Source organism: Elgaria multicarinata, chromosome 4 (assembly GCF_023053635.1).
Source record: "Elgaria multicarinata webbii isolate HBS135686 ecotype San Diego chromosome 4, rElgMul1.1.pri, whole genome shotgun sequence".
Lineage (NCBI taxonomy): Eukaryota > Metazoa > Chordata > Lepidosauria > Squamata > Anguidae > Elgaria > Elgaria multicarinata.
The window spans coordinates 82,880,922-83,025,100 of record NC_086174.1 but is presented as its reverse complement, the minus strand read 5'-3'; the positions used below and the strand labels follow the sequence as shown (position 1 = coordinate 83,025,100).

Genomic DNA, 144,179 nt, shown 5'->3' with positions numbered 1-144,179 from the left:
AAAGGCAGGTGTAGAAACGGCCTGTCTCAAATCTCTCAATCCATCAGTACAATGTGTCCTAGTAATTGTGCTGACAATAATGTCATTTAATTCATTTCAGGTCTTCTCAACTCAGCCTAAGAGGTTCATCAGATGAGCATTTTATTGTGCTCTCACTACTGCCCACTTACAGATGTGCACATGTCCTTTAGACGATGTCCACCTCCCGCACACCTCCTGCTCCTTCCACTCATTTTTCCATTGCAAAATAGACCCCTTTTAATCCGACTTTTTTTTTTGTAAATGGAATGTGCCACCACTTCCTGCTCTGTGTAGGAAAAGCTGTGCGATAACAACTGCCCCTGAATGGGCCATGTGGTCTTTGTTTACTTCCTCTTTCCCTTCCAGGCAGAAAGAGGAAGTAATGAGGGACAAAAGTGGGGGCAGAGAAAATATGGTAAAGAAATGTGATTTCCCCCACACTCTTAAGTGCCAGATTGATTTTGTGTGATACTGAGGAAGTTTATTGAATTCCACCTCTTATCCTTATTTTATCTTTAACCTGTGAAGAACCGTAACAGTATCAGGTCACAGATGCCATCCTTTTTTAATCTCAGCCTTGCATCCTTAAAATCAAAATAAGAACACCTAGTGCATTGAGTTGTTGTTGGAGCAAAACACAATTCTTTTAAAAATGCTGTATTAATGAAAAGTGGCTATTGTAGAAGTTACAATGCATGGCACACCAATTCTTGTCAAACCAGGTACTTCTATTACTACGTATATGAGTGCTGATTCAGATGAGTATTTTTCTGAGCTAAAAACGTAAGTTAATATTTTCAGTTGATTTACAATTTGTCATAGAAAGGATTCAGTATGTATCTAGACAATGATTTAATGTGTGGTGAACATTTTCTTTAAAGAATGTTGTACTTTGGCTAATGATCAGGATGTATGTTTGTGTACAGACATAAGACATGTTCACTATGAAAAAAGTCACCTTGTGTGACTTCAGTCTGGGGAAAAAAACCAAGCTAAAACAAAACAAAACAAAAAGGAAGAGTTTTGTGAATTGGCCCTAAGTGGTTGCACCGCAAAATTTGTCTAGGTGAATGAGTCCTTGGGGAGCGTTGCAAGTATGATTTTTATCAGACAAAATTACAAGAGGCTTAAAAAGGATCCTGAAGTGATATATATTTAAGGTGTTTTTATAAGTGTTGCTAAGATTGCCTTTATCTTGCTAAAATGTCCCTTTATTAATAAAATACATTTTTTTAAAAAAACACACACAACACCCTTGGGTTCTCAGTTTATACTTTTCTAACCACCTGATACTGACAGACCACGCTGATTAAACTTTCTTTTGTGATCATAGTAACTCTGATTTTATTACCCCTGAAAGAAAAGTTGCTGTTGTTGTGATTATTATTAAATAATAGGAACCTAAAAATAGAGATTTTATGACAGGTCTTGTTTCTCTTTATTATTCCTTCAACGTTGCCATTACATCCCGGAGATACCGATGCACCTTGAAGATGCCGCTGTACGCGTGGATCGCAGCCGGGGGGCGGGGGGGTGATACCCGCCGCGATTTTCTGCTGCGGCTTTTCCCAGGGGCTGAAGCATAGCAGCGAAGGGAAGAACAGCAACCCCGGCGGCGGCGGCGGCGGCGGCAGCAGCGGCAGCAGCAGTTTCCCCTTTCCCCAGCCCTGACTCTACGGGCGCATGCTCACTTGTGCCCGCAGCCCTGGACCATATTTGTCAGGACTACTCGAGAGACGGAGAAAAAAATAAAGAGAGAGAGAAAGAGAGGATTTGGGGGGGTAAGGAAGCGGCTGGTTCCGATCTGATCGCGACCCCCTTCACTGCAATGCACAAGGCTGAGGATGGCTTTCAAGGGTCTCCCTTCGCTGAGGATGAAAGTTAGAGATAAAGGGAGGAGGCAAGCGCACCTCCTCTGCCTCCCTGATAAAAAGGGAGGGGGGGAAGAGACGGGGGTGGAGGGGGGGGGGAAGAGAGAGAAGAGTTCCACTCCAACATCTAGCGAAGGAGATGGAACTTAATCTGGGGAAAGTGGCCAGAGGACTGTGAAGTGGCCGAGGAGTGGGTGGGTCAGAGGGGGGACCTTTCCTAAAATCCGAAGTGCGTGAGAGTGAAAGAGGAACAAAAGAGAGAGAGAGAAAGGGGGGAAGGCTTGCAAGCATTTCCCACCCTCACCTCTTTCTACCTTCTTCCCAAACACATGACGGGGATTGGGGCGGCGGGAGGAAGAGGAGGCAGAAGTGGCAGCGGCATGAGGAGGGCATTTCGCCGTCGCCCACATATTGACGGGCGGCGGAGGGAAGGAGTGGGGGGCGGCGTCGGCGGCGGTTTTGCTGCGTCCTGCCCCACTGCTGGGGAGGCGGCCGGCGGCTTTCTTGACACTTCTGAGGGGAGCGTTTGGGGGAGGGGGACGCAGGGGGTGCCGCAGCGAAGATTGGGGGCGCCGGGCGAGAGGGGCGGCTCGTGCGGAGGGGCCGCTGCCGCCGCCGCCGCCTCCGCCGTTTTGTTTATGGGCTTTTTTCCTCAGGAGAGGGAGGAATAAGGGCTGGCAGCGCGCGGGGGGAGGGAAGGGAAAAAGGACTTTTCCCACCCAGATTTGGCTGCAGCGGGATATACCGGTTGAATGTGTAGCGTGTGTTGTGCCTCCCCTTCTGAGGAGCGGGGGGGGGGGGGGAAGGCCTGTTCAGCTCTGCGCGCAGCAGCCGCAGCAACAGCAGCGAGCTCCTCAGGGTTATTTATTTATGATGATTATGATGATTGTGATAATCTGCCCCCTCCTTCTTGTCTCCCTTTTGCAGCTTCTGGACTTTGTGGCGTGCGGGCGCGCGTGGCGGGGTGTGTGTGTGCGCGCGTGTGCGCGCGTGTATGTGTCGGTATATAGAAATATCATACTGAGCTCCCCAATTCCGCCATTTTGGGCAAACTTTGCACACGCACGCACACACCACACGCGCAGAGAGGCGCTCCTAGCAGTTTCTAGTGGGAGGGAGCTCGGGAGCGGGGGGGGGGAGCTCCTGATTCCTGTGCATATCTTTCACTAAGTATAAACATGTGTGGGGTGGGGATTGGGGTTATCTTCGGGGAGGGGGTAGAAGAGTGCAACTCGAACCTTGGCAGCAACCCCCCCCTCCCGCCGTGAGACGCGGAGATTTTTTATTATTATTATTATTATTATTATTATTATTATTATTATTATTATTATTATTATTATTTTGCGTGTGGGGAAGGGTGTTTCCAGATCCAAGGAAGATGGCTCGTGTGAATTCTGCCTGCCAAGCCCACATAGTCGTCCCTTTTAATCGGGAACTTTACTGCCCTTTCGCCTACAGCTTCTGCGCTTCCTGTAGCGTAGCCCATGCAAGCGAGAGCAGTATATGGACACACTTGTTCTAAGCTCTTCATGGTGAGGTAGAAAGGCGCTCGTCTGAAGCTTGGTGTGTGTGTGAACTAAGGCCTGCTGTGTGGTATGAAGAGGTAGAAAATAACAAATGTGGTGGGTTTTTTGGGGGGGGGGATTCCTTGAAGCTTCCTCCGCTTTATTCACACGCGCATACAGCAGCAGCAGGAGGAAGTGTGACAGGGGGAAAGTTTGAAAGGAGCGGGCAAAGGGGGATCCCCTCAGAAACGTCTCTTAAGGGTGGGTGAAAGTGGGGCCAGGCTGAGGAGGCCAGAAAGAGAGAGACGCCTCCCCTCAAGAAGGAGGGTGATTTTTCTCCAAGAGGGAGGATTCTGGAGCTCGGAAACGAGAGGCACCGAGCAGAATTAATCAAGGGGAGTAAAGAATCCAGAACCGTTTCTCTCCTTGGAAGAGAAAACGGCCCCGAGCTTTCCTGAAGGTGGGCAATGCAGGAAGAGAAGGGTAAATAAAGAAAAAGAAAAGAAGTCTTGAGCTTGCTTTTGGCAACCTCCCCTTCCCGGTTTCCGTCGCAGGCTCCGTAAGAAAAACGGGACCCGTTTAACAAACAAGAGCCTTGCTCTCATTATGCAACTTCCTCAGTCAAGGCGCCCGGTCGCTCTTTCTCTCCAAACGTGTATTCCTATTGCCCGCCGTAGCACAGCAGCTCCACCTTCTCCTGGGGCATTTCCCTTAAGAGATAGGGGAGGCGGCGAGAAGGTAATCTCAGCGCCCCCCACCCCGGAAAAGCTGATTCACGGTACTTTTCGCTTCTGTCCGGAGGGAAGAGGCTCTCTAAGGTGGTGGTGGGGAGTCCTCACCGCAGCCTGGAGCGCAGTTTGGATTTGGTAGGTGTGCTACGGTAGAAACGGAACTCGAGGCAGTTGCACGGAAAGGACCCCGCGCCCCTTTCCGTAGCTTTTCTTAATTTTAGCGAGAGGGGAGGTGGGGAGAAGAAGAGATGTATCCTGAATGATCATAGTATTTCTCCAGAAAAGTTTCAAGTGCAGCAGAAATCTATTCCAAAACTGGCCAAGGAGGGACCCCTACTGGTGGAACGGAGGTATCCACCCTAGGGAGGAAAGTTCAAATTCTGGCCTCCAAGTTTTGCAGTGATTGCATTTTGGGGTCTATGAATGGGAAAGGGTATATACTAACAGAAAGCTCTTCAAGGTATTTATTTCTTCCCTTCCACCATTTCTGATTTTACAGTGTTTCCTGCTATATAATGAATGTAGGAAAGTAGAGTGTGTCTTATGAAAGTTGCGAAATTAAACTTTTCTGTGGACTAGTTAATGATCAACATGGTAAGCACATCTAAAAGTTGTAGATAGTTGTGGATGTGAGTTTATTCATCTCTTTCCTGTTTCTCTTTCCACTTTGGTTCTTTACTAGCATTAGACTGGTCAGTTTCACTTTGGTTTCTAAACATTTCTATTGATACAGGACAGCCTTAGTATTTGGTAGAAATGAGTGTTCTCAGAAGAGTTTTCTTATAACAAAAGGCACTATTTTGTGGCAAGGATTTGTGTTGTTGTAAAGTTTCTTCTGACAAAAAATGTGTTGCTTGCTAGGAGCTTGTGATATTAAGATTATAAGCGGGTCTGCTAAATTCAAAAGACTTTAAGGTTTATTTAGGAGATTAGAATATACAGGTAGGCATGGTCTTTTTAATTATTTAGATATGGCAAGTTAGCTAGACTTCCTCATGATTTATGTAATGAAAATCACTGACTTGAATTTGCTCCTGGAGTAACCTGAGAAAAGGTTCATAGGTTTAAACAAGATTCCATTTTCACCACATGTTGACTTTATGTGAGAACAAATATGTTTGTAGCAAAGAGCTATGCATCCAGGTGTCTGTCTTTGCCAATAAGCATGGAGGGGGTAGAGGAGGAGGGACCATGAACACTTTTCCATGTTCTGCACTTGTCCTGCATTCTGGCAAGCTTTAAAAAATAACCTCATCCACCAAATGGGACTTTGCTTTTTCTGCAAGAGTAGCCTTACAATAGATTCTGATTTTCCCAGATAATTGAAGGATAGCTGGAACTCATCTGCTTTCTAATAATAGAATAGTAGAGTTGGAAGGGGCCTATAAGGCCATCGAGTCCAACCCCCTGCTCAATGCAGGAATCCACCTTAAAGCATACCTGACAGATGGCTGTCCAGCTGCCTCTGTGTGGGAGAGCCCACAACCTCCCTAGGCTCAACACTCACCAAAAGCCTCTTCCATGAAGTGTGAAAGGTACACCTGGATTTCAAATGTGACTTTCCCCTTTAAAATGGATGGGCTTCCCAACAAGGAAATAATAGATTATGTATATTTCTAAGGGGGAAAACTCATGCTTGAAATAAGTTTTAAGTGAATGTGTAGCCAAGTTGGTTTTTTGAATGGCTTTAGGCAATGAAGTTAGACAGTTAGAGCATTGGTGGAGGAAGACTTGGGATGAATCTATTCAAACAAGGATTAGAGTCCACTTAAGGCCTATATCATGGCAATGATGGCAATGAAGAAGTTCTTTTTCTCTGCTACCAGTGTGTCAGCATAGTGTTGTCCTATGGAGTTGTTCTGAGTAGGAAAGGGGTTATATATTGTATACCTGAGAGCAGTGAGGGTTCTTGGCAATCCGCTGTGATGAGTTTGCAAAAAACATTTTGCCTCTAGAATAGCTCACATCCACTCCAAACTTGATTCTGTTTTGAGAGCAGATCCTGGGGTGGTGATTGAGGCTGCTGAGTGTTCAGTTCTTGATGGATAAGTTTGTTAGTACCATGTCTATCCCAGCTGATAAAAGCTTCGAGATGAGGACTGGTGAATTGGGTGGTAGATCTTGTAAATGCTTTTTTAAGGAGGACTTTGTCCCAGTTTTTTTTTATTAAAAAAATAAATACTAGATTATATTTCTTTCTTAAGTAAGTTCCTAGAATGAATGGAGTAAGCTAATTATTTGTATTAAGCTGAAATCAGATATTTCCCAGTCTCGGTTCAAGCCTGGTTTTGGGACAGAAGTTGCCTTGGCCGCTTCTGTGGATTACCTATGCCAAGAACCAGATAGGAGAAGTGCATCCCTGATAGTTTGCCTGGAACGTCACAGCGGAGTTTAGTACCAATGGCCATGGTATCCTTCTGGAAGGTTTGGCCAGTACTTGGGGTTACTGTTTTGCAGTGGTTCTGGGGTTTCATCAATTTCCCATCAGATTTCTTTAACAGGAATGTTTTCAGATAGTCCAGATTTCAGTTTTCTATACCCTGTCATATTTGGGGTAACCATTTCTGATCACCAGGGCAACAAATTTTCTCCCCCCCCCTTTTCTTTTTTGTCAGAATTCATCACACCTGGCACACCTAAACAATTCTGATGGGACAGAGTTCTCTGACAAACACCTGTATCTATTAGAATTCATTATGCTCTTTGTGCCTATGGCTAATGCTGAGCATACCTATGTACCAATCTCTGCTATAACAGCTATCCCTCTAACTATAGCATATAACAAGTATCAAACTGAAAAAAGCCTCTTCTGCCTCTCTCCCCTGTTGCAGATATTTCAGCTGCAGCACAGTGTTGAAATGAGGTAAAAGTCACCTTCCCCTCTCCTGAGGTGAATTTAATAACAGTCCAATCAAATGCATGACATCACTTACTTATTGTTGCTGTTTTAGGTTAAAGATTTCTGATAGCACTATGGGTAGTATAAGGGCACTGACTACAATGGGACAGACTGAGCATGCTCTTTTCTGGCCAGGTCTGCGGCTCTTTTGCACTCCTGCAGATTTCTCTTAAGAAATACAATTCCAGGTTTCCCCTGTTTGTATTTCAGACTTATTCGGTGCTAAATAACATAGAACAGAATCCATTCCTCCTTTTATAGAACTTAAGATTTATCTTGTCCACCTTTTGAATAGAATAGGAAGTGGGCTATTTGCAGGCCTCCAGATGTTTTGGTCTACCATCTCCCATCATCCCTCATCATTGGCTATGCTGGCTAGGGCTGGTAGGTGTTGTAGGCCAAAACATCTGGAGGGCCACAAGTTGCCCACCCTTAGAATAGAGTAATATCATCTGATAGGAAGTGTGGGGGGGGGGAAAGGAACCAGCTTTATTTTGCAGTACTAGCATTCTCAGTAGCATATGTTTTTAAAAGTCTGATGGGTTAAGGTAGGGTGACAGGGCTCCTGTATCTTACAGCTGCATAGAAAATGGAATTTCAGCAGGTGTCATTTGTATATATGGAGAACCTGGTGAAATTCCCTCTTTATTACACCAGTTAAAGGTGCAGGAGCTATACTGCAGCTATACTGTGACCAGATTTAAAAGAGGGCAGGGCACCTGCAGCTTTAACTGGTGTGATGAAGAGGAAATTTCACCAGGTTCCTCATATATACAAATGACACCTGCTGAAATTTCCTTTTCAATACAACTGTTAAAGATACAGGAGCCCTGTCCCCTTTTTCATATGGTCACCCTAGTTAAGGCAGGGTATGGAACCTCAGGCCCAGAGCCAAATCTGGCTCCCTACGGTCAAAATCTGACCTTCCAGAATTACCAGGAGGTCATGCTTTCTTCCCCTGGCTCCACCTGTTCATCCAATCACCTATTGTTTGGGTTTTTTGTGCAGTTTTTTCTCCATTCTAAAAGGCTGAAATGCCTCTTGTAGGGCTTAGTTATTGGAAGGAAGAGCTTTACGCTAAGGTATGCTGTTGCTTTGGGAACTCATATCCAAAATTGAATTCGGTCCTTAGGCTGAAGGAGGTTCTGCACCCCAGGAGTAAGGAGAAACATTGTTATACTGGTCCTATCTGGCTGTGTGTTCCTAGCAGTTGGTGCTTAGGAAATATTGCTCCATCCTGTGACCATTCTGTGCGGTTCCTCAGGGCTTGATTCTGGCATTTAAGCTTTTTAACACCTACGTGAAGCTTCTGGAGGATATTGTCTGAAGTTCTGGGCTTAGATCTCATCCCTATGCTAATGATACCCAGCTCTCTCTCTTTCAAGGAGCTGTTTATGTCTTGAACACAGTGATGAATTGGAAATAAGCTAACAAGCTGAGGCTCAATTAAAATGAGATGAAGATATTGTTGGTTAGGAGACAAGCTAATACGAGATTGGAGGTGTAGCCTGTTGGTTTGAGGGTGATGGCTTGAGGGTGCTTCTGGATCTGGCATTGCTCCTGGAGGGTCAGGGGATTGGCGTAGACAGGAGTGCCTTTGCCAAGATTTGGATGGTGCACTAGTTCCACCCTTTCCTGTTGAAAGTGGATCTAGCTACAGTGATCCATGCAGTGTTTATCACCTGGAATGTTTAAGTTTAATGTAGGTTAATGCACATAATGCACATTCAGAAACAGCACCTAGTGTAAAATGTGGCAGCTAGATTACTTTCTTTATTCACGTTGCTGACCATGTTACACCCGTCTTTCAACAACGTTCAATTTTGTTTATTGGTTTATTCTATAAAGCCCTAAAAGGTTTGGGGCCAGGATAGCTCAAAGACTGCTTCCTGTATGAACCTCTTGTAGTTTAGAATCTAGTTGAGATGCCCTGTTGTATGTCACACCAGGTTGACAGGAACATGTGACATGGCCTTTTCTGTGGAAGTACTTAGATTGTGGAATTCCCCCCCCCCCCCGGCAGTTAGACTGAACCCATCTTCGTTGAGTTTTAGGTGGGCTGCTAAAATGTTTTTGTTCTGTTCAGCTTCTGAAAGATTTTAATGTTCTTAAATATGTTTTTTATGCTCTCTGATACATTTTTAAGTGTTTTTTTTCACTTGTTCCTAATTCATTCTTTGATATTTTATTGTTTTATCTTAAAATACTATGTTGGCTTGAGGGCCATTTGGAGCAGAAAGGTGACTCCATAAATAATTTTACAATACTTAAATTTAAATTCAATCTTATTTCAGCTTATCTGCAATTCTGGATATTGGGAAAAAACATTTTGTAGTAAACTCGCACACCGATGGGTGATGATGGTAATCACGTTTATTAAGAACATACAAAGAGTTTATATACCATTTCTTCCCTCCCCTCTTCTTTCGCTCTTCCTATGTGAGGCAACCCAATTATCACCTTGCTCTTGTGTGAGGCGGAAGGTAAACAAGGTAAACAGGACGTTTGTTAGGGGTAAACAGGACATTTGTTCCTGTGTGATAAGGAAGGAACAAAGGAACGTGATAGTAGAGGTATGTGTTAATCAAGGAGGCAGGGGGTCAGACCTTTGATTCCACAGGGACAGTGTGCTGTCGCAAGGGAACCCAGGCCTGGCAGCCCTACAATTCCTCTTTTTCTATTTTATTATTACCGTATTTCTTCGATTCTAAGACGCACTTTTCCCCCTAAATTAACAGCTCTAAAAATGGACTGAGTCTTAGAATCGATGGCGTCTTAGAATCGAAGCAATACGGCAAGAGGAAAAGAGGAAGCTCCTGCAGCAGCCTCGAGCCATGCGAGCGAGGAGCTGGTTGGGTAAGCGCCTGTTTTTTTGTTAGGCAAATTTATTCGTAAGTCCCATCGATTTCCATGGGACTTACTCGTGTGTCGTCGTCCCCTGGTGCAGAGACAAGTAAAGAGCGGGACTGGAGAGTTAAGTTTACTCTTTGTTTCAACGCCCCCCCTTCTTCCCGTGCAAACGGCAGATTCTTCTCTCACAGAGGGAAAAAAGAAAAGGACACAACCATTAGAAGAAAGCGCGGAGGGGGGGAGGAGGTTGGCTGGGCAGTGAGGGAAGTATTTCTTTGATTCTAAGATGCCCTTTCCCCCCCAAATTAACATCTCTAAAAATGGGGTGCGCCTTAGAATCGATGGCGTCTTAGAATCGAAGAAATACGGTATTGTTTTGCTTATCGCGCAGGAAGAGCTACGTCTTAATACTCTTCAGGGACATGATGAGCAAGCTGTTTATACAACATCTGTACTTGATCTGGGTGAGAGGGTTTCAAAGTGGTATTTCTTTGCCAGCAGTGGCTACACATTTGCACAAGATTAGGAATACATTGAATAAGGCAACACGTTAATATTAATACAGCAATTAATACAATACTCCATCTTAAGAGAGAACTTAGCCAACCGAGAGGGAGGCACGAGCACAATCCCTCCCACCAGTGTCGAGGCACATCTTGTTTGATGTGGGCTACAACTGTTTGTAAACGTCCAAGTTGAGTTTGCACTTTGGGGGAATTGTCTGGCAGGTTAAAGCAACACATGCTTTCTTTATACAGGAGTAAAATAATTTCACTCAAAGTTCTATTTTTATTCCGCTGAGATATCAGTTCTTGATGGGACTGAAATTTCTAGAGCTTCTTCAAAAGCAAGTCTTTTTGCTGGGTTTAACGGTAACTAAGTTATCTGGAACGCTGCTTACAGTCTATTGTGGGTCTTCTTACTGGCTTAAGCAAATAGTTTATATGGAATTATTGGCAGCTGCTTGTTTTTGGGCTCTTGTAGTCTTTGGATGCTGGAAGACTACTGCAACTGATGTCATCTGGACTCTGGTCTTCTGTACTGCAGTTCATCTGGGTTGGTTTCATCTTTCATTATTACTTTTCTGAGAGGACTTCTTGCATCTCTTTAGGGTTATGATGGTGTTGTCAAAAACCTGCATATTGGAAATAAACTACAAAGAGGTGTTGACTCTCTCCATCGCTGGATGAAGAGCAATAACAAAACAATAACTATGTACATGAATCTGTGCATCTTTTTTCCTTTTCGTAAGATTTAGGGGCTAAGTTTTCACTCTGCACATGCTCTTGGCTAGGCCCCCAGGGGCTAGTTAAAGCTGAGTGAAACTTTCAATCAGGGGGCTTTGGGGATGGTAGCATTGGCACGGGCATTACCCTCAGCAATATGCTTAGGGAGGCTTAAATGGCTCCAAATTTAAGAACACCTAATTTCCTTGAATGAGTTCAAATCCCCAGGGCCCGATGAACTGCATCCAAGAGTAATGAAGGAGCTAGCGGAAGAACTCTCAGAACCTTTGTCTATTATCTTTGCAAAATCATGGAAGACGGGTGAGGTGCCGGACGACTGGAGGAGGGCTAACGTTGTCCCTATCTTCAAAAAGGGCAAAAAGGAGGAACCTGGGAACTACAGACCAGTCAGCCTGACATCCATCCCTGGGAAAATTCTGGAGCAGATTATAAAGAAGTCAATCTGTAAACACCTTGAAATCAATGCAGTGATTACTAGAAGCCAACATGGATTTGTCAGGAACAAATCCTGTCAGACTAATTTGATCTCATTTTTTGATAGGATAACCTCCCTTGTGGACTGTGGGAATGCTGTGGATGTCATATATCTTGACTTCAGCAAAGCTTTTGACAAAGTACCACATGACATTCTGATTAACAAACTAGCTAAAAGTGGGCTAGATGGAACAACTATTAGGTGGATCCACAGTTGGCTACAGAATCGGACTCAAAGAGTACTTATCAATGGAACCTTCTCAAACTGGGGAGAGGCAACGAGTGGGGTGCCGCAGGGCTCAGTCCTGGGCCCAGTGCTCTTCAACATTTTTATTAATGATTTGGACGAGGAGGTGCAGGGAACGCTGATCAAATTTGCAGATGACACCAAATTGGGTGGGATAGCTAATACCCTGGAAGACAGAAACAAACTTCAAAGTGATCTTGATAGGCTGGAGTGCTGGGCTGAAAACAACAGAATGAAATTTAATAGGGATAAATGCCAAGTTCTACATTTAGGGAATAGAAACCAAATGCACAGTTACAAGATGGGGGACACTTGGCTCAGCAATACTACAAATGAGAAAGATCTTGGAATTGTTGTAGATCACAAGCTGAATATGAGCCAACAGTGCGATATGGCTGCAAGAAAGGCAAATGCTATTTTGGGCTGCATTAATAGAAGTATAGCTTCCAAATCACGTGAGGTACTGGTTCCTCTCTATTCGGCCCTGGTTAGGCCTCATCTAGAGTATTGCGTCCAGTTCTGGGCTCCACAATTCAAGAAGGACGCAGACAAGCTGGAGCGTGTTCAGAAGAGGGCAGCGAGGATGATCAGAGGTCTAGAAACAAAGCCCTATGAAGAGAGACTGAAAGAACTGGGCATGTTTAGCCTGGAGAAGAGAAGATTGAGGGGAGACATGATAGCACTCTTCAAATACTTAAAAGGTTGTCACACAGAGGAGGGCCAGGATCTCTTCTTGATTCTCCCAGAGTGCAGGACACGGAATAACGGGCTCAAGTTAAAGGAAGCCAGATTCCGGCTGGACATCAGGAAAAACTTCCTGACTGTTAGAGCAGTGCGACAGTGGAATCAGCTACCTAGGGAGGTTGTGGGCTCTCCCACACTAGAGGCATTCAAGAGGCAGCTGGACAACCATCTGTCAGGGATGCTTTAGGGTGGATTCCTGCATTGAGCAGGGGGTTGGACTCGATGGCCTTGTAGGCCCCTTCCAACTCTGCTATTCTATGATTCTATGAAATATGGGCTACAAAGAAAGGGACTTGTGAGACCTGTTGTAATGTTAAAAAGAGAGCCATTAGATTTGCATCAGTTTTGGGGGTAACATAAGCTTCCGGTAAATTAGCAATAACAAGACAGACATACTGGGAGTCTAAAATAAGATTCAATTCTGAAAGCAGATACATTTGCAACGCTAAAATAGCTGCAGCCAATTCTGCTCGTTGGGGAGTTCTTTGAGGGAGAGTGTACTGAGCTTCTCAATGCTGGGTGACAGGATTAAAATGAGCTACTGCGCCTCACTGAGTGTCGCGCAGTGGGAAGTGATGAGTCAATACACAGGAAAAACAAGGGTCAGGGGGGAGATGAAAAGAAAAGATCCCCACAAACCCATCTATTGATGGTGTGCAACTATTGTGCAAATTTTCTGAAGGAATTTTTTTGGAAGCGTTTGAGCGCTGAACTCCTTACTTCCTTGACAGACATAGCAAAGGGAACCATCTATTTCACACAGTCCTCTGTGTCACATAATTCATAACCTGAAACTTTTTGCATCAGCTCACAAGAGGAGAAGTGATATAAAGCAAAAAGCAGCCAGTATGCCGTATGTGTATTCCAGGCAACCCACATTCAGCACACAGAGATCTAAAAGCTCAGCAATTTGCACAAATATCTGTTGGGGTGAGGTTTAAGAGTTAGCATTTGAAAGAGCGGTGATCAGAGATCTGTGCCTAAAGGCTGTTGTAATTCCTTTAAGGAAATTTTTGGAGGAAGGGTTAGTTGTTTTTGAACTAATTAATGTAGAGCAATGAGTTCATCATTAGAGAGTGGCCATTGCTCTATTCTTACCGGCGTTGTTGTAAGCCAGGTAAGAGGGATTGTAAAGACAAACTTTTCTTGATCAGTTATTGCCAGAGGAATTGTACAAAAGCAGTCTTTCAAATCAATCACCACAACTTGGAAATCTTGGGGGATTAAATTCGGGTTGGGTGTGCCAAAGTTATAACAAGCTCTTTTTGGTTTAGCTCTTTTTACAAGAGCTACAGCTAAGATCACTGCATGATGAGAGGCTGTGCTAATATTCTTGCAGGTGTTAATTATATCTGCCAGCTCAGAGTTCATGTCTAGCCCTGTAATGGCATAGATACATCTGGAAAAGGGAGCTGGGCTGGGGCAACCCTGTGTTAACATGTGAAGGCATGCTGCGGAGGGCAGACAAAGCACACGCAACGAGAGAGGAGGGGAGGCAGCCTGTGAGTTTAAACACGAAAAGGCTGGCCTTTGCGGCTTCAGGGCGCGTGCGAGACTTAAGGCGCGCTCGTCTGAACGTGGCCAGCTCGTCACGCGTGCTTCCCTGGCCCATTTTCTCAAGCAGCCGCCTTCCCCGTGCGATGGCGCGGGGCTTTGGTCTGCATTTCTGGCTGCCGCGCACGCTCTTGACCCAGCCTCGCCTGGGGAAGCGGTGCGGCAGAGGCGCCCCCAAAGCACTTCTGAGCCTAGGCCAGCGGTCTGGACAACTTGCTGCGCTCCCACCCCACCTCACCCGCTCTCCAGCACTGACTTGGTGCCTTTGTTGCCCATGGCTGGTGGCAGCTCCGCGGCGGCACGGCGCTGCCCGGCCGCCTTGCTGAGAGATTTGGGCTCTGTGGGCAGCGGGCAGCGGTGCGGAGGAGGAGGCGGAGGCAGAGCTGGTGGGATGGAGAGGGGGCTTCTGCGCCTGCCGCCTGGGAAGGAAGGAACAGAGGAAAGAGGTGCATGGCGAGAGTTTATAGTTAACAATACAGGCATTTTGTGGATTTACTTGGCCAGTATCGTGGACAGGACATGAGGAAAACATTTCTGACAATTTTACTATGTCTCCTTGTCCGCAAGTTAATCCTTGGCTGCAAGTTAGTTGGGTTTCTAAAACTTGCCGAGGTGAAACATATTGAGGCAGCTGCAGATCAGAAATTGGTGCTGACGTAAAAGCGGGAGCTAGGGAAGATTTTGGCTTACATATCTCTATTGCATTATAGTGCGGTGGAGGATTAATGCTCAAACCGCTAGCAGCTAAAACATACTGAGGCGGGCTTTCCTCAGGAGTGGGTGCTGATGCAAAAGCAGGAGCCACAGGGGGTGCTGGCTTACAAATTTCAACTGCCTTGTACTGGGGTGGTGGATTAACGCTTAACCCTCCAGTATGCAAAGTGGCTGAATTTAGTTGATGGAATTTTTCAAGAGCTACTAGATACTGAAACCAGGAAAGCAGAATTTCAACAGAGGTGCAGGGTTCTTGATGAAAAACAGTCCCAATTTTTTCCCAATCTGACAACCAGAGCGACCCACACTCTGGGTACCATGGACATGCCTCCCCTATCTCTCCAACCAGCTTCTGAAACGAGGACTCTGTTCTTTGCCCTCCCGTCTTATGGACAATGCGGGTTAATTCCGCCGCGTGTTTCTGCTGGAGGTGAGACAGATTACAGCCCATACTTACCGCTTGAAGGGGTCTCGAAGAGACGAGGGGTCTTTGAAAGACGAGGGGTCTTGAAGAGATGAGGGTGCACCACGGGACCTATTCCAGGCGAACATACAAAGAGTTTATATACCATTTCTTCCCTCCCCTCTTCTTCCGCTCTTCCTATGTGAGGCAACCCAATTATTACCTTGATCTTGTGTGAGGCCGAAGGTAAACAGGACGTTTGTTAGAGGTAAACAGGACGTTTGTTCCTGCGTGATAGGGAAGAAACAAAGGAACGTGATAGTAGAGGTATGTGTTAATCAAGGAGGCAGGGGGTCAGACCTTTGATTCCACAGGGACAGTGTGGTATCGCAAGGGAATCCAGGTCTGGCAGCCCTACAACATTCTATATTCTATAAATATAGTATTCTATAAATATAGTATTCTATACTATAGTATTCTATATAGTATTCTATAAATACTTCTAACAGTTTAGAGGTTTTAGTCCTTCCATTTATCAGCCTTTTAGTTCCCATGCAATTGGGCCAGAAAACATTTCTCACAGGTATAAGGAAAAAAATCCCTATGTGGAAGATATAGTTGGAGGGGGGGTTCTACTCCCTTTGTGTTTTATTGGATGCATTCTAGTTCATCTTGGCTGTTGACAGTGCTGATAGGCACTGAATGGTACTGTATCTTCAGTTGCTTTTTACAGTATACTTTTAAATGAATCAAACCATGACATTAAGATAGCCTATTCACCTATTGTGACATATATGTTAGGAGGTTTAGATCTATATTTAATTTATGTTTATAGCAGAACTGTAATTTAAAGTCATCTTCATTTAATCACTTTGTTTCTGAACTGTGTATTTGAAGTTCTGAGCATTTTTAGCAAAAAAAAAACTGTTTAAAAAATGAACTGTTTGAATGCAGTGTGGTGTTTATTAAGAGCTTGGTACTTAAGCTGCTATTGACTTTGATTGGGCAGGCTTCTCCTGATGCCTGTAGACAAAACAATTTTCTGATTGACAGTAAGAATTCATTTCGATTAACACATCACTTGCTTTACATTATAAGGACAGATAGTTTCAATAGAGGCATTGTGAAATATAGTGATTAATGAGGACATGGAAAGGATAAGCAATACACTATCTCATTTAATTCTTCAAGAACAAGATAATCAGCTGAAGCCTTGATAGTGCAATAATTCAGGAAATAAGATGCTTCAAAGCAAAATAATGTTCATGTTAAAATTATATTTTATTTATTTATTACATACCGCCCCATAGCCAAAGCTCTCTGGGCAGTTGACAAAAGTTAAATACAAAATTTAAAAACCATCAGAAACATAAAAACAGTATTAATTAAAAAACAACAGTTCTTGGGTCCGTTAAAAATAAACTTAGTGTTATTAAATGCTGTTAAATGCCTGGGAGAAGGGAAAAGTCTTGACCTGGCGCCTGAAAGATAACAGTGTGGGTGCCAGGCGAGCCTCATCGGGGAGATCATTCCACAGTCGGGGGGGGGGGACCACAGAAAAGGCCTTCTCCCTTGTTGCCATCCTCCAAGCTTCCCTCAGAGTAGGCACTCGGAGGAGGACCTTAGATGTTGAGTGCAGTGTACAGGTAGGTTCATATCGGGAGAGGCGTTCCGTCAGGTATTTTGGTCCAAAGCAATGTAGAGATTTATAGGTTAAAACCAGCACCTTGAATTGGGCTTGGAAACGTATAGGCAGCCAATGAAAGCGGGCCAGAATCGGTGTTATATGCTCAAACCTCCCTGTTCCAGCTATCAATCTGGCCACCACATTTTGCACAAGCTGCAGCTTCTGAACCGTCTTCAAAGGCTGCTCCATGTAGAGGGCATTGCAGTAATCTAATTTGGAGGTTACCAGAGTATGGACAACTAAAGCTAGGTTATCCCTGTCCAGATAGGGGTGTAGCTGGGCCACCAACCGGAGTTGGTAGAAAGCACTCCGTGCCACCGAGGCCACCTGAGCCTCAAGTGACAGATGGTTCTAGGAGAACCCCAAGCTACGAACCTGCTCCTTCAGGGGGAGTGCATCCCCATCCAGAACCAGCTGAACATCCCCCATCCGGTCAGAAGAACCACCCAACAGCAGCATCTCAGTCTTGTATGGATTGAGTTTCAGTTTATTAGCCCTCATCCAGTCCATTGTCGCAGCCAGGCACCGGTTCAGCACATCCACATCCACACCTGATGAAGATGAAAAGGAGAAGTAGAGCTGCGTGTCATCAGCGTACTGATGACAACGCACTCCAAAACTCCAAATGACAACACCCAACGGTTTCATGTACATGTTAAACAGCATGGGGGACAAGACTGATCCTTGCAGAACCCCATACTGGAGAATCCACGGGGCCGAGCAATGTTCCCCAAGCACCACCTTCTGGAGCCGGCCCACCAAGTAGGAGCGGAACCACTGCAATGCAGTGCCTCCCATTCCCAACTAAGCCAGACGTTCCAGAAGGATACCATGGTCGATGGTATTGAAAGCTGCTGAGCGATCAAGGAGAATCAACAAAATCACACTCCCCCTGTCTTTCTCCTGACATAGGTCATCATACAGGGCGACCAAGGCTGTTTCTGTGCCAAAACCAGGCCTGAAACCCGACTGAAATGGATCCAGATAATCAGTCTCATCCAAGAGTGTCTGGAGCTGGCCTGCTCTTTTGGGATTTATTTCCAAGTAAATGGAAAGATCAGGGTTGAACTGAATGTCAACCCAGTGTGGCAGAAGAGGGCAACTAACCAGAGGTGATTCCATAATTTATCAACTGGGAAGAATAGTTAAATCTCTCATTGGGGATCTTTTTCTCCCCCTCCCCCTATATATGTGATTTTAATCTTGATATAACTTGGTAGAAACTATTTATAAGGCTGTAGTAATATGCTACCTGACTGAGGAAAAATAACTCCTTGAGGGCTTCTCTCCATTGCTTGAGGGGCTGTCTAGTTTACTGTGTTTCTGTGCTGAGTTGAAGTTGATTGCATGTTAGCTGGCCTGCGCTGAAAATTTATTGGAACTGGATCAGTGTTATTGCGGTAGAGACTTGTGGTTTACTTTTTTTTTTCAGAGTGGACCAATTTCCCATGACAACATAAGTGCTACAAAAATGTGTTTAGAAATCCAGTGTTAACCACTGATTCAGTTATTGTAGCCCTCTTGTGTACTATGAGTGAATCTGTCCTGCTTTTACTTTTTCTTTTGCTCTAGATCTCTTTTGTCTTCATGAAGAGATTTGTTTCTTTTGTTTGTTTGTTTTGATTTGTTTAAAAGGGACAATGTAGGAGGTTGGCCAATAATCTTGCTTGTATATCCCAGGGGGGCATATTGCTTATCTAACATAAGCCTAAGGCATGTGGACATGATAAAGAAAGGGAGAAAAAGACATTTATGGTAGGGTAAAGAGCCTCGTGTGGCGCAGAGCAGTAAAGCAGCAGTTTCTGCAGCTGAAACTCTCCCTACGGCCTGAGTTCGATCCCAGCGGAAGCTGGTTTCAGGCAGCCAGCTCGGGTCGACTCAGCCTTCCATCCTCCTGAGGTCGGTAAAATGAGTACCCAGTTAGCTGGGGGAAAGGCAATAACGGCCGGGGAAGGCAATGGCAAACCACCCCGCTATAAGGCCTGCCAAGAAAACATCAGCGAAAGCTGGCGTCCCTCCAAGAGTCAGTAATGACTCAGTGCTTGCACAAGAGGTTCCTTTCCTTTCCTAAATGTGCTGTAGGCATTGAGGGCCAGAACTGCATCAGAATAAAGTAGGTCCTAGCAGCTATCATTTTCACTGCCCAAATCAGCTCCTTGTTCCAAGAGTCCAGTAAGGCTTTATTTATTTTTTCTTAGGCTTCAATAGAATAGTTGACCAAGTCAGCGAAAGAATCCCCTGGGCTCTTTATAAACTATTCAGATTCATAATCTTTCAGAATTTGAACAATTTAATAGTTCTGTTAGCCCAGCAGATACTAGTAGATACTGTCATTATATGATTCATTCAGATAATGCTTGATGATTAATTTAACCAGATAATTATTTGTACATGACAAAAGTACCAGTGATGGTGCCTTCACCTACAGATAACTTCTGCTTCTCAAAACAAGAGACCAACTCATAAGTGTGACCAGCAACATATACTAAGGCAGATACACACAGACCCATGGGTTTCCTGGCTGTCATGAACTTCAGAGCTGCACAGCCTCAGTGAGGAAATTCAAACTCTTTGAAAACTCTTTAAGCCTAAGAGAACTCATGTCTGAGACTAGCTCCATCAGCATGCATGTTATTTAACATCCTGGTGTTGCTATCTCTGTCCTAAATCAGAATGTATAAGGATTAACAGATTTAAGTTGAATTCAGACAATCAAATTGAATCCCAGAGTATTATTATAATGTGTTTTGGGTGTCTGAATTACTTATTCCATTCCACATTGGTGATAATTGTAGGAAGCTATTATAGGATTAATTAAAATAAGAGATTTTGAGAAAGTCTTCGAGTTTGTCATGCTATAACAATAAAAATATTAACTGATTAATAAGCGTTAAGATATCCAGGACTCTCCATCCATCAACATAAGAAGAGCCAAGGGTCCATCTCGTCCAGCATTCTTGTTCACGCTGTGGCCGATCAGCTTTCAACCATGGCCCCACAAGCAGGGCACGAGTGCAACAGCACCCTCCTGCCCATGTCCCCTAGCAACTGGTAAATATATATAGGTATACTTCTTCTGATATTGGAGGTAGTATATAACCATCAGGACTAGAAGCTATTGGTAGCCTGCTCCTCCAAATAGTTTTCTCCTCTAGGAAGGGTTATGCCTCACCGCTGAACTATTAAACTGAAATACATTTTTTGAGGTGATATCAAGTAATATGGAAAATCTGTAATTGTTTGAAATGTGTTGGCTGTTTCACATATGCAAGTCAATACTTGATGCCGTCATTGTACAATGAACATGTATTTGTGAACTGACCTTTATGCATGCCCAGCTTTTTCTGGATTGCTCCTAGTGGTTTCAATAAGTTTGGAACAGGTTTTGGATTTTAAATTGCATGTTCTGAAATGTTCTGAAGTTGGAAACACTCTTCCTTTTACTAAACGGCATATATATATATATATATATATATATATATATATATATGATCATACATCAACAGAGAATACTCCTGGGAAAGCAGAACAAAATGCTTCAGCTGGGTAACAGATTTCATTATTTTATATGTAGGCTGCAATCTCACATGTTCCATTGACACACACATCTTGACTATACAACTGCAGCCACAGTATGCAGTTATATCTCTATAGTTTCTGCACTCTTTTTCTATTTGTACAATATTTGCTATTTATAGATACTTTCATCAGCCAGTTTTTATTACTACTTTTTTAGAGGAATGTTCAGATCTAAAACTCTGAGTTCTTTCATCTTCTCTGTATTCAAGCTGACAAAAAGGAAAGAATACTTTTTTTGTCAAGTACAATGGGCACTAAGAGAAGATACATGTGAAGGCTAGTGAAGGCAATTATTTCTGTGACAATGTGTTTTGTTTTTTTAAAGATCAGCTTTCATGTGTTTCAGCTATACCATGTATCCCTCATTTCCCACTCTAGCACTTAGATGAAATAGCCAAATGTTGGCAATGTATGTAAGGAAAGATGGAGACATGTCAGTTGCTATCAGATAACAATATTGCATATATTTTCATATTGTATATACTGTGAAAATGAAAGTTAGCAAATAGTTAATTTATTGCTTCTCACAAAGTTTGAGATGGTTTACAAAAAGTAAAAAGAAAACTATACAAGCATCAAAATGAAACTAATAAACTGTGGTAAAATATCACAGTGAAATGAATATAAACAACATAGGTGGTTAGGTTTTTCTTTTCGCCTACATTAATTATTCTATTAAATGACATCGCTTAATATCCAACTTAAAAAGCCAATTTGGAGAACTCAAAAGCTTGCTCAATATTTTGTGACATTCTGGTAGATCCTAATAAGGATACTGCTCTATGATGATTTGGGGATTAGTTGAGTTTCCAACAGAGTAGGAACAACCCTACCATCAGGTGCTGTAAAAAGGGAATTGTAATCATTGCTGTTGGGCAGCAGGCTTTCTAAAGAAGCATACTTCTGCGTAATTTTAAAACCTATTCACATTTTTATCCTCTCAGTAGAAGCCATTAACCTACCTCACAGGCTTGTGAGGATAAAATGGAGAGGAAGAGAACCATGTAAGCCGCTTTGGATTCCTTGCAAGAGGAACAAAGGCGAGATATAAATGTAATAATAAATAAAACACTGTTAAGTTTATAGACTAGATTAATGCATTCTAATGGGTGCATACATACATTTTGATTACTTGGAAGCCTTTGACCTGGTTCATATGTTCACTGAAGCCCACCATAGGCTGCACAGCCCATGAGAGCCAGGTAACCAATCCAAACCCCTGCCACTGCAGTTTCTCGATACGTGCGAAGCTGGAGAGGGTGGGTTGTTGGAGTGGTTGACAAGCCAGCCAGAACCCATGGGCTGTTTTAGGGTTGCAGGCAGCTTATCAACAACCCCAACAAACCATCCTTGCTGGGTTTACATGTAATGAAAAGCTATGGTTTGACCCTGCTATGTCCTGAATATTTAAAACGGTGGCTACTGCTGCAATGAAGAACACCACAGGGAAATTCACCCATGGTGGTTTTTCTTTATGTGTGAACCAAGCCTCAGTGCAGAATGCTCCTGGCAGTTTGCTTCACCAAGCTACTCCAATTGGCCACATTCTACACTAATATTCTTAGGTTCCCGGTTATTTGTAAGTTCATAAGGAGCATTTACTTCTGTTGTATAGACCACATTATGATTTGGGTGATGTGCCTAGAATTGGCTATCTTTGCATTATAATAACCTTGCATACAAACAGAGTCCATTGTTTATGATGATGTCAACAGAGGTAGATAGATTAAATTACTATAACAATTTTCGTCCTTCACTATGCAAGCAGGCCTCATAGTTGTTAAAGGGTGTTGCATAGTGTATTTATAGAGTCTATAAATGAAATTAGTTATTTTGTTTTGAAAGTCTGGAATATTCTGTTTATGCTAGAAATTGTCATTTATAATCCATATGGCAGAAATATACATTAGGGTTTTTTTAATATATATGTCATATACAATTGAATAATAGAGAACATAACTATATGGGTTGGATGTGTATCTGATTGCATTTAGTGCGTACCTGTAGTTGTAGTGTACATTCAATGTCTTGTCTATCTTGAAAATCTAGGCCCAGAATTTGAGAATTTTTAGGTGTATAAAGCAAGGATAAGGGTAGATATAGAAAATAGCTGCTATGTATTTTTCAGATCCACTTATTATATTAATCCAGAAAATAAGTGCTTTTCTATGCCATTTCTATGCCAGAATAGAAAGACAGATAAACAGGGTTTCCCCTATTTGTCTTAAGACTACTCAGCTTCTTATGCAAATTTTTCTTGTCGGGCTCAGAGATGCTGTTAGGAGGTATATAACAAATGGAGGTGACGTTATTTGCACCATGAGTAGGTGCAAATGACACTCACATATTCCACACAGCACTTCACATTACAGGGGCCATCCTAGCTGAGAAGAAATTCAGTAGTAATGGGGCAGGAATGCATCATCTAGGTAAGCTTTCTCCAACCTGGAATTATGGGAGTTGTAGTCCAACACATCCGGAGGGCATCAGGTTGGGGAAGGCTGATCTAGATCCTGCTCCATCAACAAGTAACTATTGCCTGATTGTGTTATAAACTGATAGTCTGAAAATGCTGCAAGGGCAACATAATTTCTACTATATTGGAAAAAAGTTGAAGACCAGTTACAAGTTGTTTATATCTGTATTCCAGGTTTTAACTGATTTGAGGGACTATTGCAGAAAGTAAGGACATTTATAAATTTATTTATTTATTTATTACATTTCTATACCACCCAATAGCCGGAGCTCTCTGGGCGGTTCACAATGGTTTTGAAACAGCTCAAGTTAATCATGACTAATACGCATTGAAAGTAATGGTTAAGTTAACTGCGTCTAAGGGTAGATGTACTCCAAACAGGACATAACACTATGAAACTGGTTTGAAAACGGTACATGGAATGTGTCATGGACCTCAACAGTTGTCAGTGCACTGCAATACCATTATAAAACAGTAGTGTAGATCCTGCCTAACTTAACTACAACTTAGTCCTATGAAATTTATTGCTCATTTTTTAAAGTAAAATAGATCTTGTTACTTTTCATATTTACTTGGAAGCAAGTCCTACTGTGTTTATTGGGCCTTACTCTCTGGTAAGCATGCCTAAGATTTTTGTCTTAGGCCTTAGCTAGACGTAAGGTTTATCCCGGGATCATCCCTGTTCATGTAAATGACACACACACGGGATCCCGGGAGAAGGCAGGGATGACCCCGGGACGACCCTGGGATAAACCTTGAGTCTAGCAAAGGCCTTAGTTTCACTAGAGTGAAGCAAATGTAATTCTATGCTCTAGTATTCTTTCCCTAAAGAGCAGGTTCATATGGTTTTATCTTTAATGCAGGGGGGAAATAGTTCCTTATAGCTCACTCGTTAGTGCGGATATGTGTGATCAACCACAAAGTTTGAGCTGGACACTCACAGATCTTGGCTGTCATCAATTTTGTAATTTGAAGGCACAGTTTTCAGCCTCTGAAATCCTGTGAAGTTGTTGTTGCGAAGATCTGTGAGTTTCTGGTTTCCACATGCTTGTTCAAGTCAGTGAATACTCGGGGCCAAAACAGACATTACTTTAAATCCTGCTCCAACAGCTATGTGTTTTACACTTTCCCCCTCTAGAATGGGTGCAGGGAACCTGATTCAGCATGAGGAGTAGGGGCAGCTTTTAAGATCCAGATCAGAGTCCCTACCTACTCTAGAATAAAAATGAACAAAAGATATAGATACAGATTTAAACATTGTCTGTTTGGGCCCTCAGATATGACCAGCAGAGTTTAAGTGAAAGGACATTATGTTTATCAACTCTCGGTTGTATTTGTATAATTACAAATGCCTTCTGAAACATTGTATCCTGGGGAGAAAACACAAATGTTTTTACATTAGTAAAACTGGACATTAATTTTAGGTGTTGTACCAGATGTGTTTTGATTAAGGTTAGAGACAGGTTCAGGTAACTTCTGGATGATATATTTTCAAATATGGGGTATCAGCCATGTTCTAGGTGCAGCCTGAAACCCTAGTCAGCACCCAGAGCCCAATCCTATACACACTTACCTGGAAGTAAGTCCCACTGAATTTAATAGAGCTTATTTCTATTTATTTATCTATTTATTTCATTTTTATACCGCCCAATAGCTGAAGCTCTCTGGGCGGTTCACAAAAATTATGAGTATGAAATTCTAAGTATGAAATTACACTGTTGCTTTTTTCTCCTACTTTTTTCTATCAAGAATCTTACTAAATGACACTTCCACATGAAGACAGTTTTTTCTCTCTCCTCTCTTTGCCCCCACTTTGCTTAACATCCAGCCTTATGAAGAATTCTGGAGAATTCTCAAAAGCTTGCTCATTATTTTGTGACATTTTGGCTGGTCTTAGAATATATTTCTTGACTGGATTTAGGAGTTATTTACAACAGGTTATTATGAATATTGAAGAGCAGGTGAAATGACTAGTGAAAATTATGTGAGGTGTAGTGTGTTGGAGCAATATCAAAATGTGGAATTGGATTAGGGTTAACATTTTCACATTTTCTTTTTCAGTACATGCACCATGAATGAACCAGCTTCTAGTGGAAATGGACAAGACTTTGATGTATTTAGCGTAATGGACTGGAAGGATGGAATTGGTACCTTGCCTGGAAGTGATCTGAAGGTAATATTTTGTAATCTTATATATGTTTTGAAAAGAGTAATGTAACCATAGAGACAGAGACATGCATATAGAGATATAAAATTTAATATTGTTTAAAGGGCAGCATTTGTTTGTTTGTTAAAGGGATTTTGGTGCTGCTTTTTAGCAAAAGACCGCTAAGGTGGCTTATAGAAAAAATAATAAAACCGTTTACAAATGAATTAAATAAAACATTTGGAGAAGATATTTCAAATACTATTTTCCCAAGTCATGCAGGGCTCTGTAGGTCAGTGCAGCACCTTGAAACAAATTGGAAGACAGTGAAGATCTTTCAATATTGGCAAATCACGTTCCAACTGGCCAGTACTAGTTAACAATCTGGCCACTATATTCTCAACTAATTGCAGTTTCTAAATAGTTTATGGGCAACTCCATATACAAGAGTTGGAAGTAATTCAGTCTTGATGTTACAAGGGCATGGCTAAATGTGGCAGGACTATTTCTTCAGGAAAGGCCACAGCTGGCCTACCAAACTAAGCTGGTAAAAAAATGTTTAGTGCCATAGAGATGCTGTGGGTATCCAAAGTAAGGGATTTATCCAACAGCACCCCAAGCTGTGGAATTGATCCTTTAGTGGGAGTGCACCCTGTCTAGAAGTTGAACACTACCTCCTCCCAGGTCTGTTGAATCACCTACCAACAGTTCCTCTGTCTTGACTGGACTGAGTTTGAGTGTATTGGCTCTTATTCAGCCTCTGACCCCCCACTCATTTTGTGTATATGCTGTATAGCATGAGGGTTATGTTTGCCATAGGACAAAATAAAAGCCCCTAGCATCCCTTTCTGTTCCTGTCACCATGTAGGAACAGAATCTGCAACAGAAAATAACTGTTAGGGCTAAGCCATGAACCACTTCTCCTTTTTCATTGTATAAAATGTCCAACCAACCTTTCAAACCCAGCAGGGATCTTTACAGGCAATCTGATTAGCTATTTATTTATTTATTTATTACATTTTTATACCGCCCAATAGCCGAAGCTCTCTGGGCGGTTCACAAAAATTAAAACCATAATAAAACAACCAACAGGTTAAAAGCACAAATACAAAATACAGTATAAAAAGCACAACCAGGATAAAACCACGCAACAAAATTGATATAAGATTAAAATACAGAGTTAAAACAGTAAAATTTAAATTTAAGTTAAAATTGAGTGTTAAAATACTGAGAGAATAAAAAGGTCTTCAGCTGGCGACGAAAGGAGTACAGTGTAGGCGCCAGGCGGACCTCTCTGGGGAGCTCATTCCACAACCGGGGTGCCACAGCGGAGAAAGCTGCTGCAATCAATAGCTATTGAATTAGTGCTCACTGCAATCATGTAGATCCAGAAAAAATATTTTTTTAAAAAAAGAGAGAAAGAAAAAAGAAAAAATCTAGTAGCTGTGCTTTCTGGCTAGAGGCAGGAAATTATTATTATTATTATTATTATTATTTATTACATTTGTATCCTGCTGAGGCTCTTTGGGCGGTTATAGAAAAATAGTTTATTCATGTTTATTTTTTGTATGCACAACGATACAACTAGGGGTTATTTGCTAAGCATTTCCAACTAAGAGCTCTATGTGGGTGCATGGAGATTTGAATCTGGTGGTCTCATCAGTCCTAATCCTATGCTCTAACCACTGTAACACATTGCCCTGCCCACTGTTATGGGTAAGTCAGCGATTCAGTGGAAAACTTTTGCCTGAAAGTTTAACTGAGATAAATGAAATGTGGCCTTTAACCATGATAAAACATTCCAGCGTCATGCTACTGTATTTCTGGAATGCTTAGATCTCTTCTCAGTCCTCTTTCTTCCCTTTTTAGACTTCAGTCCTGTGCATGTTTACCTGAGGATAAGTTCCACTGAACACAGCAAGACTTGCTTCTGAATAGACATGCAACTGCTCTCCAGGCAGATTTTTTTTTTTTTTTGGAAGACCTAGGCCATAGGTAGATGGGGCAGTATCCCGGGGATCGCCCCCAGATCGTTCCTGTGCATTCACATGATGAACAGGGCATCCCGGGAGCAGTGAGGGATGAACCCTCCATTTCCCTGGGATTTTGCCCTACCCTTCTAGTCCGGTTTTTCCTCGGTCCTGGGCTGATCCTGAGACTGCGGAATGTGTGGCCGGGCATCACAGTTTGTCCCGGCTCCCACAAGTAACCATGAGGAGCCAGGAGCTGGGCATGGGGCACAGAGCTCCTCAGGAGCTCTGTGCCCATCGGGGGTGGAGTGGGCAGAGGGCGAGGTGTTTTTTTTAAAAAAAATACTCACGATTTTCACATGAGCGCTCGTGCGCTCCTTCTCGTTTAAAAAATTCAAAATGGCGGCTGCGATGTCACATGCCGAGTGTGGACCGGGATGACTACCCCCCTCGTCTAGCTGAGGCCTAAGTCAGGGAGTAACTTCTTGGGTTGGTTGTGAGGGTGTGTGTGTGTGTCTCTGTGTGTGTAGAAATCCTAACGTAAGCTCTTGATTCTGTCCCTCCCCTCCCAACTATCCTGTTGATAGAATCTCTTCTTCCACCCCACCGTTTTGCTTTTCTAATGCATTTTTAAAATCAGCTTTCTGTGATGGCTGACTTGAGGTTTCCACTAGAACAGGTATCAATATAGCTGCAAACGTCCTTCAGAAGATTTTTTTTTACTAATTTACTATTTTTCTAAGGAATATTTTTATTTAGAACAAAAGCTTAAAACACACACACACAGAGAGAGAGAGAGAGAGACTACCTCTCTAATCCATGGATAGCCTCTTATACATAAAAAAGGCAGTCAAAAGAAGCATAATATTAAAACAATAAATTAAAAATAAAGCAGAAACAAAAAACATAACTGGGCATTGCATAGCACAGAGATCTAAAATAAAGAATCCACAGAGTTAAGGCCAGCTTAAAACCCACCACGACAACAAATAACAATGGTAAAAAGGCCTGTGAGAACGAAAATGTTTTTTGCTTGGCGCAGAGAAGACATTAAAGTAGGTGCCAGGTGGATTTCTCTGGGGGACTACTGCTGAGAAAGCCCTTTCTCATGGCCACCTGCTGTATCTCAGCATGTGAGAGTACACAGAATAAGGCCTCAGTTGAAGATCGCAGAGTTCAGGTAGGAATATATGGGAAGAGGCAATCCTTCAGATTCTGTCGTCCCAAGCTGTGAAGAGCTTTATATGTTAAAAGCAACACTTCTAATTGGTTCCAGAAATGAACAATTTTGTAAGTATTCCACTTATATCAACAGGTTTGCTTGTACCATACAAACCAAACCAAGAATTTGGTGGCCAGAGTAACATTCCAAAACATAATAAATCATAAGTGCACTTGAATATTAATTGATAAATGATGTAAATGCTTATTGTTGGGGTATTAACAGGGTTCTAGGGCTTTCTTGACTACAAAAGGAGTCATGTTTCCCAAAAGTGCACAACATTAAAAAAAAAGTGTTGGGAAGAACCTATCTGCCTGCCATATGTACTTTGTCATAATTAGCATTGTCCATAATTAACTAGTTCTGGGAAAAACAAGTCAACCTATAGTATGGTCTGTTTTCTGAAATGTCCATTTCTGGCTCTCAGACTTTGGGTCCATCTGCAAGATGTGCACACAAACTGATAATTCTTGCTAACACCACTTCTGACTTCCTTGGGTGCTCAATTTAAAGAGAGAATGGCTGGTCTTGGGGAACAAAGCAAATGCTCCTGTCACCACCCCCTGGAACCTGTTCTGGAATTTTTTAATTTCCAGAACAGAATGAGGGACTAAAAGAATCTTCAAGATAGCCTTCAAGATTTGAATCTTAAATCAACACTTTGATCTAGAGCAGGTTGCTTCTGATAACTCAAGTAATTAAACTAAGCCACATTTTAGGGTACACAAAATGTCTTTAGAGTCACATCACCAGCCATTCTAGCCTTGTGGGATGGCCAATTTCTTCCTGACCCCAAGAGAAGACTAATGCAGAGGAGAGCTTTTCTGTGAGGGATATTTATTATTACCAGTAGATACTTACATTGAAATGGCAACCCTTTGACACCTTTTCTTCTAACATTTCACACAAGACCAGAGACTACATTTCTCATTTTTGATGTTGAGTGTTGTGTTATTTATAGTAAGCAATTTTATACTTTGCCTTGAGCCATTTTTCTTGTTTGAAGATTGTCTGCAAGAAAAATTGCACTTCTTGTAGACTTGTTCATTATCCAGATTTGTTTTTAACATTCACTGTTGTGTTGGCTTTAAAATACAAATTATTAATAAAATCTATAAAAGGAAAAGTGGCGAAAAGACAGGATGTCAGCGTGATAGACAACTGTAGTCTGGTGCAGGGTTTCTGTGTTTGGAACTTTTCCATTTGGCAGGCTCAGCAGCGTGTTCAAATCAGAAACACTTCAGTGCTTTACAATTGCTGTGTGCTGTGTAGAGGACTAGAAGAGTTGATATCTACAAAGCTGAAGAGCAGATATAAATGTGAAGTACCCTGCTTTTTTGAATCACTCTGATGAGTGCACACAATCACCATCACCTCTGGATTCAAGTGCTTCCATCAAATTGGACAAGCTGCAATAATTTAAAATTGCTTCCTGGTGGAGTGGCAGTATATGGAATATTTTAGGCTTTGCTTTTTCTCAAGTGCCATATTTTCAAAGTGGAAATACAAGTATGCGTAGCATATTATCATTGCATCCAAACAAGTGAATGTGTTAATTTTAAAAATCATCCTGAAATAGATGCAGCCAGGAATTATGTCCAGAAAGCACATGGAAAAGCCAACAGTCTGGTATGGGTAGTCAGAGACAAATCCGTCATCAAGCCCATTTTGTTACTAACTACAAGTGGTTTAAATTTGTTTTAAACTTGTTTTCTTGGAAGCTTTATTAATATCAGTCTCTTGTATGTTTGGGGTGTCTAAATGCTTGGAAAGCCCTGGGGTGGGTGCGTGGTGGTGTGCTGTCGATTTTATGACGTCACTGCAATTGCGTACCCACCCCGGAATTTATCGCCGAAGCTGCGGAGAAGCAAAGTTAGAGACTTACCCCAACTTTTTTCTCTGGAGCAAGGCAAGGGCACACAGGATGGCATCAAGACAGCCCCAAAACCTCGCTCTGCAGTCACAGTGGAGGCATGGCTGGGCAGTGCCTGGTAGAAGGTGACCTGTGATTGGTTACTTTCAACCAGGAAGACAACGGGGGTAGCTCCAGTCCCCAGATGGCCACCCAGAAACCCTGCACTCCCTCCTTGGCGTAGGGATTATCTGACGCTACCCTGGGGGCAGGGCTTCCGAGGGACACGACACCAACCTGATGCAGTGAAGACACCTCCGGAAATTGATGGATCCTCTGGCATTGCCTAATGATTAATCCTCTGAAGTTCATTTGAGCAAACAAATCCACTGATTCATTTTTGGGATTAGCATGAGAAGGGTGGATGATGGAAAAGCATTGGGGAAAGAAATGCCTCCTTAGAGCCTGAGCAGAATAAGGTTTATGAAACATGATCCTGTCCAGGGTAGCGCCTGTGACACAGCCCCTTTCGGGCCTTAGGATCTGCTAATGGCGTTGGTTCTGGGGAAATTTTCTGGAGAGCTGTTTGAAGAGCTTGAGAGCAGAGAGACAGGAATCCTTTTCAGACATTCTAGATCTGTAAAAAGTAAATGCTCTGCTGTGGTCTTGAGTAAAATCTGTCCTCTGAAGCTGGTATTTGTTTTTGAAGGAAATACCTCCCGAAGTCATTCTACAAATGCATATGTACACATACATTATTATTATTATTATTAGCATTAGCATTAGCATTGTCATCATTAGAGCACTCATTCTACAAATACATGCACGTTGTTGTTGTTGTTACTGTTGTTATTATTGTCATCTGAGTGCATGGCACTTTACAAAGTATAAGAGGGCAGCAGGTCCCTGCTTATCTAAAACTCAACACAGGAAACAACAGAGGAAGGGAAAGGAATATATGTACTTGCCTTTGAAAAGTTGTGAATAGCAATGATTGAAATTTTGTTGCTGTCTGGTCTTTTGTTGTTTCTTTTTTCTTGGAAGAAGGGAATGCATGGAAGGAGTTAGGGACTGGTCTGAAAGTTCGTTTTCAGTGGCATTTTATTATATATTTCTATAATGACCACTAGATGGTACTGGCGTGCTACAATTTCCTTGTACATTTTTGTTCTCACTTATTTTTCCACTGTTTTCTTTTTCTTTTTTTCTATAATGCTTCATAGGCCGTAGCTAGACGTAAAGTTTATCCCAGGATTGTCCTGGGGTCAAACCTGTTCATCTAAGTGCCACACAGGGCATCCAGCGCTCAGGCAGGGATGAACCCGGGTTGATCCTGGGATAAACCTTAGGTCTAGCTATGGCCTCAGTCTTATCAGTATAAAATAGGGATTGGAAATTAAGGGACTGAGTGCTCTGCTGAGCCCTGCAGAAGTTCTCCTCCTACACCCCCGCCCGTGCCGGTGTAGCTGGCATGTCATGTGAACTGAGACATTAGCAGACAGGAGCGAGCAGCTGATAAATGGGAATTGGTTAAAAAGCCTTTGCAATCTTATGCAGGAGAGTTTGACCATTCAAAATATAGCTCAGTTAGAAATTAATTGTCAAAGAGGCAGAATAAATTTTCATTTATTTATTTATTTCCCACTGTTGCTCATGAGAGTTAGCGTTCATTTGGCTGTCTGATTTGTAAAGTACTTTGTAATTTAATTTTAAAAATCCTAAATATCTGGCTTAAGTACTTGCCTGTTTGCTTATGGCAAGGAAGAATTTCCTGTAGTTGCTTAGGCAGGGAAGCTTGTTGTAAACCAGAAGAGTCTTTCGTTCTTTCGTTCTTGCAGTGAACGGGCACATAGAAAGAAGCATGATTTGTGTGGCAGGCACAAATCAATCAACTTTCCATTATTTTCTTCCCTATAACATGATCTTATATGACACAATTTCACGTTCCTTAGAAAAATCCTCTTCAAAAATATCACAATTGGTGATTTGTTCACTAGTGAGGGCCCCATTAGCACAAGACTGGTAGCAGCCTTGTAGTTAGGGCATATAAGCCCAAGCTCCATCTTTGTTGGAATAATGGGCTTTGACTCAAGCAACCTAAGTTTCTGTAAAAGGGTTACAGAAATAAAGCTTACAATTGTTTATAGCAAGTAAACCAAACCAGTCTGCATCAGTGGTAGATTGTGCGAGTATTACTCTTGGAAAATAGGTGGCAACACAGAGTGCAAGTATATATATGAAGCATCTTAATAGTAACTTCTAATTTTGTAGGCTATAATCCTCCGCATATTGACATACAACTAGGGTTTTCTTGCAGTAAATGTAGTAAGGACTGAGGTAATTAGGAAGTTACATATAGTTACTAAATGGCTACCTGGAGTTAAAGGAATAAAAACGTGGCTTTTCTAATGTTTACCTATTTTCAAAATCAGTTTCGTGTGAATGAATTTGGTGCCCTGGAAGTGATCACCGATGAAACAGAGATGGAAAGTGTTAAGAAGGCCACAGCTACCACAACTTGGATTGTGCCAACTGCACAAGAAGGTCAGAACAGTATATTGCCTTTGTTTGTACATCACCACAGTCATAGAAAAGTCATGTTTTCCAGCTGCATGGGCAAGAATAAAATACTGAAATTTACACAGGGCGTTTGCACAGGTTCTGGAGGGCCAAACTACATGTTATGATGTGTTTTTTAAAAACCAAAATAGTGAAGTGGGGGTTCCAATGAAGACCAAACTATGGCAAGTGGGAAAGGGGGATGCTGAGGTCCTGATGAAAATCCCTTCCTTCATCCAAAGATGCTATTTGTATTAGGTGGCAAGATCCCAGTGGTACCATTTGAAGGTTTCCTCCCAATACAAATATCAGCCAGAGAGGGGGAGAGTCATCAGGACTGCAGAAAAAACACCCAGTCACGTTAAATGCAATAACAGCTTTAATGTAAGGTATAGTTTGGCGCCAAGTCAGGGTTCATGTCAAAACTAAGAGACTGCTATTAAGGAATACTGTTTACATGAACTGTAGGTGACTCTAGTTGGGAAGTGTAGCTTGCCATTCATACGATCAGAGCTCTAAATTTTATCTCTTGGAATAGTCGGTTAGGTCACTATTTGTAGAAAGGTTGAACATAGTTGTTTGAGAACAAGTTTTATGTGGTTGTTTGATTACTAATACGTTTAGGCTGCTATTCAGCCATGACTCTTGGAGCAGATTACAGATAAAACCATAAAACACACATACACAAAAAAACCCTCATAAATAAATCATGGCAGGCAGTTAAAATCCAGCATACAATGAAGAGAAAAACTAAGAGCTGTAAAGCTATCAGACTAAGGCTGCCAACTTATACACATTTACATGGGAGTAGTCCCTTGGAACTCAGTTGGACTTACTTCTGATAGATATGTATAGGTCTCAGCCAAAAAAAAAAAAAGTCTTCACTTGGTGCAGAAAATCAAATAAAGACAGTGCCAAGCAAATTTCTCTGACAAGGTAGTTCCAAAGTTTCATTAAGACCATGTCTTCAGTGAGACTCATCACACAGGGGAAAATGGCGCTTGCTCACCGTTTCCTTCTCCTCCCACGCGTTTGTCCCTCATTACTTCCTCTTTTGAAATAGGAAGTAAACAACTTGCACATGGCCCATTCAGTGGGCTGTTTTGATCCCACTGCTTCTCTTGCACACAGCAGGAGATAGCAACTTCTGTCTTTAAAAATAATTCGGATTTACTGGGGTGTTTTTTTGTCGTGTGAAGAAGGCTAGAAGAAGCAGGAGGCAAAGAGGGACCTGTGAAAATCCATGAGTGCCTAGTAAAGAGTGTGCAGTAAAATGGCTGTCTGATGGAGCTCAATATACTTGTCATATGATAATGCTCAAGCATTAGTGTGCCCATGGAAAGCCTTTTAGAACAAATCTTCAGAACCAGATGGTGGTACTCTAATTTTATTATGGTGCAGCTGTATTAGATTATCTTGTGGACATTGGATTGGGCCCAGATCTTCCCTTCCATAAGCGGAAGGCACCAAAATCCAGTGGAGCCTCTGCAATGCAAGAAGGGCAGGGAAATTGACTTTTGTCAGTTCCCCTTACAGCCCCAGAACTACCTTAGACAATATTCTTAAAAATTCCACTCTTAAAGTACAGAAGACTGCCGGGGTGTGTGTGGGGAGAACAAATAGTAAAACAATAATCTCTGACTTTTCCTCCAGTGGGACCAACTCTGTACAAAGTTTTGCTTGCCACAAGTCTAGATCCATCCTAATGGATCTAGACTTGTAGCAAGCAAAATTTTGTACAGAGTTTTTTGTAATAAGTTTTTTTGTAAAATCTTAGCACAAATAGCTGCTCAGTACAGCCTGGTTTCTTCTGGTTCATTTTTTTCAAAGCAGCATGAATGTGGATGAGTGATTTTAAAAAAGCTTGGGCAAGTTGTATCTGCAGTGGTATCTTTTGTTTGTCATGGTTTACAATATGTCTGATATTTTCCACTTATAAAATCCCCAAAACTCACTTCTCTTTTTCACTGTGTAGCCTTCTTAGAAAAGACAGAAGCACCACTGAAATTGAAGGAAACTACCACAGTGGATGGATTTCATTTCTGTGAAAGCTGTTCTCACTCTGGAACCACAGTAGAATTTGTAGCTGGAGAGAGATCTTGCAGCCAAAAATGTGTCCATCAGTTTAAAAACAAGTAAGAGTTGCCACAGCACATGCAAAATAATTTTCTATCTAGTGTGAAACCCTCCTATAGTATAAGTAAAAATTGGAGTAGCATGAAAAAATAAGCTACTTTGTTGGTGAATCATCTGACTTTAAAAAATATTACCTATGTTATATTTTTATTATCTCATTATCACTTTTTAGCCTGTATGTTTGGAGAGAAGGAGAGAGGAGTATTCTTTTGTAATTGTAATGGGAATACTGAAAGTTTTCTTAAATTAAATGTAGTGGATGCTATCCAGAGTTATGTAAATCAGTGGGAGCTTTGCCAGGGGCTTCAAAGAGCATAAACATTTTCTTTCCATCTCATGGAAGCTCTATGCTTTCCAAGTAATTACCAGTTCTAGCTTATGAACCATTCTGTACACTTATAGCACAAACCTCTGCATGTATACTTAAGAGTAAGATCCATTGCCCTTCAATGGGACTTATTCTCAGGTACGTGCATATAGGATTGAAGTCTAAATATTCAGGTATGGGATCTATCTTTGTTAGTATCTTTCTTTGTGTACAGAGAAAGCAGATAGAATAATGCAGTGTGTGACCAAAGGTTTTGGGACTGTTTGCCTAGATCAGCGGTTCCCATTCATTTTTTGGTTCATGGGCACATTGGAATTTTGAGACAGTGTCACGGGCACTGTCACAAAATGGCTGCCATGGAGGCATGCTCATTCACAAAATAGCTGCCATGGTAGATGTTTTCATATGCTCTCTCTCTTCAATAGCCAACTCGCCACCCCAGTCTCTCTTCCAACACATGCAGACAGGCAGAGAGAGGACAGGGGGGGGAAACTAGGCTGAGACAGAAAGAGAAAGAGAGAGAAAGGAAGAGAAGAAAATAATTTCTTTTTTAGCTCTGAGATCGCCCCCTTCCCATTTCTGAAGGAGAAGGCAATGAGTGGTGAAAGGGAAGTACAGAGACTTTGTGGGTTCTGGCAGAAGCCTTTGTGGGTAACATCGTGCCCAGGGGCACCTCACTGGAGACCCCACGCTGAAGTTCTATAAAGGCTTTATTTAGGTGCAGTCTCAATACATTTAATTATTATAGCAACTCTTTAGTATGCATTTAGTTTAGGATAGATATTAATTTCCAACTGGAGGACTTTATTGTAATCAGTGATTGAAATCAGTACAGCCTCATTAAGAAATACAGCTCAGTTCATCATCAATTAATACTTATTGCATGCTTGTTTTCATTGTATTGTGTGTAAATTTGAGCAATTTGTTTTACTGGGACATTTCTCACCCTCAATTAATTATTTTCCCTTCAGTGGTTTACAGGGCCTTGCTAGACGAGGTTTTAGCCCTGTGCGAGGCCCGAGCTCGTCCCTGTGTGTCAACCCTCCCTGGGCCCGGGGTAACCGGCACCTCTTTTAGCCCGGTTTTTCCTGCGGTCTCAGGCTGAGCCCGAGACCACAGGCATGTAGCCAGGTCCGATGCTTTTCCCGGCTACCGCATTTACTCCTGAGTAGCCGGGAAAAGTGGCAGACAGGCCGCAGCGTGCCATCAGGGCTGGGGGGGACATGGGGTGGGGGCAGAATTGCGGCCTAAGGGACATGAGGGGGCGGGAATCGCAGCCTAAGGGACATGGGGGAGCAGGAATCATGACCTACGGGAGATCGGGGGCGGGAAACGGAGGCCAGGGGAGATCACGCAGGGGGGGGGAATCGGGGGAAGGGGGAGCAGGGAACCCAATTTTTTTTAAAAAAATCCCTACCTTTAGCGCTGGTGCGCTCCTGCACACACAGCCCCTTTAACTACAAAAGAAAATGGCGGACGCGACGGGGCTTTCCTAGATCCCGTCGCGTCTGACGTGTAGACGGGGCCGACAGGCCGCGCTACTTCTAGCGTGGCCTGGCCCCTCTACAGGCCCGGATTCCAAGGTAGGTCTAGCAAAGCCCACAATCTTATTCCAGTTGCATTTGTAAGCATTCAAATTTGACACTTACTTCCTTTCTTTAAGGTGCCCTGAAGTCTTAAAGCAGTTCAAAAGCATTGCTGTTGATGGCTGATAGGAAAGGCAATAATTAAACCATGCAAAGCCTGTTCAGCAAATGCTGCCAACATTTTCCTTTGCAGATTCTATAGCAGGGATGTGCAGACTTCAGGCTTACATGATCACCCAGAGCTCAAGTGGAAGATCTTGATCTATGTTTTGCCCATTCCTGTTCTATAGTATATCTCATGTTAACAACTGTGGCACTTGTCATGGGCAATCTTGGCTTTGCTTAAATTAATTTTTCAAAATCACTGTAATGTCATTCTTGTTCTAGAGAGCAACAGGAGAACAAAGACATATCAGAATTCAATGATGAAGACTGTTCTAAGGGCACTCAAAAAAGAAAAAGCAAATTGCCTCTAAAAGGAGAATATATGGATGACAGAGACAAGAAGGACAAGGAAACAGTTAGTATAGCCCTGTTGATTGGTTTGAAGCTTAAACTAATCTGTAGTTGTAGTTCATTTTACAGTCTTTTAGATAGTTTCTGCATTGAAGCGCTTGCGTGATTTCTTCAGGATGTCATGAAATGGTTATCTCTAGAATAAACAGAATATAAATGGAATCCTATTTTCAGTTTGTATTTAGCTATTCATGTTGTGTGTCCCAATGAGATTATGGCTACACCTGATCTATTTTTAACTTTCATGAGGGTTGTGATCTGCTGAAGAGGGGCATCTGGAAAGAGAGGGAGCAAGTTTCCTTCCCCAGTACCCCAGAACTATTAGTAGTATTCAAAAAGGTTTTTAATTCATTGGTCTTGTAGAAATAACTAACCTTTCAAGCTCACAACTTCCAATCGGGCTGATCGGAGCTCTTTTATAGAAACCAGAAGTAGAAACCCACAATTTTCTGCTGTACTGTGTGAACCAGGTCAATGGGACTTATTTCAGAGTAAACATGTATAGGATTGCGCTAGAAATGTTGCAGAGTATATGTGGCAAAACAATAGTTATGAATAATATTTTAAAAAATTCAAAATGTGTCAGCTGTAAAGTTATTTAAAATTAAGTATACTTTAATTCTTCAATTTAGGAGGAGAATCCTGAAGGAAGGATATTAAGAGTCTCTCAAAGAGCCACACGTAAAAGGAAAAGAGAGATGGCAATTTTAAAACAGAGTAAGTTGATATATGACCCACTCTCAGTATAAAGTTTTCATCAGTTTCTCAAAGAGACTCTTTACCTATGTCATCGTAGCAAACAGATTTTATTTTAAGTGTCATGTACTCAACCTCATGCACACCTAAAATACGTTTAATGTGAAAAAAGAATGCTGTTGTAGAAAAGATTTGGCCTTCACTGTACCACTGGTGATCAATCCCACTGTATTTCTAATCTATATAGTATTGTGCTGTGTTGCCTTATTTTCAGTATTTTGTGAAAATCGTAATCCATTTTGATGCTTTCTACAGCAAATTTTCTGTATTTTTTAAAAAATAAAAGATTGAAGGGCACCATCCTTCCATTTTTATTATCTGACTGCATAACTTCTTATATGCTCTAGTTTTGTTTTACAATTACATGGAGGAGCTTTAAAGTAGAAGTATAAATGAGATCAAGATAATTGAATTGCTTGAATGCTGGCAAAGGATTTCTGGTTTTGACTTCGTGAGATTTGTTTTTGAGAACGTGCATTTTAAAAGCAGAAGTGAGCCCATGCTTAGTGCCCCTTGAGAGTAATTTCATAGCTAAACCACATGCTGAAAGTTAAGGAAGATTTATAGAAACCAGTAATAAATAAATCTAAGGAGATGCCTAAAGTAGTGTAAAACTATTGCCTTAGAGCTGGATTGTTAGCAAACTTGGATACATATAGTAGAGGAAAACAACAAGATTAAGAAGTATTTGTTCACTGCCTAACTCTCTGCAATATGATCTGTAATTTTTTGCTTTGGCAATAACTATCAACCTCTGCTAGCTATTAATTAACAGTAAGCAAGATGTAGCTCTGCTCTCTATCCTAATGCAATAACATTGAGATCAACCATAAATTTGAAGCATACAGCAGGATATTATAAGAGAGACATAATAACTGGTATGGCTACTACCATTCATTGTTCTATAACTCTGTGGCTTATATAGATTATTTGTAAAGCTTTTACTTTCTAATTTCTTTCCATTCTTTAACTTTTAATTCCAGCTTTAATGTCAAAAGGAAAGAAAGCATGGAGCTGGTCTTCATATTTGGAAGAAGAGAAAGCTACAGCAGCTCCTCCTAAGTTTTTTAAAGAGGTATGCTGTCTGCTGAAATCCTAACTTACTGCTTCTTAGAGATAACCTGAATCATGTACTTTGTGAGATAATTGTGTATTGAAGAAATTTGAGATGGCCTTTTCTCTCCCTTGCTTATGAAAACCAAGAACAGTTTACATGTATTATTACAGTTTACTTGCTAAAGGTTGAAGTTTAGATGAGCGTGGTTTGAAGTGGTCTTGTGACCAACTCAGGCCTTTGCTAGACCTAACTGAAAATTCAGGGGAGAGGAGGGGAGACCTCGCGTAGTGAATAACGCGAGATCTCGCCCTCATTTACGTGTAAGGCACGACAACCTCAAGAAGAGAGGCGTTGCACCCGCCATTTTTTATTTTTTTAAGGGCTGGCTGCGCTCGAGCGACTAAAGGTAGTTTGTTTTTTAAAAAATGATTTCCCTGCTCCCCCCCACCCTAGCCCTGATGGGCGCAGCACGGCTCACGGCTCCACGCGAGTAATCACGCGGAGCCGGGAAAAGCCGTGGAAAACTGGGCCCAAAGTATAGGGCTGCATCCTGGGGGCAGAGAAGGATGATCCCTCCCTGATCCCGGGATCCCCTGTGCGTCATCTGGACACACAGGGGTGATCCCAGGTATCAGCCCTGGATTACCGCTGGTCTAGCTAAGGCCTCAGATTCAGACAGCTGCACAAGAGGCAGGGTGTTTTCAGTGGTTGCAGCAACAGCTGTCCTTTCAACTGGGCTAATCAGGGATTCAGATGTGCCATGCAGCAATGATACAGGCCAAGTCAGATTGTACAGACCAGGGAATGAAAAGATGAGAGGTGGCATGATTTCCTTGCCTTTTTGCTATATTGGGGTATTGCAAAATGTGTTGAATGCCACATTGCAAGGTAGCAATAGGAAGGGACAATGGTTCAGCGGTAAAGCACATGCTTTGTATGCAGAAGGTCCCAGGTTGAAACCTCAGCATCTCCCCATAGGGCTGGAAAAACTCAGGACTGAAATCCAGAGAGCTGCTGCCAGTCATTGTCAATAATAATAGATTAGAAGGACCAATGGCCAGTAGAAGGCAGCTCCCTATACTTAACAGGGTTAAGTAACTCTGGTATTGAATATACCAGGGTAAATTGGGGGAACCAGAGGTCCATTTACCTGTGATTTTTCTTAATAACCAGCCACTTTGTTGTAATAATAATAATAATAATAATAATAATAATAATTAATAATAATAATAATAATAATAATAATAATAATAAAAATATTTCTTACCTGCTTCTCCGTTTGGATTAAGGCGGGAAACAACAATAAGTATAAAATACATAAAACTGATTAAAAACATAGTATACATCATTAAAACATCCTAAAAACATCCTAATGCCCCCCACCCTTTCTTTGGCCTTCTGTTGGCCTAGAACAACTCCTGATGCAAGTCTGTGTTAAGAGCCAGAAATAAGTTTTATTCTTTTCATTTTATTTGACTGTTTTCCTTCTTTTTATTAAGTCAATTGTAATATATTGTACTAACTGTCCTGGGAGTATTTTTTGCTGAAAGCATGGGATATAAATGTTAAATAAATAATCCTGTTTAACTGACCTCTTACATTATGAACATCTATGTGGAATTTGAATTCCATAGGCAAGATTCAACAAACAGTGTACAATGTGACTCTTGCATTAAAAAAGAAAGAAAGGTAAACCATCCACCTGTAGTGTGAGATTGAAGTAATAATAAATCTAATTAGAATGTTCCCTTCTGCAGTTAGCTTAATTGGTAAGCTTGCATTCGGCCAAATCCTTCCTTTCAGAACTGGGCTTGTTGTGAAAAGGTAATATATCAGGGGGAAGGAAAAGACTTTTCAGTGTTACCTCTTTGAACATTTGCTTGTACTTGTTGCTTCTTCATAATGTTGTCTCTCAATGACTTGCTACTTTCTGGGCTAGGGTGGGCTGGACCAGGACGAGACGAGCCCACCTGCCCTGCTGCCACATCCGCCTAGCCAGCTGTTGGCCACGGCATCCTGTGCTATCTCCTAAACTGGGGGGACACAGCGCAAGGAAGATGCGCCATTCCCAGAAGTCAGCTTTGCTTCTTTTCCTGGAAGTTTCAAGTCTTATGAGTCTTGACTAATGGGAGAAGAAGCAACGATGACTTCTGGGACCGGGGCATTTTCTTTGCACTGAGTCCATGGACAGCATGGGACGCAGCGCAAAGAAGATGCAACAGTGCCAGAAAGGAGACGAAGGAGGGCGACTTCTGGGACTGGTGCATCTTCCTTGCACTGCATCCCACACTGTGATGCAGCACAAGGAAGATGCGCTGGTCTGTGGTATTTCTCTGGAGCACAAGGAAGACGCGCCGGTCTGTGGCATTTCTCTGGAGTTTTACTCTAGTGAGTAAATCTCCGCCTGGAGTCCCGGTTCTGAACCCCAGAACTGGATAAGTCCATTTTTTCTGGGTGGGTTGGTCACTCTAACATAGTTAAACTGTGGAATTTGCTTTCACGAGACATAGGTCCTGTTCAAAAGACACCTTAAACCATGGTGGTGAAGGCTTTTTTGTTAACAAAAAAGCCTTCACCACCATGGTTTAAGGTGTCTTCTGAACAGGGCCATAGTGAAGGCCATCAATTTGGATGGTTTTAAAAAGGGGTTGCATAAATTCCTGTAGGAGAAGGCTAGCAACGGCTGCTAGTCCAGATGCCTCTATGCTACCTCTAGGATCAGAGGCAATATGCCTATGTATACCGGTTGCTGAGAAACATGGGCAGGAAGGTGCTGTTGCACTCATGTCCTTCTTGTGGGTGAACAGAATACTTGACTAGATGGGCCTTTAGTCTGATCTGTGTTCTTATGTTTTTATGACATGAGTACAATAGCACCTACCCATTGGTGCTCCGCAGCAACTGATATTCAGAGGCATACTGGAAGTAGTATGTAGTCATCATGAGTAGTAGCCATTGATAGCCTTGTTCTCCATGAATTTGTCTAATCTCCTTTGAAAGCCATCCAAATTGGTGGTCATCACTCTATCCTAACTATGCGCTGTGTGAAGAAGTACTTGTTCCTATCTGTCCTGAATCTCCCTCCATTCAGCTTCTAGGATTATATGAGAGGGAGAAAAAAATTCTCACTGCCCACTTTTTCTACACCGTGTAACATTTTATACATCTTTATCATATTCCTCTTGCTCTCCCATTTTCTAAGCTGTAAAGCCCCAAACATTGCAACCTTTCCTTGTGGGGATGTTGCTTTGAGCCCCTTGATCATTTTGATTGACCTTTTATTCATAATTCTTAGCAGCAATGTAAAGTATGATAGTTGTGAATATGGACTTCGAAAATGAGAGGGGGATAGAGAGATAGAAAGAGAAGAGCTACACAGAGTAGTTGTTCTGGGGGAGAGTGCTAAACACAAGGCATGTCTAAGGAAAACTGACTCTTCCTTGTCATATAGATTATGACAAAGAGAGCTTTGGCTTTTGGGCAGTATAAAAATGCAATAAATAAATAAATATTCTCATTTATCAAACCCATAAAGCAATTTTTCATAAATTTTAACTTCCGTGTAGGTTTGCTAAATAATTGAAGGCCCAGCAATTCCCTGGCTAGCTTTAAATAAATAAGAGCTGGAACTGTTTAACAGGAGGGCAGTAAGAACTTAATTCCCTTGAAATATTTGCCCGTCTTTGTGTGCTTTAGAAATGTTTATACCAAAATAACAAAATATGACATTTTCCTTCTAGTATCAGTGCTTCCCTTACAACAAAAACGGATTCAAAGTTGGAATGAAACTAGAAGGAGTGGATCCCGAGCACCAGTCAATATATTGTGTGCTTACAGTAGCTGAGGTGAGTGCTAGAATGGTTATAAAAGAAGCTTAAGTAGAGATGAATTCCCACTGTAGTCAATAGGCAGTATCCAGCTGTAATTGACGTAATATTGGCACAAGTTGTTTCTAGTGCAATGTTGATAGCGTAAGCTGGCTCGATGGGAAATCCCTTTGTGCCAGCTTACAGTATAGACGTTGCAAGTTGCTCGCATGAATGCAGTGTTAGTTGCATGAGCGCAGCTGCAGCATTGGATACTGCCCAATAAGTAAACAGCCCCATCAAGCTATTAAGAGCCTGATGGTGGTAAATAAGAAGTTATAGTTAAGAAAATAAGAAGAATCCTATTGGATCAGTCCAAAGGCTTATCCAGTCCAGCATCATGTTTCTCACAATGGCCAAACAGATGCTTATGGGAGGCCCATGAGCAAGATATGAGGGCAGTAGTTTTCCCACTGTTGTTCCCTAGCTATTTGTATTCATAGCCATTCTGCCTCTGATCCTGGAGGTACCATATTGCTAATACTCATTCATTTTTACAGAATTTACGTACTGATCTATATATCTAAAAAAGAATCCTGAGTGGTGAACAGTAAACCAAAAAAGAATCTGAATACAAAAGCATAAGGACCTTGAAAACCAAGGCCTTAGCTAGACCTAAAGTTTATCTCAGGATCGTCCCGGAGTCATCCCTGTTCATGTAAATGACACACAGGATATCCCGGGAGCAGGCAGGGACAACCCCGGGACGATCCCGGGATAAACCTTAGGTCTAGCTAAGGCCCAATTTATACAATACAACCATGGCTTGATCATTCAGGAAATGTTTGTTTAAATAAAAATGCCTTTAGTAGACGCCGAACACAAATCTAAGTTGGTGATCATCACTACATCTTGTAGTAGCACATTCCATAGTATAACTATGCACTGTGTGTATAAGTACTTCATTTTGTCTGTTTTGAATCTCCCACCATTAAACTTCATTGGATGAACCTGGGTTCTAGTATTCTAAGGGCTCATCTATACTAAGCAGGATATTCCACTATGAAAGTGGTATATAAAAGGCAGGAGCCACACTACTGCTTTATACCAGTATTGAAGTGCACTGACAACTGTTAGAGCCCATTGACACATACCCACATACCACTTTCATTCCTCTTTCATAGTGCTATATCCTGCTTGGTGTAGATGTGTCATGGGCCCCAACAGTTGTCAGTGTACTTCAGTATGACTATAAAGCAGTAGCATAGATCCTGCAGTGCACTTCAATATCGCTATAAAGCAGTGGTGTGTCTCCATGTCTTTTATATAGCACTTTCATACCGCTTTCATAGTGGAATATCCTGCTTGGTGTAGATGAGCCCCAAGACAGAAAAAAGTATGTCTGGACACCAAGGTCGTAATGCAGTAGTATATAAACAACACATGTATAGCAGGATTTATTGAGCATGTACATGGTTTATAAATGAGTAGTTTATCCTAGATAAACCTTGCTGTATTTTCTTTTAACCTTGGTGTCTTCCCCCTTGTGCCTGACATTCCACTTGGCTTCTGATTACTTCCCTTTTCTGGATAATAAGTAAAGTCATCCTAATCCTCTTGAAATATTTGTGTTCATTAAAGTACAGTATTATGTTTGAGAATTCTTAATTCTTCATCGTGGTCTCTATGCATCACACATATGGGCTTTGCGCCTGCGCAGAGACCAGACCGGAATCTCCAATAGCTTAGGGAAACGCTTTTGGGCGGGAACCCCTCCCCCACGCTACCGCGCATGTCCACGGGGTTCCCGCCCTTCCCTCAGTTCTTCGTCGTCCGCCATCGTGCTTAGACGTAGAAACCGTGTTCTCTCCAGCTTGTTTGCTACTTACCGTTTTTACCTCGCTTTTGACTTCTCTTCTGCACTTTTTCTCTTTCTTGTCTTACCTAAAAAAAAAAAAAAAAAAAATTCTTATATATATATCTATATATATTGTTGTTATTCCTACTTTTTTTCCAACGATCACCGATCGCCTGAGGCGCCTGAGGCGCATGGCCGTAAGGGCCCCCTTCAGAAAGTGCGTGAAATGTGGCGCTAAATTGCCACCTAAGGACGGTCACTCGCTGTGTGTGTTGTGTTTGGGCGAGGCGCATAAAGTCCAACAGTGCCACCATTGTATGGCGTTTACCAAACAAACACGGAAAAATAGATCAGATAGACTGCGGTCTATACTGTGGGAAAAGGCTCTGCAGGCAACTGAACCTACGCCTCATAAGCGTAAGGAACAACACTCCTCGAGGGCAATGGAAAAATCCCTTAGCCCAGAAATTCAATCGGTTGTGGTTGGTGAGGAGTTGATGGCGGATAACAGGGCCATACCCCTGACGCCAGGCCGATCCCTAGCGGTTTCCGCAGCCAAGAAGATTTCAAAAAAGGCTCGGACCCCTAAATCGGCGGAACAGCTAAAGAAAAAGAAGAAAAAGAGGAAGGACGCAGAAAAATGCTCCACCTCGAGGGTCGATACCCTATCTTCGATACCCACCGAGCCTGCCAGGTCGGCGCCGACCTCGGTGTCGACGCAATTGCCGACGCAATTGCCGATACCAGCACCTTTACCGACTGCGAGGAGTTCGATGTCGGAGGGTGAAATTCGGGATTCCGTATCGGTTGCGTCCATACCATCGGCTCAGGTACCGTGCACGACTGAGTTGGAAGAGTCGACTAGGCTTGTTCCACATCGGCGGCACCGATCTCCTGGCCCGGACTTCGATCGAGTGTCTCAATACTCTGAATATCAACGGGACTACCCTTATGATTGGGAGTATTATCGGCCTCAGGGCTATTATCCTTCTGAGCGCAGACGTATTGAGCATTTTGCACAGCCTCCTCCGAATTCAAGAGTCTTGCAAATTCCTCCAGATCCTCGATCCTTTACACCTCGCAGCCGTGATAGCAGGACTGAGCGTATTGAACACCGATCGATACCGACTGCAACTGTCGTTGCGCCCTCACCTCAACATGAACGAGCTCTGCAGCCAGTGCATCAAACGGTGCGGGCGGCTCAAGAGTCTCCTGATGAGGACTATAGGTCTGATTCAGACTCTATTGTGTCCGTAACCCCATCTATGCCTTCACCTGACGATATTGTAAATAGTAATGAACCGGTCTCCGCCTCAGAAGATGTGGGGAAATTCTCTGACCAGGTACTCCGAATGGCCAAGTCCCTAGGTCTCGACATCGATCAACCAACAGAGATTGATGATGACCCAATCTACGATGTGACTCGAACGGAATCTAGCTCGACCATCGCGATTCCCTTCCCTCCTACACTACGTAGGACTGCACAGATCTCCTGGAAAAATCCGTGTGCAGCACAGTCGACATCTAAAAGATTGGAGTCAATGTATAAAGTCAAGGAGGCCAATGCCGAGTTTCTATTCCAGCACCCGAAACCTAATTCGATAATCGTGGAATCTGCCCAGGGAAGATCACAGAAAGTGCATTCAGCTCCTACCGATAGAGAAGGCAGAAAATTAGACTACCTCGGCAGAAAGGTGTATGCCTCGTCTTCTTTAGGAATAAGAACCTCTGCGTACGAGGCAACTATGGCCAGGTACCAAATATTCATTCTAGAAAAATTAAACTCTCTCTCTGACCATCTGCCCGAAGATAAAAGGGAGTTGGCGAGGATTTTCCATACCGAGGCAACTGCAATAGCCCATCTGCAGCTCAATTCTGCAAAACATCAGACGGATTCCCACTCCAAGTCGATGATGGGTTCTATAGCCCTTCGACGTCATGCTTGGCTGAGGTCAGCCAACTTGACAAATGAGACGAAGACTAGAATAGAAAGTCTGCCGTTCGACGGAGAGGGGCTATTCAACAATAAGACCGACGAGTCCTTAGATTCGATATACAAGGCTCGCACGACTGCCAAAAAGATGGGTTTCTCACAACCCCAACCACAATTTAAGCAAAGGCGCTGGACTAGACAACCGTACCAGCAGATCCAACAGCGCCCTCAGTTTGACAAGCAACCTCCAAAACAACAACAACAGATGCAGAGAAAGAGACCTTATCAAGGTCGATACCAGCAAAGCAGACATCAGCCGGATTTCTCAAAGAGGCAGCGGCTTTGACTTCTCCGTACCAGGCCTACTACCCTTTACAGACCGTCTAGCACCCAAGTACCATCAATGGGAGTTCATAACATCCGACTCCTGGGTGCTCACTATCATCAAGACGGGTTACGCCATCGAATTCGATGCCCTTCCTTTCTCTTCGGGAGTGAAGATAACAGCACCATCCCCTCCTCTGCTGCTCGAGGTACAGACCTTACTATCGAAGGGAGCCATCTCTCCCGTACCTACAGAGGAGCTCAACCAGGGATTTTTCTCCCGTTACTTCACGGTCCCGAAGAGAGATGGAGGTCTTCGACCGATCTTGGACTTAAGACAACTGAACAAATACATCACCCCAAGGAAGTTTCGTATGACAACAGTCACTTCTATACTCCAACTGTTGCATACAGGGGTTTGGTTCGCGGTAGTAGACCTGAAGGATGCGTATTTCCACATCGCCATCAGGAAGTCGCATCGAACTTACCTACGTTTCTCCATCGGCGTCGAGCAGTTCCAATTCAACGTCCTCCCTTTCGGCCTCGCGACGGCACCGAGGGTCTTCACGAAGGTGATGGCTGTTGTGTGTGCCCACCTGCGAAAGAAGGAAATACATGTTTATCCATACATAGACGACTGGCTCCTGGTTGCGGAGGACAGTCACACGCTCCAGGAGAATATAACCACGACTCTAGAACTTTTAGAATCCCTTGGCCTGTGGGTCAATCAGGAAAAATCTACACTGACTCCTCAGCGAACGATAGACTTCATAGGAGTGACTCTGTCGTCTCGAGATGGAAGAGCTTACCTCCCGTTAGCGAGGGCAAAAACACTTCGAGACCTCATTCTCGATGTCGAAACCCAAGCAAGACCTTCGGCATGGACAATCCAACGATTGCTGGGTTTGATGGCGGCGACTACCGCTGTCATCAGATTCGCCCGATTGCGAATGAGGATTCTTCAAGGGTGGTTCTTGAAGACCTTCGATCTTCGACGCAACGCTCGCAGGACTTACCTTTCGATACCGAGTCAGGTTCGGGCGTCGTTGAAATGGTGGCTTTCGATGGGAAACCTCCTGGAAGGGATTCCTTTTCAGCAAGGAGCACCATCGCTTACCATCACGACAGATGCTTCTCTCGATGGATGGGGAGCTCACTGCAATTCGCTCACCGTCCAAGGTCGATGGTCCCCTCGGCAGAAGGGGGATCATATCAATCATCTGGAACTCTTGGCTGTGGAAAATGCTTTGAAAGCGTTTGCCCAGATCATCGAGGGCAAGGACGTTCTGGTTGCAACAGACAACACCACTGTTGTCTGCTACATAAACAGGCAAGGGGGAACGAGGTCATACCCCTTAACCCGTTCTGCACTCAGGATTTGGAACTGGTGCATAAAGAGACAGACTTACCTGACTGCGATCCACGTAGCGGGGAAAGAGAACATCGTAGCGGACTCCCTAAGCAGGTCCTTCCATGTCAACCACGAATGGGAGCTCGATACCGAAGTAAGAAACAACCTCTTTCGGTATTGGGGCGATCCGGCCGTCGATGTCTTTGCCACTGCAGAAAACGCAGTCTGTACCAACTTCTGCAGCAGAGCAGGAAGCGGAAGGAACTCGCTAGGAGACGCTTTCGCAAGAACTTGGACGGGGGGACTATTATACATCTTCCCACCTTTCCCACTCCTAACAAAGGTCGTGGCCAAGATAAGAACAGACGGCACAAACTGTATTCTGATCGCGCCGTGGTGGCCTCGACAACCATGGTTCCCTCATGCTCTTCGACTGTCGAGAAGGGACTACATCGAGCTACCATCGATACCGAACCTTCTGTCTCGACACCAAGGCAGAGTTCGACACCCAGACCTCTCGACACTCAAGATGACGGCATGGAGAATAGAACCATAACCTCCGGTATCGAACAATTGACGGTACACAGTATTTTGACTGCATCGAGGAAACCTTCGACAAGGAAATCGTATGCTGCTAAATGGCAGAGGTTTTCTAAGTTTGCACTGCAAATGAATCACATCGCTGAGACTTGTCCCGTCTCTGTGATTCTAGAATACCTACTCTCACTGTTCAAAGGAGGCTTAGGTCTTTCGTCCATCAGGGTTCATTTAGCTGCCATCACTGCCTTTCATGAAGGTGTAGAAGGGTTCTCCCCCTTCTCCCATCCTACATCCAAGGAATTTTTAAGGGGTTTGAGAAACACCATACCAACCTCTAGAAATATCGTACCGTCGTGGAGCTTGTCGGTTGTGCTCCATGCATTGACAAGAAAACCCTTTGAGCCTATGGCTACAACGAACTTAAGACTTTTAACTCTCAAGACTGTGTTCTTGGTGGCCATAACTTCAGCAAGGCGTGCAGGTGAGCTTAAAGCTCTAAGGATAGATGCTCCTTATACAGTTTTTCACAATGACAAGGTGGTGTTGCGTACAGACCCATCTTTTTTACCAAAGGTTGTGACGCCCTTTCACTTGGCTCAGGACATTATTTTGCCAGCCTTTTTTCCAAACCCCACAACGCCTGCAGACACTGCTCTCCACATGTTGGACGTTAGAAGAGCTCTCTCTTTTTATAGAGCTAGAACTGAAGGATTTAGAAAATCCAAACAATTGTTTGTATGTTATGGTGAGCCTTATAAGGGACTCCCGGTGTCATGCCAGCGATTGTCACGCTGGATAGTAGAGACAATTGAACTTGCCTACTCTATCTCTAAACTAGAGATACATCGACCTGTGACAGCTCATTCAACCAGAGCGATGTCGACGTCGGTGGCTTTCAGCAGGGGTGTTCCACTTCAGGACGTTTGTAAGGCTGCGACTTGGTCCACCCCTTCTACATTTGTCAAGCATTATAGCTTGGACACTCGATCCAGACATGACTGTTCGTTTGGAAGGGCGGTGCTTTCGGAAGTGTTGAAATAGTACACCAACCCACCTCCAAGGTATGTGAGCTTGCTACTCGCCCATATGTGTGATGCATAGAGACCACGATGAAGAAATGCAGGTTGCTTACCTGTAACTGTAGTTCTTCGAGTGGTCATCTATGCATTCACACAACCCACCCACCATCCCCTCTTGGTGGTGTGATATTTGATAATGACATAATTGACTATAGATTTATTTTATCTTATTTATTGATTTACACTCATGTTTATGGGGGCACGATGTCGGACTCCTGTAAACTGAGGGAAGGGCGGGAACCCCGTGGACATGCGCGGTAGCGTGGGGGAGGGGTTCCCGCCCAAAAGCGTTTCCCTAAGCTATTGGAGATTCCGGTCTGGTCTCTGCGCAGGCGCAAAGCCCATATGTGTGAATGCATAGATGACCACTCGAAGAACTACAGTTACAGGTAAGCAACCTGCATTTCTGATTGCATCTCTGCTACAGTTCAAAAATTGACTTTTGGGGGCTTGTATGTAAGCACACTTTTATTGACCTGGCTACTATGGTTTTAGATTTGTGGCTACAGAATTAAACTTCACTTTGACGAATATCCAGATTGTTATGATTTTTGGTTGAATGCTGATTCTTCAGATATTCACCCAGTTGGTTGGTGCGAGAAAACAGGACATAAGCTTCATCCACCAAAAGGTAGTATCCCATTATCTGTTACAGATTTGTGAAGTGTTAAGTGATTTCTATTTCTTCAAGCTATATAGAGTAAACAAACTGATGTTCTTATGTTGAGAGAGTTTGGAATGAATTTGGAATGGCCTCCTGGCATGGAGGCATCCGTGAACATGCTTACACATCTTTCAGTAATGCCAGTATACTGCTTTTCTTTTCCCAGTCACAGGCTACCATATGAAAAGTAGAAAAAGATGTTTTATAACAATTTAAAACAATGTAAAATTCTGAAATGGTATGGGGCTCACAAAACTGCTTTAGATATTGTAGGATGGTTGAGATATTTAGATATTGTAGGATGGTTGCGAAACCATGCTTTGGCATTAGATGCATCTTTAATAAATCTTCAACTCATGCAGTCCTCCCTACTTTGTATGCTCTGTTTTAATCAGTTACTTCTGCTTCTGTGGAAACCACAGTTTGCAGTTACATGAAGCCATAAAAGAGTAGTTTGCATGATCCCTTTATACCAAGACTGCAGACTAAACCTGACAAATTGTCTAAAGGATCGAACTTCTGCTCCTTGAAAAGATGATAAATCCCAGACTTTGTATGTTGTTGGTTGCGAGAGCTGAACCAAGTTCATGAGTATCTGCAGATACTATCTAGGCACTTCATCTCTTCGCTAGGAAAGTTGTGGAAAGTTGTGGCTCTTGAAGACAAAGGGTCTAGCAAAGGCCTTAGTTTATTTTCTGTCTCAGTAGTGCTTTCAGGAGAAGCATTTGTAGTCACTGCTTTTGCTTTCCAGATGAGCATGGAGCTTACAGTAATATTCCAAAAGAGTATGGTTTTTTAAAAGTTACATTTCGCCCCCAGTTTATTCTGGGGATGGATGATTTGGCAGATAGTGAAAATAGAATACTGCAATTGACATAACTGCACTTCACGTTTAATGAATATTTTATCTTCTTTTTCATTCTCTTTCATGGGATTCCTCAGGATATAAAGAAGATGAATTTAATTGGCCTGCATATCTGAAGAAATGTAAAGCTCAAGCTGCTCCTAAGTCCTTGTTTGAAAACCAAAACACAGTATGTTTTCTCTGATTATACCTCTTGGATTATACCTCTGATTATACCTCTGATTATACCTTTTGGAAAATATGCCGATATCCTTGGTCCTCCTGAAAATTCAGTGTGTTTCATCAATTCCTTAAGGCTAAAACAAGGGAAAGAACCCCTTGAATAAATGGCTGCTGAGCCATGTAAGTAGGCAAGGTATTCCTGCTTGTTTACATGGAACATTGGAATAGGGCTTTCATTTATGGATTTGAGGAGCCATCTAGTAAGTTCTGGTTCGCGTGAGTTTGATAGCGTTACACTGTAGGCTAGGTATGATTATTGTCTGTAAATGCCACATGCCTCAGAAAAAGAGCACTACAAACCACAATGATCCCCAACAAAGAGGTCACTGAAGTTGTACTTCCCAGCTCAGGAGTATGAATTTCAAAGGATCTTGTAAGGCTTACCTCAAAGAACAGATGAGAATTAGGACCTTCAAATTCTTCTTTGGCTCCAATTTTAATCCAAACTGGAGAAACATTTCCCTTTTATCCCACACGCTTTATGATCATGTGAACCCCCCTTTCCTTAAACTCTACATAAATTGGCTGCTGTTGTAGCTGATGGTGATAGTGCAGCAAGCCGCTAAAAGAAAAAAGTGAAATGTATTTTTCCCCTTTGCTCTCCAGCAGTGCTTAGGAAACGATAGCTTTCCAAGTGCTACACTTCCCAGGAGGTTCTGGGGATCTTATGGACTGACCTTCCCCATTTTCATTTCACGGTCGCTGACTCCAAACTGCTGCCATGCAGCCCTGTAAGTGTAGTTTAAGGAAAGGGGATTTGTGGGGTGGATAGGTTGAATTCAGATTCGGGGCTCATCTACACCAAGAAGGATATTCCACTATGAAAGCAGTATGAAAGTGGTATATAAAAGGCAGGAGCCACACTACTGCTTTATGGTGGTACTGAAGTGCACCGACAACTGTTGGGGCCCATGATGCATCTACACCAAGCAGGATATAACACTATGAAAGCGGTATATGGTATGCGTCATGGTTCCCAACAGTTGTCAGTCCACTTCAATACTGGTATAAAGCAGTAGTGTGGCTCCTGCCTTGTATATACCGCTTTCATAGTGGAATATCCTGCTTGGTGTAGCTGAGCCCTCAGTTTCAAATAAACCAAACCATTTCCTGAGTGTGGGGAAGATTTGGAGGTGAAGCGAATTGGCTGTGAGATGGTGGATCATACACTTCTGATCCACAATAAGACATTCCAAACACTGTACACAAGACGATTTGACAGCCCTTGGCATACAAAGTCATTGCATGTACACCATGAGTGTAAATTGTTATCTGGATTCACCCTCTCTATTGAATTACCAAGGTGTATTAATATGTACCCCATTTCAGATGCAGATGTGTGGGGATATTGTTGCCCTTAACCATCCCCTACTAGGCCAGGCTGCAAATAGCCAGCACATTTCCAGAGTTATGTCATACCAAGCTATGCAGAACATAACATTTTGCAAAGTTTTTTTTAAAAAATAGTTTGCTGAAGGTCGATAACACAATTGTAACACTTTCAAAATATTTTGGAACTCTTTTTCTTTCTTTTTTTAATAGCAAGAATATTGATCGTGGATAGTCAGCAGCCTTTGGGATATATGTCTTATTGTTAATCTGCCTTTCTTTGTTTCTGTGTTGTATAGTGTTGCTTTATGCAGTTAAATAAACCAGCTCACCATTATTTTTAAACCTTTCTTTGATTAGACTGTGATTCCATCAGGCTTTCGAGTGGGAATGAAGCTTGAAGCAGTAGACAAAAAGAATCCTACATTCATATGTGTTGCTACGGTAACCGACATTGTGGACAGTCGTTTTTTGGTTCATTTTGACAACTGGGATGAGAGCTATGACTATTGGTATGGCTTTTTAAAGAGTTTGTATTACAATTAATTCGATAGAATTTTAAAAAAACTTGTCTTTTTCTTTTCTTTCTCCTATAATACCATGAACTGTAATCCCTGTATTTTATCAGGATGTCCCTAGACTTTTTTTTTTAATTCATAGATGCAGCAGCATGTGGCCTGGTCAGTACATGTATTTTTATGTCTCTACAAAAGTTTGCAAGTGCTGTTCATTACTGAAGAAATTCTTCGGCATTCCTCAGGGTCTTATCTCACGATCATCCAAACACTTATTAGATCTGCAAATCAATAAGTCTACTTCTTGGTCCAAGGCCCTGATAGTTCCATTATACTATGTCAACATGATCTTTATTATGTTTCATAAGGCTTTGGCATAATAGCAAGTCATTTTCTCAAGTCAAAACAAAGGATATAATGACCTGGTTAGCAAGATCACCACAGTTTATGGTGTGTGCTGAGTGAAATTTGTATATTCAAGCTGTGACTGTGGTTTGTCATGTCATCCGACCCCAGTGGGGGTAGGTTGTGTGAGGGTTAAACAACTCTCACATAACCCATGACCTGTTTAATAAGCCATGGTGGGCTGTTTGATCATGTGAACTGGCCCAATATTTTAGTAAATAAAAAGCATAGCAAGCTGTTGGTCCATTGTAAAATCATTTCGGCAATATATTTAATAGCGACCAAAATGTCACAAATCAGATGCAAACTTTTGTGTTCTCCAGAACTCTTTCATTAAGCTGTATGTTAAGGTTAGGCAATAAGAAGTACTTCAGATTCCAGTCTTATGGTCCAGGCAAGTTCATATTGGTGTATTCAGTCTTTCTAATAACCTAGACCTTCTAAAAGCTACAACTGTACCATGGAAGCGCTGTAACCTAGAACGTCCAACGATGGCATTAACATTTAAAAAGTAACTGACAGTAGTTGGCAGAATTTTGTTTTTTCAGAGTGTGATCCACTCCCCCACTCCCCGAAAGCTCTCCTATCTCAGTGAAAGCAACTGAAGATGTCTTCAGAGTGAGTGTAGAAGGGTGGGCAGAGAAAGGAGGCCGTTTAACCTTTTCAATCTCAACCATTTTTCCACGCAAAATCCCTCACTCCAGAGCTGCTGCTCTTTTCATTCTTAATAGATTAAGGATATGAGTTATCTTTAGACAAATAGTACTGGGGGTAGGGGTGGAATTGCAGACCATGTTCAGACAACACACTAAGCCACAGTGGTTAAGCATTTTGAGCTAAACATGATGGCTTAGCATGTTGTGTGAACCATGACTTAGCGTTACGTGTGAACCATTCCTAACCATGGTGGCTACATAACCACGATTTAAACACGCTTGCTAATTACTTTCTGCAAAGTGGGTAGCGGGCTAACCATGTGTGTTGTCTGAACAGGCCCAATGACTTGTAACGTATATCTCACCTGGTCACCATTGGCGACCAGGAATTCCACACAGGTGATTGCGTAGAATTCTTTCTAGGGGAGTGAGCAGCTTCTGAAGGAGGGGTAGAGCAGTCTGCCCCACCTTTGCCCTTTGTTCAGCTTTTGTGGTGGCCATGGAGGAAATGAAGCCCCTTCATCGGCACAGAAATGCAATGGACTGGTAAAGGAAGGACATATTGCCCCCATTCAGAAGACACCTTAAACTACGGCTTTAACCATGTTGGTTAAGCCAGAAAGCCGGGCTGTGATCAGAAGACACTTTAAACCATGGCTTTAACCATGTTGAATAAGGCTTTCCGGCTTAATCACCAGGGTTAAAGCCATGGTTTAAGGTGTCTTCTGAACATAGCTTGGCTTTCTGGCTTAACCACTGTGGTTAAAGCCGTAGTTTAAGGTGCCTTCTGAATGGGGCCAGTGCTTAGTTCCCCCTTCAAATGAGGAGGGAAGGCAGCAAACAAAGAGGGACAGGCACCCTAGCCTGCATGGTAGTTTCCCCGTCGCCATTTTTACTAGCCTACTTTTTACTCATAAGTGGGACTCTGTCCAGGCAAAAAAACTATTTTGCAAGTGACCAACTTTTGGAGCCTTGGTTTCTTTAATGAACACAAGACATATGTTTGAGAGTTTTGCATCTGAACACTAGATGGGGCCATATGATGTCTTGTGTATTATTAGATTACTACTGCTCTTACTAAACAGGCAGTAGACAGCAATTCCTTTGTTTTATTTGCTAGTGCACAGTTATGATTTTTTTTTTTTTAAATAAACTATTAAAAGTCTGGTATCTTAACTGATTATTTAAAGCTTGTGAACTCAGTTGTGTATCTGGTCTCTTAGTAATGTATGCTTTTCACCTGTGAGACATCTGCCAGCTAATTCAGAAAAGAGAAGTCCATGAATATTTATATATTATGCTATAGTTTTCACATTATGTGAAAATGTAGTTTTCTACATTATGTAGAATAGTCCTACTAATGTTATTAGGACTATTTTGAGCTGGAAATCACGTTGTACCACTATTGAAGAATGATATCTAAAAGATCTTTTAAAATACAGTAAACAGAAAAATCAATAGCAGTAAAACCCAAGTTTATAATATCCACTCAAATGCTCACCTGCAGTGAGTACAAATAATAAATAGGCAACCACAATTTGTTCTTTTTTCTTTGGGGACCACAAATTACTCTCATAGGCATATGTAAGCAGGTGAGCTTGTTAGCAATTTTTATGTATGGGCATGTTTGTAAGCCTACTATAGCACTTCAGCCAAATGTTTTCCTGAACAAATGCATTTTGCAGCCATTCCTAAAAGCCAGTACAAATATGCTCAAATGAACTCCTTCTGAGAGGTCTTTGCATAGGCCTGGAGAGCTTGTCCAATGGTCCATTTAACAGGCAATCCAGATGTCCATGTGTGCCATATTGACCCAAGTAGCAGTTAAGATACTAACTCAATGATCGAAAAACCTGCTGATTTAATGTTGGCTCAAGCTACACAAAACAGGAAATTGAAAGCTAAGGCCGTTGCTAGATCAGGGTTTAGCCCGGTGCGAGCCCCAGGCTTGCCCCTGTGCGTCCAGATGACGCACAGTGGATCCCGGGCTCAGGCAGGGGTCAACCCTGCCTTAGCCCAGGGTAACCGGAACCGCTTGTGGCCCGGTATTTCCCACGGAGGGAAAGCGGGGATTGTGGGGGGTGGGAATCGCGGCCAGGGTGGGGAAAGCGGGGGGAGCGGGGAACCCTTTTTTTAAAAAAAAAATTTAAACCACTTATCTTTGTCACTGCTGCGCTCCTGCACACCCGGCCCTTTAAGACCAAAACAAATGGCGGACGTGACAGGGCTTTTCTGTAGCCTGTTGCGTCTAACTTGTAGATTGAGGCAATGGCCCGCGCTACTTGTAGCATGGGCTCGCCCCTCCTCCCACACGGTGCTCCATGATCAATGATGTTATTGTGCACTGCCACAAATTGTGCTTGCATACAGCTTACCTTCCATGCACCCATGCTTTTCTTGGATCTTTTAGGCCCAAATCCAGATTGGAAGGATGAAGTGCCTATGACTAGCAAAGATGTCCCATGTTGCCCTGCTCCTTTGTCTTATGAAGCATATGACCTTAGTGGGCCTGTTCAGGCAAAACGCTAAGCCATGGTTAGGCCACTAACCCTTTTGCAGAAAATAGTTAGTGAGCATGTTTAAATCATGGTTATGTAGCCACCATGGTTAGGAATAATTCACACGACACACTAAGTCATAATGTTTAGCTCAGAATACCTAACCACCATAGCTTAGTGTGTCATCAGAACAATCCTCCTATGAATTGTCCCATGCTTGTTTGTTGCTTGCAAGAAAGTATAGTTTGTGACATTGGACATTATCATTACTGATCACAGGGGCATCAGTCTTAGGCCTTTGCTAGACCAGGGATTATCCTGGGCTGATACCCGGGATCGCCCCTGTACATCCAGATGACGCACAGAGGATCCCGGGCTCAGGCAGGGATCAACCCTCCCTAGCCCCGGGATAAAGCCTACCCCTTTGGGCCCGCTTTTTCTCGCAGTCTCGGGCTGAGCCCGAGACCAAGAGCGTGTGGCCCATTTTTGCGGCTCTTCCAACTAGTCATTAACTGAGTCGATGTGTACGTATGAATAGATATGCCCCTGTATGTTCAGAAAGACATACTTATATCCTAACCATATCTTCAGTCAATTTCATCTGAATGTTTATTTAGATACATGGGACTGCTTATATTAATGTATATATTTGAAGCAGAAGTGTGATTTCCCCCCTCCTTTTTAAAAAAATAATCGTGTTGTGAATGGTTATTTGAATGCTTTTTTGTTGTTGTTTGTTGCCCCCCCCCCGCCCCTGCCTTTTTAAAAAAATATATAAATAAAATGGGGAAAAAAGAGGCTTGCTTCTAATTAAGCCGGCACAGGATTCCAACATACCGTATGTTTTCGCTTTCCCTTCCTATCCCCTCTTCATCAGTGATCTATCCATCAATGGGAATGATTCCCCCAGACTTCAAAATTATCTCACTCTTCTCAGTTGACTGGCTGAGTTCGGATGACACTTTAGGCAATGGAGGGGGGGGGGAATAACCAACTGACTGTGCGTTATTGCACAAGTACGCTCCACGTGACATATTGCCCTACCGCCATTGCGCAGCTGAGGCTCCCCGCGGTGGTTGAGTGACATTCCAGCCCTCTGTTGCTCCTTTCAGTCCTCCCAGCCCTATCCCATCAGCTATTGCAAGTTGAGCAGCCGGGGTGGGTGCTTTTGGCTGCTCCTGCCAGAGAACTCTATGTGCTCCCAAAATAGCACGCTCAACACGTTAAATTTGACAACGGACCCCGCCACATAATATGTTAAGCAGTGGGTCTCCAGATAAGCAACGGAGCAGTCCATTGTTTTTCTCCATTGGTTAAATCAACAAAATTGTGTACCATAAATTGTGTGTCTGTTGTGTGTTGCCCTCCAGACAACACAATAAGCAATGCAATGGCCAATTACCTAATTAATCAACCGTTGCTTATCATGTTGTCCGAACCCAGCCAGTTTCATGCTACAGAATATAGACAGGAACACTGGAATTCCTCTCAAAATACTTCAGAGTGAAACTGAGTTCTTGCTTCAGAGTGAAACTGAGGGCCTTGCTAGACGAGGCCTTAGCGCGCTTTGAGGGCCGGTTTCCCTGCTGTGCGTCCACATGACGACAGGGGAATCCGGCCCCAGGCCGCACTAAAGCCTCCCTTAACGAGCCATAAGCGAAGTCGCTTATGGCGCGCCTTTTCCGCAGCTCCGGCCTGAGGCTGGGGCTGCGGAACGTCTAGCGACTTCCGTGGCTTTTTGCGGCTAAAAGCCATGGACTGGGCACAGCGCTGAGTGCTGCGCCCATCGGGCCAGGGGGGGGATCCTGGGGGGCGACACGAGAGAGGGGGAGGGAGGGCTGGCACAGGGTGACGAGGGGGAGGGAGGGCTGGCACGAGGCGACGAGGGGGAGGGAGGGCTGGCACAAGGCGACGAGGGAGAGGGAGGGCTGGCACAAGGCGACGAGGGAGAGGGAGGGCTGGCACAAGGTGACACGGGAGAGGGGGAGGGAGGGCGAGGAAAGAGGGGGCAGGGGGCTTAATTTTTTAAAAAAACCTTACCTTGTCCGCAGTCTTCGGGGCGCACGTGGCCCCTTTAACAAAACAAAAAAAATGGCCAACGCTGCAGGGCTTCTGTCATCCCTGCACGTCGGCCGTCTAGGAGGCGGGGCGGCACACGCTAAAGTTAATGTGCTGTCGCCCCGCCTCCCTGCCGGCTTATCCGGCAGGGTCTAGCAAGGCCCTAAGTATGCCTGACAAATTTTCCAACAGTTGCTGCCATAGGTTTTCATGGGAGAGATAACCTTAAGGTTTGAACTTCACCAAACCAATAAAAGCCTTTGACAAACCTGAATAAAGTACAAAAATTTGAAAGAAATGTATGCCAAGCCACAGCTTGGAGTAGAAAATATAAATGTGTCAGATTTCAACGCTTTTTAACATCTTGCACCTGTGGCAATCTTCCCAGTGCCAGGTGAAGACCTTTTTATTTTCCCAAGCATTTTTAGCATTTCAATTTTTAGCTCTGTTTTAAATCTGCTATTGCATTTTAAATCTCTGCGCTGCTGCTAGGTTTTACTCTTGTGGCATTTTTAGATTACAGTTTTAAGCCATTATGTTTTATATTGTATTTTATGCTGTATTTTGTGATTTTAATTCTTGTGAACCATCCAGAGAGCAGTATAGAAATGAAATAAATAAATGTTACTGGATTTCTTTGCAGCTGTGCAGAATTGCAGACTTCCTCAAGTAGGTCATGGATGCCATGTTTCACATTATTAGCTAAGCAGATATAATTTTCATAAGCAGTAGAATTTTGAGGCTCATAATGGCAGAACTTTTTTTTGTTTTTGCAACCTTCTTTAACTAAAGGGGAACTCTGCCCTTTAATAGGAGGGAAACATAACAAAATTATTTTCCCTGCAGGTGTGAAGCAGCAAGTCCATATATTCATCCAGTTGGGTGGTGTAAAGAACACAGAAGGACACTTGTAACACCTCCAGGTCTGTATGAAACAGCACATCTGTAAATATTTATTTCCCAAGACTAGAAACTACAATGAGAAATTATTACAGTGTCAAGGGTAAAGATCTTCTCTTAATTTAAGAGTGACTTTGTGAAGATGATGGTAGGAGAAGGGAGCAAATCAGAATTTATGCCAGGATATGTGTCCTCGAAGAACTATATTCCTGTTCATCATGGAAATGGTCACAATTGTTCAGTAGAAATGTTTTTACTATGTGCTGAATTTAACTGAATAAGAAGATCATATGACCAAAGGTATTTGAATAAAGTGACATGGTTACCATAGCTCCCCCCTCCCATAAAACATGGAAAACTGTAATAACTAGCAAATGGGAATCAATAAACTGTGGAACTCATGAATAATACCTGGTGGCTATGAAATTATAGCATTCAAATCTACTTATAGGACAACCTTTACATGTACTATAAATATTTAACCTGTCAGTGAGTTAATTGTAGCTTTTTAGTACCAAATTCTGTAAGATAGCCCACACAAAGCAATGGTGTAATTCACTACCATATTATGAGTCATTTGGAAAAGTAATACTTTGAAAACGGTTACCTTTTAATAGTAGGCATTTATACACGCAGAAAGCTCAAACTGGCTTCCCCACAGTGACAATATTTTATCTCACGGTAGGAATTTGTTTAGAGCAACTTCACTAAGAGATTGCTCGCTGGATAGGGGCCATCTCTATTTAAAATGGAGGCATAAGCCTTATAAGTTCAAATTCGTACAGGACTTGGTAAAATGTTAAGAACTGAAATATACATCCTCCTAGTCTCTGTTGCCCAAAGTCACAGCAGGATTTTTATGTTACTGTCTGTTTATTAAGTATTATAATAAATGGGTTCAGTCTTCTTATAGCTGATATTTTATAAGTGGAATGCCCTATAATATTTTTTTCAGTCAGTACTTATAATGAAGTCTCTGTTCTTGGCAACCATTGCATGAACTATTCCAATGTCAAAGCTCCATTCATGTCTTACTTTTATGTAAGGCAATTACATCCTAACCACCCTGGTTAGCCCTGGCCCTGTTATTGTGAAGACCAGGCCTGTTCTCCCTAGTATGGGGGAAGGGGTTTTGGGGGATCAATCAGACGAAGAAGAAGAAGATTATTACCAGGAGGAGGAAGAGGAAGAAGATTACCAGCCAACACAGGATTCGGGGGAGGAGATTCTCCAAGACTCTTCAGGAGTCAAGGTTGAATCCTCCCAGGAGCTTATCAGAGAGAATGCAGATGGCTCAGAGCCCACCTCCCAACACTTGGGAGCACAGCCTATGTCTGAGGGGGAGGGGACATAAAATTCCAGAGTCTGCCACAGATTCAAGCAAACGGAGTTGAGAGGAGGTGGGAGGTGGTCCCTTAGGGTAGTGGCTCATGAGAGGCTTCTCCTAAAATACCCTCTCTGAGATAAAGAGCCTGTTGGACTGTAGGAAAACAGTCCAGCTTTAGTTGAAGGCAACTGCCTAGCTTTGTTAGCTAAATTAAGCTTAGAGGATAGCTCCTCGTATTCACAGTCCCTTCAGGTGATAAGAGAGCTTTGTGGATTACTCAGCAGATATCTTTACTGTTTTTCATAGGCAGGAGGGCTTGGAATCACGACGGTTATCGATTATGCTCAGATGTATGAAAAGGAAAGCCTATGTGAAAGCAGCTGTTCACAGGTAGACTGTCCTCTTCAGACATCTGCACTGTGGACATTAAGGGTGGGACTAGCTGACAAGTGTGATATTGGAGCCAGAGCCAGCAGCATGGCTCCACTTCCCTTGTAGATGTGATTGTCTTACACAAGAGAGGGCATTAGAACAGGCAGAGGGGACTAGGGTTGTAAAGGTAAGAGATTTGAGGAGGCCTAGCAAAGATGGAATGGAGGAGACAGGGTTTGGGGAAGAGCTCAAAAGGCGAATAAAGGCTATGTGAAGTGATACAGGTTAGGAAATCATGCAGATACAGATTAGGAAGTGAGGCAAATTAGGAAGGTGCCATGCCTCAGTGGTAGAGCTCATGTAGAAAGTCCAAGGTTCAATCCCCAGCATCTCCTGCCTGAAATACTGGAGAGCTGCTGCCAGTCAGTCTCAGCAATGCTGGGCTAGATGGACCATTGGTCTGACATGATGCAAGGTGGCTTCCTATGTTACTATGCGGAAGGAAAAGAGTATTGAGGGAATGGAAAAGAGATGTAAGTTGGAAAGAATGCAGGTTCAGAGGAATGTGGAGATATGAAGAGATGGTATGAAAGAAGATGGAAAATGGAATTGGCAGCAGCATTTGGGGGGATAAAGAAAGGAAAATGGATGGAAGTACATATAGTTTGAAGATGTCAGAGGGACAGGGAGGGATGAGATTAGAAGATGTGTGGAGAAGAAGGATGTTTGTGGCGAGGACCATGAGAAGTGAGGATGAAGAAGGCTTCGCTTATATATATTGATTCATAATTAGCCAAAGTTTGGCTGCAGGTTTCATCTCTGCCCAGAATCCTTAAAGTAATTCTTATTGAGTGACTTAGGAGCCTGACCTCTACAGAGAAATGGTAAAACCTTTTAGAGGTTTTAAAGTTAAAAAAATTCTTTCTTTGGTGTATTGTGTTTCAAATGTATGTCAAAGATCAACTTTCTTCTTACAAAATACACTAGAGCAAAATGAACTTGGTTCTCTGAGAGCTGGTCAAAGAAGCAGGGAAAGAATGTGAAAAATAGGTGTGCGTTTTCTCACAGTGAGATGTGGGACTCCCAGAGAAAGATCTTTACATAAGGAGACTCACAAGTCCCATTACTTACATTACATTGCAGGCTGGGGTGCAGTGGGGGAGTGCAAGTCAGACTTATTTGTCACTTCTTTGAACTTAACTAGCTTTGAAAAATACCCTAAATATATTTCTTACATGACATAATTAAATCTTATATCATGATTTATTTACTAGACTATCCACATGCCAAGCATTTTACTTGGGAGAAATATTTGGAAGAAACCAGTTCTTTACCTGCACCTGCCAGGGCTTTTAAAGTGGTAAGAAACATCTCAAGTGGTCTCATATTTATCCTTTTCATTAACTAATATCGCTGCTGCCCCAATGATAAATATTCACATTTGCCCGTGTGATCTTGATACCGATGGTTGTTGGTTTGCCCACAGCTGTATTTATTGCCGTATTTATATGCCTATGTTTCAGATATATTTTTCATGGTATATTTTAGATAGGGCCCTTCAATTAATTGTCAATACAGCAGAAACACACATGACTAAGCAAAAGCTGAGAGGTAAATTTGTATGAGTACCTTTTTCCCTTTCCTTTCCCCTTTCATAATTTTATTGTTACTTCATGAAAGGAGATGTGTGGAATATAGTGCCCAAACTGCTTTGGTAATTTTTCAAAATTAAAAATGGTGGGATATAAATAATAAAAACTGAAACTAAAATTATCTTTCTCTATTGTAGAAACCTTCTCATGGATTTCAGAAAAATATGAGACTGGAAGTCGTTGACAAGAGAAATCCTGTACTTATCAGGGTAGCCACTGTCGTAGATATTGATGACCACAGAATTAAAGTAATTCAGACTCTCTCTTCATTTCTTTCTGTCTTTAGACAGGAACCTGTATACGCTGTTGCACCTATCAAACAATGAATGGTAATGTTGTTATATGATGTGCCCAGCATGGCTTCCTCATTCACTTCAGTTCCACAGGTGTACAAAAGCTCAGTGAAAGGAACATGACCTGTGGAATTTTATTCTCCTTTCCATTCAATTGAAGTGAATGGAAAAACCTAAAATTACAGAAGCTCCATGATCACACATTGGGCTTTAGATATTCTTGCACAAGCAGCATTTGTAACAGAAAATTCACCTGTAGTGTAGTGCTTGGTGGGTTATAATAAACGAATATTTAAACATATACTTCTTTGTGTAGTCCTAGCTTACATCCTAAGAAATACGAATAGTAGTCTTTTGAAATTGATCCGCATTCATTTTCTCTCAGATATTGACAAGTACTATAACTGAAACTGGCAAGGAAAGGAGACATTTTAAAATACTTTTCATACCTAAGGGAGCAATCTTATGTTCCCTAGACAACGTTTGAGGGGACCTAGGATTGTTTGGTTTCCTGGCTCCGAGCTCATAGACAGGGCTCTGAGCTGGGAGCTAAGGAACTGTGCTCCCCACCCTTCTCTGCCCTCTCATAGCTGGCATAGAGAGAACTGTGGCAGCAGCTACCTCTTCATGCTCGCAAAACAAAGTGTGGATATGGGGGTGGGGGGTGTTCCCGGGGGTGGGGAGAGGAGGGGAGGTAACTACAAGGATGTGAGGCTACAAGGTATCTGCAACCCCCAGCCTTCTTCTCTCCCCTGCCCTGAAGCCTCCTCTAGACGGGCAAAATTTCCCGTCTAGCTAAAATGCAGAACAGGAAGTATGAGGCGTCTCCTGCTTTGCACTGGGTACACATAAGTCTCCGGGGTTGGAGGCTTACGAGTACCCAGAGTGCACCCCATAGGATGCCCAGTTGATTAGCGCTGGGAACTGATGAGGAGCACATTAATCTGGGGTCTATCTACAGACGACATAGAGCTTGTGGGCTATACAGGTTGCCCATATGTGATTTAAGGCCTGCAGGCCTAGACGGAAAGAAAACCAGACCTAGATATCTCAAGTAACCCAAATTTAACCCCTCAAATTTCTCCTCCTATTCTGAATAATATTTGTAAAGCTGGTTACTTCGGAAAACTACTGACTTGCTGCATAAAAGTAGGATAATACTTGCACGGTGTTCAAAATAAAGAGCTTTCAAATCTAAACATGTGATGCTTTATTTTGAGATATTTTTGCTACAATGCTACAAGCTGTAGTTTTTAAGGTTATACCTTGTATGTATACTTAGGTGTTCTTTTAATACATTGCCCTATAGATACATTTAGTTGTTGAGGACTCATTCTAGTGATCATGGTGAATGTAGAGACACCAAATCAGTCAAAGTAATTAAACATTGTTTTAAAGACCACATTAACAAAGTTCATGATATTCCTTGTTTCGAAGTTCAGCTGAGAGCACAGGAAACGATGTGACGGAGCAAAATATGCTCCACTGGACTTGATAAAAATCCCAGAAGGTGGTTTCATCTCTGAAAACTAAATAAAACGAGATTGTGAGAGCATTTCACTGCCGGCTGGCAATTACTAAGACCAACGCTTTGGATTTATTAAGAGCAACGTTTTGAAAAAGAAATTTTTGAAACAAGGAATATCATGAACTTTGTTAATGTGGTCTTTAAAACAATGTTTAATTACTTTGGCTGATTTGGTCTGGATATACTGTTTATGTTTGTGAATTGTTTTGATTGCATATTACTCTCATTACTAATGGGGTCCTAGTTCAATGTATTGACTGGTTTAATATGTACAAATTTGAATAACAATTAGTTTACTGGTTTAACTTTATTCCTTTGGTGGTCGCCTGTTGTGGTTCTTTTTGTTCATATTAACTCCACCATTGCCTTGCGTTTATTTGAATGTAGAGACACCTACATAATATATAACATATGAAACCAAATGCACCTCATATGTGGCAGCCCATCAAGGGTTCAATTAGTGTCCTTTTTTCTTTTTTTTTGCTGCATGCCTTGGACTGTGACAATAAGATGTGTCAAGCAATTTGGCAGGTCGGTGTATATGGCTGGTCAGCTGTTTTTAATTGGTAGACCACAAGTAAAAGGACCATTCCTATATTCAAGAAGTCCTTAAGCTCATGCATCAAGACCTTAATGAACAAGTTGTCATTAGTATAATTGTGTAATTCTTATATCAGCAGAGTAAATGTAAAAGCTGCAGTAATTAGCATAAATAGGAGCCCGGAAGCTAATTTTGTATCATTTGGCATTTATACTTTCCCTTACATAATACCTGTAATTTAAATAAATGGGTTCTCTAACAATTATGTTTGGTAACAAGAGGCAAGCACTGTTGGAGATTACAGGGACATAGGACTTTGCGTCAGTCTAAAACATGCTATCCTTTTGTGTCCTAGGTCCACTTTGATGGCTGGGATAGTATTTATGATTATTGGAGTGATGCAGATAGCCCTGACATCCATCCTGCAGGCTGGTGTGGGAAAACTGGACATCCTCTTCAGCCCCCGCTTAGTAAGATGCACTCTAAGATAGTAAAAAATTTAAGACAGGATGGGGAAAGTGTGCCATTTGTGTGACGTTTCCTCTTTGTCGACAAAGTGATGTGGCACTTTAGAACCAAGTTGATTACTACTATAATAGTTCACGGAATGAATGCTTGCAGGATCTGTAGAAAACAATGGTTCCTTTTTGAATGTCCTTGCTGACGTGCTTCAGGTGCGTATGTGTGTAGTTGTTCTTTTGCAATAATAGAGGAGTTCAGTTTTCAAGAGCAGAAAGAAATCATGAACGCTCAATAGCCCATGAAACAAATTACATCTAGATTTCTGAATTTCTGCACCACATAACATAAATCAGTAGTAGTTTGAGTGATAGTCACATAAAATTCGTCACAATATGCTAAAGCTCATCAGAATCTGGTTAAGGAAATAATAAATTAGTTGCAGCCAATTATAGAAATCTTCAAGTTGTTGTTTTTTTACCTTGGTAACTTGTATCCTTGGTCTTCAGCATTTAAAAGTACATTACAGGGAAACTGATGTTCACATTCTGTGAGGCATATATCTTCTATTCTTACTAATGTAAAAATAGTTTTGTTTTACCTCTCACAATATGTGTATAGGTCCCTTGGAGTTAGTAGAAGCTCTAGAACAAGGGGGATGTCCTACAGCAGGATGCAAAGGAGTTGGACACATAAAAAGAGCCAGGCATATGGGCCATCACAGGTATGTGTTCTCATTCATTGTTACTTCAATAGCTAAGCACAGATACTGAATTAGAATGCTGCCTGAACGTCATTGCTCTTTGTGAAAAGAGATATGGACTAAGAGGAAGAAAACAACCAAGTATCTACTTATTTAGATTGCCATGGTGGGCATTTTGAAACAAATGTCAACTATTTGCTACTTCATTGATATGTTTAGTTTTAAAACTCAGTTGCATGATATACATCTAGATGGTGTATTTTATTTTCTAACTAGCTCTCCATCAAAGGTTCCTGTGTTTACCCATTTGTGTTGTTGATGAACACAGCAGTACTGTTTCAGCTTTGTATATATGAGTGTGTCTAAGATTTTCTGTTCAATCATCTGTAAGACTGGTGCTGAAACGACAGTGATCTTTTTGCATGTAACACCAATTCATGAATTGTTTAACCCATGAATTAGGGCCTTCCTAGACGAGGCCTTAGCACGCCTTCAGACCCGGTTTCCCTCCTGTGCGTCCACATGACGCACAGGGGAATCCGGCGGCAGGCCGCGCTGAGGCCTGGTCTTACGCGCCATAAGCGAATTCGCTTATGGCGCACCTTTTCCCCAGCTCAGGCCGGGGCTGGGGGAAGTGTAGTGACTTCCGAGGCTTTTTGCGGCTACTCGCTTACTCGCAAGTAGCCGTGAACCTGGCACAGCGCTCATACGAGCGCTGTGCCCATCGGCCTGGGAGGGGAAAGAGAGGGGAGGGGGAAGGATGGCAGGGTGGATGGCAAGGGGGGGCAGGTGAGTTCGCACCGCGCGCCGCCGCTGCCCGAGCAAGCAGGCGAGCGGCGCGATCTCACCCGCCCCCCCCTTGCCACCCACCCTGCCATCCTTCCCCCCCCCCCCGGTAAAACACACACAAAAAAAGGACTTACCAGTCCGCCGTCTTTGGGCCGCACCCGGCCCCTTTAAAAACAAAACAAAAAATGGCGGACGCCGCAGGGATCCGACGTCCCTGCGCGTCCGACGTCTGGAACCCTGGGCGAGGCGCGCTAACGTTAGCACGCCTCGGCCCCGCCTCCCTGCCGGGATAACCCGGCAGGTCTAGCAAAGCCCTTAGTGGGAGGCTGCCCTGGACCAAGCTAGTGTGCTGCTTCCTGCATGCTCACTGCTTTGCAGCCACTTTCAGCAACAGCACAGAAATGCGCCATTCCTGGGTTGTTTCTGGTGAAATACGAACCCAGAACACTGGAACAAACAACCCACAGTTTTAATCCAACAAACTATGGGTTCTGTGTAGGGATATAGTTTAGCCTATATAACTGTTTGCTCCCTTCTCCCCCCAAAAAACTTACTGATTTTTGTGCCGACATGACACATACTAATTACCAACTTGCCCATAGAAAACAAAACATGTTTCCAATTGGTCAGACACTGAATTGCCTTCAGATTTTGTAAATTAGTAATTTTGGTTGATTTATTTGCTAGACTAATTTAGTTCGTTCTTGTCTCTTTATGCATTCTGACTATAAAGATTTTACTGAGGTATATGCAAAGAAGGAAAAATATCAATATATGAATCAGTACATACATAGGCTGCATTTATGACAATATGTGAGTACCAGTTGCTGGGGGACACAAGAAAGAAGCTACTATTATGCACATGTCCTGCTTGCAGGATCTCTAGAGGTATCTGGTTGGTCACTGTGGAATACAATGCTGGACTGGAGGTCTGGTTGAGCACGATTCTTCTTATGCTTTTAATTAAAACAATGCAAAGTTATTTTCCAGTGCATTTCTTTTTTATTTAATTTACTTGTACTTTCAGCCATTACAGATTTAGAATTCAGTTGGAGTTCAATTTCAGCTGTGTTTAAAAACAATAATTTAAATAGCACTCTGGGGTGGGGGGAGATTCCCACCACACCAAAACAACAACACATATCAGGAGCCAAAAAGTTTGCAAAGCTGGGTCTTCCAAATTGTGCCACTACTTTCTACTTGAATTAACAGGGACAATGTAAAATGGGTATAATTATCCATGACAGTCTTCAGTCCGTTGGTTCTTTCATCTCAGTTAGCTGAAACTGCACTTAGCTATGCTTTTGAAAATTTTCATGACAAGGTGCATTTATGTTGTCAGAGTAAATGTCTGAGAGCAGGTAGATTGGTCATTTTCTGATAGCGTATTGCTTCAGCTGGATGAAAACCTTTGGTGATTAATTATGACAGGGTTAAAGTGGGCATCTTTTAAAATGGAAATTTTAATAAGGGCTTCAGGGTCCTGGAGTGGAAGAAAGGTGTTTGGACTTGCATACAAATGAATTTCTCAGTATCTTGTGTTTTTATGCGAGAAATTACATATGGGATATCATACAAAGTGGACTTTCCAACTTTTTTGTAATTTACAAATCCCTATGATGAAACTATAACCATCCTTAGTGACCCATTCCACTACTATTCTGTACTGTGTTTTTTTCACAAGCAAAGGTCAAAAGGCAAAAGTAATTAAATAACATTGGTTGTGCTTACCAGAAGTGGACTGTAGCAAGTACAAGTGCTGAAATATTAAGACAGTATATGAATAAAACAGGAAGCACAATCCATTTGCAATGTCTTTTTTTGTGGTAGAACAATTAAAATTGATAGGAATTTCATGTTGCTATTTTTAATTGGTTAACTGCTGACTTTTGAATAGCATATTTTCTTATATGCTGCTTTTCTTATAGACTACCTAAATTAATCACTTTAGGTTGCAATCCTGTATGTACTTGCCAGGGGTTAAGCACCATTCAATAGGACTTAATTCTGAGTAGACGTTATGGGATTGTGCTCTTAACATGAAAATGCTCAACTCAGACCATAAAGTTTGTCTGCACTGCCAGCATGATATACCTGTAAAGACAACATAAAATGGCTGCTTCCAGGCGAGGCTCTTCTTATACAAACACACTTCTGCATTGACAGGGTATCCAAACAACATCATCTTCCTTTTTCAGGCCTCCTGTGTTTTCCAACTATTTCTTCCATCTTATTTTTCTTATCAGAAAAAAAGAGTGCTATTTATTTATTTGATTTATACCCTGCCTTTCTACCAAAAAAAAAAAAAATGGCACTCAAGGTGTTAGTGTTCTGAGACCTCCACTTAAAAGCACCCATGTTCTGTGATATTTATGTGGTGGTGAAAGTTGGATCACTTCAGAGAAAGTAGCTAAAGGCAGAACTGATGTCAACATCTAGCATCCTTGGGCAGCTGCCAGGGCCCATCACCTGAATGAACCTTGAATGAAAAACATAACCCTTAAAAATATTTTTTTATTGTTTCCCACTCTCATAGTTGCAGAATAGTATGAAAATTTGTGTATAACTTTTATAAAGCTCAGAAGCGCTAGGAAGAAGAACAGTAAAGGGACTATCCCATAGTTGTCATGAACCCTACTTTTTCTTTTTCCAGAAGCGCTGGATGCTGCATGTTATACTATACTGTCACCACAATCTTGTTTGTCGTCGTCTCCGCCCAAAAATAAAAAATTGTGAATATTCATGTTGTTGTTGTTGGGGTATTGGTGCACATGATACAATACTGTCCTAAGAGAATATCTCCTCATATACACCTATATTGTTCTGTTTTCTCTTGGAAACTTTAGTTACTGTGTGACTCAGGGCCTTGTTAGACTTAAGTGAGAATCTGGGGGAGAGGAGCAAGACGCGAGACGCGATGAGCTCTGGAGGAGAGCTGTCGCGGCCGCCATTTTTTAAAATTTTTAAAGTGGCAGGATGCAGGAAAGGTAAGTAGGGGTTGCTGTTTTTTAAATTATCCTTCCCCCGCCCGCCCCCCCCGGCCCCGTTTTCCTTCCCCCGGCCCACATCCGCGATCTCCGATCCCCCGCCCGCCCCGGCCCCTCCCGCCCACCCACCCCGCTCACAATCTCTGATCCCTCGTCCGATGTCCCCCCTGCCCGCAATTCCCCCGATGTCCCCTGGGCTGTGATTCCCCCCGATCTCCCCGGTCTCCGTTTCCCACCCCCCCCCCCATGTCCCCACCGTAGCCCTGATGGCCGCAGTGCTCCCGTGGAGCACTGTGGCCCGTCCGCCGCATTTCCCAGCTACTCGGGAGTAAATCCAGTAGCTGGGAAAAGTGGCGGACCTGGCTACACGCCCGCGGTCCTGGCCTCAGCCTGACCTGAGGCCAGGACTACGGGAAGAACTGCGCTACAAGCGGTTCCCGTTAGTGCAGTGCCAGGGCGGCTCAAGGCCTGGCTGAGGCCAGGATCCCCTGTGCGTCATCTGGACGCACAGGGATGAGCACGGGCCTCGCACCGCGCTAACCCCTGGTCTAGCAAGGCCCTCAATATCTTATTTTTCTCATTGATTCCACAAATGCAGTGTTTCTGTTGTTTTGTATTGCACTGTGAGCTTTATTATGCTCTTAGACTTCCTAGTACTTATTTAAAATTAAAGCATGAAAGCCTTCAAAATCCCTTTTTTTAAAAATGTCAAGTGAATTATTTTTTCAGATATATGTACTAATTTGATAGACATATATCCCATTGTGTTCCTGCGTCACATTCCAATGTAGGGTATAACACGATAATTTTATTATTATTTATAGTTGACTTGTTATACTGAGACCTCAAGGCTGTGTGGCTTGAGAGGATTTACTGACTGATTTAAAACACAGACTTTGATGGTTTGGGGGAGTGTTGCACTATTCTCATAGACTCCCTTCTCTTCCTCCTCGCCCTCGTGTGCCAATTCCCCCTTCAATATCCAAGTTGCTGATAGTTTGTCATGACATTCAAATTGGGCAACTATGGTTAGTCCCAACCTCCAAGCTGTGGTTTTCAAAACTATTCCAAATTATGGTTTGGTGGTTAGTGCTAACTTTAGTTGCTCAGTTCAGGTGTCAAGGAAAACTATGGTTACAGCAGCATGGAAATGGAGGAGGGAATTGGTTTACAAGAATAGAGAGAGGAGCATGCAAGCCTAGTTTTACCTTTCTAAATCATGGTTTGAAGTTTCCAACCAGCCTGCATTGCTCATGTGGAAATGCTTTCTTACTCTACTTTATTTATGTAATGAATTTTAGAAATGGAAACCAGAGGATTTTTTTTCCACTCTGAGAAAAGCACACACAATGTGAAATCTTTCAACATCTTTCTGAAATAGTTTCATTATGTCCATTATAGCAACAATCCTGTTTTAAGCACAGTAAATATAAAGTATTAATTTACAAAGTTTCCCTCCCCAAAACTGAAAACAGCAAGTGTATCTTAAAACTGATGAGTAATTCCACAGTTCATCCCACAATAAAGGTTGTATTCCATTGTTTAGTTATCTTTTTATTTATTTATTTGCTTGCTTACTTTAAGGATTAGGGTTTCCATTTTCATTAACAACATTGAGCATATATGATATAAAGGGGCTGATATGCCCGTTTCCTTTCTTCTTCCAAAATCAATACCTAGGAAGCTTGGAAATGCAAATTGTATTATTAGACTTGGATTAAGTGATCAAATGAACTTTATTAAATTGATCATTTAGTTAAGTGGATCTCCTTGGAAGAAAGGCAGGATAGAAATGTAATCTATTAATTAAATAAGTGTGGGTGTGTATTTGTTCAAAAGCATAGATTAATTTATTGGCTTAAGAAAAAAAAGCTTCATTTATAAGAAACCCTTCTGGCTAATATCCATGAAGATTAGCTGGTCTGTGTCTGATTTAAAGAAATGTTTCTGTGTATGTTTTAGTTCATATGTGTTTGAATAAAATATCATTCCCCTGTAATGCTTTATTTATTATTGGTAATAAATTATTGTCCCTGTACTACTTTGGAACTCAGATTTCTGCTTGTTTTAAAGTAAAGCAATCCAATAAAGAAGAGGTGTAGTAATTGTAGCTATGGCTCCAGTATTGTTCAATACAAGAACTACCATCAATTTCTAAGGAGCTAAATGTCCAGAGTTCAATATCCATATTATATTGTAGTTTCTTTATTTTCTGACAAAGCTGTGGAAAGGAAACTGCTTTCTTCCCTTTTAATTCTTTTATTTACAATATTATTGCTTTTTGTTTTTGGGAGAAATCCAACACTGCGTGAACAGACTTCTGTTTATCAACAGGACTTTCCCCTCCTCTCATCCTCTCTGCAACCTCCACATCAAAATCTGTGTCAGGTAATCCTGTAACCTTCCTGAGCAGATTTTGAAAGTACATAGAGGTCTGCAAGGGGAAGGAAGGATCCCCCCCCAATCCTCTGATGGAAGCTGTCCTGTTGGTGGGAGGAGTTAATTGGATACTACAGTGGCTCTAATGCAAAAAATCATGCAACTCATTCAGTGTGTCAAAGGGGGATTTGGCCTTGGACATCTCAAAAAGCACAAATCCATGCCAAATGAGAGACTCCTTTTGAAAATAGCAAGTAATGTGAAAAGCAGTTTGTGGTGTAAAAGGAAAGGGGGGAAAGTGTCAAAAATCCTCAGATACATCCAAAGAAGATCTTTGGATCCTGGCTTCTATAAAAAGAAAAACTAATCAAAACAGCATTCCATCTTACCCACCTTAACTCACATCTTTTTGTAACTACTACTAAGAAACTAATAACAAAGAAAGAAGGGGGGATGGGCAAGTCAGTATGAAGAAGACCCTGTGCCTGCTTACCCTACCCTGTGCCTGTTGGCATTCTCTTCCCCTCCTTATTGTTTTACTATGATTTTATTAGATTGTAAGCCTATGCGGCAGGGCCTTGCTATTTACTGTTTTACTCTGTACAGCACCATGTACATTGATGGTGCTTTATAAATAAATAAATAAATAATAATAATAATAATAATAATAATAATAATAATAAGACAAAAGAGACAGAAAAGGGCTATAGATGAGAAGTCCGGAACTATTAGAAGTACATGTGCTTCAGTACTAATATAAATCAACAACTCTGGCAAGGAAAATTGTCAATTTCAGTAATATCTCTTCTATTATAAGACACTTTCTAATATTACAACTTCTAATATTGAAATGTTGAACTCTTTGCCACCAAGAAGCTCATTGAAATGATGAAATATCTTATTTGGAAAGCACCTATAAGGATGGGATTTTACCCAGGACGAAACGATTGAATGAAAAGGATATAGATGAAGGGAGTTAAATATCACAAAAGGCTTCTTTGAATGTACAGCTTCTTGGTCAAAATCTTAAAAGGCCTGGTGTTCTGAATTACCCAGCAGAACAAGCTAAAGATTGTATAAAATAGACTGGTATTGCTCTTGCACATTGCCGGAAGAAAAATGTTTTCTTTGCCTGCCATTTCAGGGTAGCTATGCAGATTGCTGCACATTATTTGGGTTACTGCTCTCAAGGAGGTATTAGTGATATTAAAAGCAATCATGTCAAAATGAGTGATAAATGTGAATGGTATGTGGAAAGATAGCTGCAGTCTTGGAAAAAGAAACAGCAGGTACAATGTGTGAAGTTCTTTTTCTTTTATTATACAGAGGCCTTCTTGGAAAAAATAGATTAAATGAAAAGAAAAGAGTAATTCTGTTTCACAGCAGGTGTTTCTGCTTATTGACAAGAAAAAGAGAATCTCTTTAATATACTTTTGTTGAGTCTGGCAGAAGAAGTACAATCTTCATTTTGTGCACTGTATTGATAGTAATTTATCTATGTTACTGTCAAAATTTGAGAGAGTAATTTTAAACAAATTGCATGGCACCTGGGAAGTGCATGAAGTTTGATGCCAATTTCAGTTCCTAATTAAGTTACTTTCATTTTATAACTTTTCTTATGTTCAGAAATGTAACTTCTTTAATTCTCCCCACCCCCACACTTTTTAATGTAAGGTATTGCCTACTTAAGGAAATGTCTGTTTCTAGCAAGGAGCTCTGAAGTCACCCAACTCTGCACCAATAAGATGTCCTGTAAAAGACAGTCCTCTACCAGCAAAGCTGAAGTAGCTCAGTTTAGCAAAAATTGCTTTTGGACTTTGAATCCAGAGTCTAAAGTTTTACTCAGTCCCTTTTAAACTGCTTATTACTTTAGAATAACTACGCCAATAGCCACAACTCTTCCCCTCCAGTTTGGACAATGATTGGAATAAAAAAATTCAGACCATGAGGAGCAGAATCTTTGGATGCCAATTATACCTTAACACTTGAAAATGTTGCAGAAAAGACATGGCAGCCTGGATTACTTGAGAGAAAGGATTAGAGATCTCCTGCATAACATGGGTTAAATCCAGTGTCACGCCAGCAGACATCTGCTGGCATGATGGAACTTTCTCCTTCTTTCCTCCCCCACCAGTCCTTCGCAGGGTTCCAAAATCTGCTCCTGTGGAATTTCTAGTAGATTTTGAGGGGGCATGGGGGGAATTGCCCCCTTCCAGTTCCACTGCTTCTGTCAGCAGAATGACAATGTTGGATACATTGGGAGGGGGGAAAGATAGTAGGCTACTCCAAATAACCTAAACTGAAGGACTATCAGTGAACAGATAAGAAAGATACTTTGGAGTTGTGATGGACAGCTCAATGAAAATGTCATCCCAGTATGCAACTGCTATAAAACAGCAAATTCAATGTTAGGGATAATTAGAAAAGGAATTGAGAATAAAATTGCCAATATCATACTGCCTTTATACAAATCTATGGTGTGACCATACTTGGAATACTGTGTACATAAGGTGTTTTTTTTGTATTTTTTAAAGTATTGTATAACTGGAAAAAGTGCAGAAAGGGGCAACAAAAATGATCAAGGGGCTGGAACATCTCTATGAGGGAAGGTTACAACAGCTGGGATTGTTTTGCTTGGAAAAACAAGGGGAGACATGATAGAGGTATATAAAATTATGCATGGTGTGGAGAATATGGACAGGGAAATAGAACCTGGGGTCATCCCATGAAGTGGAATGGTGGGAGATTTAGGACAGATAAATGAAAGTACTTCTTCACTCAGTGATAGTTAAACTATAGAATTCACTACCACAAGATTTAGTGATGATCACTAATTCGGATGGTTTTAAAAGGCAGTTAAAAAAATACCCGGAGGAAAAGATTATCAATGGCTACTAGTTCTGATAGCTATGTGTTGTCTGCAGTATAGGAGGCAGTAAGAAACAGGGTGGGAGGGTGCTGAGAAACACGGTGGGAGGGTGCTGTTGCACTTGTGTCCTGCTTGTGGGTTCCAGGTCAACAGCTGGTTGGCCACTGTATGAACAAAATGCTAATCTAGATAAATCCTTGGTCTGATCCAGCATGGCTATTATGTTCTTCTGAATTGCAGGTTGCCCACATTAGTGGGATAATGCCCATTGTGCTGTGGTTCTTGCACTGATGATTATAATTACTTTTCCTTCCTATTGTAAATAGATGGGAGCAGCAAAACCCTATAAAATACAGGAGTTCTGCTAAATGCATTTCTCTTGGCAGATTGTAAACCAAGGGGGGATATCAAATTGAAATGGGTTGCTGCTATATCTACTTGTTCACCTCACCCAAAAGACAAACAAAAAGTCAACTATCATTCATAGTGTGCTTTCAGAGCATTATTTATAGTTGGTAGTAGGAATTCCATTCATTTATGATCATCAGGAAAAAAGCCCTGAGGGTTAAATGTGAAGTTTGGCATTAGTTATTTATGCCACTAAACAAAGAATATAGTTCTCCTAGCACTGGAACTAAATTTAATTCTTATAACAATAATTTCTACCACAAATTAATTTTCCACATCAGTAAGTTTCCATGATAAGAAATATTAAGTGTTGTGCACTCCGATTTAGATGGTACTGTTCTAAAGTAGGAATACCTCAAGGCGTTTTTACTTGTATTTTATAATGAATTCAGTCAACCTTCAGGCAAGTTGTAATCCATTGGGTGTTTGGGTCAACTAGGAAGTATTTTCAGTGTGTAATCTCTTATCTTTTTCAATTTTTCAGCGTTGTCAGCTGCCCATATTCTGAGATAAATCTGAACAAAGAGCATATCCTTTCAGACCGTTTAAGTGGAGAGATGCCTCTGAATAATCCACCTACGCATTGGAACAGAAAGCCAGAAGTAAATGAAAGATCAGTCTCTCCTGTAATCAAGTAATTATGAACTAATAGAATTATAGCTGTACTTTATTATACAGCTCATTGTGCCTTCAAGGCTCAGAAGAGATGTTTATTCTGCGTACTGTTGATTACGGGTATTTTGGTAACTCGTGAGCCTGTGATTTATTGATTTTTAAATGTGTGTTTTCCTTTGAAAGTGCAGTCCATCATTCTGTCCTACTGAGTATGCTTATTTGCAAGCTTTGTCGAATCATTTGGAGCTACCAATCCAGAGAGCTACTTTAGGTTTATTCACCAAAGGCCGTACGGACATGTCCAGTGGAATTTCCCCCTACTTTGAGCAGCTTATGCCCATGCTATATCAGAAAATGATTTTGACTTTCCCTACAGGTCAAAAGGTTTCCCATATGTAGTATGGGGGAATTGCTATTTGAGAGATAGGTCTTAGGTAGACCTACCTGATAATCCAGGATGGAGGAGGGAAGATCTCATGTAGTGATTAACACAAGATTCCTCTTCCTTTTACACGTGAGGCGTGACGACCTCAGGAAGACAGGCGTCACGCCCACCATTTTTTTTAAAAGGAGAAGCAGTGCACGAATGCTCATGCGTTTAAGGTAGGTCCTTTTTTAAAATTTAACTTAATTTCTCCTCTCCACTCACCCTACCCCAGATGGGCACAGCGCTCCTGAGGAGCGCTGTGCCCCATGCGCAGTTCCCTCGTGTGGAGTTGGGTCAAACCATGGCAATGGGCCACACGTTCCGCGGTCTCAGGCTCAGCCCAAGACCGTGGAAAAAGCAGGCCCAAAGTGGAGGGCTCTATCCATGGGCAAGAGAGGGATGATCCCTCCCTGATCCCAGGATCCCCTGTGTGTCATGTGGACGCACAGGGATGATCCCGAGGTTCACCCCATGATAAAGCCTGGTCTAGCTAAGGCCAAAGAGATCCAAAGCTCTCCTGGGTGATGGAATAAGTTGCATAGTTCTTTGAATCCTGACCGATATAAATGTAATCCCTTGATGGAACTGATTCTGATTGTCTACATGCTTGATTTTTTTAATATAATCCATTGTTTGGAATGCTTTAGTTCTAAAAATATAATTACCCTTTTTTGTGTTAACCAACAATCTTCCCTCAAGCAAAGCTGCTGAAGCCTGAGGAATGGGTTTTAAAATGTAATTTTGGGGGTGGGGGAATGCTGGAGGGGAAATTAAATTATTGAAAATTAGTTTTGCATGAAAAGCTAGCCACATATATTATTAACGTGTACACCAGACAGCGGAGAAAACAGATATCTTCAAATATTTTGTTGTATACAAGGAGGATTCCTTTAACTAGATTTTTTGGAATAGTTGTAAGCATCTTACATTTACATTTAGTCTCTAATGCTTGGCTTCCTATAGAACCCAGTAGCAATCATATTTTCATTTCAGAGATTTTCTGTTTCAATCATTGAGGTCACATATACCCTACTTAACTGTTGTGGTTTCTTCAAAGAACCAGGGAGTTTTAATTTGGGGATGGTGCTCAGATTTTTGTATTACAGATCCCCAACTTCTTAACAGAAGTTCAGTTACCAAGTTCCCTTGATTGGGGAAGCACAACAATTAAATGTGTTTGAAAGTTGTACAGTTATAAATGTGCAGGTTCTAAATGTTTGTTGATACAATGTGAGCAGAGCTTTACATAGGGTGTCCATATGAAAAGGAGGTCAGGGCTCCTGTATCTTTAACAGTTGTGTAGAAAAGAGAATTTCAGCTGGTGTCATTTATATGCATGCAGCACCTGGTGAAATTCCCTCTTCGTTAAAGCTGCAGAAGTCCTGCCCTGTTTTGTATCTGGTCGCTCTGGTATAGCTACTGCAGCTTTAACTGTTGTGAGGAAGAGAAGATTTCACCAGGTGCTGAATGCATTCAAATGACATCTGCTGAAATTCCCTTTTCTACACAACTGTTAAAGATACAGGAGCCCTGTCCTCCTTTTCATATGGTCACCATATATCTGGTAAGAGTTTACTATTTCCAGTTGAGCAACCCCCATGCTGTTTCTGCCTGGGTTGGCTTCTGATGCTAGATAGCAAAGCACCATTATTATGTGTAGACTGGGCTTAAGCAAGAATAGCAGGGGGTTGGACTCGATGGCCTTGTAGGCCCCTTCCAACTCTGCTATTCTATGATTCTATGATTCTATGATTTATTTTTTGCCATTGTATTTCAGAGGTGGACTAGAAATCCAACTAAATAATTGTATAAATTAGCATTGTACAGATAGAACATTTATATAATTTATATAATTTGTATGTGTAGATTGTATAACATTAATAATACAGAGCCAGCAATAAATCATAATAAGATTTCATAAATGTAATACCTTATTTTGCGTAATGATCAGAAACATATCTCTGAAAAAAACATTTCACTCTTATATAGTTATTTGGCAACAGTTTACACAATTAGGCCACAATAGTCTTTCTTTCTCTAAATTCCTCGTTGAAACTGAAGATACTGGCCTCCTGAAGATATTGGCCCAGTTCAGATGATCAAACAACCCGCCGTGGCTTATTTATGTAAGCCCTGGTGGGCTGCAATGCATGCAGGTGGCAATTTGTAATATTCAAGACACAACTGCAGCTTGTCATATCATCCAAACCTGGCGTGTGGGGGTTTCTTTTAGGGTTATGTGTGGGTTGTTTTATCCCCTGCACAATCCACCTCCACTGGATTCACATGACACAACAAGCTGCAGTCACAGAAGAGTTTTTCCTTTCTGCTTAGGGAAAAAACCTTCTTTGACCACAGCTCTACTTCTGTGAATGGAAGCTTCTTCCAGTTATGAACCAAAAAGGAAGGATCCAAACTATCCTGTGTTGTTAGAAATAGTATTGAAATTATGTATATGCTCACCAGGGGTCTGATTTTGCTCTAATTGAAAAAAGAAATATAGCTACTGGTCAGCATCTTGAGTCTAGAGATAATAAATTCCAAAAAGATATTGCCAGATTTATGCTAATTGTGTGGAGTAGTATTTTCTAAAAAGGTATCAGCTTCAATTGTAAAATGATGTTAATAGCAAGCTGGAAACATTATACACCTTATTTTCTTGTTCTTTGGAGTTCTGTTTGATATTAACTCTTCAGTTCAGGGATTAGTTTTTACCTAAATGCAGGCTTTTGAAAGCTTGTTCTTTCATTTTTAAACAGTAATAGAAAATGTTCAAGCCCCAGTCACACTGGCCTAAAATCTTCAGTTCACCTTCATTCATCAAAGCAGGAAGACACAGATGTGAAACTTCTTTGCAAAAAGCCGCTAATGTGTGATGTCAAAGAAAAGAACTACAGGTATCTTTCAGATATGTTTAAACTAAGGAGTACTCTGGCTCTAATCCTCATAATCCTGGTGCTAGTAATTGCTTCCCTCTTTTGTTCAGGCTTCTTAATTGTTAAATATACAGTATCACATAAATGATGCACTCTGTTAATCCCTTAGCTAAATTCCTGGAGGATTCATGCAAATGTGTTGTAGTGCTTACAAATGAGGATGGTTTTGGTCAGTTCTGCATATCTAAGTGATGGGGACATTACCAGAAGTTTGGGGATTAGAAATGCTTGCCTGTGTTTGGCAAATAAGTACCTAAATAAACGATGTTTAAATAGAACCATACCTGCCCGCCTCGCTCTGTGAAATGTCCCCCCCCCCCCCGATTTAGAGGGAAAGTACCCTTTTTTATGCTAATTGCTTTGTGGAGGTGGGGGATTTCATGGAGATGGAAGGTTTAACCTCCCTCTTCCATGTGCTGCAGTCTTAATACCAAATGCACCCCCCCCACAGTGGTTTCGATAAAACACAAAAGTAATGTGATTACTAATAACGTCATTAATATGGTATGTAGTTAAGGCCCTAGCTTGGTGAATATGATTCTGTAAGGTGGATAGGGTCCATGCATAGAAGCTGGCTGCCACTTGCAGATCTTTTCTTTTGGACAGAAAAATGGCATTTTCCTGAGGGTGGTTCTTGAACACCAGGTCAAGCATGTGCTTTTCCTGCCCTGATAACACTGATCTGTGGTTTAGTAGAAAGGAAACCCTTCACCTCTCCCCCCACTCTACCCGCCCCCATCCAAGTGATCAACATGATCAAACTTCACAAGGGCATCTCTGGCACTAATAATCAGGGCACGAGTTAAAAACTGTTCAAATGTGAGCACAAGCCTCTGACTCGTGTCTTGTTTAATGCTGAATTTTGTGAAGTCAAGATACACTTGCCTGGGAACAGTTCACTTGTCAATAGTTGAGTACTTCTGTTGAACAAAGGGAATTGAAGGTAGTTAGTCAGGTTACAAGCCACATTGCTGCCTTGTGTGTGGTTGCTATAGAAACTAGAATGTTGCAACTGACACCAACCCTGTAAAGCATTACAATAAGAATGTATTAATGTGTGACATGTTTTTGATTATTATTTTTTTAACATTATATTGGAAGTAAGCCCATGATTAGCAGGAGTGAATGACAATAATCAAACTATTGAACCAAATCTAACCTATGCAACATATGCTGTGCCTTTCGTAAAGCTTATACAGATCGTTTTTATAGAGCTGGTACAAAGTTTATACTGCCCACCTGAGTGATTTCCAGAAATGTTACCATGTGTTTGCTCCCTTATTTCTTTCTATTTTCTATTCAGCTTACTGTGTAATCAGTATAACTATCAGAATTTAACATCTTTGTCTTCAGGATTACATTTCTGAATGTGTTTAGCAAGTGATAACTTCCTTCTAATACAATACAGCTGTTCATTAATTTGTATTTGAATTTGTTTAGTGGTCATGCCATTGTATAACAAATTATGTGAATGCATATCTTGTTGTACCACAGTTAAAAGAAACTAACTACTGTAGTCACAAACTTTTTATGAACCAAGGAAAAGCTTATGAACAGGTTCATTATATTTGTCCATTCCTGAAATATTTTATGGAATTGGCACAGACCTTACAACAACCACAATGTCGATTTCCAGAAATACTACCGACAAGTATTGAAAGTCATGATTCACCTATTGCAGTAACCTAATTCCAACATATACCAAAAGACACAATGGCCAAAGCTTCTCACACATATAAATCAGATTAACGTAGTCCTCTTTTCATGGAGCTCTCATTTTCAGTATTTAGAGATACATGAGTTTTAATTTCCTTTTTAAGAGAAGTGTTCTGTAGTATTGCTTTTATCCATAGAAATGCCTCTACCTTTTTTTCTGGTTTTAATTTTTAAAAACTGTTTTTATTTAAAAAAAGAAAAGAAAAAGAAAATAGTGGTGCGCTATGCCATCAAATGAGGAGAGGAAATATCTGCCAAGAACCTTGTTTTGGTGGATATTGTCTTGCCACAATACAGTGGGATTCCCTAAATGTAACACATTCTTAACACCCCTATTATTAAGCGATGATAACAACACACTGTCTGGGAAAGTTAATTACATGCAGCTGATATTTCACAATTGTGCTTGGATTATTGAAGTTTCTTATTTAATTAAGGAGCAATTTCATCTCTTGAAACCTAAATCAAATTATTTCCCTATAACTGTAATGTCTAAAAGCTTATTTTTCATTATTAGCATCTCCCTACAAAGGAGAACAAAATAACTAGAAACAGCCCTGATTATTAATGGACTTGTGTGTATCAATGGCAAGAGCTATTACAGCAAACTCTTAATTTAATTTTCATACTTCATTATAAAGTTACAGTTTCTTGATCACTTTTATTCTTCCCCTGGATAAGCTTTATTTTCTGTTTGTTTTCCATGGGCACAGTGCTTTTAATATAATTTTCTCTATTGCACCTACCTCTTTACCTCCAGACTACTTTCATCAACATACCTATGTGATGTGTTTCTGCCTTTTTTTAAAAATTGTAATTATGCTGTGTATTCCAAAAATACATCAAGACTTAACACAGTCCAGCACAGGTGTCCCCAACCTTCAAGACACCCACAGTGCTTTCCACTCCCTGCCCCCTTCAGATGGTTTCCGTGGGTTCAAATCTGTGGATTGGTTTTGGAGTTCCTCTGCTTCTACTCAGTTACTTGGGTGAATGACTTGTGTTTTGACTAGCCAGCCCCCCACAGTAATTTTTCAAATTCCCAACACAATCTGACATTAAAGCCCATTCCATTGGTTTCAATGGGTTTTAGTTGTGACTAATTTTTGCAGGATTATATCTCCTTGTCTTCAGTAGTTAGGGCTGGGGCTTTTCACAGCCTACATTTTGGTCACCTTCACACGCATGCTCAGGAGCATGTGTGCTGCTTCCCTGTAGCGTGATCCCATGCCACTAGGGAGTGTGCATGAATTGCTGTTCAGTTTTACATCACCTTCATAATAAATTAACATGGTGAGTTAATTCCTTCACTACATTCTGAGTAGCAATGAATTAAATAATGACGGTGGATGTGGCAGCACATTTCCACAGATAAAATGGAGTCAAAGATTATTGATGGTTCCAATTTTTAAAAACTGTGTTATGTTTTGTCCAGGCCTTGTTAGTTATTTTCTCTTGCTGTCTTCATTGCTTCATGTTCCAGGATATATTTTTCTCCATTTCTGTGTTAAAATAGCAGCATGTTGCTATGTGACAATTGGATTTGCACTCAGTAAATACTCATAAACCTGGCTTCCATTCCTGTTACTTTCTTTAAAATGTACCTACATGCTCAAGCTACTACTGATATTAGAACACTGTCATTCTGTGTTTCAACATAGAGCAATCCAGCAATTAAACCATGATTAAATATTTCTGTATTATTTGTTAAAACATAGAATTGTTTTGAAAGTTTGCCCCCTCCTATAAATCTTGTGTTTTTCTTCTTTTCTTAATAGCAGGTGCAAAGGAAAATATATCTAATAAGTTTTACATAACTGTTTTAGGTTATAAAGCATCTACTGTCAAATATACTGATAAAACAGTGTTGAAATGATGGAAACTGATAAGTAACAAGTAGTTCATGTGATAAAACATATGTTTCTATTTCCACGCTTCACAAGTGGCATATGTGCTTGTGCAATAACTATCACTTAAAAATCTAGGTGATGCACTTCTGTGCACTCTAGCAGAAGCATTATTTATTATTTTAGTCCTTCCCTTCCTTCAAGGACCTAAGGCAATGTATATCACACCCTCCCTCTGTTTTAGGCTCACAACAATCCTGTAAAATAGGCTAAGAGAGAGTGACCTGACCTCAGGTTCCTGAGTGGGGGTTTAAAGCTAAGTTTCCAGACACTCTTAACAACACTGACTATCCAGGCACATGAATGCATTTCTCTGGCTTTTAACAAATAATGTCATTCTCTCAGATGTACAGCCTAATCCTATGCATGTTTAGTTGGAAGTAAGTCCTACAGAGTTTAGTGGGGTTTACTCCCATGTAAGTGAGCATAGGCTTGCTGCCTTAGGGCAACCTTCCCCTACCTGGTGACCTCCAGATGTGTTGGACAACAATTCCCAGCATGCTGGAATTTGTAGTCTGACATGTCTTGAGGGTGCCAGGTTGGCTTAGAGATGCTCCTTTTAAAACAGGTTCAACCCTTTGCTTTTTGGACGATCTTCCTGCAGATTTCCCCCTCCATTACATAAGCCACTTTAGGCTATCCCATTTAGGGTGCTACGATATAATTAGTGGAGTGCCAGGTCTTTGGTCAGATGTATTTTGGATCTGACTTCAGTTCCTTATAGTGCACATCCTTTCTGGTAGCTTCTCAGTAACAGGAAGGAATACAGGATGGAACAGGATTGAAAGATAGTGATTTGAAGAAGATATTTCTGAAATTAATAATGTCCAAGTGGTGCATGGTTTTGTTGAGTTTGTTCTTCAAGTGAGATTGATGAAGAGCCTTGTTATCATAGTTTGACACCAACTGCAGTAAGGCTGGTTGTCCTGTCATTGAGATGGAAGGGGCTATTTCCATCTCTCTCAGTACATTTCCGTAGTTAATGTGAAGGACACAGAGTTCCCGATGGAGTTGTTTTCCTTTCAGCTTGTTGTTTTACAGCTTTGTCTTGCTGTGGGCATTTATATGGGGCTCTTTAGGAAGCAGTGAAAGTATTGTCAGGGAATCATGGGACTGATAGCAGACAAGAAAGGTTTGATGTACTCATTGTCCTGGTTCACACAATCACCAAGGGTTAAACAAGCCAACAACAGGCTATGGGTTATTTGACTGTTGTTTCCCTCTCCAATAAGCTATGTCAACCAAGATTGGATGACATGACAAGACATACCAGGGGGAGTAATTAGGCAAATTGCATGCCAGCATAGACCAAGGATTAAACAAGCCATGGTGGCTTGTTTAACCCTCTGTGATTGTGCGAACCAGCTTATTATCAACTTGAAGATTCAGTGTTTTAATTAAAGGTGAAAGCCTTGTATTCTGTAGGGGATGCCAAACATTCAAGGAACTTGCTAAGAAAGATGGGTGTGAAGGAAGGAAGATGGAAAGTGAAGAGTCATCTCTAAATGAAACCAAAGGTAGTTACTTCATCTTACCTTTGGCAATGTACAGGGTTTTTTTTTAAATGCCACTAATAAATCCTTTAAACTGACATGTATGGAGCTATTGGAACTCTGAGCCACGTTGTACTACAATCATAGGATTTTTCTCTATTATATTGGTCCTTGGGCATGGTCTGAGGGCACATGATGCAGCTACCTTGCTGAAACTAGGAGTCTGGTTAGCACCTGGGAACATCGGTCAGTACACAGGAAGCCTATGTATGCTGCTTTGAGCTCCATGATGGAAGAAAGTCAGGATATAAATATACTAGAAATAAATAACATTATATACAGAAGAGAGTTGTTTAGTCTGGAAAAATAGGGGGAGGGCAGCCTCTAGTCCGGAAACTTCAATTAGTTCAAAATATGGCAGCCAGATTGGTCACCAGTACACCTAGGGGTGCCCATATTACACCAACTTGAAAATCCCTTCACTGGCTGCCAATTAGTTTCTGGGTGAAGTATAAAGTGTTGGCTATTACCTTTAAAGCCCTACATGGTTTGGGTCCAGGTTACCTGCAGGATCGCCTTCTCCCGTACAATCCGCCCTGCACACTCAGGTCCTCTGGGAAGAATTTACTTCAGTCAGCGAAAACTAGGCTGACAACCATTACCCAGAGGTCCTTCTCTTCTGCTGCTCCCAGACTGGAAAGGCCTGCTGGGAGAGATTCGCCAACTTAACAGTCTTTCTGAATTAAAAAAAAAAAAACCCTATAAAGACTGATCTCTTCCAGCGGGCCTACCCAGTCGAATTTTAAGATGTCTGGCTGTTATTTTATGTATTAGTTTTATATACTTTTAATCATTTTTCTGTATTTTATAGTATTTTTGTATTTGATGTTGTTCCCCGCCTCGATCCAGAGGGAGAGGCGGGTAAGAAATAAATTATTATGATTGTTATGATTATTTAAAAGGATTTTAAAGGTCAAGCAATGATGTGTACGGAGGATGGCTTGCTTGGTGAATAGTTGTGAACTGCAAGAAGGTGCTCAGGCCCAGTTGCAGGGGAATAGGGGACGAGCAATCGTGGGCGGTAATGGTACTGACAGAGGGATTTTAACCAGTTTTTGTGGGGAGGGGGGAATGGCACACTAGAGTTGATGGTAAGGAATTCAGTTTCACAGCTTGGAGTTGAAAAACTGCAAAAACCACAGCTATAGGCACATTGCAAATTGCAGACAGAAAAACAACAACAACATGCGTGCATAAGAACAATAGAATTCTGTACATTTATTTCCCCCCCCCCATAAATAAGCAAACAAACAGATAGAATAGCTAATTCTGGGGGAAATGTAATTTTGTATCTTGTACAGAAGAGATTTGGAGTTATTACAGACTTCCCTCTTCCCTGTTTTTGTCAGAATACTTTTTGGTAACTATAAATTAAATTGAAAATATATTGGCTTTATAAGTCACCATTAATTCAGCATGAGCTTTAATACTGGTTTGTATTTTGTTTGCAGACACCAAAGAATCTAATAACAGAAGTTCGCATGCTCATCCAGTCATTTTGGGCTTGTCTTCCAAGCTGACGATTCCAGGCTTTCCATTACGGTGGGAACAGCAGAGTAAGCTCCTTCCTACTGTGGCTGGAATCCCCGCTAGTAAAGTTTCCAAGTGGAGCACCGATGAGGTGGGTGTTACAATTTTTGCTGAAGTAAACTAAACTAGACTTCACATGATAATCTGCCTTTTTTGGATATAGCTTCAATAGTCTGGAGCACAAATATATAGTGGTGATAGTCTTGTTCATTGCATATATAGTGGTGATAGATTTTTTATTAATTTAGTATTGTCTGCTTTTATGTTATTTTGTTGTGTCTGTTTAAGAGTGTTCTTCAAACAGAAAGGTAGAGTAATAATAAATAATATCTGTTTTAGCTTTATGTATAGCCTAACAGAAACTTTACTGTCTTTATCGGGTTTACTCTCTCCACTTAGAGGTAATTTGCTTCGAAGACAAACCCTTTTTCCTGGGCAGAGGAGCCGGTGACTCAAGCCTAGCGATAGGGTGAAAATTTGCCAGGACCTGTGCAGACAGCAGATACCCCTGTGCCTGGCTCTCCTGGGCCCCGATGGACACGCTGGGAGGATTTTCACCCTATTGCACTTGCAGGAAAAAGAGGGTGCAGGTCCGGGCGGAACTCACTTCCACTCTGACCTGTGCGTGCTCTTTGTCCTTTTCCTCCCGTTCTGGTAATGGCGTCTGCCATTACTGCAGTGGGGGGAAAATACACAATTTCCTCAGCCTTGGGGAAATTGCGCTTCTCCCCCTCCCACTGATAGGGGTCTTAAAGGCCCTATTAACATTCTTCAGCAGAATGTCTGGAAAGGTGTGCATGCATAGGCAGTCCATGTGATTGCTTTCCTGGTGATCTATTTTCAGAAATCTTATTCAACATGCTGCGGAAAGAAAGCACAATCTGCCGCCCCACTCCATGCATTTAGCCTATGCATAAGGGAATCCCTAAACAGGGGTTGGGAATTGTTTTAAATGGTATGCCATGGCTGACAGGGGCAATACAGTATAGCACTGAAGCCACAAATGCATGTGTGATCGTGGCTTCTCTTCCATCAATGGAAAACTTACATTTTAGTTACCATTTAACTGATTTTACTTACCATTTAACTGATTCTGCAGACTGCAAACCAGTAGGTCTGACTTCAGTGCCAGGAGAAGTAAATTGATAAAAACTATAATCAAACTCAACTAGACAGAGACACAAGTGAAATAAAAAAAAGGCTGAATGCTGTTTAAAAAGCACATTATCTTGTCTGTTTTTGTAAATTATGTATTACAAATCGAGTATTGTAATATATGTTACAAATACAGTGAAGTTCTCCTGAGCCAGGCTCAGAAAATAACTTTAGGAGCTCATTAAAGTTCTCTGTGTGTGCGTTTGCCTTTAGAGACAGTTTGAAATATTAAGTTGGAATAGAATGCAGTGGAGGAGAATCCCATTACCTTGAATTGAGCTGGAATAAACATGTCAATCCAAGTAGAGCTTTAGAGAGCTTGCTCATTTCAAGGTACAATACTATTGCCATCTTCTGTTGTAGATAACCATTTATTTATCTGCTTCATACCATTCTGAGCTAGAATAACTGAGCTAGATGGATCACTGGATTTGCTTAATAAAGTTGTCATGCTTTTGTATTAAATATTGTTAAAATTGGCTGGCAGGTCTCGGAGTTCATACGGAGTTTGCCAGGCTGCGAGGAACATGGCAAGATGTTCAAAGATGAAGTGAGTATAACCAAACAAATGTTTGATGATCAAGACTCAATATTTTCATGGATGAAGGTACTCTCATGGTTATCTTTGGCATACAGAAGATACTGCAATGCTCAATAGAATTTTTTTGCATTAAAATAAATCTTGGTCTTAGGTTTATTCTTCAAGACATTCACCTAGCATGGGTTTCCACCAAAGTCAATTACCCTTCATTTTCAGTGAGACACGATTGAATTTTGGTCACCTTGAAATTGAAGTGGAACTGGATTGCCCTTTCTCCAACCCTGCAAACAAACATCATGGGAAGCTGCCTTATACTGAGTCTAGCTGACTATTGTCGACACTGACTGGCAAAGAAGTGGCTCAATGACCACATGCTGAGGAATCTTCTTTTAAACGTTATAGGATAAAGAACCCCTATGTACCAGTCCTGGAAACAGATGGAGGCAATACGTTTTAAAAGGAGCCATTGGAAAAGAGAAGATAGAGTGTACTTCATTTATCTTGACCTGAGATACAAAATGCTATTTTCAAATTATGACCAAAAAAAGGGAATGTTGCTTCAGATTTGACAATGCTTATTATTAGTTAGAGGAATTCTGTATTCAAATTATGGTATAGAAAAAGCTAGCATTCCTCTAACTAAAGCATGGTCTAATTGGGAATTTCTAAAGTCTTTTATTCTAAATTATGGAGTATAAGGTTGATTTTTGCTTCAGTCAAAAATGTCTGGCAAGTTCAGATTTCAGGTCTCAGGGCATAGTCCAAAGGCACCTGAGGCAGCCACCTTGCTGAAGGTATGTAGGTATTGGTCTGGTCAGTGCTTGGAGGGGAGACCACCTGGGAAGCACATGTAGCCACTTTGAGTTCCATGATGGATGAAAGGTGGGATAGAAATGTAATAAATAAATAAGTTATGAACTGGAGCCACTCTTCAAATAGTGTAATGGTTCAAAGAGTGGAGTTATTCCTAGAACCAAGGGCTCTTGGCCAAGACTTGACTCAAAATAATGTTAACGTCCCCTTGGATTATTTTATGAAGGATTAAATAAACTGAAAACATTCTTTACTGCTTGCATGAGATGAAAAAAGTGAGAGCTGAGCTAATGTTGACTTGGTTTGCATGTAACATCAACCCATGGGTTCTCAGGGCCCCATGCAAGGGAGTGCACTGCCTCCCACCTGTTTGCTGCTCCCACTTTGCATTCAGTTTAACAAACAACCCAGGAACAGCCTATTCCTGGATTGTTTGCTATGATGTTCGAATGAGGGTAAAACAACTCAGAATTTTAATTCATGGTTTGTTACTAGGTTAAAACTCTGGGTTGTTTCTTTTCAACAAGCCAGAGTGCCAGGTTCCTGGATTGTTTGTTAAATCAGGCAGGATCTATACTACTGCTTTAAAATGGTTTATAATGGTTATAATGGTAGTGACAACTGTTGGGGCCCAGGACATGCTCTATATACAGTTTTCAAAATGTTTTCAAAGTGTCCTATCCTGCTTGGTGTAGATCTGGCCTTGGATATGAAGCGAAAACGTCGAGCAGGCAGGAGGCTCTGCACTCACTTGCACACAGTCTTATGGTTGGTTGGTTCCATGTGAACCAGGTTACTGTGTTTGTCTTGATGCTACTATGGCACAAGTCAGTATAGAAAGAGCATTTAAGAGGCTGAAACTTATTCTGTGTATAGACCAGAGTTTCTGCACTTCCTAACACCTCAGAATTACAGTGGATGGCAGTTCCAAATGATCCACAGCTTTAGATTGTGTGTGGGAATTCACTAGGAAGAGGAGCCTATTATGAACACAAACTCTTAACTATTCAACACATTCTGTGAATTGGCATTTTAGCTTTGTCAAATTCTTTTTACTGTCTCTTAGGAAATTTAAGAGTGGGCTGAATCTAACTTCCAAGTAGCCATGTTAAAACAAAATCCATATAACTGGGAATTGGCACTTAGTCATTCCACCTATGATGACTCTGAAAAGATAGGTGTGACAAGAACAACTTTGATATTATGCTTCTGGAACTTAACCTGAATTTTTTAAGATGCAAACTGTTCTAGCTTGTAGTTTGGGCCCATCGTAAGTTATTATTATATAGTTTAGAATTTGTATAAAATGCTCAGAGTTATTAACAATGGGATTTTTTGTTGCGTTTTTCATTTTAAGCAAATTGACGGTGAAGCTTTCCTGCTAATGACCCAAGCAGATATAGTGAAAATAATGAGCATTAAACTGGGACCAGCCCTAAAAATCTTCAACTCGATCCTAATGTTCAAGGCTGCTGACAAGAGCTCTCACAATGAACTCTGATGGAGAAGTGACTACAGGACAGGCCTCTGTACTGCAGCTCATGTTTTATTCAAAGCACAAAGATGCAGAAGGAAGAACTCTCCAAGGAGAAGAAATCAGAATGGGTGAAATGCTGATATTCTCCAAGAGCCAAGGCAATTGAACACTTCTGGGAAGTGATTAAGATTTGTAGCAAGGTATTTTTAAAACGGCATAGGTACTTAACATTTACCATGCTGATGGCTCTAATTTTTCCCACAACTAGCCATCCTTAATTTGATTGGAAAACCATTAACTAAGTTAAAATAATTGAAATTATGGAAATATTATGCTTTTCTAAGGAGTCACAAAGTGTGTACTTCATGAATTTGTCTATTCAACTTAATGAATTTTACCATTTTCTTAACAAGTTGTTTACACAATTAAAAACGAGTGAGCTACAGTTAGTTAATGGAGACTGTTAACTCTTTAATTTTGCACTGCAGTTTAACTGAAAAACTTTGGTATGGACTTTGAGTCTAATTAATCATATAAGAAGTATTGCTGGAGATCAATGCTGTTTTTTTATTTTTGCATGATTGAAAAATGTTTAATGAATACTTCCACCAGCATATTTAGTATGAAGTTATTAAAATAAGGGGGGGAACCAAAAATCAAGTTCAACATCTATGTAATAATTATTTTATGTTGCATTATAGTGCTTTAGTCCAGAAGAAGGAAATTAAAAGTAAATACAAATAAGGGGGAATATATCAATCCTGCTGCTAAATTTTTGGGGGGGAATTTGTAGATCTGTTGAACAGGAACAATAGGGATATAGGCAAGCATAAAGGAAAAGCCAAGCAAAATAGTTCTGCCAGAGCTAAAAGGATCTTTCTCTTGTGATTTTTAGCATGTGCCATAGAAAAAAATGTGAAGCAAGGTCATTAGGGATTAGTTTGCATTGTTCTTGTCTGTTTTCTTTCTAAGTATTGCACTTTTTATATTTTGTTCAGATTTTTTAACATTTAGAATTGCACCTGCTTTGTATCTGCAACACTCAAAAAAATTGTTGGAGAACTTGTGTTTGGCTCATTTTTCATGCAACTTGTTTGTCTTTCCTAATCAGTGATCTCCATACCAGTTGTTGGGGAACATGGGTGGGAGGATGTTGTTGAATTCATGTCCTGCTTGCCACTTTTTGGTGGGCAGCTGGTTGGCTACTGTGATAAGAATGGTGGACAAGATCGACCCTTGGTCTGATCCAACATGGCTCTTACATTCTTACACATTGAGTGTCCTGTGCAAGTGCAGAATTAGGTACTGGAGGCAGAATTCTGTATACTGAAAACATCCATTTTACAATAGAGCAGGTCACAGATGGTGTGTCTAATCTGTAAGGCTACAAGCACGAAAACTGGTGTGTAATGATGCCTGGTAATCTCTAGTGGTGTGGAGAAAAATTGTTGAGTGAAGAATTTTTTTAATATATGGTTCAGTCCAGCTCTGGTAATATGCATAAAGTTGATTACTTACACTGTGGTGACACTAGTGAGGATTGTAAGCATGCTGTTCTGTTCACTTATTTACATGTTAATAGAGAGACAAAGGATTGGACCGTGTGGCACATATACCTGAAGAAACCCTCATTCTCTTTTGCTTTTGGAAAAAGAGATTCAAAGGGCTTGGGCAACTGGATTTCCTTTTTCCTACCCTGTTAAGAATTATTTTTTAAAAATGTCTCCTGTAATAACTACTGAGAAATGTAATTTTTTTCAGTCACATCAAGGTGGAGCCACACAACAATCTAGCATTCATACATTAGATGCAGAGCCAACAACTTTACACATGAAGCTGTATTTGATGCTGGACTGTGGGTAAGAATTATTTTTAAATTAAATTGCACTATTTTTATGGATGTTTATGTGTACTACCAAGGGAATCCCTAAAAGGTTGTGAAACCAGAGGGGCAGGACATTAATTGAAAAAGCAAAAAAATCTATGTTAAACACAATCCACATCACACTGCATATTTTAACATCATCAAAGCTCTGTAATACGATTGAGTATTTAATGGAAAACAGTAGTTATGCACATTTGGGTTTTTTTAACACCAAAAGTTAGTACAGAAGCTCTTGCTCATCATGATGTAAAATGTTTTATTTTTTAAAAAAAAATCCATACAGGGATATAAATATTGTGTTCTACTGAAATCAATCAAAATAATGACAGATAAACCAGGAATTACTCCTGGTGAGATATTTCCTCCAAAATGTCATACTGATTATTATTCAGTATTGGCACATTCATATTTTTCAAATTCTCTTGGTTTTAGCTGGGAACAACGGTGAAAATCTCACTTCAAAGATGAGGGACTTCAAAAAGTTAAGCGTCTTGTACAGCCTTTTGGGGAATGGAATGCCAAAGACGTGATAGGAAGCCAGCAGAGCAGCCAGGGCCATTGTACAATCATTCAGCTGAACGAGTTTCTCTTTCTCCATGTATAGCGAACACTCACACACATGTATATTAAATGGGTATTTTACTTCCAGCACTGGTGTTGACACTTTCACCTAGTTTAGGAAAACAAAGACAAATTTCTACACATGCAATTTCTTGCATCTCTTGTATTGGCTAAAGAGGAAAAGTTATGAGTATTATTCTCTCCAAACTTTGCAGAGAGGTGTTCAGCTAGAACTGCCAGCATGAAATACATGCTCCCTCTTTTTTGTTTCATGTTCTTATCTAGTTTGTGAGTCTGCAGGCAAGGACCTGTAGGTTGGATCCAGCTTCTTTTCTGCTAGCAGAGCATTCCTTGAGCAGAGTTGTGCTCAGAATGCTCCACCAGGAGAAATGTGGAGAGGCAAGCTTCGCCCACTCCCTCTGCACTCCCCAGCACCACATTCCCCAATGTTCCAGAGGGCCCTCCAGAACAGATGAGGGGCATCAACAAAGATCACCACCTTCATTTAGCCAACAGGATTCCTCAATTGCATCAGAAGCCTCCTGTGGATCCAACACTGTGCCTTTTATTCAGTTACAGCGCCTGCTATAATTTAGGTGCTTCTGTAAATCATGATTATTATCCCTAAGTCTCTAGAGAGCTGGTGGCAATAATTGCTTCTGACTGTCCATATGAAAGGTCAGTAGCAGAGAAAGTGCTGAGTTTAGACAAAGCACACTTTCATTGGTGCTTGTCAACCAACCCATAACAAAAGGACTAGAGTTCATGGTGGAAAAAAGAATGATACATAGGATAATTATGACTCATAGAATAGTAGAGTTGGAAGGGGCCATCAAGTCCAACGCCCTACTCAAGGCACCTTAAAGCATACCTGACAGCTGACTTTCTAGCTCTGGGCTGTTGACCCCAGTTTAGTTCTTATTAATAATTTCTTCCCAGAAAAGTCCATTTTATAGCCATATTAAATCAACACATAAAAGAAAAGAGTCCACATGTTCAAAAGAATTTAACAACCATTATCAACTGTGACTCTTTCTAAAGGTCTTAGCCACCATTTTTTTAAAAAACTGCCTTTTCCCCTCTTGCATGGAACTGAAAGTGGCTTATGTGGTCCTCCTTTCCATTTTATCCTCACAACAACCCTGTGAGGTAAGTTGTTTCTTGGCTGAGTGGGGACTAGAACCCGGATATCCTTAATCCCAGTCCAACACTCTAACCGCTACACCATAATAGTTCCCTACATACCTCCTCATTCACAGTAGCAAACAAAGAGGAATCTTCTCCAAAAACCTCTGGCAAGAGTAAACATGTGGCAGTCATCTTCATATCTGGTAAAAGTGAAGAAAAGTTACAGGCAGCAGGATTAAAGCTAGAAGAGTGAAAAATTCTAAAAGGCAGTTGCGGCCAAAGCCGAATGCTCTATATTTGTAGGGTTTCCCTACTTTCTCTACAATAACTTACTAAGAATTTTTTTTCATACATTAGTCACTTTATAAGAAACATGCATTATTTCAAGACTGAGTAATTAACTTTCCTTTTTCAGTTAAACCATTTAGATTTTACTTCGAATCTACCATACAGCCATTTCTCAATGCACTTTTGTCGTAGTTAAAAAAAAAAAGTATCATGCTTTGAAAACCAGGTATAACGATTTATACCAACATTTCTGAATGTCGTCTTCCATGGGCTGTTTCAACCTGTTTTGTAGAACAATATTAACCGGACTATTCTTCACCAAGTTCGAAGTCAGTATGTTCTCTGAATATGCCTCCAAAATCTCAACTGTTTTCTTGTAAATATCTTTGTGTGTTAGAAACTGAAACTCTCTAAAAAGCTAAAGGGGGGAAATGGAACATAATTCAGACAATTCAGCTGAAAATGTATTACTATTTAAAGAACGCTTAAGTGGAAATTCTGCTCAAAGTCCATCAAAGTTCTGCAATCCAAGCCCCACCAGAAAGCTGGCAGAAAGTTCTGTTGGATTAAGTGTTTCACTGCTGGAGCAACGGACAACAGGTCATGGTGGGCACAGGCATGGATATGCCACATCCAAAGCCCCATTGTTTCCCTGGTACACAAATGTTCAATCCCTTCATCAGATATGTGGCTAGCATACAGTGGCGGCCAAAATTGTGGACACTTTTGGAAATTTTCATGTTTTGCAACTTTGGATGATTATAGAAAATGTTCTGTTGTACGAAATTCAAATGTTTATATATCAATTGAAAGACCTGATTCACGTAATACAACAATCCTGCTTCTTTTCCTGGGTGTCCAATCAACTCTTTTCTTTAGTGCCATTGCTCTATTTATGATGTACGTACGTACACTTTTAATTTGAGAATAACTTCAAATATTCACACAATCTCCAATTGCGCTCCAGTTACAGAACAAACAGCAAAACTGACTTTCCCCAACTTGAAACATGATGTTTCACAGCTAATGCCATGTGATTGGTCCCCAGAACAAGGGCTGTGATTGGCCAGTAGGGTTTGTAATTCCAATCCATTTCTTCACTCAATCACACCTGTTTGTTTTTAGGCTAAAGTAAGCATAACTTTTTTTGTACTGCAGATATTTGCATTATGTTTTTTGTATTGAATTCAGCATTAAATTCTCTTTCAATTGATATATAAACATTTTAATTTCGTGAAACAGAACATTTTCTATAAGCATGCAAATTTGCAAAACATGAAAATTTCAAAAAGTGTTCACAATTTTGGCCTCCACTGTAGTTAACACTCTCCAACTGTAGTCAGTGGGATGGGAGGAAATTAAGCATCTCCTGCCCTGCCCGTGTTGAAACTGCATGGCAATGGATATAACATGCTCTGCTAGCAGGACTCACCCACCTCACCCCACCCTGCAGTAAATCATACAATCACAGAATAGTAAAGTTAGAAGGGGCCTATAAGGCCATCAAATCAAACCACCCTGCTTAATGCAGGACTCCACCGTAAAGCATCCCTGACAGATGGCTGTCCAGCTGCCTCTTGAATGCCTCCAGTGTGGGAGAGCCCACAACCTCCCTAGGCAACTCGTTCCATTGTCGTACTGCTCTAACAGTCAGGAAGTTTTTCCTGAAGTCCAGCCGGAATCTGGTTTCCTGTATCTCGAGCTCATTATTCTGTGTCCTGTACTCTGGAATGATCGAGAAGAGATCCTGGCCCTCCTCTGTGTGACAACCTTTCAGGTACTTGAAGAGTGCTATCATGTCTCCCCTCAATCTTCTCTTCTCCAGGCTAAACATGCACAGTTCTTTCAGCAGCTTATTATAGGGCTTTGTTTCCAGACCCCTGATCATCCTCATTGCCCTCCTCTGAACCCCCTCCAGCTTGTCTGCATCCTTCTTGAAGTGTGGTGCCCAGAACGCGACACAATACTCAAGATGAGGCCTAACCGGTGCTGAAAGTACTGTATGTCTGTTCTGTTAGAATACTGGGCAACTACCCTGTGCTGTTGATTTTACCCTCACAGGGAGAGATACAACCATTTGGCGTTAATTAATAGGGAAACTTGTAAGAGGGGAGTTTTTCTTACTATGGTATTATACTTCCCTCACTAAAGCAGAGTATGATTTACTGCCAAAGCCCCCAGAGAAGTTGTATTAATGCAACAAACAGCGATACATATAATCAGGTGATGCTTATAGTCAGTTACATCATGCAATACAAGGCAATTACCTGGTATGGACACTTTAAAAATGGGAATAGTCTGAGAACCTCTTTCAAAGGCATCCTGTTATTTATCATCTTGCTTCTTATTTCTAAAGTTTTGGTCATCCTTTTATCCACTTCTGCCCAATTTCTCTCAGTTTTCATGTATTCTTCCTTAAACCAGTTAATATGTTCATTTATCGCAACATCAAGGCCTTCATTGTAAATAATCTTAACCTGTTGAAATATTCAGTCAGCTCTTAATACAGGGTGCATTTTTACAAAGAGAATGGCCTTGACTGATAATACCGTCACAGTTGGTCAGCAAAAGGTATAATCTCATACACACTCAGTTGGGGGTAAGTCCTACTGAATTCAGCAGGGCTTAGTTTTGAGTAGACACACAGACGTTTACTAATCAGGTAGGAGAGGGAGAATCTGTGGCAGAGGAACTGGCAATTCAAAGCCCTCCTGGGTTTGCACCATCAGGGCAGAAGAAGACGGGGTGGCTTTTAAAAAAAACACCTCCCAGTTTTCCGCCTTGCTGGTTGCTCTTCTATATTATTTTGCACCCTGTTGGTTGTTATGGGAAGAAATAAATATACCACATACAGGGCTGATGTACATTCCCCCCCCCCCCGGTATGCTGGGGTCATTTAGGGGAGGAGGCAGCTTTAGATCTGGTGGATTCAAAGGCTCCCACAATCAGCCCTGCTGCAACCTGAAAAGTGAGGGCCAATGGCAACAGAGATTTATGCTGTCATACCATGGAGGCAAGTGAGGGCGGACATTCTTCTCCATGGATGGACTTCCTTCTCCGCGTGTAGAGAAGAAGGTTGGTTATATCCTGTTGCCCCTTCATACTCTCCCAGCGACCGTAAAATTGGTAAAAGATTTACAAGGGTGTGCTATTTCTCAGGGGTTCTCATACAACAACAATCAACCTTGTCTTCTAAGGTTTAAAACAAAGTATAAAAACCTTTCTATCAAACTGAATCATTAATTTTTTGGCAAATTATGCTGCTATCCAAATTAAATATCTGGCCACAACCTTAAACTCACTATAAAAGTTATTTTCTTTTTAACAGTTACTGGCAATGGCATTTTGATTTCTTACACAAGATAAAGGCATTCTCTGCTTGCAAATACAATTTCTAACCATAATCATTGTTGTTTTTTAAAATTGGAACCCTGATGAACATTCCAGTCATGTAAAAAAAGTATTCCTTGCTTATGCTTATTTTCCAGGCTAGAAACATATTTTGTGCCAATTTTCAAATGTTTATTTTGCGTATAAACTAAAATATGGGGAAAGAAACCACCCCCAAACCTCTTATAGTCACCACAATTAAGTAATTTCAATGTTCATCTTCAAGCAGAGTTGGTAATTCTAAATTGGTAAGATTATTATAGTGTTACTAAATATAATCTCATTAGTAAGTATAGGGTAATAAAACTGGTAATTATCAGGTGTAGCTGATAATCAGAATTAGCATATGTGGAAATAAATGAGAACTGCAGGGTTTTATTTTTTAAAAAAACAACAACAGCCAGTAGATAAAATAAAAATAGATAAACAAATGCACTAGTTGAGCATCCTATAATGCAATGCAGTTGATCAATCATATTTATTAAGAGTAGTATGTCAGGGGGGGAACATGAGATCGTTAGTTTAATTATAGCCATAACTACATAAATTAGATCTTGGACACATGGACATAGAGCATGAATGCTTGGTCAATAATTTACATCTCTTTTCTTAAGCACCATCGTTTCCAAGCATCCAAGCTCCAGTTCTTTTGGTTTTTCCTCCCTCAATTCAGCTGCATCCTTCAGCAGACATTTTTATTTAGTTTATTTTGAAGGGTTATAAGCCGCCTTTTAGAGTAAACCTTCACCAAGGTGGCATACTGTGTTTTTATAATTTAAAACCATAAACATAATAAAACATGAATACAACTAGATAAAAAATGAAGATATAGTAAGACAATAAAAGCCATTGATAAAAAATAATGGTAGCATCAAGAGATACCTCATTTATTTGCATGCATACAAAAATAGTCACACCTTTGGATAAATGAATGGCTGTCTCCATCAGAAAACATTTAACATTGTAGTACAGCAGAGAAAGATTTTTTTTCTCTCTGCAAGGGTTGCTAACTCTTAACAAGGTTACATCCAATCCAAAATCCATTTGGAGGGTCAGGGAGAACATTTGATAAACATTGGATGGAGTGCCAATGTTTATCAAGTGAGCTCCCTGACCCTCCAGATGGATTTTTGGGGAGCAGAGAATTGCCCCAAATCAGGCTTGGACTCTAAGATAACTTCAGTAAAAGTAAGTTCATGGAAGGAATGTTCTCAGGCCTCTTCTCCTGCCACTCGACCACCGCCATTATTTAGAAATGCCCAATCTCCAAAAACCTCCAGAGAAACTTTTCTGGGAAATGCAGATGGCTGCAGGAGAAATGAGGGCATGGCAAACTTTCTGTGAACTTCCTTGACAGTGCAATCCTGTACATGTCTAGTGGGAAGCTAGGCCCATAGAGTTCAATGAGATTTATTCCCAGATAAATGTGCATAGGATTGCAGCTTCAGTTACCTTATCTTAAGATCTTAGCCCGTTCCTAGAGATGTCTGACCTGGCCACGGTGACACATGCCTTAGTTACATCCCATTTGGATTACTGTAACGTGCTCTTCTACGTGGGGCTGCCTTTGAAGAGTGTTCAGAAACTTCAGCTGGTTCAAAGAGCTGCAGCCAGAGTGTTGACCGGGGCTGGTTGCAGGGAGCATACAACTCCCTTGTTAAAACAGCTCCACTGGCTTCCAGTCTTGTTTCCGGGCACAATTCAAAGTGCTGGTTATGACCTATAAATCCCTATATGGCTCAGGTCCAGGTTATCTGAAAGACTGCCCATCCTCTGAGATCTCCAGGGGAGGCCCTTCTCTTGGTCTCACCACCATCACAGACATGCCTGCCCTGGGTCTCTGGAACTCTCTTCCCAGGGCAGCTAGACTGGTTCCCTCCCTTTTCCGGAGGCAGGCTAAAACTTTTCTGTTCCGGCTGGCCTTTTGGGGGTAGTCTGGACCTCTGTTTATGCATTGTTTATATATTGGATTATATTCAATATTTTAAATATTTTAAAATGTTTTAATACTGTAGCATGTTTATTTATTATTTTTAATTTTTGTATATTTCTATCTGTTTTAACTGTACACATTATAATTTGTAAAGCCACCTTGAATCCCAGTGTTGGGAAAAAGACAGGATCATCATCATCCACTACTGGAAAGCAAGTCACACTGAAATCAATGAGATTTTTTTAGGATTAAATAATAAACTCCCCACTGGAAATGAGGAACAAACCCACATTATCCCCCAAAAGGGTTTGCCCTGCCAGAAAGAGATCAACTGAGGAATTGTTGCACTCCTTCTTCTTCACATGCACAGCTGGCAAGATAAAACACAGTATTCTCTATTCCCACCCCCATCAATTCTTGATCTGGATTCTTACTTTTGTGTGTACTGCTTGGATTTCCTCACCACTATTTTCAGGAGTTTTTCTGGTCTGTCCTCGTCTGTGTCCAAACTTGCATTTATTTCTCACTACCTGCTCATCATCTTCTATCGGTCTCCGCACGTACTTGAAACGGTCTTTAAGGGCTCGTTTCCATAGAAACTGCATTTTTATTTTTAAAAAAATCCATTAGTGTCTTCCAGGAGCCTTATCTGTTCTCTCAGAGTATGTTATCTGCTATTCCCCTGTTGCGGGGAGAGGGGGGAGGAGGAACCTTTGGTACATATTTCCAGCACATTTTTTTCTCCATTGCAACTCTACAGGAACCATTTTCCAGCCCCATCCTACTGATAAAACTTGCTTTCAAGTTAGTTTTACAAACAATGATATCACAAATGCAAGACAATTACGATATGCTTGTGCTTCTGGGTAGGCATAAAGTCAAAAGAATCAGTGCAGTTTTTACACAGCCAAGTAATCTTATGTTTCAGTCGCTCAGAAATGAACAGGTATATGTGAAATTACTATACATTAGGATTCTGTTTACATTGGTAGCCAACCCATTTCACAGGTCCATTTCACAGATGGAACCCCCCCACCCCCCCAACTTATTGGTAACCCATAGTTACCCAAGTTATTGGTAACTTGGCTAAAGAATCCAAGGTTGTAGCATCATATGATGGTTATTTCCCAGCTATTAAGTGGACAATGAGGTAATAAGGACAATGAGCCTATGAGGTAATAAGCAGCCAAAAAGTGAGACCAAAGTGAAGGCAGGCCATTATAAGAGTAAGGGAAATGTCGAAATAGAAAACCACTGATGCCAAGATCAATGTATTATGGACTTCAAGAAAATCCTTCACTCCCACCCCAGTATTCATCTCTGCAATGAACTCTCACAGGCACTCTTCAATCATGTGGAACCAAACGTGATGGGATTTCTGAGAATATGCTGGCTAGCCTGTGCTCTACATGACAACATGGGTGTGAGCCACACAACCCAGCCAGCACATGAACACAGTCAGTCTGAAGGGGGCATAAAATCCCTCCATAGAGGTAGGAATTCTGATTGACTGATACCACACATTCCTTATTGCCCCTTTACTTGGAACAGAACATCTGACTCTGGTGGGAACTGAATGTGGGCAGTGTCAGCTCCACATTTGCGGAAGTGGGACACAGTATCCAACACAGAACTGCATTTGTTTTAATACTTACAAAGCCATTCCCATCCTCATCAAGAAACGGGTATGCCTGCAGCAGTGCATTGACAACATCGTTGTACTGCTGAGTAGTTGGATATCTGTCCACACAAGATACATGTGTACAAGTTAGATTATTTTAGTGTTCTTGTGCAGCAATTGGAAGACTTCACTGGTAATGTAGAATGGTATCTCAACAGCACCATGAACAGGCATTCCAAACTTTCAACATTATTATATCTCGAGCAGCAAATGAATATCAGCTTCTTTCCCCTCACCACTCACTCACCAGACCAGATGCTACTGCTGCTACTAATATACCAGATGCAAAATGAAGTGACCAGGGCCCAGGTATCTGAGATGGGAGGTGCTTGTGGCACTTCCAGGTGTGTGTGTGTGTGAAAAGAAAGATACATTAATATTCTATTAGCTGTTGAGTTTTGGGGGTTCTGAGCCACCAGTATGCTGATGACACCCAACTCTCTCCATTCCATCTGAATCCAGTCATTTTCCACCTGTTCTTTTCCACCTTCCTAGAACCCCCAGCCAATCCAAACTGAATTTACCTGATCCAGGCCCCATCTAGAAATATTAAAAGTGATTGTTTTGCTCTGTCCCCTTCAGAACTTGTCACCAAACTACTACTAAACAGACCTTTAATATTGCAGAGTGCTAGGTCTCAGGCCTACACAGATACATTAAAGTCTCACAGAGACCATAGGAAGCATTAAAACACTACAAAACAACAGTTATTTACCTGGCATTTCTTCACGCTGGGGAACAATAGCAGGAAAGTGCTATTTCACTCATGTCCCGCTTGTGAGCTTTCACAGGCAACTGGTTGGCCACTGTGTGAACACGATGCTGGACTAGATAGGTCTTTGGACTGATTCAGCATGGCACCTCTTATATTCTTAGCTTAGACGGAGCGCACAGCTGGATTCAAGTTACCCCCTTGGCTTCCCTATGCTGTTACAAGTTCTGTGCACCCACAAATATACTAATCATGCCTTGCATCCAAACATTCTTAAAACCAAAGTTCACAGCATGCGGAAAGCAATTTATCATCCTTATAGTAATTCACCCCACACCATAATTGTCCCATGAGGCAGAATGCTAAAACCAGCTTTACTTACAGTGATCCTTCAAGGTACTTTGTCATGTCAGCTTGCAAGAATTCAATTATCCTGATTCTCATACTGTGGTCAGGGCATTTCCTCTCTGCTAATATGCATCTGATGTCATAAGGAAACTCAGGCAGCATATATAAATCCGTCCATTGCAATGCTTTGCATCTTGCTAAAACGTATGTCATGTTTTTTCTGTCAAAGGAAGTAGAAACAATTCTTCTGAGCTCTTTACCTTCTAACATACTTTGCCATGGACTTTTGCTAGCCCTGTCAATTGCTTGAGTATAATCAAGAAAATGTCAGCCCCTTGTTATAATATAGATGTGGGCTACACCTAATTTTATTTCCACCTGTATACAAATTATGTTTTCCTTTGAATTATAATGCATTTTAGTTGATTTGCTTTACAGGAAGCCACCCTATTCTGGCATGCAGAGCTTAGATAGGAAGCCGATTAAGCACTCTGTATTCACTTTATGGATTGATTACATTCCCAAACAGCGAGACTGACAGTCTGTGGCCACTTGCCCTCCTCTGAGATCAGCTATGGAAACAAGAAATGTCTATTTTATTTTCCACCATTCAGATCTTCGATAGATATAGGGCGGGAGGTGGGGGAACCTCCGATTTTCTGATCACTTCATTTTAACAAAAAGTGTTACCCATTGTTCCTGACTTTACTCTTTATTTATATGCACAGAATCCCAAGAGGTCACTGCATATAACTATTTTGTTCCTCCAGGAATTATACCACTGTTATCTTAGACTTTTAAAGAAATAATAATATAAGCACAAGATCTTGTATGGTTGTCACTGGGGATGGGTGAATCTGTCAAGTATTTTCAGGTTTTCAGTTTTCCACTTCTAAACTTGTTCCAAGCAAACTTTTTTCCCCTGTACAGAAATTTGTACACATTTTTTCACATTTTTCAAATGCATCTATTTTGTACAGATGTACCCATTGACTATACATTTTCTGTGCATTTTAGAAACATGCATTTTTCTGTACACATCTTCCAAATGTTAACATCTTGTTGAATGCTTCCCCTCCCCTTTCCCCCCTTTCCTTTCCCCAAAACTCATTGCAAACTCAGTAGTATACAGATTTCCAACCGCAAATTTCAATTCGGGTCTGGGAGAGGCAATTTGGGTAATTTTGCATTAAAATGTGACCCAAACAAATTTCTCACCCATCCTTAATTGACAGCCAGTCTTCTTGGCACTGGGGAAATAATCATTTGATTGCACCGGAAGATAGAAACTCCTCTGAAATCAGCAGAGCTGCCATAAACTCACTTTTTTTTTATAACTCTTTGGTCAATGGATCCATCCTCAGAGCTTTCACTAGGAGAGAAACAATTAATCTGTTCCACAGTTAGCTGAACACCAGGAGTCCTACAGGGAATGAAATATGACAACTGATTGGTTATGACTCACAGTTCAGTGGACATGGAAATTTCCTTGTTGATTTAAGAGATTAAATCAAAGTAGGCAAAATCTAATTTCCTTTAGCAGAAGCCATTGGGTTGGTGCTAGATTTAGATGGGTGTAACTGGGTGAAGGTAGCAAGCTTCCCCTCTGAAAATGCTAGACAGAGGGTGGTGGGTTCTTGCTGAATCAAATGAGCTGTGTTTGCAGGGGGAGGGAGGGGGAGACCTGAAAATTGGGCAGAGGCACCTTCTAGGAGTGGAGCCCTTCCACCCACAGAAGGCAAATCCTGGATCCAATGCATTCAGTACTTCTAAGTCACTGCTTAACTACCCATATGGTTTAAGCAGCATGGTTCTCTCTGGCCAGGGAAAACTTGCAAGCAATTAACCAAAGAATTGATTCAAATGATTGCTGCTCACCTTTTGGCAAGTCTCTGTCATGCCACCAAAGCCAAACCAAATGTACCAAGAGCAATTATCTCTCTGGGCCCTTCACATAAGATTCTACTTATTTAATGCACCTAATTCCTCATTAGGGATTACGAGTTCCATCACACCAGTGTTTTATCGCACTGTCGTCCTGCCTTGTTTATACGTTTTGCCCCGTGACTCTCACACAACATTGTCCCTGTCCTGCAATCATCTCGCCTCTTTCCCTCCATTTTCCGTGCTTTTCTAGGGTGGGGAAAGTGTGGCATTTTTTCTCTGTGCAGGATAAAACTGCCCTTCCATCCCCATGTATTTCCGTCCTCACACTATGTTGCAGAACCTGGGGTGAGCGCAGTGGCAATACCAGGAAGCTTGAATCAGTGCAGGTGAAAAGGTAAACAAGGTGAAATAGCACAAGAATGAACACATGTGAAAGTGACCAGTGCTTGACACGCTAATGAAACAGAGGGGCTTGCTAGATGACGGGTTAGCCTGGTGTGACGCCCGGGCTCCCCGCTGTGCATCCAGATGACGCACAGGGGAGCCCAGGCCCAGGCAGGGCTCAAACCGCCCTGGCCCTGAGCTAACCATTTTTTATTTTTCCCGCGGTCTTGGGCTTAGCCCAAGACTGCGGGCGTGTAGCCCGTTCCGCCACTTTCCCCGGCTACCACAATTACTCGCGAGTAGCCGGGAAAAATAAAAAATGGTTAGCTCAGGGCCAGGGCGGTTTGAGCCCTGCCTGGGCCTGGGCTCCCGTGTGCGTCATCTGGATGCACAGCGGGGAGCCCGGGCGTCACACCAGGCTAACCCGTCATCTAGCAAGCCCCTCTGTTTCATTACCGTGTCAAGCTTCCCAGCCATCGGGGCTAGGGTGAGGAGATCAGGGGGGAACAGAGCCTAGGGGAGATCGGGGGGGGGGAATGGAGAGGGTGGTGGTGGTGGGACACAGAGATCGCGGGGAGGGGGAATTGGCGAGCGCAGGGGGGGCGATCGGAGCCAGGGGCAAGATTGGGCAGGGGCGGGGGGGGGAAGCTTGGAGCTGGGGGGGAGTTGAGGTGGGGGGAGCGGGGGAATGCTTATTTTAAAAAACAACACACTTACCTGATTGCACGAGCTTCCATGCGCATCCTTCCCCTTTAAAACTACAACAAAAATGGACGCGACGGGGCTTTCCTTTCCCCGTCGCCTCCGATGTGTGGGAAGGAGCGACGGCCCGCGCTACTTGTAGAGCGGCGTCACCCCTTCTCCTGCACGGATTCCAAGGTAGGTCTAACAAAGCCCAGAGGTGGAAATCATGGATGCCTACCAAAGAAACAAGGTGAAACCTACCAATCTCTGCAGAAATGCATGCATTTCCTCAAGAGAAATATGTCGGGATGCTTATAGTAAATATAGTTCTCTAAGAGTGCTCCAAATCTTTTTTTCCCTCTTGACTCATCTTAACATGTTTGAACCAGAAGACAATCATGGCATTTGCATCCACAAGAGTTACAGACTTTGGGCAAAATTCAACCTAAGCCCTACTTAGAATAACCCTATTGAAATGAATGGAATTTAAGTTAGTTGTGGTTATCAACTCCCATTCATTTCAATGGGATTACTCTAAGTAGGACTTAGGTTGGATTTTGCCCAGAGTCTGTAACTCTTGTGGATACAAAAATGAATAGGCTGAAAAGTTCCACTAATCTCTAGTTACCCTGTCCACATAACCAAGAGCAGGCAGACCTCAGGCTCCCAAGATTTAGGGCTCATCTACACCTGCAGCCCTTTGGGGCGTGGGGAGGGATGATCATGGAGTTTTCCAGTACCAGAATTGTCCCTCAGCGGCCACATGCCAGTGAGTTGTCCCAGAAGTATAGAGGGACGGTCCAGGGTGACTTTTTTAAAAAAAAGGGGAGACGTTTGCACAATCGCGCAGGCGCGATCCTGTGTGAAGGAACAATTGTTTTTTTAAAAAAATCATACAACAAACCCAGCACTGGAAGTCACCGAGCACCATCCCAAAGATGGTGAAAATGCTCTCGGCCTCACTCCCAATGGCCACAGACTCCCCTCGCACAGCTCCGTGCCTGTTTCCTGAGTACTGCTACCTGTGGGGAAGAGGGAGGACCACAAGAGAGAGAGCCACACCACCAGCGGATCTTGGGATGGTCCCGAGATGGCAGAAAAAAAGGGGGGAGCAGTCCCAGCTATCCCGGGAGAACTGAGTGCTCTTCCCTGTTTCACCCCGGGATCAGCTGTGCATCATTTGGATGCGCAGGGACAACCTCGTGACCACCCTGGGATAAATGGCAGGTGAACCAAATGGAGCCTGGTTCAAAAGATGTCCACCAAGAAATGAAGAATTCTGAGCCCAGAGGTGTGTTTTGACTACCAGAGCTAAAAGGAGGTCACAGCCCTTCCACATAAATACCCACTCCTGGTTACAACACAGCTTTTTAAACAACAACAATAATAATAATTTGGCAGTATATTGTTGGTGGAGAAGGGCAGTCATTTCCTTGATGCTGCTGTTGGGGAATCAGAAATCCTTGCAATCTAGTGCAATTGTCACACATGTTTAATTTCAGGCTTGAACTTGCCTGAAAGCTCCACTCTGTGCCCATAAAGCAATTCCCTTTCACTTCAAAGTATATGAAGCCTGTTAAGGCACTCAGTGGTCAGATAAAAGCATTCAGCACGTGCCCAGTGGCATTTGTTTCTTTTTTGACCACTTTCAGGCAGGCTCCAGCCAAGCACCGTTCAATTTGAAAATTAAACTTGTGTGACACAACATAATTCATAAAACTAGATCAAACGGCTCATTACAAAAGTGCTTTATAAACACAGGAGAGTTTTTTATTTGTCGTGTTCGTATTCAGGAACCCTGAGCAATAAACATTCATGAATATTGTGCTGAGCTTCCAAATTCACATTATTTGACACATTAAGTGAGTGTAAAAATGAATGAGCAGCACATGGAAACTGAGAACCATATGGATTGCTGTTATTTCTGCTTAAGCTGTGCACAGGCTTACCCACTGGCTGCTCCTCGTGACTCAGAGAAGGGCGTTCCACCTGTAAAAGCTGACCCCTCGGTTTGTTGCTTGCATTTTTTAATCAGGTCCATTAACACTGCCTGGTGCCCTATTTTCTTTACCAGCTGCTGTACCATCCTGTCATTAAGAGCCAAGAGAGCAGCTCCACTCACTTCTTCCTCTAAGAGAAGAATCAAGGGATCGTTACATTTTGATTGACCTTCGCTGCAAGCAGGCGAATGTTTCAAAGGCAATTGGCAATACCCGAGGCATGAACGGCTTTTTAAAAAAGCTATAAAAGAAAAGTCCTCTGTGTAAACTGTAACAAGCAAGCGATCGGACTACACACTCTCCCATTTTAACTGTGCCAAAATAGGGCATGTTCTTTAAAACTTATTGGCTTTGTGTGTTCAGTAGGCATCTGGTGCTTAATTGTTCAAGAGAGACATGCCAAGTTAGGAGACAAGATGAAGTATTCTCTTCTGTCCTAAGCACCCTTCTCTCCCTCCTCCATCTGAACTATTTGGTTGTGGTTACCTAATGGGGAATGAAAATGTTCTCTGCACATGCTCAGAGGTACTCTTTTTTTACAGTCACTTCAAATGGTCTATGGCTAACCCCGTTATTTTTTAAAAAAAGTTTTAGTATTGAGCCTGTTTTGGAAATGAATTTTTTCCCCAGACTGAAAACCCACAAACCCTCCACTCATCCGTTATTATTACTATGTAGATAGGACACAAATATTTACTATCAAAAAGAATAATTTCCAATTGGAACCTGCATAGCAAACAATACAATATACCGCTAGGGTTTTTAGGGGTTTAGCGTACAAGAGAATTTCCTCCCCTAGCCCCCCACCCAAAGAATAGTTATCTTCTAAATCAATTATTTATTTATTTATTTATTACATTTTTATACCGCCCAATAGCCGAAGCTCTCTGGGCGGTTCACAAAAATTAAAACCATAATAAAACAACCAACAGGTTAAAAGCACAAATACAAAATACAGTATAAAAAGCACAACCAGGATAAAAACCACGCAGCAAAATTGATATAAGATTAAAATACAGAGTTAAAACAGTAAAATTTAAATTTAAGTTAAAATTAAGTGTTAAAATACTGAGTGAATAAAAAGGTCTTCAGCAATAAATTGCCTTACCATGAAATTTAGGAACCAGGTCCCCTAAGTTATTCTGCAGCAACCAGTTGCAGACTTGATTAACTGACCAACTTTCCATCTTCATGTGGTGTGATGGTAAATTCCACTACAGAGTCTATATCTAACCGTTGACTCAGTCCTCCTTTGCCCCAAATGCCAGCATAACAAGTATTTTTTGCAAGATAGATCCACACCAAACTGATCACAATTTCTTTCAATATAAATCTGTTTTACACACTACATTCCTGCCTGCTCGAAGTACCCAGTTTTATGATGGCTTTTTCACCTGCTCTTAGTATTCCAGTCTTGTTTTTCTCTCTGAACAGGCAGCTTTGTTCTTTATAGCACAGAAACACTCCCAGATCCCACACCATTAACACCCAGATTTCCACATAGACATGAGAGGTGTGAAATTCACCACCACTATGCTCATCAGGAAATGGCTGACATTCTACAGAAAGAGGGGTGGGGGGTGGGGGATAAAAAAATAAATAAGGGTCTCTAGATATACATTTATAGCAAACTGAGCACATTAACCTGTTCTCCTCTGTGAAGATGCTAATCAAGTGAATACTTTGGCCCAATGGGAAGAAATAAGGAAAAGGGAGGAAACACAGAAAGTCACACTCAACTTTTGTGAAGTCACTTTCACTAACACCTTACAATGCAAGCTATTTCTAGGAAATGCAAGAAAACAAGGTGTTTATAGGCAGACTTTTCTTTGGGTCTGGTCCTATTGAACTAGCAGCAAGAGGAGCTAAGGACACCCTCTGTCCAGTTTCTTCTCAGGGTCACTCAGGATTTGACTGATGCACTTAGTTTTAACTTGACTGCTACAAAGGGGTCCTGTTCCTTCTTACCAACCAAATGGCCACATCATCATCAACATCATCATAATTTCTTATCCACCTCTACCGTTGGATCGAGGTAAGGAACAACATTAAATACAAAATACCATAAAATGCATAAAACTGATTAAAAACATAAAACTAATAAAATATTAAAATGAGATGGGTTTTGAAAGGTTTTTGTTGGTTTGTTGCACAGGTCTAAACCCTTTTATACAAGCAGCAATGGGGAAAGTAGATTGAATGTTTCATGACTAACCTATTCGTCAACTTCCTCCAGAAGAACCCTTTTGGGCAACGTGGTATTCCAGATGTTTTGGCCTACCATCCCATCAGCCCTAGCTAGCAAAGCCAATGGTGAGGGTTGATGGGAGTTGTAAGCCAAAACATCCGGAGGGCCATAAATTGCCTACCCCTGACTGATATGGTCAAGATGCCAACAGATTAGGCCAAGTGGCTCACTGGAATGGGACCCAAGAGCATTTCTGAAATTGAATTCAGCCCTCACACTGAAAGAAATTCCATACCCCTAATTTAACATTATGGGAATGAGTCTATGTGAGCCATAGTTTGATCTTGGCTTGTTTCAATAAACTATGGTTTAAACTAACTACAGTGCCAGGTTTGAATGCAATGACAAACCATGCCTAGTTTAAACCATAAAGCAGATGCTTTCAGACTCCACTTTGCAACCACAGTAGAGGCAAAGTAGAGAGGGAATGTATGAGCCCAAGGCTTACCCAGGCTCATTGGCATAGCTAAACTATGGTTTAGCATTACATCTGAACTAGGCTGGCATGGTTGTAACTGAACTCAGGCCGTCAGATAGTTAGGCATGTATGCCTTAAAAGTATACTACATGGCAACTTTACCTAATCAAATGGTTTCTTATATTCTTAAAAAATGAAATGATATAGCACAGAGCTGGAAGAATATTTCACATTTCTAGGTGTAAATCATAAATGGGCTGATCCCCACCCTACACATTCTTAGTGCACAACCCTATGCATGTCTAGACAAAAAAAAAAGTCCTACAACTCCCAGCACACCTCATTCAGTTGCAGGACTTTTTTCTGTCTAAACAGGAATAGGATTGAACCCTTAGGCACTATAAAGAAAATTTCTACATATTCTGCTCCCTCAGATTATTCTAGTCCTTATGTAGCATAATTCGTTTGAAATTCTGCTATTTCATTCCAAAACTCTAGAAGGATTCAATGTCTTTGAGAACTGCAGCAGTAGGATTGATTTAGTTATGACAACAGTAGCCACACAGCTCCTCCCGCTGGCTAAGAAGTAATAACAGGGTGTGAAAAATCATTACTTGTCGAGAACTCTGGTGTAAATTAGAAATCACACCTTCCTGTCACACTTCTTGCTTCCTTAAGAAGATAGGAATTTAAACAATACCAAAAAATCTTCAAAGATAAAATGGCATTCAATGCTGAATACATTTTATTGGAAAAAATCACTCATTAAATTTTTTAAATTCCACGTTAAAAGATGAATTCAAAAGAGAGAGAGAAATCTGTTGGTTTGTTAAAGAAGGGCTTTTATCATCTGATTATATCAACAGAAATGGACAAAAGATACTAACTGATGTTAGTATACAGTTGATGATTCAACTGTAGAAAGGTGATGGTATATTATTTCAATTGTGGCTATCTAGCAACAGGTCCTCTGGTGGGCCTATATCAAATCCATCCACCTTCATGGGTTTCATAAACAGACAGATCACCTGGTAAGTACTTTTTATTTAAACAATACTGGACAGTTACTTCCAGTGGAGGTTGGTGGCTACGATGTCAGTGGGGCGGTAAATCCGCTTTGGGTTTCAGCCGGAATCAGTCAGAACTCTAAAGGAGCTACTCAAGGTGTTTCCAAGGTGTTTTAATTAAGATTTTGTCCTTAGTCTGGATGTTATTGTTAGCTGCCTTGAGCATCATTTTGGGGTGGAAAAGCAGGATATAAATTAAAGAAATAAATGTGTATCTTAAAATATAGGTTTCACATGAAAACTGAAATTGATACATATGGCACTGGAATGTACAGTCAAGAAAGAGGAAATCTATTGTTGTACATATATTTATCACAAATTTTTAGAACTACATGCATTTGAGGTCTTGCCCTTCATCAATGATTTACTAATTTAACCCGACGGGTTCCATGCTACATAGTACGTGATAGTATGTATAACATTTCCCCAAAGGAAGTTTCCGACCAAGCCATGCCCATAGCAGCTAGGGAGGGTGATGGTTTTGTCAAGACTGCAGCATGGAGAAAAAGGTTAAACTTTCTCCCTGAGATCCTGATCTTGAACAGATCGCCTAACAGCTGCTATTTTTATACTGCCTTGGGGCGGGGGGGATGGGATACACACAATGTTAAACCAGCCATTTAATGCCAGGTGTAGCTTAGTCCTAACACAGTAGCAACAACTATGCCAAATTCCTGGCATCCACTCAAGAGATTTGGTCATAACATCCCCCAAATTAAGCACTTTTGCCATGATTTCAAGGCGCTCTGTTGATTTCAATGAGAGATCTTAAATTTGGCTGGATTGATCATACCTACAGCCCTTTATAATTATTTCCAGAGAGAAAATGAGCAAAAATGAGCAACTTAGAGGCTAAGGCCAGATCTACACTTTGTGTCAAATCATTATGATCCCATCATGGTAACACTATGGCCTCAGCTAGACCTAAGGTTTATCCCGGGGTCATCCCTGCCTGCTCCCGGGATCCCCTGTGTGTCATTTACATGAACAGGGATGACCCTGGGACGATCCCAGGATAAACCTTAGGTCTAGCTAAGGCCTATATCCCTCTTGTGCATATATACTCATATGACACCCAATGACATTTGTTGTGGCATTTTGGATAATTTGGAATATAAAGCAGGAAGTAACACTATGAACGTAATGTGCGCCAACAGTTATCAGTGTACTTCAATACTGCTATAAAGCAGTAGTGTAGATCTAGCCTAACACATCTATTACAGCATTATCTTGGCTCTAGCCCATAAAACTTGTTCTTTGCTTTGTTCTCATCTTCAGAAGAGTAACCGCTGCCCCATATTCCTCTGCATTGATGATAGAAGTATGAAGGATAGTAACTTTACAAAAGACTGCCTATCAACCTGATTTTCCCCAGGATGACAGATCTAGTTATACATTCCATTCCAGAGCTGTATACACTGACACTCTCAAGAGGATGATCAGGGGTCTGGAAACAAAGCCCTATGAAGAGAGACTGAAAGAACTGGGCATGTTTAGCCTGGAGAAGAGAAGGTTGGGGGGGGGACATGTTAGCACTCTTCAAATACTTGAAAAGTTGTCACACAGAGAAGTGCCAGGATCTCTTCTTTATCATCCCAGAGTGCAGGACACGGAATAACAGGCTCAAGTTACAGGAAGCCAGATTCCAGCTGGACATCAGGAAAAAACTTCCTGGCTGTTAGAGCAGTACGACAATGGAACAAGTTACCTAGGGAGGTTGTGGCCCCTCCCACACGCTGGAGAACTGTCTGTCAGGAATGCTTAAGGTAGTTTCCTGTACTGAGCAGGGGGTTGAACTTAAAGGTGCTACCTTATAGGCCCCTTCCCACTCTACTATTCTATGATTCTATGAAGTATGACATCAAGGGTTAGTAACTTATTGCTGAATCTTTCAATAAATCGGTCTTGGACAGCCTTTCAAATTGAGGACTACCCTCTGTATAGCAGGACACATGGCCACCTTATTCCTACACCATGGTTCCCATGAAAAACTGGGATCAAATTACAAATGAAAGATTCAGCAACATGTTTCCACCAGATTGTTGCTGAATCTGTGCCAAACGGGGGGGGGGGGGGCACGTACAACTGAAGTTCTAGGAGTAAACCAGATGTAAATTGCTTGTGCAAGTGCATCGTTCTTCACAAGAGCTAAGGACTGGCACAGGATATTAATATTTTTTAAAAAGTAGAGACTGATTTGAATTTAGATCAATGGATGGCCTTATGTAAGGCACTGTTTCTCCATCCCCTTGTACATTTGCCCTGAACTCCTTAGAGGAATGGTAGGAAACAAATGTGATTAAAACTTAAAGGTGCTACCTGAAATATGTTAATTTCTTATGGAGATCTATTAATCTGTGTACATGTGGGTGTTAACCTGCATTGGTTAGCAGTTATCAGCAGCATACACACATACAAATACAACTTTTCCGTCAATACTTGTAAAGACACACTTTTAGCACACATCAGTGTTTTTTAAATTCCATGTCTAACAATCCTAATGTTTATTTATTTATTTATTGCATTTTTATACCACCCAATAGCTGAAGCTCCCTGGGCAGTTCACAAAAATTGGGTTTAACATGATATAAGTTTAACATGAACCAGGGTAATCAAGCTGCTGGTTCAACTTTCCACCCATCTGTATCTCCTCGATCTTTGTGCCTCAAACAATTTCATTTATGGTGATAAATACTGTTAATGCCATCTACTGTATTCCAAAATCACCTGAACCTCCTGGATCCAATCCAGAAAAAAAAAGTCAGGGGAAAAACCTGAAAATACCATGCTAACTTTAAATTGTGTAGGTCTTGCAAGGCCATGATTTACAATCACAGTATTCACTTCTATAGGTGATGAACTAAGGCTACAGTCCTATGAGCACCTTAGAAGTTAGTCGAATTGAACAAAGTGGGACTTCTTTCTGACTGGGCTACAGTCCTATGCACTTACTTTGGAGTAAGTCCCACTGAACTCAGCAAAATGTATTTATCAGTAAAATGCTGTAAAGTTGTAAAAGAGCTGTCTACCCTTAGGACACACATGTCCTATTGAGCTCAGTGGAAATGACTTTCAAGTAAACATGCCATCTGAAACACCAAGACTCATTAATTATACCTTTCTCTCCCTCTTCTCCAACCCATATATATTCTGAGATAATAGAATGAATCAATTGTCAGTTTGGTGGCCTGGGATTACTATTATTTTTAAAATCTTATGTTTGGGCTGGCAAAGTTCATAAGGGTTTGTTTTTTATGACGACAACAAGTGTGAGCACCCCCAGAAGGACCATCCAATGGTCAGGGGGAAGAAATAGGACCAGAATTACAGGCAAGAGAATGGTCATCACACCATCCTCCAGCAACACTGGAAAATACAAACAAAACTCACTCAAAATCTGCCTGTTGAAACAACACGCTAAGCCATGGTTAGGCCGCTAACTCTTTGGCAGCAAATGGTTAGTGAGGGTATTTAAGCCATGGTTAAGTAGCCACCATGGTTAGGAATGGTTCATACAGCATCATTTTCCAGGTTTATGTGCAATTGCCGCACTACCATTCTCACTGGTTGATGATATACCTCTCCTAAGACTTGGGCCAGAGCTACACCAAATAGGAAATGACACTTTGAAAATGGTTTGAAAACTGTATATAGAGTGTGTGCCCTGGGCTAACAGTTGTCACTACTGTTATAAACTGTTTTAAAGTAGTAGTGTAGATCCTGCCTAGGTTACTGGTAGTGAAGAGCTTTAAACGAAAATAAGCTGGTATTTTTGTTTTGTAGTTTGCCATGCCCCTTTTTCTTTTAGACCTGCCCCTTTTGCCTTCAGCAGCCCCGCCCACCAGTGTAATGCAGCCCCCTAAATCTTTTCCTAAATGGATTTCAGCTGTTGGACTGAAAGAGATTCAACATCTCTCCTCCTGAAAGCTGGGTATCAGTACTTTAGGAAGTATGGCCTGGCTTCTGGTCCAAACCTGAACTTGGAAGAAACCTTTGCTAGGGCAAAAAAGCCCAGAGAAATCTCCCTCCATTGTTTTGCAGAGAAGATCAATAAAGATCCAGTGATGGGAAGGAGCAAACCATTAGCTCTTAAAAGTTGCTTAGTTGTGGTTTGATTTGGAATTTAAATCTCATGTGTTAGACCTGGTTCGCAAAACATCACAACCCCCCAAATAGCTCTTGGCTTGTTTTAGGGTTATCTAACCTCATACAACCCCTGGCACCTGGGTTTGCATGACATGACAAGCCATGGCAAAATGGGTCCCTGTGAGTGCCATGCAAAAATGGCACTCATAGGCACCTGGCACAACATGGCAGCCCCCATAAGTAAATTAACCCATGGTGAGTTGTTGTGATGTGTGAACAGGCTGCTAGACTTAAAAGCATGTGTCTGTATGCAAATGAAATGGACCTCAAGGTATCTTCAGCTTAGCCCACCAAAGGAACGTGGCCCCCAAGAGTTTCAGAATTCAGCCCACTACCATAAAGAAAAGGCCAATGGCCGGGTCATTGAGCAACACTGCCTTCTGAGACCAACTCTGTGTAAAACAGTGCAAAACAGTGCCTTCAACATTCTAGCCAGGCAGCCCCAAAGGATGCTGCCATCAGTAGTATTGAAAGCCATTGAGAGGTTGCATTTATTCAGCCTTATGCAAGAAAACTTACAATTCATATACTTTAAATTCAACTTGTAGCCCACATTGAGGATTTATTGTATTTTTCTCTCACAGCATTAATTTGCAACCACTAACAAAATAATTTAGCTTGTTTTCATCTTGAATGTGAATGTGAATAATAGAACGTTCATGACTTGGAATGGGTGTTTCTACTCTGGGTATAAATTTACTTGAAGTTGCGATTTTTCACGTTAGCCCTTTAAAAAGAATTCAAGGGAAGTTCACACTTGGTGCTGATTTGCTTCAGTTTGCAATGCAGACAAACTTCATGCAGCTAGATACACAACATAAAACACCTGGCCAAAACAAAAACAAAAAAAGTGAAGAACTTTGTTTTCATTCCTATGGATCAGCTGAATGATTCAAGGTATGCTCTGTGCTTTCAGCCAAAGGTGATTAAGAGCCACATAGAATTTGATGGGTCAACTGGGTTTAAGCACAATCCTATCAGATTGACTACCATTAGGTAGAAGCCTCTGAGATTGGAGGCTTCTGAGTATCCCAGGCCCCAGCAGGGTGAGAAAAGTGATAAAGGGTTTTTGACTTCTTCATCCTCCTTTCCTGTATTTTCTGGTTAGATGGACCTCTGAGCTCATCTAGCTGATTCCCTCAGGCAGGAACAGTGCTGAGAGACTTGTGGATCCATAGTCTCTCCTCTACCTTCCCACTTGCCTGTCCCCAACATGCCCATTTCCTCCCCTCCTAAGGTTACGACCCCAACCCAAGGAGTGGAAGCCACCATGGAGCTTTCTACGGTGGCCAGAAGGGGGTGCTTGTGTGTGTGTGTGGGGAGAGTGAAGTCCCAGCTTGGGGGGGGGGGGGGAAAGCCCTCAAGGTAGTAGCATTATCTACAGCAAGGACCCTTCAAGGGTTTTGGCCTACAACTTCCATCAGACCTAACTAGGATGGCCAATAGTGAGGGATATAAACCCAAACACCTGGAGTTGCCCATCCCTGCTCTCCAACCTTGGGGGTTGCTCCACTTGCTATGTTTAAACTGTCTAGTCAGTAGCACAAATCTTTGTGAAGTGGTAGCTAAAAGTAGTCCCTTAAAGTGATACCATAATTTGTGATAAGCATTATATGGTAGGGCTTGAAAGTCAGGCTAAGCAGTCACACTCTGCTATTGCTGCTTGTTTTAATTATAGCTATTAATAATGGTCAGCTACAGGACAGGAAAAAAAAAAGAAACCAGCTTTCGTAAGCTATTGACGGCTTTGGATGAATGCTCCTAGGGCTGAGTAAATTACTAGTTTTCATTCAACAAAATAATAGGTCAGCAACAGCAACTATGAGCCTTTAACACACTTGTGATATGTTGAAAAGCTAAACTCCCCCCCCCTCTTTGTGACATGATCCAGAACAAAACCACCCAGATTTTTTCCTTAGTTAAAGACTCCGCAACTGAGGGCCGTAATCTTTGCCTTAAATGGCAACTCTCCCCTCCAGAACCACCCACCCACGAGGTCTAGCCTTTGTACAGGAATTTCTTTCTCTTCTGCTTTAAAAGATCCCAAAGTCTTTACATGCACTTTCACAGAACAATCTCCTCAGTTAAAAGAAAAGAACACTATATTATTAAATAAAAGAATCATGATGGATGAACAGCAGACTAAAAACTGAAATTTTATTTGGATCTGCCCCCCAGTGTTCAGAGCATTCTCTCTCTCTCTCTCTCTCTCTCTCTCTCTCTCTCTCTCTCTGTGTGTGTGTGTGTGTGTAGGGAGAAGATATATAGTTTGTCTAATCCATGATATAAAATTAACAGCAGGCCAACTCAAAACATGTTGATGCCTGAGGCAGAGTACCAAATGCTTGTCCCCGTCCTCGAAAGTTATCTTGGCACCAAAGACAGATAATTCCCCCACTTCCTATCTGTAAAGGAGCAATAATAAATGAATTACTAGCCGCTTGCTGCCCTTTCATGATGTCAAAAGCCTCATGCCAGTAGGGCTGGCAGGAAAATTAGGGCGTCCGTGAAACATTACCTCTCAATGACTCCATTTTTCTCCAAGGTGCTTTGCTTTTAAACCTTTACTTTCCCATTTCATTGCTTGTTCCATCATCCTTGGAAGTCCTGCTTTGCCTCAACTGTCAATGTGTGTTAAAAGCAGCTGCATTGCCTCTTACCTCCACTCTATCCTCGCTCAAGCTCTGCCACATAGTTGCCCCCTTTTTTTTTGCTGTCAACATCCAACAGGCAGTGTAAGATAAATGTGATACATCATTGGGTTTTAATTGATTTTTCACATTGGGAAAATATTGGTGTGTGAATCGGCAAGTGCAGTGTGATCATTCAAAGGCACGGAAGAACTTTTCATTCTATAGTAAACATTTCTTTAAAACAAAACATTGGATGGAAAACCAACATTATTAGCATATGATAATACCTTGGTGGGGCCTTGAGAATGGGGGTGGGGTGGGGAATTAGGAGTGAAAATGTGCCTGGAGTATGCCTGAGCAGGGCACTGGTTCTTGCAAACTGAAGTGTTTGTTGCTGATAATTAGGCTTACTGTGGGCTATTTTCTCCCTTGATCCTCCAGCTGTATCCCAGGGGACTTAGTGGCAGAAGGCGTCTTGTGTCCCACCAGGTCCTTCTTCCTGCTCCAATCCCCCCCACCCCACCCCACCCCACCCGGTCAGAGTTTTGTGTGTGTGTGCGCCCTGACATTTACACAAAATGGGGCCAATTTTTGTTTGTTTGTTTTTTGTTCAGCCCAGGCGTTGTGCATAAATGTCTTTGTAATCTTTTTTTGGGAGGAAGGGCCAGTTTTTCTCATTTGTGTGGGTGTGCAATTGTGGCTGTCCGACTACACATAGCTTTGCATTATCAATTGCCTCCTATGTTTCAGCTGTCAAAGGGAACAAAATGCACGAGGAAACCTACAAGGAAATTGACAACATGGGGGCTGCATATGCTAGTTTTATAGCCTTTGACAGCTGGCAGGTTGGTGGGGATGGGGGGGGGGTGAGGGGAAGAGGGCGAGAGAGGCCCCTTAACAAAGTTGTCTTGAAGTTTTAAAGTGTGGGATTTACCCTTGATAGTCCCCCCTTCCACTTGTAGAGACTCCCTGAGTCCACTTGTAGGAGACTTCCTGAGTCTCCTACAAGTCATTTTAAGGGTGATCTAGGGACCACCCCAATTTCTGAGCTCCCCTTTTACGGCAAATGGGCGCTCCAAGTAGGGCTAAAGATGTGGGTCTTCGCAATTGCAAAGAACTGAGGTAAGATCAGAGATTAATATTTCTGGGGGTGCACTGGTTGGATTATGTTGATTGTTTATGGATAACAAGCAGTTAATACTTATATAAAAAAGAGATTAATATTTCTATAAGGTACAATATATACGAGGGTATATACATGTTGTTCTCTTCACATGCCTTTGCTGGTTTCATCCTTGAGGAATTACTTGTGCATCTGGATCCTATCCCTGCATGGGGACAGGAAGACTATTCTGGGGATGAGGGTGGGCAGTTAATGCTCCTACTGGCATCTGCCAACTGAGGTAGCCTCACTTTGCATAATGGTAGGTCCAGTCCTGCCCAAACCTTCATATAACCCCTGGATGCACATCCTTCATGCAAAGTGCTAGCCAAGCTAGTTAGGCCATGCTGTTGTTTTGATCTGTGAATGAAACCTTGAGCAGATCCAGCAGGGTCTTGCAACACTTTGGTGGAGAAGATTTATATTGACAGGCTAATGGTCTTTCACCATAGCTTGTGCCCTCTAACTGATTTTCTCATTAAGCTTTTCAACCAGGATCTTCCAGGATTCCTCAGAAAACAGCTTGAAAACTAGAATTTTAAGACTTTCATTTGTGTTCCCCATTGAATATCACATTGTTTGGCATTGCTGCAATTAATGGTTGTCTCTGGGATCATCTACACCAAGCAGGATATTCCACTATGAAAGCGGTATATAAAAGGAAGGAGCAACACAAAGCAGCATCTAGCAGTATGAGAGCGGTATATAGTGTGTCTCAATGGGCCCCAACAGAGGTCAGCACACTTCAGTACCGCTATAAAGCAGTAGTGTGGCTCCTGCCTTTTATATACTGCTTTCATAGTGGAATATCCTGCTTGGTGTAGATGAGCCCAGAGACAACCATTAATTGCCAATTACAGCAGATGCTGAGGAGGGGATGGCAGCAGCCAATGGCCATGATGGCTGGGACTTATGAGAGTTGCAATCCCAACACATCTGGAAGGCACCAGGTTGGAGGAAAGTGTGCTAGGGATAGAGAAAAATGCCATAGGCTAGCAAAAGCGTTATCACCACAGAAGTGCATCTAAGCTGTCTCTACACGACCAATCTATTGCACACTCATGTTTGGCCGTTCATGGGTCCATTACGAGCTCCATCAGATGAGTGTTTTATTGCACGCTCGTTACTGGGCACTCATGAATTTTTGCAGGTCCGTCTCACGATGTCATCTGCCTCTCATGTGCCTCCCACCCCTTCTAGCTTTCTTCGCACCACAAAAAAACCCCAGAAAGTCCAACTTATTTTTAAAGATGGAAGTTGCTGCTATCTCCTGCTGTGTGCAGGAGAAGCAGCGCGATCAAAACGGCCCACTGAGTGGGCCACGTGCACGTTGTTTACTTCCTCTTTCAAAAGAGGAAGTAATGAGGGACAAATGTGTGGGCGGAGAAGCAACAGTAAGCAAACGTGATTTTTCCCCTGTGTGATGACACTCTACACAAAGCTTTCAACTTCCAGTGACTGTCTCATATTTTCCAAGGATTTCCGCAGCTTAATTTGAAAAGGAAATAAACTAGTAACAAAAGACCTGTTTTTGTGTTTAACCATGAAAAGTGGAAATCCCACAATAAGATGAGACAGACAACAGCACCATCTTATGGCTGTATAAATGAAACATATAGAACTCGGGGTGGGGGAAAGGGAAGCTCATGTAAAGGGAGCACGTCGTGATCGTGTGACAAAAATGGAAGCAGAAAGCCATGATAAGGCCAGATCTACACCAAGCAGGATAAAACACTTCAAAAACGTTATATGGAAAGTACCCTGGGCCCCAGCAGTTGTCAATACCGTTATGAACCGTCTTAGTAGTGCAGATCCTGCTCTGGTCGCCCCTGCCAGTTTCTCTGATCATCACTTCCAGTAAGTCAACAGCACTGCAAATAGTTCCTTCGGGGGCAAATAACAATGAGGAAGGGGGATTATGGTACAAAAATAAATACAATAAAATGAGGTTGGTAGGAAAGGGTTAATCCCCCCCCCCCTGCCTACTACAATCACAATTCAGCTTAGGAGGTCTTTACAGCTGTTTTTCCTCCCAAAAAACGAAGTGGCCAGCGCTAAGCTTCCTGTTTAGAAAACATCCTCAATGGAAAGTGCAGTTTGACCCCAAGAAAGTTGTCCTCAGCAGACAAAAGAAGTAAACGGCAAGACGTTCCTGTGATATGTGCAGGTCAATCCTTTTCATATTCACTACCTATAAGTAAGTTCCACTGATTTCAATGGGATGTTCTCTCCAAGAAGTGTGCCTGGGAATGCAGGTTTCTTCTAATTGGTGTTTTTTAAAAAAAAAAAAAAAAATCTTTGCGGATGCTTGTGAGACAATGTGTTTCTTAGAGCCACAGGAAGCCAAGATAGCTGGCTGGTGGGAAGATTTCCAGTGTGTGTGTGTGTGTGTGTGTGTGTGTGTGTAGGAACTAGCAAAAAAAAAAAAAAAGTGTTGGCAATTAAGCCAACTGTCAATGAAATGAATAAAACGTCTGAAAGCAAAACAATTGCTGGTTGTTTAAATTTTGTGATAGACCGTCTCCTAATTCCATCTAAAATTACACACTCTAATTGTGTTTATTCTGATCTGCATAGGCTGGAACATTTATTTATTTCCACAAATACGAAACCACCAGCTTCAATAAAAAAACGTTTGTTGCTAGTACTGGGTTTTTACTGTCAAAATACATATTTGGTTTTTGCAAATCTAGTTCGTCCTGGGCTTTTGAAGTATTACTCCATTTTGGAGTCATTATTTAACCCAGCAGCAATGAATAATTCCCCACGCCCCACCCCAGCCCAAACAGTTACAAAATAAATAAATAGGTCCCTGGTAAGAATGGAACGCTTTGTCCTTCCTGCCCACATTCAATTCTTGTAATGGACGGAGCCTTTCAGCATTACACTAGTTTTCCTCCCACTGGCAAAGCCAATTTTTCCAGCTCTTGTTCCCAGTTTAGGAGCATTCTATGCGCATCAAGCCCAGTATGTGTGGTTGGAAAAGCATGCGAAGAAAGTGTGGTGGAGCTGCACTTATCAACCTTGCCACAGACTCAAGACTAGATTCAGCTGTAACCCCATTCAGGTGTGAGGCTTGAACAGGGTAGAGCAAAGCAGGTAAGGACTGACGGGCTGTGCATAGTAGCCTTGCCCCCAATGTCCCTGGTCCCACCCTTCAATCCTTGACATTCTCATTTTGAGAGGGGAAGTCAGAAGAGTACTACTTCTACTTGAGTAGATGTCTCCATGCAATCCGGAACCCGGCTTTATCAGGGTTCTGGATTGCACAAAGGCTCCTATTCACATCCAAGCTCCCTCCAGCGCTGTCCACTCAATGCAGGAAGGTCGGGGGGCTGAGAGAGTGAGGCCAGCACATGCACATTGGGGGCAGGGCCAGCAGATGTGACCCAGTGCCCCTTACATGTTGATCTGTCATAACAGGTGGAACAGTCACATCTCAGTTGGCCTCGAGAAACACACAATTGTATCTTTTAATTTGGGGCATCCATAGGCAACGATTGGACTTCAAGAATTGAAAAGTGCGTGTGACACTGTTGCAGGGTTGCCCTGCCCCCGTGATGATGCATGAAATGACCCTACACCTCGCTGATGACATGTGCACCAGCTGCATCCCACCACACATTGCAATACTTGTAGGGTCCTACATACTTGTAGGGTCCTAGCTGGCATAGCCCCATGACCCTCTCATGGTTATTGACCATACCAGATGCGGATGGTGAAAAATGTACCCTAACATGGATGGAGCAGTGGAAGCTAGTCGCTCTGATGTCAGTGGGGTGATGAATGTGCTCAGAGCCACCCACGGTACTGAGCCTATGCCCAAAATGGATTCAACACCTTTAGAGTTCTGACTTGTTTTGAATGAAACCACCCCACTGTCATCAGAGCCACCAGCGTCCACGGGTATGGAGGGCACTAAATTGGGAAAAGCTACTTTTTCAGATCAGCTGTGTAGGCTAAAACATCTAGGTGGCCAGAAGTGGAGTTTTTTTTTTAAAAAAAACAACCAGTCAGACTTCTTTGTTAAAATATGCTCATCCACATAAATAATATTGAAACTGGGTCTTAATAACCATGCACTAGATGAGCAGGTTTAAGTAAGAATCTTGCTTTCTACATATTATTAGGTGTAGTTCTGTCCTTTAAATTATGGGTGCAATTCAGTAAAGTATTTTAAATACGTTTGATTTCAGTGGCATGTACTTAAGAGTCTCTCAAATAAATGGTTCTAAAAAGTAAGTGTGTGTGTGTGTGTGTGTCTTTCTTTCTCTTTCCGTTTTGCTAGATTGTGCTCAGTCTGTTAAAAAAAATATACTGTAGGAGGAGAGGAGATACAAACAACCTTCAGATTGCTCGACTAAAAGGACACATTACAAATACTTTTGCTAACATATTTTTGGAATATCATTATCAGCCAAGATTTGCTTCCACAGATTGTGAGCTGAGCTGTTTGTAGGGAATCTTTTTTAGATCTGTTAGAGCTTAATTAAGATAAATGTCGCTAATGCATCAATATTGATTTGCTCCCTTTTCCTTGCTGTAGCATGAAAATGTTCTCAGCTACAACTTCGGAATGCCAAGTATACAAATAAAGATTAAGGCACCCTGAGATTGTTGTATGCTACAACTTCTTAAACATAATGTTCTTAAATGACCTATTAATTTCTACAGGGTAAACTGCATGGCACAGAGTCGAGCAGGGCAAAGCACAGGATTACCTGTGTCTGATTTAGAGGGACAGGTTTGGATATTGCTTCAGCACCAACTCACTTGCGATCACAGTTTGAACAGACATGTCTATGCTGTGAGGAAGCTATGCAGCGGATGGTTTGAAAAGCAAACAAATGCTATCACAGAAATAGCATTGGAATGAATTCTAAGCATTTTCTGAATAGGAAAATATACAAGCCCTAGCAACGCATAGTGAAGACTGAAGCATCAGGAAAGGAGACACACAGGCAAAAGATACATTTAAAACAACTCTCTAGAAAACCATTTGACTGTTAGAATACATTGTTTTTATCACTGAATCAGGTTGGAAGGAAATTATCCACCGTACAGCTCAGTGAACTGGTTCAGCCTAGTACATCTTCATATTTCTAAGCAGCTAACTTTTTCTTTTAATTGGCTCATTGTTTGTACTGCTGCACTCAAATCTGCATGGCTGGATCCATTATTAGCCTATTGTCAAAGCACTGTGACAGACTTAAAGTGCAATCCTATGCAAATTTAGAGAGAGAAAAAACCCTACTCACTGGGGAATTATGGGAGATGCAGGTTTTTTTTCCTGTCCAGACCTGCATGACATTGCAAGTTCAGACAGAAGAAAAAACCTATGACAGTTTTGACACAAAAAAGTCCTAATGGCTGGAGAATGCTGGGAGGTGTAGGACCTTTTTCAGTCTAAACTTGCATAAGATTGCATCCTTAAAATCTTAAAACAGACTCTGAGAACTGCTGGAGTGTCAGGAAAGGCCTTTTGCCAACAGCAGAAAAACTACAAGAGAGAGAGACCAACCAACCCCTGAGATGTCAAATGTTCCTGAAAAATTAAGCTCTCTGAATTCTCTCACAAAGGAGGATGACTTAGGCCACAGCTAGACTTAAGGTTTATCCTGGGATCATCCAGGGTTCGCCCCTGCCTGAGCACTGGATCCTCTGTGTGTCACCTAGATGAACAGGTTTGACCCGTGGATGATCCAGGGATAAACCTTAGGTCTAGCGATGGCCAAAGTGGCAACAACACACAACTTCAAATCTCTAGAGGTGCAAAGTTCTACTAGGTGGCAGCCTAGATATCAACTGTGGTTCCAATGATAATTAAAAGATTCCTTACCAAGGGATTTTAAAACCTGAGGATTTTAAACAGGCTGTGTTCCCCCCACCTATCCACACTCACACTTTTTAGTGCTATATTTGCGCTATTGTCAATTGTCAGTAATGAGAAAGGCTTGCTGCTGGTGCTGGCATGACATTTTTGTGGGTGGAGTCGCTTTGCTGGTGCTCTCCATTTTTTAAAAGGGTTGAGTGATATAGCATATGGGCATCCACTCACAAAAAATAAGCATTACTCTCCTCTCCCCCCCCCCCACCCAAAGTAATCGATGGTGCAGGATGTAGAAGGATAAGGTGTGTCACTCATCATTAATTACATCATGGGCCCAGGCGCATGACACTGATGCAATAGATCATGCAATAGATGTACTAGGAGAAATGGATGTGTTTCCCAGTGCTGGACAAGTAAACCTAACACAATTAAATCTCTGCTGGCTGGCAGAACATTTTAAAGAACTTCTCCATCTGTATGCAGATGTTCTGACCATGCCCTCGCCTGCCATATGGACCCCTGCATTGCTGTATGTGAACCTTGGATGCCCTGTTCACTTCTGTATAGGCCAGGAGTGGAATTTGGACCAGAAGCCTCCCTGTCCAGCCCATGGCCTTCCCTCTTGCCCCCTCCCTGCAATTAGGGTTGTTTTAAAAAAACTTCCATTAGTGCCAAAGGAAGCATTGAAAAATATCTGTTTATTTGATTTGTACCCCATTTTTCCACCATGAAAATGGCAGCGTTCAAGGCAGCTTGCCAGCAATACTATAAGCGAGAAGGAACTTGGAATTGTTGTAGATCATGAGCCAACAGTATGATGTGGCTGCAAAACAAGCAAATGCTATTTTGGGATGCATTAATATAGCTTCCAAATCGTGTGAAGTACTGGTTCCCCCTTATTCGGCACTGGTTAGACCTCATCTTGAGTATTGTGTCCAGTTCCGAGCACCACACTGCAAGAAGGATGCAGACAAACTGGAGGGGGTTCAAGGAGAGCAACAAGGATGTTCAGGGGTCTGGAAACAAAGCTCCATGAGGAGAGACTGAGAAGAGATGGCTGAGGGGAGACATGATAGCACTCTTCAAATATTTGAAAGGTTGTCACACAGAGGAGGGCCAGGATCTCCATCCCAGAGTGCAGGACACGGAATAATGGGCTCAAGTTACAGGAAGCCAGAATCTGATGGGCCATCAGGAAAAACAATGGAACCAATTACCTAGGGAAGTCGTTGGCTCTCCCACACTAGAGGCCTTCAAGAGGCATCTTTCATGTATGCTTTAAGGTGGATTCCTGCATTCAGCTTTGCTATTCTATGATTCTATATGATGGAAGGAGGCATGATTTTCTATGGAGGTTGCAGCTTGCAGTGGGAAGGATTATCGTCCTCTCCCAATATGCTGTGAACTTCCCCAGAAAATCCCCTCCTGTCCCCCCCCCCAGGTTTGAAAAAAGCTTCCCTTTGTCACCAATGGGAGGCTTTCTTCAAGCCTAGTCACTGTACAGAGTGTGGGGGATATCACGGATATTTCATTTGGGCGGGGGGGGGGGGGCGTTATCTCTCTCCACATGCTACAGGACAGAGTGAGTTTGGGGTGTCCCTGCCCATTTTTTGGTTTGGCTCTGGCCACTGCTGACATGCAATCCCTGGAAGGGAAGCCACACAAGTGAATGGAGCCCTCAGGCTTAGCAAGGTCCCCATCTCTGATGTAGGGAGTGCTCTATTCACAAGTGCATGACTAACCTATACTACTGACGTGGATACGTAAAGGTGATGGTTGCATGGAGTACATGAACTCATGAGAGCCCCATGAAGCTATAAAATAGTGCTTTTCTGAACCACTAAATCATTAATAATAGTTTCTCACTATTTTGTTTGCATTAAAATTATACCTTGTAAACACAACAATACAACTACCTGATTTAATGCTCAGGGCTTCTCTACATGAGTGATTTATTGCACTGAAGTTTGTGGCTCCATTACATGATGTCATCAACCTCCAGGACGCCTCCTGCATGTCCTCCCTTTATCCTGCTTTCAAACGGATTGGCGATAAGCTGTAATAAAAGTTAATGGTGCCATATTGGGAGAGTGTAATGCCAGAGTAGCACTATCATATGCTATGAACTTGGCAAGGAAGGACTTTCCTTGATTTAAAACATGTGTCCCTTGTATAAATGGTTGAGTACATCTCCTGAACACAGGTGTGGGGAGTGCATAGTAGATCTGGTGGCTCCAGTCTGTCCAGAACTAGCAGCTTTTCTTTTTTTTTCTTTTTTGTAGCAAATGCTATTACCTGCCCAGTTGGCTGTTTTTGTCCCCCAGTTGTACAATGGCTAGGATGGAGCTTCCAGCTCGCTCACTTACATTTGGGGAATGGGGATTATAGATTTCCTTGGGGCTGCAAGGAAAAAGTCTGGCAGAAGTTGAATGATGAAAACAAGACTCCCCTTCTACCCCCTCCTGCTCCTTTGCACACATGCCAGGGAAAGAGGGAGGTGCTCTCTCCATCCTTTGATTCAAATCATGTGTCCGCCATGGAAAGGAGCCCAGTGTAATTCTGCAAAGAAACCAAAAGCAGAAAGCTTAAGGATGCAGGTGTTTTGCTTAATGTAGAGAAGCTCTCAGCCACTTTGCTCAGTTTGCTCATTCTGCCACATATTTAATGGGGTGAGTGGCTATATTTCTTACTTCCCAGCCCTTTAGATTTTTGCATCTGTAAGAAACTCCTAGGACCTCAAGCCATAGACCGCAGACTTCTTTTTTCTGTGGAAGCCAGTGGTGTTTCTTGCCTATATATGGCCTCAGAGTATTCTGCCGGCATTTATTGCTTCAGTCATGATTTTCTTTTCGTTGTTAAAGGAACATTTTTTGGTGTGTGGGGGTGGGGGTGGGGGTGGGGGTGCGTGGGTGTTGATCACATTTCCCAGCTGAATTCTAGTACTGATATTTAATTACTGGGATTTGCTGCCAGTCACAGATTATTCAAGCTTTGCTCTTGCTCTCTATGATTTCAGCCTTATCCCCTGATTAAATTATAGCATTGCTCAATCAAGGATGATGTATTCCTTTATATTTCTGGCAATCAGAGTTGGATAACAGAAAGGCCCTACAGTGCCTTGTAAGTAACTCTGTTCATAATCTCAAGGATAGGCTCTGAATTTGTTTATATAACATTAATTTTAATTTATGTCTAGAAAGAAAGACCACGTATTACTTTGTGGGTCAGGTGACTCCAGTACTAGTTATGCATGTCACACAATCCACTCGCAAATTTATGAACAACCAGTTCCCAGGGTACATCTACAGGTTTTCTTTCAACAGTTGTGTTGCCAGAAATGCCTTATTTTAATGTGACAACCTTCGGATAGCCATCTTCATCCAAAACATCTTTGTAGTTATTTAAAAACATAGTAGTAAGGTGGTTGCAGGGTACAGACTCCCTCCTGAAGTTAGAGCAGAACATTCATTGAAAACTGTAGGTCTTCCATAGAAGATTATCTAATTTTAATTTATATCTTCTGATGGGAATGGATCACCCATGAGAGTCATATCTTGGGTATCACAGGAATAGTGTTTCTCTCTGTAACGATGCCTATCTTTGTTCTAAACTAAGCCATCCCTGGGTTGCTCTAGTCCGAGAAGGGAAAACTATATCCCTCCAGATATTGTTAGATTTCAGCTTCCCTCAATCCCAGCTAGCATGACCAGTGGTCAGGAATGATGGAAATTGCAGCCCAATATCTGGACAGCCACAAGTTTCCCACCCCGGAAGAGTAGTGAAAAAAATGTGCATCGTCAGTTCCAAGAATCTAGAAATAATGTTGGCTGTGAAAGATCCAAATTGTTTCATATTTTTTTTATCATTCTGTGACTCCACACCACTGCAGTATGTCATCTTGTTTAAACAAATGTTTATTTTATTCTATTTTTAAAAGAAAAAAATAGTCAACTGTTTGCTAATGACCAAGCGCTCCTTCCTTTGTTGGGGGTCTTTTAAGATTTCACAGTTGTATAATCTTCTAAGGAGTTGATTACCAAAATTGCTCATCATTCTGTAATTCCCAAAAGTTAGAGCATATGTGTGTCTATTCTAAAATCAAAATTCTTCCAGGACCTAGAGTAAAGAATCTACAGTAGATATAGGCATTTCTGAATGGCTCTTATTATGATAATTATATACGGCCCAGACCATCTAATAAGACACATTTATTTATTTAATTTTTATACCGCCCAATAGCCAAAACTCTCTGTGCGGTTCACATTAAGGACTGTTTCTACTCTTAAAGTTGCCGTAAAAATGATGTTAAATAATAGTATTTTTTTTAAAAAAATAAAAGCGCTTTTTGAAGTGGGTATCACACATAGCATTAGTTTGCCATCAGTAAAAGTTAATTAAATCCTCAAATGAAGGTGAAGGCCATGTTTCATTTTCATATAGCAAAGTCTTCCTTTGTTTGAGGAAGTTCGTGTTTTCTAACCCCTATGGTGATTCCCCTATTGCCTCCTCTCTGAGTTTCCATTTATTGACTGCTTTTTGTTCACTTATATTCTTAGAAAACTAGAAGATTGGAAGGAGTACAAATTTTCAAAATAAATAAATGCACAATTGCAGTGTGTGTTCCCTTAACACAAAATTTAATTATTATCATTTTGGCATAGATGTCAGGCATTTTGAATCTCAAACAAGATGGGTGTGTTGGCTGGGGAATGCCAGCAGTTGTAGGATTTTTTTCCAGTCTAAACATACATAAGATTGGAGTCGAAGGGCAAAAATAGAATAGCTGCAAAATGCCTTTTGATTGTCAGTGCTAGGAGTCCTCCATATGGAATCACCTGTAATCTAACAGGCCCAAGATTCTTGGTATGTTATCCAGGTAAGGCTTCATATAACAGGCCTCTGCTTTTTATTTATTATTAGATTGATGTATCTATTTTTTCCTTTTGCAAAGAACCTGAGGCAGGTTACACTGACCTCTTCTCCATTTGAGGTAATCCTCTCCTGTGAAGTTGGGTAGGCTGGAATCAGTGACTGGTCCAAAACCCACCTAGTAAGGTTCATGACCAAGTTGGGACTAGAACCAGGATCTTCTGAGTCCTACTCCAGCATTCTAACCACTATACCACATTGGCTCTCTATGCTTGAACTATTTATGTACAGGGTTAAGTGATGATAAAGATAGGATACTAGTTTTGACATGATAATGGAACATTACATTTATCTAGGCTTCTTACACAGCCTACAGAACGGAACATGGTATTACAGGGAAACACGGGAGTGTTTCCCTGTGTTATAGGCGATCAGTGAAAAGAGCATTCCACCATGTTAAGGCCGAAATTGGGGGTGGGTCATTCTGACGTTCATAAAATGGAAAATGTTTCACCAATCTTTCTGAAACGGAGACCTGCCAGAAAGAAATGCTGGTTTTACATACCCTGTGTGTTTCAAGAAAATTTGTGAAATATTGAGGGCAAGATGGCAGTTCAAAGTATGAAAATGGGGAAAACCTCTCTGGCTCAAAATGGCTTTCTAATTTCCTGGTGGCGACGATTTTTTTGCTCACTAAAAGCTCTGAATTGGGACCCTTACCCTTCAAACCAGTGGTGGGATCTTGTCCCCCTGTCCTTCTAGTTGGTGGAATGGCTTTTCTTTTTTCAAAATTTGCTTCCATTGTTTTTTAATGAACATTTCTTTGCCCCATTAAAGTGAGTACAGACTCATAACTCCTAAATGGAGCATGCTCAGTAGCGTTGTTCTCCCCCTCCCTCCTGTCTCAAATAGATTGGAATGTTGGAAATAAGATGGCTGCCTGGCTGAAATAAGATGGCCGCCTGGCTCATTTAGGAGCCATTTCCTTCTGCAGATAAGCCAAGGCCCTGTCTGGGCCCTCTCTTTCCCCACAGTGCTGTGGAGGTCAGGGAGGGAGAGAGAATCTATCTGCCTTGTTTGGAGGGAGGCCCTTCCCTGGCCTCCAAGGAAAAAGAAAACCTGGCTGGCTCAGGTAGGGGTTTGATTGACTTTGTTGTGTGTCTGTGATTGTGAAGAGGGAGGTGTGTGTGTGTGTGTGTTTGAAGTGCTGGTGCATGCTTCTTAATTCAAAGTAAAGAATATATGGCAAACTTTCCTTTGGGGTGGCAGTTCCTCACCCAAGCCTCTTAAAGTTTAAACTTTATGGAAAGAAATATTTTGAAACTAGAAATGAGAGGAGGTTAACCCTGGCCTATCTGCCATGAGTTTAAACTTCTTCAGGTAGTGTGTGTTTCTTTAAAAGGTGCTGAACTACATTTTAAGCTTTCTTTTGTAGATTTGTGTGTGTGTGTGTGTGTATTTTGAATTTGAACACAGATATAGGTCTCTTAAAAAAATCTCTGGTGTGAAGGAAGAAAATATTTTCCTTTCTCTGTGTACCTGCTTCTTATAAGCTAAATCTGCTGCTTTATGTTTGTATGAAAGGAAAACATTTTCTAAAATGTACATCCATGAATCTTATACCCAAAACATTACTTCACACCAGAGAAATGGTTAAGGGACCTAGTTTTTGCAACAACCTGGCACCCTCCAGTTGCTGTAGACTTACATTCACAGAATCATAGAATTCAATGCCCCTCAGTAGTTGCAGTAGTCCAGGGCATGTAGTCCTCTTCATCCTCCTCTTCATTTTATCCTCACAACAACCCTGTGAGGTAGTGTAGGCTGAGGGAAAGCCGGGAAGGGGGGCATAAGGAATTACATTTATATACCGCCCCATAGCCTGGGTGTATTTATATATTACATTGATATACCACCCCATAGCCAAAGCTCTGCAAGAAATACCTAAATGTGTTGTTAACAATGATCTCCAGTTATTGACATAGCAGGAAAATATGAGCAAGGAAGCAACATTTGGTGATGCCTTTCATCAGGAAGTTATGTGATATGTGGGTTATCAAGCAGTTATATGAAAAATGCTAGATACTCTGATCCTTGGTTTAAGTGGATTCTTTAATGTCAATATAGTAAAAATTATAAATTTTAGTGTAATTTTTTAAATAATTACACTATAGTGTCATAATTTAAATTTTTTAAATAGTGTAAATTGGGAAATTATTATTTTTTAAAAAAATTCTCCCCTGTGTGGGTTCTTTGATGTCTACTCAAGGTCCCACTACAGCTGAAGGTCCCACTACAGCTGAACTCAAGGTCCCACTACACCACATCCCATACATTTATATGGCTTCTTTCCTGTGTGGTCATCCGTTACACAAAACCGTAAAATTCAATAAACAAAAAACCTACGGTTTACAAAACACTGTTAAAGGCTCTACAGTTTTCAACCAAACTCCAAAAAGCAGGGAAATTGGGAGTTAAGGCTCACAGGCCTATAACGCCACATCCTCCCTAAGGAGGCAGAAAGTGCCAGTGAAATTCTCATTCTCCCAAAGCAGATATAAACCATGAGGACAGGATGGAGAATAGGATATGCAGAGGTGACTGTGGGGTTGTGGAAAACTGATGACGAACAACTTAGTGCCACCTACTTCTCTTTTTTTGTTTATTTATTTATTACATTTCGATACCGCCCAATAGCCGGAGCTCTCTGGGTGGTTTAGAGCAGCCCTTCCCCAACCTGGTGCCCTCCAAAGGTGTTGGACTACAACTCCCATCATTGCAAGTCAGTATGTCCCATGGATTTGTACTCTCAAACATGTGGAGAGGTGACTGTGGGGTTCTGGAAAACTGATCGGGGAATGCTGTTCTAGAGCAAGGGCAGGCAAAATGTAGCTCTCTAGATGTTTTGGCATTCAACTCATAAAAGTCTGTCAGCATGGACAGTGATTAAGAATGCTGCGAATGCTATGACTGCAGAGGATTTTTCTTACGTGTTCAGCAGTGTGAGATCAAAGGAGAGCTACCACCTAATAGATTCATGTGTAAGGAAGGATTATTTTCAAAACTATTGATGAAAATGATTTTTGTCCTCACTATAACATGGGAGTTGCAGTGCAGCACATCCGGAGAGTACTAGGCTGGAGAAGGATGGTTTATTCTTGGATCCTATACATGTCTTCTCAGAAGCCAGTGCCACTAAGTTTACTAGGGTTTCCCCCCAAGTGGTATAGGATTGCAAACTAATCTCATCTGAAAGGAGTTCAAGACACCCAAACTAATCCTTTTCTGTTCCTCTGTCACTCTGATGAGATGATGTATTGTGGAGGGATTGTGGGGAGTGAACAGTATATTTTGTATGAACACATTTTAAGAAAAAACATTGGTTCTTTGAAGGGCAGGGTATTTACCAAAAGCTGAAAGTGCCAGCCCTTGCTCTGGTTCTACATCTCCAACAAATAGTGCCCCTTCTGTTATCAATCGTGCTGCTCTATGCGAGATGTGTGTGAGAAAAAAATATTGCGCAGCCCCTGTATTTGGTAAGGATATAGAACAGTGTACCCTATCCTGCTGTCCCAGCTTTCCTGACCATGGGACATACTGACTTCCAATGATGGGAGTTGTAGTCCAACACCTTTGGAGGGCACCAGGTTGGGGAAGGGCTGCTCTAAACAAAAAAAGAGAAGTACATGGCCCTAAGTTGTTCGTCATCAGTTTTCCACAACCCCACAGTCACCTCTGCATATCCTATTCTCCATCCTGTCCTCATGGTTTATATCTGCTTTGGGAGAATGAGAATTTCACTGGCACTTTCTGCCTCCTTAGGGAGGATGTGGCGTTATAGGCCTGTGAGCCTTAACTCCCAATTTCCCTGCTTTTTGGAGTTTGGTTGAAAACTGTAGAGCCTTTAACAGTGTTTTGTAAACCGTAGGTTTTTTGTTTATTGAATCTATTTAGAAACACAGAAGTTCTTAATACAATAGTGTAGTACATTGAGTAAAAGTAATGGTGCCAACTCATTGAAATGGCTGGCAAAATTTTGCTGAGTGAAATGTAATTACGCAGACGAATTCAAGTGGTTATCCAGGGTCAACACCACTAGTATGTGGCAGGGTGGGCTGCTGAGGGAAGATGGAAAGATGAAATGCCAGGCAGAAAATATCACTAATCTTTCAATTTGTGGGAAGAATTTTCCTCTTGACAGTTAAAAGTTAAAAATAAATGCTTTTTAGAGCCTAGGCTTACCATCTTTTTCTGTGCTAATTTGACACAAACGTCAGCTGGAATAGCAAGTATGGCTGATGGACTAATTGGTTGGGGTGTCCATTTAAGTTTAGATGAGCAAAAAATGAAATTCCACTCCAGAGCAACAAGATGTGGCCTCGTTAAAAATCTTCATAACCTGTTCAGAGCGTTTTCCCTGTAACAAAAAGGATCTGGACCTTTTTCAACCTAGCTACTTGCAAGACATTCTTAGGTGACTAATAGTAACTCTACTTTCTGTTTTCACCTATTCTGACTCTCCATGACAGCCAAACAGAGAAAAATCTACCCACTATAGTAACCTGGAATCAGTGGTGTGGAGGTACATTTTAAAGTACAGGCATTCATTAAGACTGTCTCTATAGCCATGTTTGCAAGGAGAATTCAAAGATGCAGGCTGCTATCTTGATCCATGTCAACAGACCACTTCTAGCACTCTTCAACTCCACCAGGAACATGTCTTTAGTAAATCTAATGGGCCTCAATTGTCCACTCAAGAGCAAGGCACTCCAAAATACATGCATTACAACAGGTAACAATATTAGAAAGCCAGTGTAGTGTGGTGGTTAGAGTATTGGACTGGAAGATCTGGTTTTCTAGTCCTAAGTCAAAATGAAGTTCACTGGGGCCATAGCTAGACCTAAAGTTTATCCCTGGATCGTCCAGGGGTCAAACCTATTCATCTAGGTGACACACAGGGGATCCAGTGCTCAGGCAGGGGCGAACCCTGGATGATCCCAGGATAAACCTTAGGTCTAGCTGTGGCCTGGGTGACTTTGGGCCAGCCACTGACCCTCAGCCTAATGTAGCTTACAGGGATGTTGCAAAGATAAAAAGGAGAGGAGAAGGATCATGTAAGCTACCTTGAGTTCCTTGCAAAAAGAAAAAAAGTGGGATATAACCCTAAGACTCTCTTAAAAATGTAGGCCCTAGCAGGAAAGGAGTCGCCATTTGGCTCCACTTCAGGCAGCAAAAGTTCTTGGACCAGTGCTGAGGAGAAGCAGGTGGGGAGTTGAGACTGGTGCCACAGGACAAGAGACGAACATGCAGTGAAAACTCTAGCACCATAGGGCCATTTCTGCATGAGGCATTTTCCGTGAGCTCGTGATTTTTCACTCATGGAAGTTCGCAGGTCTTTTTCATGATGTTGTCAACCTCTGGTGCCTTTCCCATCAGTTTTAAGCTTTATTCCGCCATTTTATAAATAACTGGAAATGCAATAATAAATATGAACCATCACCAAAGAGATGGTGTACTTCCGGGATCGTATAATATTGCAGCACCATCTACTGGCTGTATAAATGAACTTGCTCACTAAGAAAATGGATTGGGGAAAGGGGGGAATCATATAGAAACAAAGGCCCTTTCTACACTTAAGGGTTATCCCAGGAAAATGGAGGGATCATCTCTGCCTGCTCCCGGGATCCCGTGTGGCATTTGGATGCACAGGAATGATCCTGGGACAATCCCAGGATATAGGGCTGGTGTAGACATGCCCATAGAATCATAGAATAGTAGAGCTGGCCATCAAGTCCAACCCTCTGCTCAGTGCAGGAATCTACTCAAATGTAACCCTTGGGTCAGTACCCAGGGCCAGGTTCTGTGTCTAGGGGTTGTTTGCTCTGCCCTTAAGGTTAGCTCAGGCTCAAGCCCCCACCCAGGAAACCTGGGACACCAATTTAGAGATGTCTGAGTAGCAACCTCACCCACACACCTGAGGTATAAGTACTGGTATTTATTCAGTTTGACAACAGGCAACAAAAACAGGACATAGAAAACAACAATAACCCTTTGATCAACACATCTCCCTCCCAAGGTCTAGGTAGGCCGATGGAAGCCCGTGTCCTTTGGCCTTACTCACAATCCCAGGAGATGGTGAATGAATAGGGATCCTCCAGGCATGCAATAAGTTGGATAGTAGGTGGCAGCAACAGGAACTGGGGTGCGCTGCAAAGAGAGCTGATTCAGCAGCTCCAAACCAGGAACAACTTCCAACACGGATCAGGTCAAAGTTCAGCTCTTCTTTCTGTAGCAGGAGACTATTGCTGTCGGGGATGCTTTAGGGTGGATTCCTGCATTGAGCAGGGGGTTGGACTCGATGGCCTTGTAGGCCCCTTCCAACTCTGCTATTCTATGATTCTATGATTCAATCCCCTTCCCCTCAGCTCTCTCTTCCTGATCAGAGTCCTGACCTCTTCTATCCAAGGGTCTTTTAGACTGAGGGCGAGCCAGGACTCAGTCTGCACCCATTATTTCGACAGTCCCAGCAAGGGATATGCACAACTCCATATGCAAATGAGCTCTGTGCTAATGAGCACCTTCACATTAGGGCATGTTTTCCATGTTCCCCCCACCGGGTGGTGTAGACTCATTTCTCTATTGCTTTACATTAAAGCATGGCTGTCCAGCTGCATCTTGAAGGCCTTTAGTGTGGGAGAGCCCACGACCTCCCTAGGTAGTTGGTTCCATTGTACTGCTCTAACAGTCAGGAAGTTTTTCCTGATGTCCAGCCAGAATCTGGTTTCCTGTAACTTAAGCCCATTATTCCGTGTCCTGTGCTCTGGGAGTGTGCTCCACCTCCTGTAACTTTTTTTTTTTAAAAAAAAAATGGCCGCCTCCAATCACGCAACGTCCCTCCTCTCATCCCGGACATTGCGCTGGCTATTGGGACACGGGGGATGATACCGGAAGTAAGTAAGTTCAGGATCGCCCCCCCTTCTCCCTCTTCACCTGTATGGTGTAGAAATGGCCTTTGAGTCCGATTCTGTAGCCAACTGTGGATCCACCTAATAGTTGTTCCATCTATTGCTGATCAGAATGTAACGGAGCACTTTGTCAAAAGCTTTGTTGAAGTCAAGATATATTATGTCCACATCATTCTCACAGTCCACAAGGGAGGTTACCTGATCAAAGAATGAGAACAGATTGTTCTGGCAGGGTTTGTTCTTGACAAATCCATGCTGGCTTCTAGTAATCACTGCATTATTTTCAAGGTGCTCACAGATTGACTTCTTTATAATCTGCTCCAAAATTTTCCCGGGGATGGATGTCAGACTAACAGGTCTGTAGTTCCCAGGTTCCTCCTTTTTGCCCTTTTTGAAGATAGGGACAACGTTAGCCCTCCTCCAGTCATCCGGCACTTCACCCGTCTGCCATGATTTTGCAAAGATAATGGACAGTGGTTCTGAAAGTTCTTCTCCCAGCTCCTTTATTATTCTAGGATGCAGTTCATCAGGCCCTGGAGATTTGAACTTTTTCAAAGAAATTAGGTGTTCCTTGGCCATTTGTTTATCAATCTCAAACTGCAATCCTGCCCCCTCAGCTTGTGCTTCACTTTTTCCAGGGGGGGTCATTAACCCACTTTTGGGAGAAGACTGAGCCAAAGTAGGAATTGAGCACTTCGGCCTTTTCTTTGTTATCTGTAATCAATTTGCCATCCTCATTAAGCAGTTGAACGACTATTTCTTTCCTCTGTCTTTTACTATGCACGTACCTGAAGAAAGCTTTTTTGTTGCTTTTAGCATCCCTTGCTAGCCTCAGCTCTTATATTGTGCTGATCATAATGCTGCAGAGACTCCAGAAGATGAAGCCCCAGTAAGAGTGCAGGAGTTTTGCTTCGGTGTAGAGAAGCCCTAGATCACAGAGAAGGAGAGGCCTGATTCAGACATGTTTGTCTTGCAACGTGCAATTCTACCATGTGATTAACTTGACCTACACTCAGTGCCAGCCCCAGGCATTTTGGTGTCTGGGGTAGCATAGCAAATGTCAAGGCTGGCCAAATTATGACATCCCAAATCAGCTGGCTGAACCGGAGAGAGTTCTAGTGAGTTCTAATTCTAAATTACCATTTGAAATCACTGTTTGGGGGGCTAAAAGGCCACATCTACACCAAGCAGGATAGAACACTTTGAAAGCAGTTTGAAAACAGTATATGGAATATGTTGGGACCCAGTATATGGGTCCCAAAAGTTGTCAATACCGTTATAAACCATTATAAAGCAGTAGTGTAGATTCTGCCTTGGTCAACCAAACAATTGAGATATGAGGTTTAAGAGGTCCAAAGAAAATGAAATTGACATCCATTCCCACCCTGCAGATCAGGCCCATTAAGTATCAAGGACTTTTCTCAGCAGCAGTTTTTGCAAAGTAATTTGCTTTCCAAACCCAATGTCCAGCTATTCATCTCGGTTTCTTACTTGAAAACTCAAGTGATCTCTGATATTTTCTTGCAGAGATATTGCTCACTGGCTGACAAGAAGCAGAAAACATTTTAAAAGAAATTGAACTTCAGACATGCCAGCCCCTTCCATTGGATTTCTTATATTTAAATGTCTTAGGAGCACATATGACTAATTCTGGCCCTTTACATTGGCTGCCTGTATGCTTCTGAGCCCGATTCAAAGTTCTGCTTTTAACCTGTAAATCTTTACATGGCTTCGGACCGCAATACCTGGCAGAATGCCTCTCCCAACCTGAACATACTCGGACACTATGATCAACATCTGGGGCACCCCTCCGAGTGCCACCTCTGAGGGAGGCTCAGGGTGGTGACGAAGGAGAGTGCCCTTTCAGTGGTGGCCCCACAACTATGGAATGAGCTCCCCACTCAGGACTGCCTGATGCCAAAGCTGTCATCTTTTTGACACTGGGCATTTAATGGCACAGCCCTCTAAACAGGTCTAATATTCTAATGGAACTGTTTTTAGCTGTCTAAATTGTTTTAAATTTTGAATATTTATATTTTATGCTGTATTTTATGTTGTATTTTATTATCTGATTAATTATTGTAAACCACCTAGAGAGGGTTGGCTATTTGGCAATATAGAAATGAAATAAATAAATAAATAATAGAATTTCTAAGCTTTTGAAAGTTTTGCTGAAAAGATGCTTAATTTTACAAGATGATAAAAGTTGTTGCTGATAAGCAAGAACTATATGACTTGGATTGGGTGTGGACCAATGTGGTCTAGTGGCTAAAGTATTGGACTGGGAGTCAGGAGATCCAAGTTCTAGTCCCCACTCGGCCATGGAAACCCACTGGGTGACTTTGGGCCAGTCACAGACTCTCAGCCCAACCTACCTCACAGGGTTGTTGTTGTGAGGATAAAATGGAGAGGAGGAGGGATTGTGTACGCTGCCTTGGGTTTCTTGGAGGAAAAAAGGCTGGATATAAATGTAATTAATTAATGTGTTACATCACAGCATGGTGGAAGGGAGGGACACTAGTCCCTCTTGGACCTCACAGAGCGGAAGACTTCAAATGAACACATATGAAATGAGCTAAGGCTTGGAATACCAATCGAAATTATACATAGGTATGGGTTCTGCTAGAGTCATAGCCCTGCATCTAATCCTATAAATCAGTTGATCTAATCTGTTCCCCACCCCACCAAATGCTAGTGAGCTGATGTAGTCTGCTGTATTGCCACACTTGGATGACTTCCTTGATAAATTACACGCTCATTTTAATGACTGTGTCTGACAGGGAGGCAATAGAATGACAAGGTGTTAATATGTTAATAAAACTCAAGACTATGGCTAACCTTTCAAAAAGTTTATTCACACGAGTTTCAGCATTTCAGATTTTGTTCAGTTAATTAAAGTAATTGCATTGCTCAGTGGTATTTAGCTAGAGACCTTGCAAGGGGGACCTTAAAATTCACTCCACATAAGTGGGCATTTGTGCTATGTTGCTTCCCACATCAATAATGTGTGTCATCACTAAAGTGTCAGTATATTTTCTTTGGTGCCTTTCTGAAGTAAATACCTAACAAGGCATTGCAATTCTAGTTTGGGAGCTGATGAATAATCAATGCCAAATATACTCGGAGCAAGCATGAGACTTGAGTGCATCTCCCTGTAATCTCCCAAATTAGTCTTGAAAACATGATCATGCTTTTGTGAACTAGATTTTCAACAGCAATTTGTCTGATATTTATTTATTGCATTTCTATACTGTCCAATAGCCGAAGCTCTCTGGGCTGTTCACAAAAATAAAAACCATCAAATATAATTCAGTATAATACAATTCACAGTATAAAACAAAGCATAATATAAAAGTACAATATAAAAGCACAACCAGGATAAAAACTGAGCAGCAATGCAGAGATTTATACATATTTAAAACAGCAAAGTTAAAAGACTAAGATGATAAACTGTTAAAATACTGGGAAAATAAAAAGGTCTTCACCTGACATTGAAAAGAGTATAATGTAGATGCCAAGCGGACCTCTCTAGGGAGCTCATTCCATGGCCGGCCACAGCAGAGAAGGCCCTCCTGGTAGCCACCTGCCTCACTTCCTTTGGCAGGAGCTCATGGAGAAGGACCCCTGAAGATGATCTTAGGGTCCAGGCAGGTACAGCTGAATGGGGCCCTTGAGTTTGAAGGAAATTGATGACATTGGTTTGGTTCAGACAACATGCTAAACCATGCTGCTTAACCACAAAATGGTTAACGAAATGCATTAACCATTTTGTGGTTAAGCAGCATGATTTAGTGTGTTGTCTGAAACAGGCCACTACCTCATTCACTGACTTTGAATAGAATGGATTGCATAGAATGGACTCTAAATAGCACATCATCAGTAGTAATCACTCTGACAGATTTTAGCATTGTAAGTTTCCCTCGTGTGGCGCAGAGTGGTAAGCTGTAGTTACTGCAGCCAAAACTCTCCCCACGGCCTGAGTTCGATCCCAGCGGAAGCTGGTTCTCAGGCAGCCGGCTCAGGTCGACTCAGCCTTCCATCCTTCTGAGGTCGGTAAAATGAGTACCCAGCTAGCTGGGGGAAAGGTAACTGTGACTGGGGAACGCAATGGCAAACCACCCCACTATAAAGTCTGCCAAGAAAACGTCAGCGAAAGCAGGCGTCCCTCTAGGAGTCAGCAATGACTCAAGTGCCTGCACGAGAGGTTCCTTTCCTTCCTTTTTTCTAAGTTTCCCCTAATGGAAATGGTTGCTTGCTTTTTTAAAAAAACAACAACACCCAAAAACATGATCACAAGTAGTGTTTTATTTGAACAATACTATTTGGCTGTGGAGGTTATGTTTCTGCATGCAAATAGGTACTCATGAGACTGGCAACAAATGTATATTTTCTGTCATTGATAATTTTTAAATCAACCTCTCTCTCTCTCTCTCTCTCTCTCTCTCAACAAGCAATTTGATTTTTTTCAAGTTATGTTATACAGGTAATTTGATGTAGTGCACGCAGAGAGCCTTAATACCAAATAATTTCATAAGATTACATGATTCCGGCATTTAAAAAGAGAGAGAGAACAGAATAGTAATGTATTTGCTGCTTGAATTCAGGACACACTGCCTACTCCCAGGGAGAATTATGCTTCACTTCTTCTTGTTTCATCCGTTCAACTGGAAGTCCCGAATGGATTTTTGCACAGAGACAGCATTAGTAATGCTCAAAATACCATTCATGTGTAGGAAGCTTGTTGTTATGGAATCAGGTAGTAAAATCATACATATTTTTTTTCTCTGCCAGCAAACAAAGGCTGACAATTTTTTGTGCCGTCCTTTTCACCGACACTGTCAACTGTTTCGAATGTTTTAATGTCACACATCTACTCCAGACACTGGTTGAAATTTCCCAAGCAGCTAAATAGCGCAACACATTTTGAAGACACATCTGGCAGTGGCGCCTGGTGAAGTTTGGAGTAGGTGGGGCAATTTCTTTCTTTTGTGTATAATTTGTATGGCTAAAACAGGTGCAGTAGTGCATGTGTACAACAACTTGTGTGTGTGTGTGTGTGTGTGTGCGCGCGCGCACTTTTTGGGATAAACCAGGGGTTCTCTAACTTTCTACAACACAGTCTGCTTGAGAGAGTCACTGAGGCCCACCAGTAACAAAATGTTGTAGGGCCAGAGCTGGTCTCAAAATGGCAACAGATGGAGATGGAGTTTGGCATGATCATCTTGCAATTACTGATCTCATTTTATATTGATATCTAATCCCTCCTTGAAAATGGCTCAATTCTTTGCCACGACTATTTTCTTGTAGCAGGGAGTCCCATAATTCAGCTTTCCTCAAGTTAAATACAGACATTGGCAAGAATATAGTGTAGGTACCAGTACGTCATTCTTTGTAATCTGCTTAGAGATATCTTTTAGTTATGGCAAGTGGCCTATAAATGTATTAAATAGATGAATGAAAATGAATGGAAAATTTGAGATAGAAGACAAAGCTAAATATTTACAGCCATGCATAACTCAGCTGCTAAAATGTACATTTTTTTAAAAAAAAACATGTGAGAACCAGTGTGTTAGGTCAGTATGTGTGTATGTATCTCCAGGACTCAGTGGTAGAGCAAAAGGTCCCAGATTCAAGTTTTAGTGTTCAAGGCAGAGGTGGTGGTGGGGAGAAACCTTCCTAATATCCTGGAAATCACTTCTAATCAGCATAATAGACAGTACTGAGTTAGATGGACCAATAGGCTAACTCTGTACAAGGCAGCTGCCTATGCTCTTAGCTTAGTTCTTAAAAGCAAATTACTTCCAGAATATAGTGGGGTTTTCTTCCTCTTCATGAATAGTCAAGCAGAAATGGATATCCACCATAACATTGTTCAAAGCTCAAATAACTTTTGCTGATGTTTTCTATAAAGTTTTCAATCCATGGATTTGGTACATAATGTTTGAAGGCAAAGCTGCTTTTGTATTTTGTAGTTAGTCATATGGAGGCCACAGAATTGAGTTACAGATGAAAATGCTTGTTTGAAAATGAATTTTTAAAGCTTCCTTGTTTATAGCATTCAGCAAGATTGGCTTGGATTCTGTACACTTTTTCTGATAGTAAAAATTGCTGAGCACATAATCTCACAATCAGTCATAAACAGAATTTATAATTTTATGTTCTTCATCCTTGCAAGGCTGATGGCCATAGTTAAATGTATGATCCACAACAAAGCAAAGGTTTCATAATTTCAGCAGAAACCTTGGCAAAGCTGGGGTGTTTACATATACAAAGGAATGTTTTTAATTATTAATTTATGTATTCATTATACTTAAATGCTGCCTTTCCATGTACAGTTCCAATCAGCCAGTAACAGAATTCATAAAATGCAATAACAAAATATAAGGAAAACCAATCAAAATAGCAAGCCAGCAAATAAAAACCCATCCATGGTAACAAACCACAAACTACGCAGAGTTCACCATCCAACAACAAACCATGGTTTCTCTTCATGGTTTGTTAGAGGCTGGATTCAGACAACATGATGATCCACATTTGAAAAACAACCCACCAATCAATGAGAACCCACACTCAACCCATACTCATTTTGTCTGAACACAGTCAATGGCAGAGTGGCTTATGCATGACATGTTGGAAAAGGCTTCTTTCTGTCTGGCAAGAGTAGCGAAAAACCAAGCCATTTCTCGCAGTGCCCTCTGGCCCTCTTCTTCCAGCTTCCTCCTCCTGCAACATTGTGCTTCATTCGAATTAGTACAATTATGCATGACCAACAATTCAGGGACTTGATGATTCTGGAGTGGGGATTTAAGCTTTCTCCCTTCATGTTTTAGGTCTCTCTTTTTTTTAACCA

General features: G+C 41.7%; 2 protein-coding genes across 2 annotated transcripts; one reads left to right on the top strand and one right to left on the bottom strand.

Moving 5' to 3' along the window:
• Window positions 1-24,931: 24,931 nt before the first annotated feature.
• On the top strand, window positions 24,932-91,484 carry L3MBTL3 (L3MBTL histone methyl-lysine binding protein 3). Its single transcript, XM_063125718.1, has 21 exons — window positions 24,932-25,175; window positions 32,625-32,745; window positions 34,727-34,886; window positions 37,189-37,321; window positions 37,950-38,034; window positions 39,057-39,148; window positions 42,871-42,975; window positions 50,517-50,652; window positions 51,628-51,719; window positions 53,462-53,613; window positions 60,080-60,156; window positions 63,107-63,192; window positions 63,622-63,732; window positions 66,202-66,316; window positions 66,927-67,029; window positions 76,925-77,074; window positions 80,242-80,379; window positions 85,467-85,558; window positions 87,046-87,215; window positions 88,767-88,829; window positions 90,991-91,484. The coding sequence occupies exons 1-21, from the start codon at window positions 25,074-25,076 to the stop codon at window positions 91,132-91,134; spliced, it is 2,427 nt and encodes an 808-aa protein (XP_062981788.1). The 5' UTR covers window positions 24,932-25,073; the 3' UTR covers window positions 91,135-91,484.
• Window positions 91,485-93,282: 1,798 nt separating this feature from the next.
• On the bottom strand, window positions 93,283-109,178 carry SAMD3 (sterile alpha motif domain containing 3). The gene is made up of 10 exons (XM_063125446.1): window positions 109,100-109,178; window positions 107,941-108,121; window positions 104,361-104,459; window positions 103,071-103,256; window positions 101,951-102,035; window positions 100,730-100,894; window positions 97,240-97,449; window positions 95,219-95,390; window positions 94,802-94,884; window positions 93,283-93,665 (listed from the first exon to the last, which is right to left on the bottom strand). Exons 1-10 carry the CDS (start codon window positions 109,176-109,178, stop codon window positions 93,408-93,410), a joined length of 1,518 nt encoding a protein of 505 aa, XP_062981516.1. The 3' UTR covers window positions 93,283-93,407.
• Between the last annotated feature and the right edge of the window lie 35,001 nt (window positions 109,179-144,179).

Bases quoted from the DNA above. Each gene is read 5' to 3' on its own strand.
- L3MBTL3 (XM_063125718.1), top strand. From the start codon at position 25,074: ATGAATGAACCAGCTTCTAGTGGAAATGGACAAGACTTTGATGTATTT. The intron at 53,614-60,079 runs GTATGGCTTTTT...TTTTCCCTGCAG, and splicing joins GATGAGAGCTATGACTATTG to GTGTGAAGCAGCAAGTCCAT. The intron at 63,733-66,201 runs GTAATTCAGACT...TTTGTGTCCTAG, and splicing joins TTGATGACCACAGAATTAAA to GTCCACTTTGATGGCTGGGA.
- SAMD3 (XM_063125446.1), bottom strand. From the start codon at position 109,178: ATGGAAAGTTGGTCAGTTAATCAAGTCTGCAACTGGTTGCTGCAGAAT. The intron at 108,122-109,099 runs GTAAGGCAATTT...TTCTTCTCTTAG, and splicing joins CCTGGTTCCTAAATTTCATG to AGGAAGAAGTGAGTGGAGCT. The intron at 93,666-94,801 runs GTATGTAGGGAA...TTCCTAAACTAG, and splicing joins TTGCTACTGTGAATGAGGAG to GTGAAAGTGTCAACACCAGT.